Here is a 144,179-nt window from a genome sequence, read left to right on the forward strand (position 1 = left end):
TGAAACAAATAAAAGAACAGTACAAGAAGGCCAGATATCTTGGGTTGGGTGGACCCTAACTGTGATCCTGATATTCCTATTAGTTTAGATGCAGTGATATTTTCTATTGATTGTGTGATTTATAGTAATCATTAATTAGCATCCGATTGATTCAGTTGCTCTCACTTGTATTCCTTGGATGTCATCATGTATCATTATGTTTATTTCTACAAGAAAATGTGAACTTGATAATCTTGCAATGAACTTTAATGAGAGAGAAAAACATCTTGGATCTTGTTATTTGAGATTTGAAAAATTAATATTTTAATGCTTAATGAGACCTTTGTGCATATTCTGTGTTATCTCAGTTGTTTTCTTTAGGTACCATTTTTTATCCATTTAAATATGATGTGTTGCCTTAGACTTTTTTGTGTGTGACCTTTTATTGTTTCCTTGGTTACTATTTCCATAATGGTAGTAGTTAACAAGCATGTCAGTATTACAACCAACAGTTGTCCAATAAAAGTACTCCTCATATAGTTGGGATAAGGCATAGGTGATGATGATGATGATTAGACCTGTTCATGGGCCGGGCCTGGCCCGATCCCTAGACGGGCTTGAACAGGTTTTTTGGCCCGTGGGTTTAACCTCGGGCCAAAAAGCCCGGCCCGCATAAAATTCGAGCCAGGCTCAGGCTTTGCCAAAATAGCCCAGCCCAAGCCTGGCCTATAGTTAAACCTAAGTAAACCCGGCCTAATCTATAGTTAAAACTAAGTAAAAACCCTATGTGATGTCTATTTGAATAAATTTTTTAATTTGAGAAGGTCATTGATTCACTTGTAGGCTCATTGTTCATTTAAATAGGGGAAAAACATTTAAATTAAAATAAAAAATGTCCATTTGAATAAGGAAAATTTTGAATTTCTTTTATTAGATCGGGCTTCGAGCTCGGGCTCGGGCCTAACAGTTTTCTGTTAATAAAGAGTCAAAGCCCGGCCCGAGTCCAGCCCGGCCCGGCCCATGAACAGGTATAATGATGATGATATTTTTCAGTTACTACGTAAAAAACGGAGGATTCAACATATGCCCTAAACCCACGTTGGCTAAAAGGTAACGTATATATAGTTTTCATCCCTTTGATAGTCTAAAAGGTAAGTTTTATATTTGTTGGCCATCATTTTTATACACCAAAAAGAAGGTATTGATCACCATCCTGCTTGAATGTGAACATTTGTTTTTGGTCTATAATATCTAGTTGTTAGAAGCCTAGAGCCCATTGGATTTTAGAACATATTATTCATGTATCCATGTTGAACTATTCATCATGCAGACCTATAAGACTAGAATCATATTTTAAGAAACATCGTTGTCACATAAATTTCTCAACTTTTGGATCACTGTGACTTGAGCGCATATCAAACCAACCTCCCCATTTTTCTTCTACGTTTTTTGTTCAGTGTTTATTTCAGAAAATCATTTTGAAATATATCATAGTTAATCTCTCATTTTTTAGGTGATGTGAAGATATGGCATCCCAGAACCGTATGACAAACTGAAGGAACTAACCATAGGAAGGGTAGTAACTAAAAGAGCATACAAGAATTTATTGAAGGCTTGGAATTGCCAAAGGTACAAGTGGGCATGTATTTATCCACGCTTCAAAAATTACTGAAATAATATTTATGTATAGGTGTTAAACACCTATCCACCCTTTAATGACGTTTCTGCATGAGTGAAATAATTTTTGTTCAATGTTAAAATTTTTATTTTCGTCCTTTTTGGTATTATATATCACGCTATAGGGTTCGATTATGATCAAAAAGATATGATATCAGAAAAATATCTGACCAATCAACTGGAATCATAAATGTAGTGAATCAGGTGTTATTTATCAAAATTCATGGGTGGGTTTTGATTTGTCAAAACCCTTTTCATATCATATCTTTCCCTCATCATAGATTTTCCCAAAATGAAAATCCTTAAAGGAGGTTTAAATCTTTTACCCTAGATTATAAGAATTTCAATAAATTAGAAGTGTTTTCAGATTCAGACAGAACCAGGCAATTGAACCGTTGAACTGGTCACCCTTAAGTCCCAATTTTTTTAGGGGTTTGTACCATTCAGTCCACCCCTAGGTGGAGCTACTAATATACTGAGGATGGACTGAATTCTGTCCCGTGGATTGATGTCAAATTCACAGGTATGAAACCACAGGGTAATGAGCCAATGAACCAGGAAGCAGAAGCAGAATCATCCCTGAATTCTATGGAATTCAAATAAACAAATCTTGGTTATTTGGCTGTTTTATTTATCATATATTTTGGTAGTTCAAATTCTAATTGTTGGTTTTTTTTTCTCATTCGATGGAATCACTAATCGCAGGTCGACCAGTGAAGTTATTGCTCTCTCTGGTCCCTACTGAAAGACAAATTTAAGCATCATAGGATAATTTTTACAGCACGATGATGGAATATGAATAGGGTTAGCCTCTGAACTAGGCGTTTTCACAATTACGCAATTCTGATATTTAACAATAATTATAATTGCTTGATAAAAAAAAAAAGAAACAAAAAGCATTTCATTTGAAAACTTGAATCAAATGCAGATGTCTTTTTTCCTCTTCTTTTTTCTATGCCATCCATCAAAAGAAAAAACACCGATTTCTTTTTTCCTCTTCTATAATTTCTTTTCCTTTGTCTTGCATCTCTTTGATTCCCTTGTTTGATTCAAGTTTCTTCAGTACACTATCTCACAAACATGTGTAAATGAACGGGATTGAATCGAAATTAGATGTATTGGCAAATTCGAGTTTTGACATCGATTTGCTTCAGGAAAAGGCCCATGCTTAGGGTTGGTCTTGGGTTGACATTTAACCCCATCCAACCCATCTAATTTATACCCATATTTTATTAGAGATGTTCAAAAGGGGTTTAAAGTTATTTAATAGGAAATGAGGGATTTAATAGAAGATGGAGATATTACAATCATTGACTATTGAAGAGGGAAGAGGGAGAGGGATATTTAAGAATGACTTTATTAGAGAAGAAGAATAATAGATTTTAATAGAGGAATTAAGGTTTAGGGCTTTTATGAGGAAACCTATCTAATAAAATTTCTCTTTTTAATTTTTACGCATGGAAGAGAAAGGGAGACTGACGCCTATGGTGAGGCCTTTGGCCTCCACATGAATTCATGTCTGTCCCACAAAGCGTGCCCCAAAAATGACCCACATCACATCCCAACCATGTATTGGGAACATCTCCCAATGACAAGCGGGAGATGTCTCAATGCATGCTGAGATGTACATGTGGGGTGTTTTCGGGCACAAACATGGATTCCCTCCACATACTCATCTTTCTATTATATACGTAGATGAAGGCAATGATTAAATTATCAATATGATACACCTGATACCGAGTGTATCATATCCGTAGCCATGTTCACGGGTATAAGATACACTACAATTCTATGAATGTCCTGCTAGTTGTGTGTATTGGCACCATATGCCATTGTATCAATGCATATTCGTATTCATATCAACACCTCCGGGAATTTTGAGGGTGCCACTAAGCATTCACCTCACATGCCTCTCACAACAATTGCCATTGGTGCATTTTACAATGTATACAGCATTTCATAAAATTTAAAAAATTAATTTAAGTTTTTATCCAATGCTTAAACACCAAAAGCACAAGGTGTATCAAAAAGACAATTTTAAAAGACTATCGAAATATACTTTGAATATGCATGAATACAAACGAAAAATCAAGATACACAAATATGCTAGAAAACTCAAATAAATCATAACAAAACATATTAATAACAATAGTTGTACGTTTTATATGATTGTAAATAAGTTACTTAAAAGTAAAAGAAAAAAAAAAACTGTAATTTAATGATTTATATAAAGTTCAAGATACCGAACACACTTGGCAACTATTGACAAATGATGAAATAATTAAAATGTGAAAAAACAAAAAAAAAAAAGCTAAAATGTATATGGATATACACCTAGTTTTAAAATAATCAATATAATTTATCTTAATATTTATTAATATATAAAGACCCAAAACAGTCCCACACAGGCTTGTATATGTTCAATGCATACGAAAAGGAATGCTACAGATGATTTCTATATGTTCCATTTATTGGACTTGTGCTGGAACGATACATATCAGCCAATACGGTCCAATCCATTGTGAAATTTTGAACCTTGCTTTTACTATCATTAAGAATAACTAATACGAAGGCCAACTTTTTACTTCGTTTTCAATATTTGAGTAGTGCAATAGGAAGGCATGATTGCATCATCAGTGCTATTTTTAAGCCCTTAGTTACAGATTAATACAATAAAGCACCCTAAAATGAAAGAGGCTGTTTATTTGTGAACTGTGACCCAATCTGATGGCTTTTACTACATTAAACTAGGTGCAAAGCAGTCCATATCAGCTGCATACAGTCATTGGTTTCATTTTTGAAGCAAAAAATTTAGATAATTAAGCGTCTGTTACTGCATTCAGGAGGTAGCCAGTTGATGCCAATTTGCAGGGAAAAAAAGAAAAGAAATGTAAATAATTGAGAAAATTACTCATTATAAATAAACTAGTAATACCTCAAAAGAAGATGGTTCAATACATTACAATCTATTATTATAATTTACTTATTGTCATAGTCAATGCCGTAATATATTCCAAGTTTGTTCGCCTCTCGTATCATCAGAAAGAATATTTTGAGATTTTCTTGTAATAAACAAGACAAATGGCACAGGTAAAAGAAGATAAAAAGGAAAAAAAAAGTTAACGTATCCTACCAGGGTATATTTGAGCAAAGGTGAAGGATTACAAAATTGTTGAAGGCACAAGCTTCATTCCTTGGGCTTATTCCTCATCATTTTCCGCTTATTAGCATCCAGGTATCTCTTCCTCAACCGAATAGCTTTTGGAGTAACCTGAAAACATGCAAAAGGGTATTTTCAAATTAAGAAAGTGATTGATCCATCCCAACCATCAGTTAAGATCAGGTGCTCAGGGATTTCACCTCAATGAACTCATCAGAAGCAACATATCCTATAGCTTCTTCAAGTGTCATCTGCATATAAATGCATTCAGTCAATACATCGTGCTTGTAAAGAAATCACTTAAATATTACTCAAAAAAAAAATGTAGTAGTGCTTTTCCACCTTGCACTTCAGCAGCAATGCATTATTGTATGCTTGGCAATAACTCCTAGTAGGCTAGCCCAAGCATTTTTAACAAGGCAACCATGTATACTGTTGTATGTAATCAGAAGTCAAAGGGAAAAAGAGGAAAATAGAATCCCAAGGAAGCAAACACAAGTTGCAGAAGGCAATCGTTCGTTAATATGGGGAAGAAACAAATAAAGGTAACTTGACAATGGACCTGCTAACTCTCTCCCTCCAAATATCTTATGTCACCCTATAAAACAACAATTCTGGACATTTAAATGAAATCATCACAAGTAAACCATGAGAAACATATATAAAATGTTTTATTGTTTGCTATGTATTTCCTAGTTATCACAAGTAAATAATTGACAGGACTAGGTAAAAGAAAATAAGAAAAAGAAAAATTCAGAGAGTATCTCGTAGGCATCTTTTCTTAGAATAATTTCCTACTGCAATGGTTGGCTTTACATGGCTATTGATAAGCAATACATTAGAACACAAGGCACAGGCTAACATGAATGAGCTTTTAGTCTTTGCTTTAGCACACAGCTTTGTGGCATTCAGGGCTACTACAAGGACTTCATGTGCATTGACCTACCTTTAATTAGATGAAGCCTACTATCAAACCCAGACAAGTCGGCTCCTCAAAGAGCACTCTTCACACCATCCTCAAAGCACATTGCATCCGTACATCGGGAACATCTCCCATACTTGTATGCTGTTATTCATGGGGAGATGTTCCCAATGCACTTCTGGGATGTGCAATGAGGTTGGTGTGAGAAACACTCTGAGGAGAAGATGCGGATTCTATCAAACCACCCTCCCAGCACAGATATAAACCACTCTAGTGGACAGATGAAATGGCTATGGGCTCGCAAGAGAAGCTTGACCAAATCTAGATGTTTGGATCACCATCATCATCATTCCAAAGTATATGGAGTCAGCTAAATGAATCCTGTTTTGTCATTCCATTCTGTTCAGTGTCAATATCCACTGTTAAATTATGATCCCTTAAATCATTTCTTACTACTTCACCCCATATCCTTTGTGGCCTGCCCCCAGCTCTTCTAACCCCTTCAACTTGTAACAGTTGACTTATGTCCTGTGCATAGCATGCACATTGCACACAGCAGATTCACCCTCATCCTATTGGTGCTGTATACATGGTCTTCTCTGCATGTGACCAAACCATCTTAGTCTGCTCTCCCTCATTTTATCATCAATTAAGCTACTCCTAGGTTCCTTTGAACGAGTTCATTTCTAATCCTGTCCTTTCTAGTTTCAAGATTAACGTATTATCAAACAACAGTTACATTTTGCTCACCATTAAAAATCACACAACTATCACATGCTTGTCCATTCTAGATTCTAATTTTAAGGTTAAGATCAAAACCTTTTGGAAGGCTAAGGTTACTTAAAGAGTAAACTTAAGTATAAGGTTTATATTTTAGTTTCTGTTTCCAACTAAACCTTTTTTCTCATCGTTTTCCAACTAAAGTTCTCTTGAAAAACTTCTTCCTATTCAATCGTGTCCAGGAAGGATTGCAGCAATAGCTTTTAATTTGTCAACTTTCACAAGTATAATCATTAACTCATGTCCCCTTGGTGCAAATTGTGCAGTTTTGATGCAATTGTTAGATATAGTTCTTGGAATTCGGAAGAACTTAATGAATTTCTTTTCATCTTCTTGCAAAGACTTATGCTTTCCAATTCTTTGTTATCCAACTTTAAGCAACATATCCTTAAAAAGTCAAGAAATCCATCCTATGGCATTCAGCAAGTCTAACTGAATTCATCTTGTGGTGTGCATCCTTAAGTATTCAGAATTTCTGCCTTCATATCAAAGTTTTGAAACCTTTCAAAAGGTTGTATGGACCTGAGCTCTGATGCCCCATCATCCTGCTCCTCGCGTGAGGATGACCATGGAAAGGATTAAAGTAAATATCTTCTTGAACATGATTCTTGTCGCTTTTCTCAGCTTTGTAGCATGCAACATTTTATGCAACATTTTAACTATCTCCTTGATTACTCTGTTTTATCTTTCATGGACATTATGCAGTGAGAATCTAGACCAGGCCCCCTTTTTTGACCTCTCCTAGCTGATATTTTATGGAATCTTTAGAGGAAAGTGATTTCTGAAAACAACCCTAAGCAGAGATATGATTAGCCGAACACAATACCTGTTCAGCAGACCGTGGAACCAATAGTAACACTCCACACCAGTCATAAAATACATGGGGCCCACAATCATTCAATCTGTGTGGGCTCCATGCATTTTGTCACTGGTGTGGGGCATTATCATTGGTTCCGCAACCTGCTATACAGCTAAAGCATTCAGCTAATCCAAATTTCCCCAAAGCAACCCAAATAAAGGGCCTCATCCCTAGAAACCTGAGATTAGAACCAAAAAAACTAAATATGATAGAATAGCTGATAACAATTTGAACAGAAAGAAGTTTCATATGGCTGTATTTGTTTCTTTGCAAAATGGGCACAAACTTTTTCACAATTTATAATTTATTTTCATGTAAAAGGGGTAAAAATATAGCTAAAACATTTAATGATGAAAATTATTTATTCCATTTTACTTTAAACAAACACAGCCAAGAGATTTCCATCTTCATTAGAGAAAACAGAAATTCAAAAACTTATTTGCAGTGTCAAACTTTTGGGCTTAAGAAGGGGGGAGCCCTAAAATAATTCAGCTTCTAAAGATCTAATGATCTAATTGTAAGTACATTTAGTTCACTATGTCTGTGATCACGATGAAAACATTAAACCAGAATAATGGAAGCCACCGAGGGCCCACAATGAGCCCATAACCCAATACAGGTTTGCGATGAGACCATAACCCATCACAGGTCTGCAATGAGCTCAAAGCCATCGCAGACCTGCGATAGACTAAAAGACTGTTACGGGATTGCAACAAGTCAAAGACACTCACAAGAAGACACCCAGCAAACTAAGCAAAACACGTCAGACTAGTTCCGGCGTCATGTGTGCCACAACAACACAGGGGACCCGTGAGGAGTAGCGCACATCTATCATGAGAATCCTCGGACGAAAGGAAACTTCGCCCTAAGAGGACCTCAGGCGACACGTGGCAAACCCCCAGCAGTGTCCTCCTGGCAACCGGCATCTAATCTAAGATCTCCTTTCCCAATAGGAATCAAACCCCTACTCGCCTTTGCTACTTTTGGCCTTTCTTCGTCCTTGAAGGAGATCGTCACATTCTGCCTTACCACACTGCTTACACTAATCATATACATATAATTAGAACTTAAAAGAGGCTAGCATGTGACAGTCATTTGACCTTTTCATAGATAGAAATATGTTATTATCATGCAATTTTTCATAAAAGAACATAAGAAACAAACAACCCAAGTTGCTGGAGAGATTACACAGTCACAACTAAAATATGCAAACCAGCCAAAGAGAGCAGAAGTAACTGATCTGCATCCACCACCAAAACCCCATTTATAGTGTTCATGCCAGTTCCCTCTTCTATTTCTATACTTTTTATATTCCAACTCTGAATTAACAAAACTGCCCAGGAAAGAGTCTCTTTTTCCATGATGGAGGCTGAAACTTACTATGCAATTGGTTATTTGGCAACAAATTGAATTTTGTGGGCTGCCACTGGCAACAGGCAAGTGAAAAAATTCCTGGTAATTTAGATGATTGGTAGACTAATCCCCTACATATATACTCTCTCTTCCAAAATCATCCTTTTTCTCGCACTTTTTCACCATCTAACCACCAACTTCACTGTTCCTTTTTTGATAGTTAAGATCATAGCATTTTTGAGTTCCAATTGTAAGATTTATAGCAATGGCTCAATGAGGTAATGTAAATAGAAACTGGTGAACCTTTGTTCTTTTTATTTATTTATTTTTTGATAAACTAGTGAACTTTGGTTCTTCAAAAAAATTTAGCACAATTTCAAATCTTTAATGAATATATGTACATATATCACCATATTATTGCTTTGCTTAATAACCCTCCAACACCATCTCCAGATAAAATGAGATAACAAAAAGATTCCAGACTGTGCTTGGTCAGACATGGAAATGCTGTATCTACCAAATGTATGAAGGAGTTGGACTACATAAGCAAAGCCCATGGTGATTTATCCCTTTTTTTATCAATAAGTGTGAAAATTCATTAGATTAGAAAAATGATGTAGCACAGTGAGTAAAAACCATAGAAAAATACAGTGAGATAAAGCAACTTATCTCTCCCCTTAAATGCACCCTTCCCCTACAATTGTGCCCAGAACAGAACTTGTCGTCCCACCCCTTGTTTTGCTAGAGAATCAACAAAGGAGTTGGCACTATGCTTGCACCAGCTGAAAGAAACTGCCATATCCCTTGTTAGCCATCTGAATTTTTTCTTTTCATTGTTGTAAACCCACATCTTCATCTCAACACTGTGCAGCCAGTTTACAACCAATTGTGAGTCCCCTTCCACTACTAATTTCCTAACATTCAAAGATCTTTCCCTTTGAACTCCTTCCATCATTGCCAAAACCTCTGCTCTGAGAGAATCTCCCTCCTCCCACCAGGCCTGAAAATAAGGCAATTATTCTCCCCTCATCATCCCTAAACACACCTCCAATTCCTGATGGTCCTGGGTTTCCCATGCTACAACCATCAAAGTTTGATAGGTCCTGTTTCTGGTGGAGAAAGTGTATCCTTGATTGATTTAGATTTTCAATAGTTGTAATAAGTCCACTTGATCAACGAAAGTTTCACTATCCTCCCATAGTTGTGTGGTTATTTGACAATCCTATGGCATGGAAAAATAATCAGAATTTCTTTCATGCACAGTCTAAGAAATTGTTATTGGAAAATTTCTCACACTAAACTAACAGTAAGATCAGAAGCTTATTTGGAAAGTAACCAATATTAAAATAAGACATGGCAATTCTTTTTCCATTATCCTAATTTAGTAACAGAAGAAATTTTATGGAAGTATCCATCAAACATCTAGTAGCAATATCATGTTGAAGTATCCCATGTAATCACAGATACCAAAAGAAAAATATTGTATTCAACTGTGGTAATACTATATCCAGCAACGCAATATGCTTAACACAATTGCTTGTAGAAGAAACTAAGTTGTGTAAGACAAGACCAAGATTGAAGAAACATACAAGGCGAGGTGGGGACAACTTCACATTCTCATCCTTCCCAGCAGCACGGACATTGGTCAGTTCCTTTGCTCGTACAGGATTTACCTGTAACAAATTAATCACTCCAAGGTCTCATAAACTTCTCTGTTTTTACACATAACACATATCATAAAGGGTTGCCATGCCTTTGCACTTACATCCAGATCTGTATCTCTTGAATGTTCCCCAACAATCATGCCATCATATGTCTGCAAACAAATTAGACAAAGAAAGTCAACCGGCAGTATATTATGCAAATTGATTTAAAGATATCACATAATGTGTTCTGTTATATACTTTTGGGTGGCAACAGTGTAATTGTTTTATACATCATGGTACCAAACATCTCAATTTATTGGATTGAATTGCCAAAATAACAAATGATCTATTATAACCATCCAACAAATTATATAATTTTGATGGTAAAGAAAGGTACCATCAATAAGTTGATGTGATTGTTATAATGAATATAATAAAGAAATACGAGTACAACTAATCTGCTAGGTCATGTATTAACTTGATGGTCCAGATCAAGGAAATCGCTTGCCAAGATGACAGGCATATAATGGAATGCATAGAGATTTTAAAATTTCCTGGATTATTTGATATAACCTGTTGACTTAAAAACATCAAGCAGAAGAAGAGAAGAAACACAATAATCAAATTAGAAGACAACCTCCATTCCAGGGGTAACAAAGAGGGTTCCACGAGCTTCTAAACTCATAAGTGCATGTGCAGTTATGGTTCCATTACCCATTGATACCTGTTCAACCAAGTGTTTCAAGTGAGTCAGGTGTCAAATTAACAACTGATATATCAATCTACAGTATTTCTATTGAATAAAACAAAAAATGGTTAGTATGATTGACCAACACATAAACATTTATTTAACTTTAAAAGATGCCAAAGAAAAACATTCTGGTGGATGAGTTGTTTGTTTTATTCATCTATTTTCATGGGTGTGCATGTATTACCACGATATCAGAATAAGAGAAACCATAAATATGGTTTTAAGGCATTGTCCTATATCAATAAACAATGCCTCGATTATATTAATTTTATTCGGAAACAATTGAGTGAAACAATTTGATTGTGATTTACATGGTTTCATTCACAACAAGTTTTGCACTATATGAACTACATGGACAAGCAAAATGGAAAACCACTTAGAGGAAGCAACCAAGTTCAATTTCTTTTCACTTGAACCCTATAACTAATTTTCCATATCCTCTGAAATGTACACATATGTCTATGTCATGAAGACAAGCTGTTCAGAGGTTTCGAATTCATAACAAAGATTGAAGCCTGGATAACTAGACCCAAGCACTTGGATTTGAAATAAAGGGTTCTTCATTTTTTTATGGATATAAAAAGGAATCTCCATTGTGAAGTAAACCAAACCTTTTTCTCCCTATGTTTTAGCTTTTGTTTTCCTCAACACTAACATGTGTTTCCTTTTTTTTTTTTCCATTTTAAAGGGGGATTTGACTATGAATTTTAATATTTGAAGGAAGCAAACAAGATCTATTAGAAGGCTTTCAACATGATGATTTCAAATAATTGGATGTGGTTTAAAAGGTAATTTTAGTGGTTTTTAGTGTTTGAACAAAGAAATTTGTCTTTTAGGTATCTCCAATGGCTCAAAGCAATTCTGAAAAAAGGTAAACATTACAGTCATCACTTAGACACTATTTGTTATTAGGATCATATCCATGTTTCTGGCCATACACTATTTTTTATAGTAAAATAAGAAGAAAGTTTTATTAAGAAAAAACAAGAGAGAAAAATTACAAAACAGGTGATAAGGTATCACCAACAAAAAACAGAAGAAGAAACAATACCGAGACCAGAAACCCTCCTCTATATTTCAACCATGACCACCCAATGTCCATAAAAGAATTAAACAAAAACAAAAAACCCACCTACCCTTATTGATCAAAAAAACAAACAAAAAACCCCCTACCCTTTCAGCAAAAAAACTTTCCCACCCCTGAAGTAAACCAACTATACCAACCAATCACAGAGGAAATCCATCTCATCAACAAATAAACAAATAAACAACAAACCTCAAATCTTTATAATCTTTACACAATCTCCATGCAAAAAACTCCTCACCCTGCAAACAAAAAATTACTCCATTTCCCCAAGAATCTCAGATAGAGTTCAATGCTTTTTTTCTTATTTATCTTCTTACTAGGGCTCATCCAAAAAGACCCATCTTCAATCTGGTGAAAACTCTTGACACTTGAACTGTTCGATGCTTCTTCTTGTTCTTAATTCACACTATATTAGGTAACTGTTCTCTTTCAAAAGAAAGTCCTTAGATTTATAGATAAATCCTTTCCAGTTCGAGAACCAGATTCTTCTCTAACGTCTGGGCTGCCACCTGCTCTCTAACTCCTTCAAAATCTTCCACCTCCTCATCAGAACATTGCAACCTCTTGCTTGTCCATTGGTCTTCCCTATCCACCAAAACAAAATTTCCTTTTGCTTCTTCCTTATTCTTCAAATTTCCAAAGTGTTTATCTTCTAAGTCCTTGAATTTCTACCTCACAAATCCCCCTCCCAAATAAAAAACAAGGTCAGTGTTTTATTAAATTCCACCTCTTTATTCACCTGTGTCTCCAAATCTATTGTAATTCCAATCTCATGCTTTTCATCCACGATCACTTTGCCATCATTTTCCTTAGATTCTTCTCCATCTTCATCAACAACCTCCTTATCCTCGACCAAAGGAAAGGTTTTGTACTTTCCTTTTCTTTTATAGTTTTTGTTCACCAGGTAATATTAATCCTAACCCTGATTCATTTCCTACTTCTTCACTCTTAGGTTCCTTCCATTAAACCTCCTCCTCCTATACTACCCTTCTTCAAGAGAAAGCAACTGGAATTCATTAATAAAGAAAACAGGGGTACATGATACGATGTACAAGCAAAAACTAGAGGGAGGCCCAAAGGAGCTACACAGGTACAGACCTTTCACTATACAAAGCATCTGAATGGGCACCAAACTTTGTTAGGTCATCAGCTATTGACCAAGTCTTCAGCCTCAGCAAAAAAATGACCAAGTCTCCAAGGGCCACCCTCTTTTTCTTCGAACCATTTTATAGTATTTATAAAGTCATCTTTAGCGGTTAGATTCAGAATGCCCAGATCTCTAGCAATACAGAAACCTATGAGAGCTACAGCACCTCTGCCTTAGTACAGTTAGCGATCCCAATTGGTCCACTAAAGGCGCAGCATATGTTGCCATTTCAGTCTCTGAATACTCCTCCAATTCCAGGCTATCCAGCCAGTCCACGATTCCTAAAGACACTTCCATCAAAATTTAGTATAAACACTTCTTCCATTCTACTACCCTTTTTGTCATTAACTCTACCCTTATCTTTTGAAACAGAGATTCCACTCAAACCACAGTCTGTGCCCCCCTTTTCACTTCATTCTCCCTTCCTTCAATCTCTACACCCACATTGTTTACCAATGTTTGCTGTTCATATCCCATCTCACCGTCTGATTCTCTGCCCACTTCTCTGCCCTCCCCTCTTGGCTCTTCAAATCCATTGCAAGGTTCTCTTCCCTTCTTACCTTCCTCTATGCTCCATTCCTTTGAACTGCTCATCCCACTCTGTACTGTCTAATCAACACCTTTGTAGGTGTCTAAGCACACCAACGCCAACAAGACATTTTCTGGTTGGTCCGTTGGTGTCTTTGTATTGGTTTTCTTTTTCATACATGTTTAAGGTCTTCTCAGGCAAGGAAAAGGGCAAGACAGACACCTTATTACATGCTGCATACTTGTACACTATCACCATCATCTAAGCCTTGTCCCAACTTCCCAACTATATCGGGTGTACTACACAAATCCTGTTTTGCCATTCTGTTTAGTACCATGCCATGTCCATCGTCAAATGATGAGTGCTTAAATCATTTCTTACCACTTCAACCCAGTCCTTTTTGTTCTGCCTTGTCCTTTTTCTTTATTTTTTTTTTCAAAATTTGGTTTTTGGGGATTAAACTACCTATATTTTTCATTAGAAAATAGTGGGGTACTGAAACACCTATAAACAGGCGTATCGGGACCCAAAAGATACAATACGATACGCCCGATACGGGGCGTATCGTATCGATTTTTTGAACCTTGCTTGTAGCAGATCAATTCTTATGGATGTTCTGTACCACACTGTCTTAGCATAGTTGTCAAGGTGACGCCTAGGCAGGCGCCTAGGTGACAAGGCGCCTTTTGAGGCTCGTCTCGCCTAATCACCTAGGCACCTCCCTGTTGGCTAGCCTCACCTTGGCGCCTTGAAAACTATGCATCTTATTCTAATTTCTCTCATTTTATTACATATAGGACCTACTCTAGGATTCCTTCAAATGATTTTATTTCTTACCCTATCCTTTCTAGTTTTTCCACTCATCCATCTCCGCATTTGCATTTCTGCTACACTCGTTTTTTGGACATTTTGTTTCTTCACTACCAACACTTTGCTCCATGAAACATCGTTGGCCTTACAACTGCTTTATAGAATTTTCCCTTTAGTCTAAGTGGTATTCACCTATCACACTCACTTTCTCCCTAAACTCTCCTTTCCAAAAATAATCTCCTCTAATGGTTTTAAAAGAATCCAATGATTTAAAAGGTGCACCTAAGGCGTACCTAGGCATACAGGCGAGGCACATTTTGGGATATACGCCTCGCCTAGGTCCTAGGCGCACCCCTTTCAAAAGGATGCGCCTTGTGCCTCAGCCCAGGTGTGCACCTTTTTTAAATTTTGTTCTTTTTGCTTTTTTTGAGTCTAATGGCCCTGGACCCCCGACCATGCCCCTCGAGGCAAGCACAAACAAGTTTATGTTAAGGTCTGAAATTCTTATTTCTCAAATAACAAATAATGATTTTATAACTTTCACCGAAGCTCCGAGAACCCCCTATTTGCTAATGTTCATTCATTTATAGAATTTTGTTTCTTCACTACCAACACTTTGCTAAGCTCCTTGAGTATTAGGAATGCAGAAGTATAACTGGTTGTTTGTGGTTGGCCTGTACATGTGGGGGCCTATGGCCCAGTTTCTCTTGGGCCCTATTGTACTGTTCTCCTGTGTTTGACTCAATAAATTTTACCTTATCTTTTTCAAAAAAAAAAAAAAAGAAACTTTAAATATGCTTTGTTATTTTTCTGAATGGAATTGATTATATTGTATATGAAATATTAAAATTTATGCTTATGAGTTGTTAGAGTTGGTTAAGTAAGGGTAAATTAGTATTTTCATCACGTTTAAGGTATATGCTGATGTGGTCTTGACAGTAAATCCGATTGAAGATTACTGAAGAAGAGGAGAGAGGAGAAGAGAAGAGAAGAGAAGGTAGAAAGGAGAAGGATTAGAGGCAATGGAACAGTGTTGGCAGCGCCAACTTCATTATAATATATAGAGCAAAAAAAATAAGAAGGGAAATGACCCTTGTGCCCCTACTAAGTAAAGTTACAATAACATATTAAAATAAAAAAGTTTTAATCAGCCAAATAGACCCTAACAAAATAAAATCAATTATTTCAACGCTCACCCTCAAGTTGGAGCATAGATGTCAATCATGCCCAACTTGTCACACAAATCATTATGCCACACATGATGAAGACCTTTGGTGAAGATGTCTGCAAGTTGTTCTTCTGAGCTGACATATGGGGTGCACACTTCTCCATTTACAAGTTTCTCTCTAATAAAATGCTTGTCCACTTTAATGTGTTTCGTCCTATCATGGAGGACTGGATTAGCTGCAATGTTGATAGCAGCCTTATTGTTGCAATAGAGTGACATAGGGTTGCTAATTGTAAAACCCAGTTCTCCTAACAGATTTCTTATCCACATGATTTCAGCAACTCCATGAGACATAGCTCTGTATTCTGCTTCAGCACTAGATCTAGCCACCACTCTTTGCTTCTTACTTCTCCATGTGACTAGGTTTCCCCCTACAAAGGCATAATATCCACTGATAGACTTCCGGTCATCAACTGCCCCTGCCTAATCAACATCAGTATACCACCTCCAGGCAGCTTCTTGAGGTATCTGAGGAACAGTAAACCAGCTCCAGCAAACTTCTTGAGGTATCTGAGGATCCTCTTTGCAGCTTCAGGTGAGTTGTCCTAGGATTGTGCATGAACTAACTAAGGACACCCACTACATAAGCAATATCAGACCTGATCATAGACAAATACAAGAGTCTCCCTACAAGTCTCTGAAACTTCTTCACATCTTTCAAGAACTCTCCCTAGCTGTCTCCCGGTCAATGGTTGGGTTCCATTGGTGAGTCAATTGGTCTCGCCCCTAGTTTGCCTGTATCTTCTAGTAGATCTAGTACATATTTCCGTTGGGAAATAAAGATGCCCTTGTGAGAGCGAGCAACTTCAATTCCAAGGAAATAACATAAGGGGCCTAGATCTTTCACCTCAAATTGAGTGGCTAAGAACTTTTTTAGTCTCTATATTTCAACCAACCAATCTCCTGAGACCACTATGTCATCCACATACACAATTAGAGATGCACTTTTCCCTTCGCCTTTCTTCACAAATAGTGTGTGATCTGACTGGCATTGTTTGAACCCCATCTGTTGAACTGCTAAGTGGAACTTACTAAACCAAGCTCGAGGAGATTGTTTCAGCCCATATAAAGATTTTTTTAACTTGTACACTTTCTGTTCACTGCCTTTGGCACAAAAACCTGGAGGTTGGGTCATGTGCACTTCCTCTTCTAAGTCACCATTCAAGAAAGCATTTATGATGTCCAATTGGTGAAGTTCCCAGTCGAGATTTGCCGCCAGGTGAAAGAAGAATTCTGATAGAGTTCATCTTGGCTACTGTGGAAAAAGTCTTTGTATAGTCCACTCCATATACTTGTGTAAAACCTTTTGCCACCAGTCTAGCCTTGTACCTTTCAACAGTTCCATCAACCTTGTGTTTCACTGTGAACACCCACTTGCACCCTACTGGTTCCTTCCCTTCAGAAAGATCCACCAACTCCCAAGTGCCATTTTTGTGTAATGCATCGACCCCTTCCTTCATTTCATCTGTTCATTCAGGTTTGGATAAAGCTTCTGCCACATTCTTAGGAATAGGGATACTATCAACAGAGGAGAGGAATGAACGATATGAAGATGAAATATGATCATAGGACACAAAATGAGAGATAGGAGCAAGTGTACCTGGCTGATGGGAAGGATCAACCTCCAGTGAAGCTGATAATGTGGGTTGCATAGTGTCAGGTTCCACGGCCCTTGAACTCTGCTGCCTTTTGTGGTGGCGAAGAAAGACACGGAACAGAGGAGGGTCAGGTAGAGGAGGTAGTTGAGTCTGAGCCTGTTTCTCCTCAACCCTACTCTCCCCTTGAGAAGAAACCGAGAAGAAAGGTTGATTCTCAAAGGACACGTCGATTGAAACGGTACTTACGAGAGGCGGGATCATAGTAACGATACCCCTTTTGAGATAGAGAGTAGCCAAGGAAGACACAAGGAATAGCACGAGGATCAAGTTTACCCCGAGTAGGTGACAAGTTATGAACAAAGCAACAACACCCAAAAACACACATTGGAATGGGGAACAACGGAACTATAAGAAACAAAAGCTGATGTGGGGCCTTATGCTCTAGTAACCGAGATGGCATACAATTGATGATGTACATAGCACACAGAACAACATCCATCCAAAAGCATTTTGGAACATTCATATGGATTAACAAGCAACGAGCCACTTCAAGAAGATGACGGTTTTTCTTTCAGCAACACCGATTTGTTGGGGTGTCCTAACACAAGAGCTTCGTTGAAGTGATCCACTCGAAGCAAAGAATTCTGTGAGATCACAATGAAAGTATTCCTTTGCATTGTCCGACTTGAAAATATGGACTTCAGTTTGGAACTGAGTGAACACCATGTGTTGAAAGTCTTTCACAATTTTAGGCACTTCATCTCTAGATCGCATAGGGTTAACCCATGTGTATCTAGAGCAATCATCAATCAAGGTAATGAAGAACTTATATCCAACCTCAGTACGTAGAGTAACAGGGCCCCAAACATCAGATTAAACAATATGAAACAAAAATTCAGATCTTTTATTTCTTAAAGGAAAAGAGCTTCTATAATGTTTACTCAATTGACATGTCTGACACTACAACTGACTCACTGACAATGACTCAAACAATTTTGGAAACATAACTTTTAATGACTCAAAAGAAAGATGACCAAGATGACTATGCCATAAATAGGCTTGACTCTCATTGGACGAACTCAATGACTCTATAGCCACAAGACCAGCTTTGTTCTCCAACACGTAGAGACCACCCACCATGCTTCCTCTACCAATCATCTTCCGTAAGGCCAAATCTTGAAACACACATGAAGACGGATAAAAAGTAACTGAATAGTTCAAGGAGTGAGTAATACTACTAATGGAAAGCAAATTTATAGGTAATTTAGGAACATGTAGTACATTAGAAAGGGTAAGGCCGAGTGGGAGAGATACGGTTCCTTGGCCGGCTATGGTGGAGAAAGAACCATAAGCTAATCTCACCTTATCTCTCCCAAAGAGAAGATTGTATTCCTGAAATAAATTTGACTTACCGGTCATGTGGTTTGAGGCTCCGAAGTCAATTACCAAAGGGGAATCAGAGGTATGAGATCACACATGCAAGGCAGTGGTAGTGTTACCTGATGCAGACGCAAAAGAGGTAGGAGTAGGACCAAAATCCATCTGGCGAAGAATCCTACCATATAACTCCAAATGGTCACGGAAGGAGTTGATCTCTTCCTTAGGGTCAGAACTGGAATGCCTATCCTGAGTTACCATGGGACCAATCTCTTGAGATGCCATATTAGTTGAGTTATACTTTTTCTTATTCTACTGAGTTGGTTTCTTGCCCTGATCAATTATTGACTTCTTACCCAAATCCTGTGCCCATTTAGGTTTTCCATGGAGATCACAACATGTATCTTTGGTGTGTCTTGTCTTCTGGCAGTGAGTGCACCAAAGCTTACTCTTATCATCTGTTCTCTTCTGAGAGCCACCCTTCTTAAAACCACCTCTAACATTAGTATCAGAACTTCCCCGGACAACTAGGGCAACTAGTTCCCCCTCTGTACAATTCATCACATTTCTTCTACTCTCTTCTGACTAAACCAAGGCATAAACCTCCTGAACTGATGGCAAGTCTTTACTTCCCAAGATCTGCACCTTGATGGACTCATATGAAGGATTCATCTCCAAGAGGAAGGCAAATACCCGTTGCTGAGATACAAGTGATTTGTATGTCTTTGCACCTTCATCACACTTCCAGTTAACATTCTGATAGTGATCAAGTTCTTTCCATATCGATGCCAGATCTGAATAGTACACCGAGAGACTCATTTCCCCTTGCTTGCAAGTGGACGATTCAGCTTGCAATATCTTGGTATATCTTCCAGTTAACTTTGTTTGTTCCCATATTTCACAAGCAGTTTCAGCCCACATAAAAGTTTTTCTCACCTGTGGCAGCATGGAAACCAAGAGCCATGACATCACCATACTACTTTCTTGGTTCCATCTATCATATTCAGCACTTCCGCTCTTCAGTTCCTTCACTTTCCCATTGATGTATCATATTTTTCCCCTAGCAGTGATGTAGAGTTTTATTCCCCTACACTATTCAAGGTAATTGAGACCATCAAAGGGAATAACAGCCATGGGGAAACTCATATCCATTCCCCCACTCACTCCATTTTGACTTCCAAAAATCCTTGAAGTAGCAGAATTCTCAGACGACATGGTCAACACAATTTTTTTATCTAAAACCTCAACTTAGCATCCCTCCTTATACCAGAACAAAAGACTCCACACACAACAAGTGATCAGTCCACACACACTTCAGTTTTTTGTACTTAATCAGTGCACAAGACCAGCACCAATTTCCAAAAAAAATAATATGACATCTGATTTTCAGACCTGTTCGGAATAACAGTCCCAGCCTATAGTTTTCCAGAAGGTCTACAAGCATTAATCACAATCCTTACACATAAGACATCAAGCCAACAAGTAGAGAAAACAGGTCATATGTGACCTACAGCCACCTTTCACAGGTACAGGATCACACGATCCAAAACAAAGAGAGGTAAAAAACCTCACAAGGGTCTGCCGACATTCAATGGTTCAGATCCATTCGTTATTCTCTTGGTACACGACCAAGGGAAGAAAGAAAGACAGGAAAACAAAGGGGCGGTACCAGTTGCAGATCTGATTCGATCAGCCCAATTCAGCAGCTTGGAGAAGACACTTGATGGCCCAGATTCAATGGCCACGCTCTGATACCATCTTGACAGTAAATCCAATTGAAGATTACAGCAGAAGAGGAGAGAGAAGAGAAGAGAAGAGAAGAGAAGAGAAGGTAAAAAGGAGAAGGATTAGAGGCAATGGAACAGTGCTGGCAGCACCAGCTTCATTATAATATATAGGGCGAAAAAAAAAATAAGGGAAATGAGCATTGTGCCCCTACCAAGTAAACTTACAATAACACATTAAAATAAAAAAGCTTTAATCAGCCAAACAGACCCTAACAAAATAAAATCAATTATTTCAACATGTGGCAATTCTGATATTACTTCTATAGTTCTCTTGTCCCATACTTAAGTGGGGGCAGTTTTGTCCTTGTACACTAATTACAATATAATACACATTATGGTCGACTAGTAGGGTTCAGACTCTCTAGTTCGACAACTTCTCTCTCTCTCTCTCTCCTTCCTTCTCTACTGGTTTTAACTGCTGAAACATGGTATCAGAGTGCTAAACGAAGGAGAAGAAGGCTGCGGCTTCAAGTTTTCTGACCTGTGATCTATCCTTCTCTTTTCTCCTTTTTTGGGCTGCGAAATCTGAGGTACACAACTTTGGTAGCTGCGACACTATTTTATTTTTTTTAGGACTACGGAAATCCCTATTACAAGTGTTAGGAAGATGTGGCAGCCCTAGGATATCAATCTAATACTGCTGTCACCATGAGTGACAGCCCTAGTCGTCGTGTGGTAGTGTTTGTAGTGTTTACCCTCTATTGAGCAGTTTCAAGAGGATTTGTGTGGTTGTTTGAGTTGTTGAGTTCCTGTCATGGTGATTAATTGTCAGTAGTGGTGTGAAAAGAAGAAAAAAAACTTGCTGAAAAAAGTGGCCGAATATCTCTGAATGGTAGTTTACATCAATGTTTTTTATCTGAATGGTAGCCGAATCTGTCTGAATGGTAGTTTACATCAAGTTTATTGATTGTGACTGGTTGTGAAACTGTTAAAAGTGATTTGGAGACTGCTATAGTGTTGCCTTGACAGCAGTATTTGTTTGGTGGCTGAGAATTCAGCATTAGAAATAGCATTGGAGGACATAATGGCAGCAATTGGAGATGGTGGTAGTGATCAGAAATCTAGTGTGATGGTTCCCTCAGACTATCTAGGTGTGCAGATGACTTCAATTAAACTTAATGGTGAAAATTATGTGCCATGGGCCAAGTCAGTGGAAGTTTCTCTCAAGGCAAAGAGGAAAGTGAAACATGTGAAGGAAGATAAATCATCAGCTTAATCTCCAAGGTTTGATGATTGGGAACAAGAAGATGCCAAAATCATGACATGGTTGTGGAACAATATGGAACCCAAGATAAGTGTCAACTTTATGTTCTTAGAAACAGCTAAGGACATATGGGAACATGCCAAGAAACTTTATTCTGGATAGGATCATACTACGAGAGTATATCAGCTCTATCAGGAGTATTTCAATCTGCAACAAGGGAATCAAACCCTAGAAGAGTATTATGCCAATATGAGAAACCTCAGAATTGAACTCAATGCCTATCATCCCCTAACTCCAGATGTTAAGATTCAGCAACAACAAAGGGAGCAACTAGATGTCACTAGGTTCTTAGTGGGGCTAAAATTAGAGTATGAACCAATTAGAGCACAAACATTAGGGGGTTCTGCTCTTCCTACACTTGAGGAAGTATATGCACGGCTTTGCAGGATTTCTTTGGGATCCACAGAGAGTACCACACCATCTGACAGATCAGCATTTGTTGTAGCAAGAGGAGGTGGACATGGTAATAGAGGGGGAGGACATGCGTCTCGAGGAGATCGTGGTGGTTCCATGTTTGGCCGTGGTGGTGGTCGTGACTTAGGGGGAGGTCGTGGTAAAGGAAAAAGCAACATTACTAGGAAGTGTACACACTGTGGCAGGGAAAGACATTCAGTTAATTCCTATTATGATCTCCATGGCCCACCTTCTACATGGGCTAATCATGCAGCTACTAGTGGGGTTGATGTGAGTGATAACCAACAGACGGATCAAGCACCTTCCACATCTACATCTGCATCCGGGAAGGAAATGATAAGTGTACCACGAGATGAGTATAAGAAGTTCCTTCAAGCTACTTCACAACATACTACAACTACTCTTGCACACTCAGGTATGAACTGTCAGGCATCCAAACCCTTGCCCTGGATTATTGACTCTGGAGCCTCTAATCACATGACCGGGACTCTAGGTGTATTTTCTTCCCTCTCTGAAACTTCCACATCTCAAACCGTTACCCTGGCCAATGGTTCCTCTTCCCCCATTTGTGGTGTTGGTAATGTTGACACGACATCTCTTTCTTTATCATATGTTCTATATGTGCCTAAATTTCCATTAAATCTCATGCCAGTTAGTAAATTAACTAAGACCCTTAATTTCTCAGTTACAATTTTCCCTTCATTTTGTGTTTTTCAGGATCTCAAGATGGGGAAGAAGATTGGTAGAAGGCATGAGACCGGTGGATTGTATTATCTTGACGGTGGTGGATCGTCAGTTGCACTTCAGACTTCCTTAACTCCTCTACAATGGCATTGTCGGCTGGGACATCCATCTCTCAAGGCATTCAAGCTATTGGTTCATTCTTTGAGTCATTTGCTTTCTTTATAGTGTGAGTTGTGTCAGTATGGGAAACACCATTGGGTTTCCTTCAGTCCTAGAATTGATAGTTGTATGTTCAATCCTTTTGCTTTAGTCCACTCAGATGTTTGGGGTCCGAATAAAATAGAGTCCTATAATGGTTATAAGTATTTTGTTATTTTTATTGATGATTGTTCAAGGGTGACATGGATTTATTTAATGAAAGAAATGAGTGAATTATTTTCTATTATTCAAAAATTCCATGCTGAAATACGTACGTAATTGTTCCAATAAAAGTTCTTCATTCAGATAATGGTTGTGAATCCTTTCTTACTTCTTTTCAACACTATTTGAAACAACATGGCATCATTCATCAAACTTCACGTGCATCTACCCCTCAACAAAATGGGGTGGCTGAACAAAAGAACAGTCATCTCCTTGAAACTGTTCGGTTTATTCTTCATCATATGAATGTTCCTAAACGAGTTTTGAGTGACATTGTACTTACTACTTGTTTTCTTATTAACCGGATGCCCTCATTCGTCCTTCACGATTGATCTCCCTTTTCTATTTTGTTCCCCACCTTGTCTCCCTTTCCATTAACGCCTTGGGTCTTTGGCTATGTGTGCTTTGTTCACAATCTGAGTCCTAGTTTAGACAAGCTGGATGCACGCTCTATTAAGTGTATCCTTCTTGGCTATTCTTGGACCCATAAAGGGTACAAGTGTTACAATCCCACCACTTGGAAGTCCTATGTCTGTCCTAATGTCACCCTTTTTGAATCCGTACCGTTCTTTTCGAAACCTGAAGTACCATCATCTCCACCATTGCTTCCTCTTCCTCTTCCTCTTCCAGTCAGTGATCTCGTTCTGGTTTTTCCCATTGGGGCTGAACCCTCACCTCCTCCCGTGCAGATTCCTATTAAACAACCACTGATCTGGCACGTGTATACTCATCAACAGACACCGGCACCTCCTCCGACTTCTACCTCGTCTACAAATCCTATTGTTGCTCCTATCTCAGAACCTTTAGAACTTGATCTTCTCATTGCTTTAAGAAAAGGTAAAAGTAGTTGTACCCTACATTCCATTTCCAATTTTATTTGTCACTCACCTTTCCGTTTCACATCACCAATTTGTTTCTCTGTTGTCCTTTATATTTATACCCAAGGATGTCCAAGAGGTCCTTACTTCACCCGGGAGGCATCAAGCAATGGAGGAACACTTTGCTCTTCAGCATACTCACACGTGGGAGCTCACTACTCTTCTTCCAAGAAAATGGGTGTATACTATTAAATACTTTCCAGATGGTTAGTGTGGAGCGGTTGAAGGCCTGACTAGTTGCTAAAGGTTATTCTCAGTTGTATGGGGTGGACTATGTAGAGACCTTCTCTCCTGTGGCAAAGATTGGTTCAGTCTATGTCTTAATTTCCTTGGCAGTTATGTATGATTAGCCCATGTTTCAGCTTGACATTCAAAAAGCCTTCCTCCATGGTAACCTTATGAAGGAGGTATATATGGAGCAACCACCTAGGTTTATTGCTTAGGGGGAGGATAGTAAGGTGTGTAGACTGAAAAAGGCAACTTATGAGTTGAAACAATCTCCTCGTGCTTGATTTGGGAAGTTTAGTTAAGTGGTGAAGAATTTTGGAATGAAACAATGTCGGGTAGACCACTCAGTGTTCAGCTGTGATTTTGAATCCGAAAAGACTTTATTAATAGTCTATGTGGATGATATTTGTCATAACTGGCAGTAACAAATTAGGAATTGATAGACTAAAAGCCTTTCTACAAGACCATTTCCAAACAAAAGATCCTGGGACATTGAAGTATTTCTAAGGTATAGAAGTTGCCAGGTCAAAACAAGGTTTAAACTTGTGCAAAAAAAAATGTCCTTGATTTGCTGGATGAAACAAGGCTGCTAGGTGTGGAACTGGCTAAAACTCCCATGGAACAGAATGCTAAGTTGAGTAGTGATACAGGTGAAATATTTGATGATCCTGGAAGATATAGACGATTAGTGGGGAAGCTGAACTACCTGACCATCACAAGACTAGACATCTCCTTTGCTATTAGTGTGGTTAGCCAATTTACGCAAAACCCCCGAATACCTCACTGGGATGCAGTTCTTAGAATTGTAAGGTACTTGAAGGGAACTCCAGGCCATGGGTACAAACCAACAGGAAGACTTGAGGTAGTTGGGTATACAGATGCAGATTGGGCAGGCTCAGTGTCGGATAGAAGATCTACGATAGGTTACTGCACATTTCTTGAAGGAAATCTAGTGACATGGAAGGGTAAGAAGCAGACCATTGTGGTAAGGAATAGTGCTGAAGCCGAATACAGAGCCATGGCACACACTACATGCGAGCTAGTATGGCTGAAAAATCTCCTACAAGAGATTGGACTCTCAATGGACAGACCTATGAGATTGTACTGTGATAACCAAGCTTCAATTCACATCTCATCTAATCCAATTTTCTATGAGAGAACAAAGCACATAGAGATTGATTGCCATTTTGTGAGGGAGAAAGTCCTTACTGGAGAGAAGCACAGAACACATGGGCTTAGGTAATCAGTGGGCAAATTTGTTTACAAAAGGTTTGAGCTCAGGGAGAGTGAACTATATATATAACAAACTGGGATTATATGACATATATTCTCCAACTTGAGGAGGAGTGTTAGAGTTGGTCGAGTAAGGGTAGATTAGTCTTTTCATCATGTTTAAGTATATGCTAATGTGGCAATTCCGATATTACTTCTGTGGTTATCTTGTCCCATACTTAAGTGGGGGCAGTGTTGTCCTTGTACACTAATTACAATATAATACACATTATGGTCAACTAGTACGGTTCAGACTCTCTAGTTCGACAACTTCTTCTTCTCTCTCTCCTTGCTTCTCTACTGGTTCGAACTGCTGAAACAAGTGTAATATTATCTTATGAAATTAACGATATAATGTACATTACAAAACCCAGTTCTGATATGTGCAGCATTTTTCAATGGAAATATTAAGAACTGATTGGCTTCTGTTTAATCATTTGGTACAATATGTATACACATTTGAAAGCTCGAGAAGAAAATAGAGAAGCATACCAATACTCCTTTTCTCACATTTCCAAGAGGGCCCCTGTATTTTGAATAGGCTGGAAGCATAAAAGCAAATAAATAAATAAAAGACCTTACCAATTATACTGTGTTATGAACCAATAGAAACTCATGCTATAACAAAGGAGAACAATGCACAAAGAAACAGAAAGTAAAATGCTATAACAAAGAAGAAAAATGCATAAAGAAACAAGAAGGAAAATACATCATGAATAATGGGGAATAAATAGAAGAATACATCGAGAGTACACAGGGGCCGTTGCTTGATGTAATGGTAAAATCTAGGCTTACAAGTGTGAAATGTGGATTCTAGTCTGAACATCCACTTTATGCAAAAAGAAAGAGAGAGAGAGAGAGAGAGAGAGAGAGAGAGAAGAAAAGAAAAGAAAAGAAAAGAAAATTGCAAAATGTTAGGAACAACATCCATTCCACCCCTACCAAGATCCCAGATAGCTAGGATCAACATTAGACAATGGATTTTTTATACATTCAGAAACCACATTATTAGAAATTTGCAGATAACAAGGGTTCACTTTACTTTATTGAGATATAACATTACCATTTCCATTCCTCATCAATTATCACAAACATAGAAAACCACTCAAGAAATGTCCCCAACATGCTTCAATCTCCACCTTCACTACACCTTTCGGCTTCTCTCCTTCCTGATTATTTCCCTCCCAAGAGTTGGATTTAACACACCTCGTTCACTCCTAGTTCCGGAAATACTTTTTTAGTATGTAGCATATTCCTCACCACCTAACCTAAGAACAACCTTAATTTCTTACAAACATCTACTTTTATAAATAGCTTTGTTTAGATCCACCTTCTTAAAGGCAAGCCTAATTACGGGACTCCCACCAATGATGACATGTTTGAAATATCCTCTTATTCATGATCACACTCACTTTCTCCCTGAACTCTCCTTTCCAAAAAAAATCTCCTCAGATGGTTTTAGAAGAATCCAATGATTTAAAAGGTGCACCTAAGGCGTACCTAGGCGTACAGGCGAGGCGCATTTTGGGATATGTGCCTCGCCTAGGTCCTAGGCGCACCCCTTTCAAAAGGATGCGCCCTGTGCCTCAGCCCAGGTGTGCACCTTTTTTAAATTTTGTTCTTTTTGCTTTTTTTGAGTCTAATGGCCCTGGACCCCCGACCATGCCCCTCGAGGCAAGCCCGAACAAGTTTATGTTAAGGTCTGAAATTCTTATTTCTCAAATAACAAATAATGATTTTATAACTTTCACCGAAGCTCCGAGAACCCCCTATTTGCTAATATTCATTCATTCATTGCAATAAAATATCTTCTTAAAAGGCAATGAAAGTTATAAAATCATTATTTTTTATCTGAGAAAGAAGAATTTCAGACCCTAACATAGACTTGTTCGGGCTTGCCTCGTGGGGCATGGTACAAAGGCGACTCATAGAATCAAGAATGCAATATGTTTTACATCACACTAGTTACTTGAAGCAATGCAATTAAGAAGAATAAGAGATTGTGGGTTTTACATGCTTGAAAATGCTTTATATGTTTGCTTTTATTTTTAAATTTTCATTTGAATACACTTTACGTGTTATGTTTATGTATTTTAATTTTAGATAATAGGTTTTTTAAAACATTTATTTTAAAATTTAAGTCTATTTTTTATTAACATTATGTTTAATATTTTTTGGATTCTTTGCATTTTTTTAATTTTTTGGCTTTTTTTTTAATTTCTCACTTTTTTTAATTTTTTAGCTTTTCTTTGTAATTTTGCACCTTGCTTAAAAAGGCGCGCACCTCGCCTTGCGCCTTAGGCGCAAATTGGCCCTTGCGCTTTTAAAACACTGGAAGAATTGGAATATGTCCAAAACCATGTGGAACTGTGAATAGCACCACTAACCTAGAGGAGACTGTTTGAAATATCCTCTATTCACAGTTCCACATGGTTTTAGACATCTTCCCATACTAGAGTAATTAAATAAAAAAGAGAAAAAATCTGCACTAGAACAAACTTACTAAGGAATGCACGATGCATAAATCCAGTCCCGCGTGTGTCACTACTAAAAACACACCTATAACCAACCAAGCCCCTGCAATTACAAAACCAAAAAGAGATTAAGTTTTTAACATAACAAAGAAAAGCAAAGGCTGTAAGGAAAAAATAAAATACTTTTTATTTTTATTAAAAACACATCCTATACACATTTGTTAGGATTAAAGATACCCGCGACCACAAGAGAAAAATATAAGAAATTGATTTGGACAAGAAAGCAATGAGTTTTCACTTGTATACCCCTCTTCTATTATAAAATATAAGGTCTCCAAAGACCATTATGCCCTTACAATGAAGCCTTGTAGGATTGATTTGTGAACATCACCTTCTTTGACAAACCAAGCACATCCATAGTTAAAAGAAAAAGAGAAAAAGATGAGAAATAGAAATTGGTTTGGGCAAGGAAGTGATTTACAATATTTGTCATACTCATCGTTTATTATAAAAAGTAAGGTTTACGAAGAGCATTATCCTCTTTCAATAATGTCATCTAACTTAAAATATTGCAATTAGGGAACTGATTTGGACGTGTCTCTTCTTTGATAAATCAGGCACATCCCCAAGGAGAAGGCAAAGAAACCACTGTTAGTTGTCAGTTGTGACAAAATTCAGAACATGGAGGGGCTTTTGTCTTTTAATCAATGTACTTTGTGACTAATGATAATGCGCCCCCCTTTATCAAAATGGGTTGTGCCCAAACCACTCCCCTTACAAAATTTTTGTTAAGTAAAAGGAACAAAATTTATTAATGCAAGCAAAAACAGGTAGAGCTAAAGATGTCGAGGCAACACCCACCATACACTTGAAAGAAAACTAGACTAACTGTCCAAAATACATAACATCAATTGATTTTTTTCAAAATAAAAGAACCCTGCATTTCATAGATAACAAGTCATCTAAAACCTCAATTTGAGAGGAGGTTCGTGAAGCATATATAAGCAGAAAAATCACCTTTCACAAAGTGAAATTGAAATTAAAAAAAAGAGTAATAGTTTTTTTTCTTTTTAAAAGAACGAATGTCTGATACAAGAAAACAGAAGCAGGTCCCAAACAATACCACCTTTTTCTTCTACATCCTGGGAGATCTATATCATGAATGTCCAAAACAGATCAAGATCTGAACCCAACATAAATATGCATTCCCTCCGCTATGATTATACCTTTTTCTTCTAGACTGTTTTTGACTTGGGAACCTTCTTCTTGGCTTCTCTCTTTGGGAAAGAGCTGAACTCAACTGAAATAACTATCAAAGTCACAGACTTGTAACTCTAGTGCCTCCCAAAATCTTTCCCCTAAATCTTCCTTTTTGATCTGAGCAAATTCAAGGTGAACCAGCACCCAATCAGAAGAAATTTTTCCAATAGCTGTCACTAATTTCTTCAAACTCCAGCATTTTCTTTCAAAACATCTCCTATTCTTTTCCTTCCATATGCACCAGCAAACCACAAAAGGAATGCAGGAATAGAAGCTTACCCTTCTTACAAGCTCTGAACTTTGGCCACGAAGAAAAGATCTGAGCAGGGGAACCAGGTTCAAGATATCTCAGCCCAAACAATGCAGAAAATAGCTTCCAGATGAAAACAATCACCTTGCACTGAATGAACAGTGGCACACAGATTCCTCTTGCTATCTGCCTAAGTAGCACATGCTAGAAAGACAGAAACCACCATTCTTAAGGTGATACGCAGTGAGTACACTATCCATAAAAATAAGCTAAACTAAAGCTTCCACCCTCGGGGGCACTGGGTTGACCCAAATGCCCACACTCTGATCAAGCTCCAGATAATTCTTGCACAATGCTGAGTAGCAAGATTTAACTGTATATTTCCATTAGAACACTCATTCCACCACAGCTCATCTCTCGAGTGGTCTGTAACCTTAATGCCTTCCAGTTTTTCCAACAAGTAAATACATTCCTCCACCTCTCCTTCTAGCAATGGTCTCCTGCACCTAGGACACCAAACCCTCTAATCCGCATGATGCTCAAAACATTGGTCGATGGTGACCTTATGCTGAAAGAGTCTATACAGCCTTGGGCACCTCCATCAGCTTACCCACCCTACTCCAATCATCTTCAAAAAACCTTATCTTCTCCTCATCTCCAAAGTCCAAATGAGAGACAAGTTCTTAAACTCCTGGTTGAATTTCATAACACCTTTCCAGACACAAACCCCATAAGAAGCCCTGACCTCCCTTGATTTCCAACCAAACCGAACCACTCCACCACCACTCTCCTCCAGAATGAACAACTCTCCCTCTCTGAGCCAAACCTCCACAGCCACTTCCCAAGAAGAGATTTATTAAAAAATCTCACTCTTCTAATTCCCAAATCCCCACCCCTCTTTTGATCAACATACTTCATCCCTTTTCACCAAGTGAAGTTTCTTGGCACAATGGTACCCCCTCCTCCCACTCCTTCCCAAAGAAAATCCTTTTGAAGTTTTTCCATTCTTTTTGCTATCTCAGCTGGAACCTTTAGAAGAGAGAAATAGTATGCTGGAAGATTTGACAATCTAATCCTAATGAGAGTAATTCTCCCTCCCAAAGACAGATATCTTGCTTTCCACCCATCCAATCTTTTTTCTAACCTCTCAACAATAGGTTTCCAGATAGTAGAAGAGGACTTTGCCCCCACTATAAAACCCATTTCACCAGTTTACTTGCTCAAGTGCATTGGCATAACATGGATTCCAATTGATGGGGTCCTTTTCCCATTGTTGATTATGCTACTAGTCCCAGTGCGGCAATACATACTCTCTAAATTTTTCAAAGGAGTCCATCTTCAAGACTTAGATGCAGCAGCTAATACAATGTTGTCATTCAAGATTTTTGCCTGGTTACAGTTTGCGTTTGCAACTAGTGCTTTTTTTATGTGCATCTGATATAGTGCTAACTGCTATTCATTTTTTGACAACCTATATAACCTTGGACAAGCATCACATAGTTTCCCAAGAAGAGTTTTCTGTCGGCGTTCCGTATGATGGGAAGTTTCACTCAGGCGGGGAAGTGGCGAATGGAGCTAGCTATAGAGTCAAAGAAATTCCTATTCGAGCACGGGCAGACAAAGGGCAAGTCGTACTTGAAGATCAGGGAAGGAAATAGGGCAACGATTATTCTACCAGAGGAAGCTTGCAGTTGGCTGTAAGGTTTTGTTGATGTAGTAGTCAATACTATCAAGGAAGAAGGTTGGAAAAACTCAGCAAGTTGCGGTGGTAGAAGATACGATGCAGTACTAAGGAAAAATGAGAGGGGCTGGTTCTTCACAGTAACAGAGTATTTTGGCATCAACAAGAAGCAGATGATTTGTGTGCCGGAGGGGCCAAGGGAGCAAGGTTGGAGCTCCTTTGCTAGGAACCTTCAAGCTTTCCTAGTGAAGGTTGAGAGGAAGGGCGAAGAGCCTAATGGAAGCCCAATGGTTTGTAACTCCACCTCCCTCTGTTTACCAGCGTTGAGTAAGAAGCAGACCGCGCTCTGTCAAGAGGTCTTAGTAAACTCTGCAACTGTTCTTCAGAAGATAACTCTCGATGAAGAAGGAAGCAACTGGGAGCACAGAATGGTGTTAAAGGCAGATAAGGTGGTAAGGGATTGGACAAAAGTACTTAACGCAGTGGCAGAGAGATTGGGTGTTGATGGCAATGCTGTTCTTTTGCCGTTTTCTGAGAAGAGAGCAATCCTTGACATGGGTGGTGAGAAGTTGAGTTTCAACACGGTAAGAACTGAGGATGGGCTGATACAGATTCAAAACTGGGTCCCAATCTGCAATGAAGTCGATCCAGAAGAAGGCGGTTTCTCCATTAAACTGTTAGGACTTCCCTTCAACCTCTGGAATGAATCGATTCTGGGAAAAATCACAAGAGCTTTAGGTGGTGTTTTGCTGGAACAAAACCAGAGGAACCTGCGAGCTATGGAGATCAAGGTCGCAGGCATAAAGCCATAGAACGTGCCTCGCTCGTTGGAAATCCTCTCTGGTGGCGCCTGGTACAAGATTTGGCTTGCTTCTGAAGCTGAAGCATCGCTTTGGGGAAGACGAACAGAGGTAGGGGATGATGGTGAAGTGGCAGGGTGGAGGACACGTGGCAAGCTAGGGATGGAGAAGCGGAAGTTCGGCAGTGTGAAAAGGGAAGAGGAACAGTCGCAGGAGGTTAATCAGTCCCGAAATGCTCTATTTAAGGCAATAAATTCAAATATTTTTTAATTAAAGACTTTTATTAATGGTGGTCCTTCCTTTGCTGACGTGGCCAGGAGAGGAGCCGGCCCGGTCAGCCTCAACCGAGTGGCTCTATCTGAACCGGCTGGAAGTAGGGGTGGCCCAGCCTTTAGACCTTTGAAGACTTTAAGTGAGCCACGTGATAGTTTAAGGTGTCACGTGGGTCGGGTTAAGGAGAGGGAGATGGTAGACAAGACTTACTGTCTATCATCTTCCAAATCAGGTGTGTCTGAAACGAACCAGGTTCAGGGGCGGCAAACAGAAGCTGGAACTAAGTCTCTGAGCTGGATCTCTCGGCGGGATGTCGACGAACAGCTCTCTCTTGCAGTAGATCGCCCAAATCCGCGATGCCTGAGGGACAAAACAGAAGAAAGGGAGGAGGATGATAAGGGTTGGTTAAGGTATAGTTCCGAAAGTGAAAATGAGGAGAGTTCAGAAGAAATTTCAAGCAAAGGGAGTTTGGAAGACGATGAACTCCAAGGAGATCAAAACAGGGAGACTCTAAATCTGATGGGTCTCTTTCTTGGAGATTGGGAGTGCGCACAAGTGGAGTCTGGGGCGGATCGGAAGGAAAAGTCAGTGTTAGCCAACAACGCAGGTCAAACCGACGGGGGGCAATTCCAATGTCCACAAGGGGATAAGCCTTCACCAAGTCTTGGGGCCAGGCAAGAAACCAAGATGGTGGCAGATCGTGTTAATCCAAAACTGAACGGGGATACACCTCCGAGAGGTAAACATTCGGATTCCCTCCCCAATTCAGAGTTTGAAGCCCATAGTCAGAAGACCACAAGAAGTTTTCAGGGGCTGTTGGAAGGGGAGATGAGGGTGGAGGGAACTTGCAGGGATAAAAGAATTTGGGGAATCATTGACAGTATAATGGGAGCAATTGAAATAAATGAATTATGGAGGAAGGCTACAACTGGGACAGAATCGGATTATAGTGGGGAGGCTGAGGATAGAGTTGAGGAGATGGCTAGGAGTGGAGAGCACAAAGATATTAAAAGAGGGGAGGCTGGTAAGGAGGACTCAATAGCAGAATTTGTTGGCAAGCTAGGTGTAAACTTAAGAACCCAAATGACCTAAAAGCCTTTCTAAAAAAAAAAAGGAGAGTAAGATTAAAAGAAGAAAACTGAGTGAAGTTGAGAGGTTAAGAAGAGATATTGAGGTGGATAAGAAGTTTGGGGTTCCAGGGGAGAGAAGGAAAGGGATTAATAAATCTCGGGTGAACTGGGGCTGAAGCCTAAATTTGAAATGCGGATCCTAAGCTGGAATGTAAGGGGGATGGGTAGTGCGAGGAAGAGAGCAACTATCAAATAGGTGATTAAGAAGTTTGACCCGGATGTGGTGTTAATTCAAGAATCTAAGAGATCTGATTTTGACAGTAGATGGGCAAGAGGTGTGTGGAGATCAAGGGGGATAAGGTGGGCAACTGCTCCATCATGGGGAGCTTCAGGTGGGATTGTAACTTTGTGGAAAGATGATGTGGTTGTAGGGATCAAGGAATTAATAGGAAATCACTCAGTATCTGTGAAATCCAGGCAGGTGGCAGATGATTTTGATTGGGTCTTAACAAATGTATATGGCCCCAACGACTACAGACAGAGAAAGAAACTATGGGAAGAGTTGAGTGATATTAGGGGCCTCTATGTGGTGAGGTTCAAAGAGGAAACTAATAATCCCAGTCAGAGGGTGACTACAAGCATGAGGAATTTCAATCAGTTGTGGACACCTTTGAACTTAAAGAAATCCCTTTTCTAAATCACAATTTCACCTAGTCCAACCTACAATATAGGCCGTTGTGCTCCAAGCTAGATAGATTCCTGTTTTCAACAGACTGGGAAGAGCATTGAAGGAATCTAACTTCTAGGGCATTCCCTAGACTTACCTCAGACCACTGGCCCATAGTGACGTGTAAGGAGGAATTAAGAGGAAATGGACCTACCCCCTTTAGGTTTGAGAACATGTGACTGGCTCATCCGGGATTCATTGAGAAAATCAGAGACTGGTGGGAGCAATGTAATCTATCAATAGAGTGGGAGAGTATGAAATTCCAGAAGAAGCTTCAATTTCTAAAATCCAAGATAAAGGAGTGGAACCGGATTGAGTTTGGAAGATTGGAGGAGAGAAAGCAAACTTTGCTGGAACAATTAGAGGACTTGGATTTGAAGGAAGTAAGGGGTCCCTTTGGAGAGGAAGACAGAGAGTTGAGGTGGAGTGTGAGGAGGCAGATGGAAGACCTTTGCCTCGAGAGGAAATAAGTTGGAGGCAGAAATCTAGGTGCAAATGGTTAAAGGAGGGGGACAGAAACACGAGGTTTTTCATTCTTTGGCAAATAGCAGAAGAAGGAAGAACTTCATTCCAAAATTGAAAATCGAAGGTGAAGTGATTTCCCAGCAAGCAGAAATAGCAGAGGCCTTTGTAAATCATTTTAAATCTATTTTCAGAAGGAAGAACTTCATTCCAAAATTGAAAATCGAAGGTGATGTGATTTCCCAGCAAGCAGAAATAGCAGAGGCCTTTGCAAATCATTTTAAATCTATTTTCAGAAGGCTAGTAAATGTGAGGGTTTGGTTGGAAGGGCTGGATTGGCCTACTCTAAGTGTAGTGGATAGGGAGAGGTTAAAGAAGGTTTTTGATATATAAGAGATCAAGGAGGTAGTGTTTATGATGGATAGGAAAAAAGCTCCAGGCCCAAGTGGATTCACAATGGCTTTTTATCAGGATTGTTGGGATATTGTAAAGCAGGATATTATGCGGGTCTTTGAGGAATTTCATAGGAGGGGAATTTCATAGGATATTATGCAGATGGATTCACAATTTCATAGGATATTATGTTGGGATATTGTGAAGCAGGATATTATGAGGGTTTGGCTTAAACTCCACTTTTATTGCTTTGATCCCGAAGAAGAAAGAGGCTTCACACCTAAGGATTTTAAACCTATCAGTTTGGTGCATAGTTTGTGTAAGATAATTGCAAAAGTGTTGTCTCTAAGAATAAAGAAAGTTCTTCCTTCTATTATTGCACCCAATCAAGGAGCGTTTGTGAAGGGGAGGCAGATCACTGATCAAATCTTGATTGCAAATGAGAGTTTGGAAAGTTTCAAGAAGTCCAAGAAGAAGGGTGTGGTCTGCAAACTAGATTTAGAGAAGGCCTATGACCTTGTTGATTGGTCTTTCCTAGTGCAGGTGATGAGGAGTTTTGGGTTTGGAAACATATGGTGTAAATGGATTTGGGGTTGTGCTAAGAGCTGCCACTATTCAATCTTGGTGAATGGAGCTGTAAGGGATTTCTTTCCTGCCTCAAGGGGAATAAGACAAGGAGACCCACTTTCCCCCTTCCCATTCACTCTGGTTGTAGATGTTTTGGGCAGACTGATTCATAGAGCTGACGCAAGGAACTTAGTAAAAGGGTGGAGAATAGGAAGGGAGCAAGTAACACTAACACACTTACAGTTCGCAGATGACACAATTCTTTTCTGTGAAGGTGGGGACATAAATTGGATAGGGAACCTAAAATTGGCCATACAATTATCTAAGCAGATGTCCAGTCTAAAAGTGAACTTTGATAAGAGTTGTTTGGTGGGAGTGAATTTGGAGGAGAGAGAGGTAAGTGAATCTGTGGGGTTATTAGGGTGTGCAATTTCATATTGGCCATTGACCTATTTGGGTCTCCCCTTAGGAAATAATCCCATGAAAGACAGATTCTAGAACCCGGTTCTAGAAAGACTTGAGAAAAGGCTTGCCTCATGGAGGAAAAATTATCTTTCTCTAGGGGGGAGAATCACTTTAATTAGGTCTACCCTAGCTACCTTCCTGTTTACTTTCTGTCGGTGTTTAAGATTCCCACAAAGGTCTCAAGTAGAGTGGAAAAGTTAATGAGGGATTTCTTGTGGAAACCAGGAGAGGAGAAGAAAGACCATAGGGTGAGTTGGGAGGTGGTAACTAGAAGCAAGCAGTTAGGACGGCTTGGGATTGGGAATATCAAGAAAAGAAACATGGCATTGTTGGGGAAATGGTTATGGAGGTTTCCAGTGGAAAGGGACAAACTCTAGACGAAGATTGTGACTAGTATACATGGGCTGGAAGACAATGACTGGGATCCAGGAACCTTGGCAAGGACTATAGCTGCTTCTCCTTGGAAAGCCATTCATGATCTGCTTCAGGTTTTTTCCCCTTGGATAAGGTATGATATGAACTTTGGTAATCTCGTAAAATTCTGGGAGCAGCCTTGGGTTGGGAACTCATCTCTAATGGACCAATTTCCCTCCTTATATGTGTTGTCAGACCTGAAGAATGAACCCATTTCTTTTTTCTTAGTTCCTTCTGATTCTAATTCTGGTTTTGAATGGAATCTAGGGTTGAGGAGAACAATAAGGGATACGGATTTAGGTTGTTTGTTGTCTCTACTAGCCACCCTTGAAAATGTTTTCTTGGACCCGAGTAAGGATGACTCCAGAATTTGGACCCCACCCTCTAATGGTTCCTTCTCCTGTGCGTCGTTTTTTGAGACCTTGGTCCATCCTCCTACTCCCTCTGGCCTTTCCTTCCCTGTTAATGAGATTTGGAGTAAACCCATTCCTCCTCGGGTTTGTAGTTTTTGCTGGGAAACTTTCCTGGAAAGAATAAACACAACCAACTTGCTTCAAAGAAAGAGACCTAATTCTTGCTTACTTCCCAATAGGTGTGTTCTTTGTAAAGCTAATGGGGAAACGGCTTACCACCTTATGGTTACTTGTCCGGTTACTAAGACTATTTGGGAATGGGCTTCATCCTTGTTTGGATGCACTTGGAATCCCCCCGAGAGTTTGCAAAGCTTGTTCTCTCCCTCGTTCTCTAGATGGCCTAAGAAAAGAGGGAAGATCATGTGGAGAAGCATTAGAGCAGCTGTGTGCTGGTCCGTATGGGAAGAGAGGAACTCTAGACTTTTTTCAGACAAGGAAAGATCTATGGAGAATTTAACTGAATTGATACACTTAAGGGTCAGTCATTGGCTGAAATCTTTGGAGCTTTTTTTAGAGTTCTCCATGACTGGTCTTTTGAGAAAGTGGAAAGAAGTTGCTACTTCAGCTCAGTGCAAAAGGACCTCTAGACCTTCTTGGTCCCCCCTTCCTTCAGGATTCATGAAACTGAATTTTGATGGTTGTAGTTTAAGGAATCCTGGGCCTTCTGGGATTGGGGGAGTTTTCAGAAATGAGGCTGGGACTATTTTTGCTATGTTCTCTGGCCCTATTGGTGAGGGTGACTCTCTTAGGGCAGAGATTTTAGCAGCTTTGGAAGGAATCAAAAGAAAAAGAGAATTAAACATTCGGTGCCTGATCATTGAAGGGGACTCAGAGGTGGTAATTAGGTGGTTGAAGGAAGACAGCAATGGTTTGTGGAGCTACAGAAATGAAAAGAAAATTTTGAAATGGCTGAGTAGGGATATTGAGGTGAAGTACAGCTGGGTGAAGAAAGTGCTAATTCCATGGCTGATGGATTAGCCAAGCAAGGGGTGCTTAAGGATTCTTTGTTTTGGGCCACTTTTTAGCTTTCCTTCTTGTTCTCTATTGTGGGGGAGTTAAGATATTTTACCTCCCCTCTCTTGCACTCAAAGTTTCACAATTTTTATAATCTAATAAAATATTCTGTTATTGATCAAAAAAAAAAAAAAACATTTCACCAATCTTGCAGTTGAAGGCATTTACACAATCTGTTAACACCTCCCTACTCACTTCACTCACTCTAATTAAAATACTCTTAGACAAATTCACCTTCAAACCAGTTAACAGCTCAAAATTAGCTAACACAGCCCTCAATTCAGAATTTGATCCACTAAAGCACCAAGGAAAATAAGTGTATCATCTGTGTATTGCAGATGAGAGATGCAAGGGCCATCTGAGAAGTCTTCAAATAAATCCAACTGAACTCTTGATGGAAGCAAATTCAACACTTCCATCATTAAGACAGCCCAAAATAAATCGATCCTTTCCACCCCTTTGCATCTCTTTTGACCCAATTACAAGACACCTCTACTCCTTGCAGATTTGCAGCAATTTAACAGCTTTTCTCTTCTCATGGGTCCCTTTTTCTAAAGCCAACTAATTACAAGCTTCGAATCACCTTCTATTACCAACTTCCTGATATTCAGCTCTTTAGCCTTTTGGATCCCTTCCATAACAGCCATAATTTCAGCTCTTAACAAATCCCCTTCACCAATTGGGCCTGAGAATAGTGCAATTATATTTCCTTCTTCATTCTTGAAAACTCCTCCAATGCCAAAAGGACCGGGATTGCCTTCATTGCAACCATCAAAATTAAGTTTAGTGAAACCACTAGAGGGTGGGGACCACAAAGGCCTACCCACCTCATTAACTGGAGCAGAATCAGCCACCTCCCTCCACTTTCTCATCACCTCAATGCCACAAACATCTCTAGAAGTATCCAATGACATAACACAATGGACTACCTTGATGGTGATAGCTTCGATGACCGCTTCTGTACTTCTTGTTTTTTTCATGGAAGAGTCTTTGATTCCTCTCCTCCCAGATTCTCCAACACACCACTACCCTTGTGCATCTCCAAAGTATTCTTCCCCTCTTCTTTGACCAACTTAGGAAATTAGAACCGAATAGGCTTTGTACAGGGTTCCACCTACACCCAAACAAAGAAAAGAACCATTCCCAAATTGAAGAAGAAAAAGGGCAAGAAATTAAAAAGTGATAGCAATTATCACCATTAACTTTGCAAAAGGAGCACCAGTGAGGGGAAAGACACCAACTAGGTCTTTTTCTTTGTAGTAACTCACAAGTATTAATTCTTTTCAAATACATTTCCCAACACAAACCGCCTAGCCTGAGAGGATTAGGTTTATACCAAATCTCTTTGGATAGTAAGAAAGACCCTTGGCTTTCACTCGGTTGAATAAAGGCTGAAAAAAAGGGAACCACAAGAGAAGGTACCTGAGGGTGATGGGATCCAGATTCTCCTATCCCTCTTACCACCTTCCAAAAACACCCCTTCCAAATTTTGTAGGAGGTTAATGACTGTTCATTTCATAATCATGTATCCCACTTCTGAAACCCAAAAGGCAAGAAATAGGTTCCTCCCTACGGTTGGAAATGTTATAAAGGAAAGGGAATTGTGTTCTTAGTGATTCACAACCCACCCAAACATTCTCCCAAAATTTAACATGGTTTCCAACTCCTGGGCTATACCTGATGTGTGGTAAAAAAAAAGGGGTAGAATATCCTAGATGGACTTCTATGGCGAAGCCCTTGTAGCCCTAGCTGAAATTCCAGAATCCCAACCATCTGCCACAAGACCATGAATGCTGACTATTACCCTTGCCCACAACTTGTCTCTCTCCATCAGTAATCCCCACAACCATTTCCTTAGAAGAGCCATGTCCCTTTTTTGTATGTTCCCTAGCCCTAATCCACCATATTTCTTACTTCTGCAAACCAACTCCTAGTTTACTTTGTGATCCTTCATTTCCTCCCCTAGTTCCCACAAAAAATCCCTTATCAACTTCTATATAATTCTACTTACGCCAATCGGAATTCTAAACACTGACAAGTAGTAAATCGGTAAGTTGCAAAGTAGATTTGATTAACATGATTCTTCCTCCAAGGGATAAATACTTGCTATTCCACAAAGACCACCTCTTAGTAATTCGTCTACCATAGGATCCCAAAACCTACTTTTTTTTGGATCATCCCCTAAAGGTAAACCCAAATAAGTCATAGGACACTTGGAGACAATACACCCCAAAATTTCTACACTTTCTAAAATCTCCCTTTCCTCCATATCCACTCCTACCAAGCAACTCTTCTCCGAGTTAGTCTTCAAGTTGGACATTTTTTCAAATGTCCGCACCACCAATCTTAAGTTCCTCACTTGGCTAATTTCACCCTTTTCACAAAATAAAATAGTATCAACGGCAAACTGTAGGTGAGTAACTAAAACTTGTTCTCTTCTCACTCTCCAATCTTTATTAAATTTCTTGAAACTGCCTTTTCGGTAAGTCTCCCAAACACATCAGCAATCAGTGTGAAAAGGAAAGGGGAGAGCGGGTCCCCTTGCCTAATTCCCCCAAGGGCTAGAAAATGATGTACCACTGTCCCATTAATCAGTATTGAGTAATGACAGGTCTTAACGCAACCCAAAATCTATCTACACGTCACTGAAACCAAGCTCACCATAACATCCTTCAAAAAACCCCAATTCACTAAATCATATGCCTTCTCCAGATCCAGTTTACAAACAAACCCTTCCCTACCATTTCTCTTCAAATCCTCCACACTTTCATTAGCAATCAGAATCTAATCAATTATTTTCCTCTCCTTAACAAAAGCCCCTTGATTTTGTTAAGGATTTTGTGAGGTAATGGAGGGGAGAACAATTCTAATCCTTCGAGACAGCACCTTAGCAATGATCTTGTAGAGGCTATGTACCAAGCTAATTGGTCTAAAATCCTTAGGATGCAATGTCTCCGCTTTCTTTGGTATCAAAGTAATAAAGGTTGAGTCTAGACCTAGATTAATCACACCCCTATCAAAAAAATTTAGGACTATGTGTGTTATTCCTGTCCATAGAGAAAATTGTATCCATTATTTCTTCACTATCAAATCTTCTTTCCAACCATCCTTGAGAATTCTCTAGAAGCTTAGGCCACTCCAATCCATTAATTTGAATTCAATCATTCAGAGGCTTCTTAAAAATTGATCTGAAAATGTTCCACAAAAGCTTGAGCAATCTCATTCTGTTGGCTAACACTCACCCCATTAACCTCCAACTTTGACACTAAGTTCTTCTTTCTCCTCCCATTTTCTGGTGCATGAAAAAAATTTAGTGTTCCTGTCACCCTCCTTAATCCACTTGCTCCTTGACTTTTGTCTCCAACTGATCACCTCTTTCAATAATAATTCCTCTAGTTCCTTCCTCAACCTCCATCTTTCATTTCTATCACTTTCCTCTAGCAAACTAGTCACTTCCTTTCCATCTAACATTGGTTTGGGAAACAAATGGTTGCTTTTGCTCCTTAATACTGCCAAACTGTTTGTAAATTCCACTCTTAAGTTTTTCCTTTAAGCTCCTTCAACTTCCATTGAAACCTCATACCTTCCCAATGTACCCCTGGATTGCTCTCCTACCACCATATTTTAACTCTCTCACTGAAACCATCAGTATGTAACCACATATTCTCAAATCTGAACAGGGTTGAACCTCTACCCTCCAAATTTTCCTCAGAAATGGATATTGGCCAATGATATGAAGTTATTCTTGGCAAGGCTCTAAACACTAGACCTCTCCATTGCTCTTCTCAATCAACTGTGAATAAAAAATCTGTCCAGTTTAGAGCAAACTGAGTTGGCTTATAGGTTGCACCAGGTAAAGTTATTATGAGTCAAATGAAGTTCTTTCAGCCCGAAAGCATCAATAACCTGATTAAACTTTCCCACGCTTAAACTAATCTTCGGACTCTGATTGTTAGTCTCTTCCAAGAATTGTATCACGTTGAAATTCCACAGTCCCCTAATATCTTCCAATTCCTCCTGAAGTTATTCTTTTCCTATACCCATTTGGCCCATATACATTTGTCAACACCCACTCAAATCCATCTGAAATCTGCTTAAACGTAACCGAAACTGAAATTCCCAATCAGCTCCTCCATTCCAGTTACAATCTCAATATTCCACATAGTCAAGATACCACCTAAGCCTCTAACATTCCAGCTTACTATCCTCATTCCTAACCTCTTTAGTCAACCCAATCCCGAACCTCGCCTACTTGTTCCCCCTTACCCTTCCCTTTCTTTCACTGATTCTTTCACTAAACTCATTATCCCCTTCTACATCTTTTCTCAATCTCTCCACTTCGCTCAATTTTCTTTTCCTCCATTATTTTTCTTTAAATACACCTTCATATCATTAGGCTTTTGTACTTCACACCCCAACTTTTCCACAAACTCCGTCACTAGATCATTCTGCCCATCCCCATCTCCATCTTCTCCCCCCCCCCTTTCATTCTCGCCTCCTAAATTGGTCTCATGTTCATTATACCTAAACCTACCCTCTTCTACTTCACAGTAATTCCCTTCCTGTAATTCTTTCTCCTCAACTCCTCAAAAAATTCCTTGATCATCTCCCAAATTTTCCTACCCCCACCTTGTGCTTTGAAAAATTTTGAGGAAACTCCATTTAAGAGGACCGAGAAGGAAACCAAGGATAACATCCAGCTTCTCCATCTCTCCCCAAAACCCATAAGGCTTTGAACCTCCTTCAAAAAACCCCACTCTCCTTATAATATTTGTATTATTTGGAAGAGAATAACTTATTTGTATTCTTGTATTTTCAGTAATCACTTTATTATGTAAGACCATTGATTTGATCTATTAAGCAACTGGAAAAAAAATAAGAATAGTTTTCATACAAGGAAAGAAATTGCAACTACTATGTAGATTAGCCATGTTTTTCCTAACCAAGCACTTTTCTTAATGGACTCAATGTTTTAAAAGTGCAAGGTGCAAGGCGAGGCATGAGCCTTTTTGAAGCAATGCGCAAAAATACAAAAAAGCCAAAAAATGAGAAAAATGTTAGGAAATTCTAAAAATAAGCCAAAAATTCAATTAAATGCAAAAAAAAATAAAAGTATATATTAAACATAAAATTAATAAAAGATATAAACTTCAATTTTAAAATAAATGTTTTAAAAAAACATATTATCTAAAATTAAGATACATAAGCATAACATGTAAAGCGTATTCAAATGAAAATTTAAAAATAAAATCAAACATATAAAACATTTTCAAGCATATAAAACCCACAATCTCTTCTTTTCCTCAATTGCATTACTTCAAGTAACTAATGTGATGTAAAACATATTGCATTCCTGATTCTATGAACCGCCTTTCTACCAAACCCCTTGAGGCAAGCCCAAACAAGTTCATGTTAGAATCTTAAATTCTTAATCTTACACAAAAAATAATGACTTTATAATTTTAATTACCTTTGTTAGAATAATGTTGAAATAACTTAGTTGCAGATGTTAGGGCCTGTTTGGATAATTAAAGTGTTTTTTATTTCGTTTTTTCTTTCTGTTAAGTCTGTTATTGTACTCAGGAGCACAAGGGTCCTTTCCCTTGTTATTTGTGCCGCCCTATATATATTAAAATAAAGGCTGGCGCTGCCAGCACTGTTACATTGCAAAACCCTTCTTTCTTCCCTCCTCTCTTCTCTTCTCTTCTTCTCCTCTTCTCTTCTCTTCTCTTCTCTTCCTCTTATTTTTGGCCGGCCACACTGTCAAGATGGTAGCAGAGCAGGAATACTAATTAAAGAGAGCAGATCGATCAACCCAGAGAACAGATCGAACAGACTAGCAAAACCTGAGCGGAACAGAAATCTGATTCTGGACTAAAAAATAGCTACAATTGGTACAGTTCTCCCTGTTTTTCTCTCATTTACCTTCCTTGGTCACGTGCCGAGTGAAAACCTTATGAGTCTGGGCGGCTGAATGCTGTCGAACCTATGTAACCCCTGTTTTTTGGATTGTGTGATCCTGTTCATGTGTTAAGACAACTGTAGGTCAAGGATGACCTATCTTCTCAATGGTTTGAGTTGACTTTAAGTAAGAAGGATCTCTCCTGCTGATTAGTGGCTGTTAGACATTCTGGAATTCTGGTAGGTTGAGACTGTTAAAACTATACAGGTCTGAAATTTGCCGAATATTACCTCTGTTTTGTCCGGAATTTGGTACTGTTTGTGCTCAACCTGGTTGTTAAACCCAAGCGTGTGGGTGTGAACTGTGTGGAGCATTGTTTTGTGGAGTAAGGAGGGGTCCTAAGTCCGGTGTTTGGGACTGATTAACTGCTTGAACATGTCGACTGAGAATTCTGCTACTTCAAAGATTTCAGGGAGCCACAATGGAGTAAGTGGGGGAATGGATACGAGCTTTCCCATGGCTGTTATTCCCTTTGATGGTCTGAATTACCTTGAGTGGTCTAGGGGAATAAAACTCTACATCACTGCTAGGGGGAAAATAGGATACATCAATGGGAGAGTGAAGGAACCGAAGTATGGAAGTGCTGAGCATGAAAGGTGGAACCAAGAGAACAGTATGGTGATGTCTTGGCTCTTGGTTTCAATGCTGCCACAAGTAAGGAAGACTTTTATGTAGGCTGAAACTGCTTGTAAGATATAGGAACAAGCGAAGTCCACCTATTCAGAGCAGAGACACTATGCCAAGATATATCAACTACAAGCTGAATCATCTACTTGCAAGCAAGGGGAGAGGAGTCTCTCGACATACTATTCCGATTTGACATCAATATGGAAAGAACTTGATCACTATCAGAATGTGAATTGGAAGTGTGATGAAGATGCAAAGGCCTATAAGTCACTTGTATCACAACAACGGGTGTTTGCCTTCCTCCTAGGGCTGAATCCGTCATATGAGTCCATCAGGGTGCAGATCTTGGGTAGTAAAGACTTGCCATCAATCCAGGAGGTGTATGCCTTGGTGCAGTCAGAAGAAAGAAGAAGAAGTGTGATGAATGGTGTAGAAGGGGAGTCAATTGCCCTAGTTGTTCGGAGAAATTCAAATACAAATGTCGAAGGTGGCTTTAAAAGGGGTGACACTCAGAATAAATCAAATGATAAGAGTAAGCTTTGGTGCACTCACTGCCAGAGGACACGACACACGAAAGATACATGTTGGGGTCTCCATGGAAAACCTAAATAGGCACAGGATTTGGGTAAGAAGTCAGCACCTGATCAGGGCAAGAAACCAGGCCGGCAGAATCAAAAAAGGTATAACTCGGCTAATATGGCATCGATAGAGACTAGTTCTTCCGTGAACATTTGGAATTGTATGGTAGGACTCTCCACCAGATGGATTTTGGGCCTACTCCTACCTTGTTTGCGTCTACATCAGGTAATGCCACAACCTTCCATGTGTCATCTCATACTACTGATTCTCCTTGGATTATTGACTCTAGAGCCTCAAATCACATGACCGGTAAGTCAAATTTGTTTCAGACATATAACCTTCTCTCTGGGAGAGATAAGGTAAGATTGACTGATGGTTCTTTTTCTACCATAGCTGGCCGAGGCACCATACCTCTCCCACTTGGCCTTACTCTTCCTAATGTACTGCACATTCCGAAATTACCTATTAATTTGATGTTCATTAGTAGTCTTACTCACTCTTTGAACTGCTCAGTCACTTTTTCCCCGTCTTCATGTGTGTTTTAGGATTTGACCTCAGGGAAGACGATTGGTAGAGGAAGCATGGTGGATGGTCTCTACGTGTTGGAGAATAATGCTGGTCTAGTGGCGACAGAGTCTAAGAGTTCGTCAAGTGAGAGTCAGGCCTATTTATGGCATAATCGTTTAGGTCACATTTCTTTTGAGTCGTTAAAAGTTATGTTCCCAAAGTTGTTTGAGTCCTTGTCAGTGAATCAGTTACAGTGTCAAACTTGTCAGTTGAGTAAGCATCGTAGAAGTTCTTTACCTTTGCGAAATAAAAGATCTGAATTTCCATTTCATATTGTTTATTCTGATGTTTGGGGCCCTGTTACTCTACCTACTGTGGCTGGCTATATAAGTATTTTGTTACTTTGATTGATGATTATTCTAGATACACTTGGGTTTACCCTATGCGATCTCGAGATGAAGTGTCACAAATTGTGAAAGATTTTCAACGCATGGTGTTCACTCAGTTTCAAACGGAAATCCATATCTTCCAGTCGAACAATACAAAGGAATATTTCCAAAGTGATCTCACGAAGTTCTTTGCTTCTAGTGGGTCACTTCAGCGAAGCTCTTGTGCCAGGACACCCCAACAAAATGGTGTGGCTGAACAGAAAAACCATCACCTTCTCGAAGTTGCTCGTGGCTTGCTGATTCATATGAATGTGTCAAAACAGTTCTGGATGGATGCAGTCTTGTGTGTGACATATATCATCAATCGCATGCCCTCTCGGCTACTAGAGTATAAGGCCCCACATCAGCTCTTGTTCCCTACAGCCCCGCTGTCCACCATTCTGATGCGTGTTTTTGGGTCTCGTTGCTTTGTCCATAACCTGTCCCCTACTCGTGGTAAGCTTGATCCTCGGGCTATTCCTTGTGTTTTTCTTGGTTACCCTTTATCTCAAAAGGGGTATCGTTGCTATGATCCCATTGCCCGCAAGTACTATGTTTCCATTGATGTCTCATTCTTTGAGAGTCAACCGTTTTCCTCGGTTTCTCCTCAGAGGGAGAGCAGGGTTGAGGAGAAACAGGCGACGACTCAAAATCAACTACCTCCTTTACCCGATCCTCCTCCATTCTGGGTTTTTCATTGTCGCCATAAGAGCCAACAGAGTTCAAGAGCCGTGGAGCCAGACACTATGCAACCAACATCATCGGATTCACCGGAGGCAGATCCGTCTCATCAACCAGGTACACTTGCTCCCATTGATAATATCTGCTCCTTTAAATGTTGATTCCCCTGTCACCAATGATCTTAATATTTCTATTACTAAGAGAAAGGGTGTTAGATCTTATACCACTAATCATCCTATCTCTAATTTTGTGTCCTATGAGCATGTTTCGCCTTCGTACCGTGCCTTTCTCTCTTCTATGAATAGTGTCCCCGTTCCTAAAACTGTGGCAGAAGCTTTGTCAAAACCTGAATGAACAGATGCAATACAGGAAGAAATTGATGCTTTACACAAAAACGGTACTTGGTAATTGGTAGACCTTCCTGAAGGGAAGGAACCAATGGGGTGCAAGTGGGTGTTCACAGTAAAACACAAGGCTGATGGAACTGTTGAAAGGTACAAGGCTAGACTGGTACCAAGAGGCTTCACACAGGTATATGGAGTGGACTATGCAGAGACTTTTGCTCCGGTGGCCAAGATGAACTCTATCCGGATTCTCCTTTCCTTGGTAGCAAATCTTGACTGGGATCTTCACCAATTGGACATCAAGAATGCCTTCCGTGCCAAAGGCAGTGAATAAAAGGTGTGCAGGTTAAAAAAATCCCTATATGGGTTGAAACAATCACTTCAGGCTTGGTTTAGTAAGTTCCATTTAACAATCCAACAGATGGGATTCAAACAATGCCAGTCAGATCATACTCTGTTTGTGAAAAGAGGTGAAGGTAAAATTGCAGCTCTTATTGTGCATGTGGATGACATAGTTATCACAGGAGATTGGGAGGTTGAAATCCAAAGACTAAAAAAATTCTTAGCCACTAAATTTGAGGTGAAGGATCTAGGCCCCTTACAATACTTTCTTGGAATTGAAGTTGCCCGCTCTCACAAGGGCATCTTTATTTCCCAACGGAAGTATGTACTAGATCTACTAGAAGTTACAGGCAAGTTGGGGGTAAAACCATTTGATTCACCGATTGAACCTAATCACCATCTAGGAGACAGTCAAGGAGAGTTTTTGAAAGATGTAAAGATGTTCCAGAGACTCGTGGGGAGACTTTTGTATTTGTCTATGACCAGGCCTGATATTGCCTATGCAATGGGTGTCCTTAGTCAATTCATGCACAACCCTAGGACAACTCACGTTGAAGCTGCAGAGAGGATTTTGAGATATCTCAAGAAGTTTCCTGGAGCTGGTTTGTTGTTCCAAAAACACAGTCGCTTAAAAGTGGAAGTATATACTGATGCAGATTGGGCAGGAGTAGTCAATGACCGAAAGTCTACCAGTGGGTATTGTGCTTTTGTAAGAGGAAACCTTGTCACATGGAGAAGCAAAAAACAAAGTGTGGTGGCTAGATCTAGTGCTGAAGTAGAGTATAGAGCGAGGGCTCATGGGGTTGCGGAAATCATGTGGATAAGAAATCTATTAGGTGAACTGGGTTTCGTAGTAAGCAATCCTATGTCACTCTACTGTGACAATAAAACTGCCATCAATATTGCTGCTAATCCAGTTTTGCATGACAGGATGAAACACATTGAAGTGGACAAGCATTTTATTAGAGAGAAACTTGAACGTGGAGAAGTGTGTACACCATATGTCAGCTCAGAAGAATAACTTGCAGATATCTTCACCAAAGGTCTTCATCATGTGCGGCACAAAGATTTGTGTGACAAGTTGGGCATGATTGACATCTATGCTCCAACTTGTGGGGGAGTGTTAGAATAATGTTAAAATAACTTAGTTGCAGATGTTAGGGCCTGTTTGGCTAATTAAAGTGTTTTTTTATTTCGTTTTTTCTTTCTGTTATGTATGTTATTGTACTCGGGGGCACAAGGGTCTTTTCCCTTGTTATTTCTGCCGCCCTATATATATTAAAATAAAGGTTGGCGCCGCCAGCACTGTTACATTGCAAAACCCTTCTTTCTTCCCACCTCTCTTCTCTTTTCTTCTTCTCCTCTTCTCTTCTCTTCTCTTCCTCTTATTTCTGGCTGGCCACACTATCAAGAACCTTTTAAGAATATATTTTATAAGGATGAATGAATGAACATTAGCAAATAGGGGGTTCTCAAAGCTTCAATGAGCGAGCAAAGCGAGCGAATTTTTAAAAATTTAAAAAGCATAAAATGTTAAAAAAGGCACACGTCTGGGCTGAGGCACAAGGAGCATTAGGCGTTCACCTACACTAAAGCACAAGGCACATCAGGCGTGCGCCTTTTGAAAGTGTTGCGCCTAGGACTTAGGCAAGATGCATACCCTAAAATGTGCCTCGCCTATGCGCCTAGGTGCACCTTTTAAATCACTGAATGGACTTGGCATATGTTTGTGAGTTTGTGATAGAATAAAATATATAGAACAATACTTTAAAATAATGAAAAGTTTCTAAAAAGCAAGCCAACTCATATTCCATATAGATCAGCAAACCAATATGACTAATTTTTTCATCATTCAACTTTATATAATAAGATCTTTAATTATTGTGCAAGCATTATAATTCTCAATAATTGCAATGTCCTATACTCCTATATTTCCTACTTCAAAATTCCCCCTTCTCTTTTTGAGACCCTAGTGTGTTTTGATGCTTACTCTATCATTTACTTTTTTTAGTTTATTCTTGATTTCCAATACTTATTTCCACTGTTTCCGTATTTAAAATACCCCTTCTAACTTCCACTGTAATCTTTGAGCAAAAAAAGTTCTACTATAATCCTCTAAGACAATTCCACTTCCATTAGGAGCCTGGTTTAAAGTATTGATACGATACTCCCAATACTGGACATATCGTATTTGTAACCATGGCCACGGATACAACATATGCCATGGCTGGGTACATATCCCATGAGTCGTGCGTGTTGTGTCAATATGCCTCTATATTGGGCCATACACCAATACAGCCCAATATGCACGAATACAAAAGCATATCGATAGCGAGTTTGACAAAACTGTATATTGACCACTTTTGGATTGTTTTTTATCTACAATAAAAATTGAACTTTTTTTTATAATTTATAATAAAAATTATAACAATTGAACATTTTTTTATAATTATAATGTTCAATTTTTATTTTATAATAAAAATTGAACATTATAATTTTCAAAACTGAAATAAATAATTTAAGATTTAACTTTCCCCAAAATTTTATAATAAAAATTATAGATTGAACATTTTTTATAATTATAATGTTCAATTTTTATTTTACAATAAAAATTGAACATTATAATTTTCAAAACTGAAATAAATAATTTAAGAATTAACTTTCCCCAAAAATTTAATAAGAACTAAAAGTTATGAAGATAATTTATTTTATCTATCTTAAATGATTTATCTATTTTATTTTACATATAAACTATCTGTTAAAATGAAAACATATTTATAATTATAAAAACTGAAAATTGAAAATTAATAAAATTTGAAATAATAAAAATAAAAATTGAAAATTATAATTATAAGAATTGAAAATTATAATTATAAGAATTGAAAATTATAATTATAAAAACTGAAATAAATAATTTAAGATATAATTTTCCCCAAAAAATAATACAACTTGAAAATTATAAAAACAATTTATTTTATCTATCTTAAATGAGTTATATGTTTTATTTTACAATTATATGTTAAAAATGAAGACAGATTTGTTATTTGAAAAAATAGGGTATTATTTATATAAAAAATACTAAATAAATAAAATTTCCCAAAATTTTAATAAAAATTCAAAATTATAAGTGATAATTATTGTATGATGTGTACATGTTTTAGAGTCCTGGTATTGTTGATTGCAATGTTTCTCTTCATATAACCTATTAAAGTGTGCATTTGTCATGTGTTTTTACCCTATTCACAGATAATTCAGTTCTGGATTTAGTATTTTTTTTTATGAATGGTTCTGGATTTAGTGTTATTAATGTATTTATGTGATTTATATGCATTTCCTGGTATATCCAAGTGTTTTGCTATGTTTTGTCACATCTATGCATTTCAAAAGTGTATCAGTATCAGTATCCGTATCTGAGTTGTCCGATACGATACGCGATATTGATACTTTGATCCTTCATCAGGAGAAGAGAAGTTTGCAAGCAAACCCAAGTTCGAAAATTTGATTGGTCAAATAAGGATAACCAATAGACTGACCTGGAAGGACATGTCAAAGACATTCTTGTCCTGCCAGCATTCCCTGGGACAGGACCCATGTCAAGAACCTCAGCACGCCTATGAGATAAAGCTTCCATGACAAGCCCCACATGCTCTTCATTCACCTGAAATGTGTGCAACGAATGGAATTCTAAAATACAGACCAAAAAATGAATAAAAAAATAAGTATCCAATTCTTGCAACCATAGTTAGCAGGTGCCTAGGCGACACCTTGGTGATAAGGTGTTCTCTGAGGGTTGCCTTGCCCAAACACCTACATATTATATGTAAGACACCACACAATATTTTTATATTTTCATTTCATGTTATTAATAACAAGGTTCAAAGTATCAATATGTATCGGGTGTGTCTTATCGCATTGGAAAGGTTCTGATACACTTGTTTAAAGGTGATTTCAGGAACCCACTAATTTTATTTATTCAATAATATAAAAATAGTTATAAAAACGAAACTTTGAAAAAAACTAAGAATAAATAAAAAGCACATGGTTTTAAAGCACCGATACACCCCTATCAATACTCAAAAGTGTATCAATACTTTGAACCATGATTAATAGTAGTACAATAGATATTATTAGACTAAACTATTCTTATACTAGTTTTTTTATTATTTTCTTATTTGTTTGAGTTCAATCGACACAGAAGACAGTAATATAGTCTTGAATCCTTTAGGAGTTCAAAACCTGAATTGATAGGTAAGAAATAACTTGAATATTTTATCTATTGTACTACTATTATGATTTTGAAGAGTAAAGAATAAATTCCATTCAAAAGGAAATAGAATTGCAAGCTAATGGGTGTCAAGATGACAAACCGAAAGAGCAAATCAAGATGAAAAAGATTCACATTACAAGCTTGAAATTCAAGAATATCCCAAAAGCTTTCCACCAGATCTGAACTGCTAACTTGCTCAAATTCTGGAAGAAACAAAACCCAGTCTGTTACAAGCTTTTCCAACTGAAGCAACTATTACCTCAGTGCACTTTGACTTGTTCTCAAACAACCTTTTATCCCTTTAATTCCATATTGTCCAACATACTGCAAAGGGAATGCAGCTCCAAATGATTCTAGCTTTCTTACTCCCTTTGAATCTTGGCCAAGAGGAAAAAATTTCTGCTGGTGAAGTAGGCTGGAAGACCCAAACACCATATAAGAATGAGTAGAATTCCAGATGAAATTTTCCACTTTGCAAGAAAACAATAAGTGATAAACAATCTCGTCCAAATTACACAAGTAAAATTTATTAGCCATACTAAAGCCTCTGTTCTTCAAATGGTCTGTAGTTAGGATGCTGTCCAAAGCTACCAGTATGCAAACACTTCCACTTGTGGGGGAACCAGATTCCCCCACACACTTCCTTGCTAGCTGCCATATCATCTCTAATCGAATCCAAGTAATAGGACTTCACCAAGAACTTTCCACCCCTGCATTCCTTCACCACAGTCCTTCCTTGGAAGATGTTGAGATTCTGGACTGTTTTAGTCTATCCAGCAGCATGATACACTCTTCCACTTCTTGATCCAACAAAGGCCTTCTGAATTTAGGGCACCAAACCACCTGCTCACCTCTTAGCTCATAGCATTGCTCAATCTTAATTTGTTGTTCAGCCAAACCTGTACAGCCTTGGACATGGATCACACAGTTTCCTAACTCGGTTCTATTCATCCTCCCAAAATCTCACTCTTGCTCCATCGCCCACATTGAATCTAACCAAGCCTTTTAAACTCCTAGTTGAACTTCATAATACCTTTCCAAACACTCACCCCGTAAGAGCTTGACACCTCTCTCAGTTCCCACCCAAACCTCACCACCCCATATTTCCCTACCACCACTCTCCTCCATAAGGACTAAACCTCCAAAGCCATTTACACGAGAACTTTATTGAAAGTTTTTATTCTTCTAAACCCCAGCCTCCCATTTTCCTTTGGCCTGCATACCTTTTTCCCACTTAACTAAATGAAACTTCTTAGTTCCCCTTGCCCCTTCCCAAAGAAAGTCCCTCTGAATCTTCTCTATCTTGCTGGCCACTTCTGTTGGAGCTTTCAATAATGAAAGATAATAAGTAGGTAAGATTGACAGCACACTCCTAATAAGAGTAATTTTACCTCCCAGTGAGGTACTTTTGCCTTCCACCTTTCCAGCCTCTTCTCAGCTCTCTACAAGAGGCCTCCAAATGCTAACTGAGGCTGATTTGGCACCAACCAGGAGAACCAAATAGGGGAAAGGTAGCTCCCCAATCTGACACTCCAAGGCTGCTGTAAGCTGTTCCATAACTTTTCTAATCCCCCAAATTCCAATCATGAGACTTCTTGCCAAATTCACTTTCATCCCCGACAACATCTCAAAGTTAGCCAAAAAGATGAGTGTATTATTGGCATACTGTAAAAGAGAGATAATATGGTCCATCTATCCCCACTTTAAAGCCTTCAACCTAGCCCAACTGAATCCCCTGTTCATAAGCACATTCAGCACCTTCATAACCAGTACAAACAACAAAGAGAGGATTGGATCCCCTTGTCTCAGCCCTCTAGAAGCTTGGAACACACAAGAACAATCAATAGGATTTATGTTGATTTTCTATCTTTTGATATGGGGCTCATACTTGTTTCATGAGGATAAGGGTAATTATTAGTTAAAGATCACTACTTATTACTATGAAACCTAGAGAACTACCCTATTATATTTTTTTTATTTTACCGCCTGGGAGACTAGGCAACATGGCACACCCCTATTGCCTATCTTCACCTTGGTGCCTTGAAAACTATGTTTGCAGTTTCATGGTTAGATATAGTACCTCAATTGTCACTTCTTCCAATGGTTCAAGCTTCTCACCATTCTCAGTTTTATACCTGAAAAAGCAGTGGAAATTTTATTCATTTAAGCTGTAAATGGAAATCTACCTAACATTAGAGATCAAATGATGAAACAAAATTAGATATCTAAAGGCACATTTAAATTTAAGTGTTAAGATATTGTAAACATCTTAAAGATGGAAACTTTAAATATTTAACCATAACCCATGGTGCTTTGCTAAATCATACAAGAAAATGCAAAACAGATAGTATAAAAAATATAATGTTAAATCTCAAAGAATTGGAAACCTTGACAAGATCTGCAATGGTCAGTTCATATGTCAAAGATAAGATAACCCTAACGCCTAACAGTTAAATTTCAAGTTCAGTTGACACTTGAAACCTCTACAGGAAAATTTTGGAGAAGGCAAATATGCCATAGACATTTTCAAGAACAACACTTAAAAAAAATGCATGCAATAGTAGATTTCACAAAAGCTACAAGCTATCCAGATTTGTCAGAAATGGTTGGCAGTTGAATAATCATTCCCTTTTCAAGCACTACTAAATTATTTTGAAATCTATAGCATAGGTTTCTGAAAGCAAAAAAGAAAAAGAATAGAAAAAGAAAAAAAATACCAACAAACAAGTGCTTCTTTAGTTGCTTCTAGGTAAGCTTTCCAAGCACTACTTTTGTACCGGGGAGGCAGATGCTTGATTCTGTTCTTATTGCAAATGAGCTGATTCACTCAAGAAGAAAAGAAGGCTCCCCTGGTTTGATTTGCAAACTGGACATTGAAAAAGCATATGATCATGTCAACAGGAGGTGTATTGATTTGGTGTTGCAGCATATGAAGTTTGGGCAGAAATGGAGAAACTGGAAAAAAGTCTGTGTATCCACTTGCAAATTATCAGTGTTGGTTAAAGTCAGCAGGGTTTTTTGATAGCTCTAGGGGATTAAGACAAGGTGATCCCTTGTCCCCCTTGCTTTTTATTCGTGTCATGGAGATTCTCACTTTGTTTTGTAAAAAGGCTGCAGAATCTGGTGAGTGGGATGGTTTTGCATTCTCTCCTGAAGGAGAAAGGATCAATACCCTCCAATTTGCAGATGATACTTCATGTTTTGTGGATGCTTCTCCGTCCCAGTTAGATCTTGTCCTTGGAATCCTATCATGGTTTGAGGTAATCTCCAGACTGAAAGTCAACTGGAATAAAAGTCAAATCATTCCAGTGGGTCATGTATCAAACTTAGCTGATTGTGCAGAGGTTCTGGCTTGTCAAACTGAATTCCTCCCGGTGGAATATTTGAGACTGCCGTTGGGTGCAAATTGTCTTGCCCCATCGATTTGGGACCCAGTTATTGAAAGAATGGAAAGGAAGTTGGCTGCATGGAAGGCTAGATATCTCTCATTTGAGGGTAGGATTATTCTGATAAAAAGCACTCTTTCCAATTTAGCTACTTACTTTCGTTCTCTCTTCCCCATCCCCAACAAAGTTGCCAAAAGATTGGAGCAGATCCAGAGAAATTTTCTTTGGAGGGGTTGAGAGGAGGAGAGAAAAATACATCTTGTAAGCTGGGATCAAGTTTGTCTTCCTAAGGCTGAGGGTGGGTTAGGCATTAGGAAAGTGACAATTCTGCCTGCTAAGTGGATTTGGAGGTTCTCAGATGAAAGGGAGGCTTGGTGGAGATCTCTCATTGCCGGTAAATATGGGGTGGAGTGGGTAACTGGAGATCCAGGGATCCTCCCCTAAGTTGGGGTAGTTCCCCTTGGAAATCTATCATGAAAAACTTCTCTGTGTTCATGGAAGGGATTTCTGTCAAGATTGGTAATGGGGATAGAACAAAGTTCTGGAAGGACCCTTGGTGTTTGGATGGGACTCTAGTCTCTAGCTGAATCTTTTCCTCATCTTTTTCAGTGTTCTTTTAACCAAGAAGCTTCTGTGGCCGAGTACTGCTGTGTGACAGGTGGGTCTCTAACTTGGACTCCCATTTTTAGGAGGGATCTGTTTGAATGGGAATTAGAAGAGATTGTGGGTCTGATGGCACTTCTTCAAAATCAGAAGATAGATTAGCAGTGAGAAGACAAATGAAGTTGGAAATGGAATTCGAATGGTGAATTTTCTGTCAAGTCCCTTGCATCTAAAATGGATAGTTTGGGTCCCACTGATTTTCCTGCTTCTCAGATCTGGAATACTATAAGTCCTTCAAAAGTCAACTTTCTGATTTGGACAATGGCCCTTGATAAATGTCTTTCCAGAGTTAATCTGGTGAGGAGGGGCAACCAGGTCATGGATCTTTCATGTAGTCTTTTTGGGCAACATGCTGAATCGACAGATCATTTATGTATTCATTGTCCATTTTCCTCTCAGATTTGGGGACACTTTCTCAGAGTCTTGGAGCTCAGTTGGGTAATGCCTAGATCGGTTAAGGATCTCCTCTGTTGTTGGAATGTGAGAGGCCTAAGCAAGAAAGGGAGCCTGGTGTGGAGGACTATTCCTGCTGCTGTCTTGTGGTCCATTTGGGCTGAGAGGAATAGTAGAATTTTCAGTAAGAAAGCTAAAAGTCCCAAAGATATCATTCAGAGAGCTTTGGGCAAGCTGACTTCTTGGATATCTGTATCTGAGGAGTTCAAAAGTCTGAATTTGTCTTCTTTTTATTGCTCTGGTTTCTGGTGGAAAGTGTAACAGCTGTGGTTTGCAGGCTGCCCTTCTGGGTCAGAACCCAACTTGTATGTTTTTGAGCTGAATAAAATTACTTTACCTTTTCCAAAAAAAAAAAAAGCCTATCTTCTGGCTAATGAATTTAATGGTTGAGAACTAGACTAGTTAAAAAAGCTCCAATTGATTCAATTAGGAGCTATGGGCAGAATTTAAAGCTTAACTCCAAGCTTTGAAGTTGGCTAGATCGCTGAATGCTAGATATGTGGTAATAGAAGGAGATTCTCAGGTTGTAGTGGGGTGAATAAGTAAAAGTCAAGGGCCATGGTACCATTGACACACAGCACACACTTTAAGGGAAATCAGTCATATGATTATGGAACTGGGTGCTGTTTGTAATTGGGTTCCAAGTCCCAAGATTAGCAAATAATTTTTTTTTATGAATAAAGAAAATTTTATTACTTCAAAAGACAATGGAGAACTCATACAACAACCCATGGAGAGGCATGAGCTGCAGCCCCTCTCAACTAGTTACAAGGAACTTAAAGAAAAAGACAAGCATTACAGCTGGGCCCAAAACAAAACTTCCTTATTTGCCCCTTGCTTAGCTAAACCATCAGGCAAAGCATTTACTGTATCTCTCCACCCATTGTGTAGTAACACACATTCCTTGTCAGCCACTTAAATTTTTTGACTTCATTTCTGTAGCACCATATAGTTTTCTCAGGGTTCTTCAACCACCCCACCACCACCTTGGAATCCCCTTCAATAATAAGCTGCCCTACAACCAAATGATTTGCAAGTTGCACTCCTTGTATGGATGCTAATGGTTCTGCTCTGACCGAATCCCCAAATCCCAAGGGACCTAAACAGATAAGTACAATATCTCCAACCTCGTTTCTCAAGACACCCCCCCCCCCCCCATTAGAGCACCTTGCTACTGCTGACCAATCTCTCCATAAGTTTGAAAAGGAAAAGTGATGAAGCTATAAAGTCTTTAGCCAGTGAATTCCCTATTCAACACACAATTCTTCAGATCTTGGCTGCTCCTCTCCTTGTCTTGAAAGATTCTGGCGTTCCTTTCTTCCCAAATTGTCCATAGAAGGCTGCTCTAGCACATCTCCACATGATTCTCCCTCTTTTTTGGGGCCAACTGAAGGTAGAAGGGTTGAAGATCATGCACACTTCTGCTGGCATGTTCCAACTGCACCCAAACAACAAAAAAAAAGCCAACCCCATAATTATGCAGAAAAAGAGCAAGACATCAATAGGTGGTGACAGTCCTCACGGACCTCACCGTGAGCTCTACAGAGAGTATACCAGTTGGGTGAAATGCAAAGACCTTCTCTTTTGTAGGTTATCCTAAGTGTTCACTTTCCCATGATACACTTCCCAACAAAAAGCCATTATCATAGGGGGAACCAGCCTACACCAAATTTCCTTTGAAGGGAAAATGGGGAATAATTGTTAGGGGGGTTAGCACTTTGAAAGCACAAATAGAGTTTATTGTGAAATTAAGCACCTAGTGATGGCTTAACATATTTGGGGCATACTAAACATTACTTATGTATATTCTTCTATCCATCTTAATAAAATTCAGTTACCAATCAAAAAAGATATTAATTGTATCTAAAAAGTTATGCTAATGGGTAGCAAACAGATGAACCGAACTGATCAATAGGGAGGCTTTGTTTTGGGCTTCTTTGTAAGACTAATAGTGTTTTTGGCTTCTCCAACCATCCTTTGGGTGGTGACATTTGTACTCCTTATTTAACTTCATCAATGAAAGTAACTGTTTCCTATTAAAGAAAAAACAAACAAACAAACAGATGAGCCAATATGAAGTGGTCAATTCAAATAACCAAAAAGCAGACAACTCCAACTTTCATATAGCACATCTATTGTGAATCCCAAAGACCTTGTCACTCAGATGATCTAAAGACAAAATGAGCAGGAGAGATATCCCTATCACCTCCTCCCAATTGCCCCCTTTCCAATACTAAACAGGAAATAGCATACCATCCTTTCCTGCATCGCTCAGTGAGCAGACTCATTTGAATCCATTTGCTAGCCAACCAGCAACTGAATTGGATATCCCCTGGCATCAAGCAATGGCAAGACTGATTGGTGCAAGCTTCCTGCAGCTGTATTTTGGACTATTTGGATGGAGAGGATAGCAGAATTTTTAAAGGCAGAACATCTCAAATTGGTGAAACCATACACAACCTGTCAGGTAAAATCTTTTATTGGGCAAAAGTTTCCAATCTTGAACAGATATACTTGCTTTTTGTAATTACTTTTCTTATCAATAAGTGCATATCTTTTTTGTAATTACTTCATATACTGATATTTTGTGTACTCTCTGCTCATGTACAGCTTGTCACTGTAATGAGTTTACCCCTTCTATACAACCAATACAATATACTTTTTCTCATAAAAAAAATGGTCCACTTGGAGCACCATAATGCCAAATGAAGGCCTCAACAGTCAGCAACAACAAACTCAGTTTTCCCTTTGCTCCAGGAATATCAGAACATCCTCCATGCTATGAAGAAAAAATACCTTCACCTGCTGGTGCAAATAGATCACCTGCATTTTGGCCTATGATACCCAGATACTTGTACATGCTCAGAATACCCATGTATGACAGAATAAACATGCAATACAGCATCAGATGCTGCAAGCACATGTTATCTCTGTATATGAGAGATAAGGAGAGAGAAGTTCAAAACGCATGAGCACAGGGATGGAATTGCATGCATTGACTAATTAGTTACTAGCTTCACCAAAAAAGACTAATTAATTACTAGTAGTTGAACCAGAACATTTAAGACCAGATCTTGCCGAATTGTAATATCAAATCACTAGACACTAAATAGTTAGATCAAGTAGAATACTCCTATAAAAAATAATTAAACAAATCAAATTAGAACATTTCTCAATTAGCAAAGACAAAATATAGCCAGGTTATCATACACAACATACAAAAAAGATAAATGAATGGGATTTAAAAGAAAAAAAGAAAGGAAAGAAAGAATATGAAATAATAAGAACATGCTTTTAACAGATGCATAGAAAACTCAAAAATGCATTAGAAAACTCACATTACTTTAGGTGGCGAAACAGAAAGCTCAAACCCTTCACGCCTCATGTTCTCAATTAAAATTCCTGTGATTCAAAAAAAAAATCCAGCTTCAACATAAAACATAAAATACCTATGTAATTAATCGTCAGTACAAGCAAATGAACAATACAAGCAAGCATATTAAGTAGTAGCTCATCACATAACTTAAGTGATGAAACAATAAAACCCCAAGTCAAAAGAACTAACCCAGTTGAAGTTCGCCTCTGCCTTGAACTTCATATGAATCTGACATGCCTGGAATCACATTTATAGCAAGATTTGTTTCTGCTTCTGCCATTAGCCGATCACCAATTTTCCCTCCAGTCAACTGTAAGTATATTGCCATTAGCAAATAATACATGAAAAAGTCTTATAAAAACAAATAAATAAAAGACAGATGATTAGTCAACAAAATACAAATATGTGTGCATATAGAAAGCAATCTGAACATATCATTAGTTAGTCTTATGCCTAGCTTCTAGGTTTATACAGTTCGATTTGATTTGTAATTTGTAACAATGTAGGGTTAGTTAAAAGGTTCAAGTGGAGACAGTTTTTGTAATAAAATTACTTTCTTTTTGCACTCCATTAGACAATCTGGACAAAGTGGAATAGCAGAAATTTTTAAGGGAAGAAGAGGGGAAGCTGTCATTGGTAAAACTGAAAAATTGCACTGAGCTTTGATCCTAAATTTGCTGGTTTTAAACAGGACCATTTTATAAATTATACGTTAAAGAACCATATTCAATCAACAATATAAAAATCATCTTCTATGAGTGTCTTCTGTTGTAAAAGGGCATACAATGTTTTAAAAGCGCAAGGGGCATTTCGTGCCCAAGGCACATGCCTTTTTGAAGCAAGGCACGAAAATGCTAAAAAATACAAAAATGTTAAACATAATATTAATTAAAAATATAAACTTAAATTTTAAAATAAGTTTTAAAAAACCAATTTACTCAGATTAAAATACACAAACATAACATGTAAAACATATTTAAAATGAACATTTTAAAATAAAATCAAGCATAAAATATAAAACATATTCAAGCATGTAAAACAATCAATCTCCTTATTTTTTTCCCAATTGCATTACTTTAAATAGCTAATGTGATGTTAAACATTACGCATTCCTGATTCTATGAGCCACCTTTGTACCAAGTCCCTTGAGGCAAGCCCAAATAAGTCCATATCAGAGTCTTAAATTCTTAATCCCTACTAAAAAAAAAAAAGATTTTATAAATTTAACTTACTCCTTTTTCAAGGCTCTAGTTTCAGAAGATCAGAACACTCCCTTCCTGGTTAGGAACATTTGGAGATCACATGTTCCCCCTAGAGTTTCCTTCTTTGTCTGGAAAGCCTGCTTAAAGAAAATAAACACTTGTGACGATACAGAAAAAACTTAGAGGAAGGTTATGTATCTCCCCTCATGTTTGTCCTCTTTGCCATGGTGATGGTGAGACAGCTGATTACATTCTTCTCCACTGCCCTATCACAAGGAAGGTTTGGTGTTTCTTCCCAAACTTAGTTGGTTACAGCTGGGTTTTCCCTGAGAAGGTGGATGACCTCCTGTGGCAATGGAAAGGCAAAGGTCTAGGAAAAAAGGAAGGGTATATTGGAGTAGGGTGATGCATGCAGTCCTTTGGGATATTTGGGAAGAAAGGAACAACAGAACCTTTGAAAACAAATTCAGAAATGTGGAAAATCTAATCTCCTACATAACTTTCCTCTGTAACCTTTGGGTGGTTAATTCTGAAGCTTTCAAAGGTCTGTCTCTAACTGACCTCCAAAGTAACCTTCCAGCCATCCTGCAGTCCTCTCCTAGATCTGAATCAACCATGAGAAACCTTGTCGGGGAAGATGGCGGCATGACCCTAAACATTGACGGCAGTGCCCAAGGATCTACCCACCAAGCAGGAATTGGTGGTGTCTTCCGTGGGGAGAGGGGAATTAGCTGGGTTTATAATGGTCCAATTGGGAGGGCTGATGCTACAAAAGCAGAGGTCTTGTCTGCACTTACAGGAATTCAGCTTGCTAAGCAGCTAGACTTTTTCTCCTTAACTATAAAAGGGGACTCTGCAAATACTATAGCCTGGCTAAGGGAGAAGGAAGGAGGGCCTTGAAGACTTGCACACCTGCTAGCTGAAGCTCAGGATATCTTAGAGTCCATGAATGTAAATCTGGTCTGGATTTCTAGGGAGCAAAACACTGTTACAGACAGCCTTGCAAAATCAGGGGTTTTTAGGGAAAGCTTGTATAGTGACTTCTGCTTGCCTCTATAATTCTGCCTCAGCTGCTTTAGCTTTCAGTACATTCACTCATGTACTTCTTCCCGTTTTAAATCAATAAAAGTTACCTTTGCTCAAAAAAATAATTTTAATTGGCTTTGAATGTATGAGCAACACTAGCAAATAGGGGGTTCTCAGAGCCACTTGACATAAAAGTCAGAAAAAAAAAATGTGCAAATTTTCAAAAGGTTCACGCCTGAACTGAAGTGCAAGCCGCACCAGGCACACATTTGAAAGTGCTGCACCTGGGACCTAGGCGAGGTGCATACCCTAAAATGTGCATCACCTGTGCACTTAGGTGCACCTTTTAAATCACCTTTGTAAACAAGTATCTCTAAGTTTTTCTTGAGGTTTTTCCTCATGTAATCAATCCTTTGATTGAGTAGCTCCCTCCTTTAGTATAATACAATTATCATTTATCCAGAAATAATAAAATTACTTTCCTAACTGTGTTTACATATATGTAGAAAAGAACAATTTAAGTTCAATCCTTCTAGCTTCTTAATTAAAAGGAAATGTCTAAGGTTGAATGCCCTCTACCCCTGTCCCAATTCTTCATAGAGCAGCTGCAATGATAATTATGAGTTATTGGTTTATATTAAATAATTAAACATAATTACCTAAATACCTAATACAAATAAAACCATTAGCCAGGAAGCACGAAGAGTAAGATATAATATTCCTATTGGCTCAACCAAAAACATGCAGCAATCAATAAACTCTTCTGTTAAGAAATCTAGCCATCAACAAGCATATGACAATCAAATATGATAATTAAATACAAATAAGAGAAAGACAAAGCTCCTTCTTACATGGATTCCATCACGCCCAGCCAATGGAGAGTCATTCACACCGAAAGTCATGGAAATGGTTGGGGGATCTAACTCAACAGTTGGGAGTGCAGTCATAACCTGAGACACGTGTAATAAGCAATTCAGATACATAGCATAATGTAACATTTTTTTTCCAGCAATAGGACAATATGATGCTAGGAAATTTAAAAACTGCAAATAATTAGAGAACAGTTCAAAAATCCAAGTATTAATCTAGCTCAAGAAAAGAATTACAGAAAATACATGGGTCAATGCACAGAAGCTAAGAAAATTAGTTATCATAACAAAATGAAAGAGCTATGCAAATCAGTTCTCTACTGTAACACCACTGCCAACAAATGAGTTTGAGCCCATTTGGGCAAAGGACATGCATCTTTGCTGTATCTCTTTTATTGCACCATGGCTTTGTGTGTCTATGTTTTTTATTTTCATTTTAGTACGTGGCTCTCTGTTAATGATCAAAAAAGGAAAAAATAGAAGTAAATAAGTCAAAATAAATAAACATGCAAGTGTACATCCACCATGGCTGTGTTTGAATTGCTGCAGTGGATGCCAATCTAACTCCATAGAATTGAAATGACAACTCTCCCCAAACCATTTTGAATTGTGCTAGAAATTTGTGCTCAATCAAATTAACTCCACTGCAAAAATGGACCTAAACTACAATATCAGTGGCAGAAATGATACTTTCAATACCACACACCACAGTCAAATCCAACCCTAATCCAAAACCTCTTTCTTTTATAAATAAAGAAAACAATTGTCAAAATGAAACAATATGAAAAGTACATGGCAGACACCTTCAAGGAGCTACCAACTCAAGGAAAAATACACAATAAAACTTCTTTTATAAACATTTACACCTTTAAAAAGTAAACATTTACGCAATAGGACTAACTGAATTAAATTCTTATTGGCTAAATTATCCACAAACATGTTGGACTTTGGGATATACCTAAACACCGAGGCTTTCACCTCTCTGACTAAGCCAAGATCTCCCCCCCCCCCCGACCCACCCACCCACCCACACTTTAGAAGGCCCTCAACACCTTAAAACAGGGATTCCTAATAGAAGACCCATTTTGAATTGAACCTAATTGCCCCAGTAGCCAGTGGATTGCACAAGAGTGACCCCAACCAGAGCTCTTGCAGAATGGTAAACCAAGCAATCATGAGTTCTCAAAGAAACTTCAAGTCCAAAGACAGAATAATAAACATTACAGACACCTTTTAGCATTACATATCATCCAATTCCTTAAGAAAAGACCATAGCCAATGTTGGCCTCTGCTATCTGGGGACATAGAATTCATTTCCCTATTTATGTTTTAGTGGTAATCAACATGCTATTAAGACAAGAGACCAAACAACCAGGCAAGTAACAATCCAATACAAAAACTAACCAATCAAGCCAGTGGCAATTGGATGACAAGCCAAAATGATCTTGGAATATTTTATGCCGTAAAAATCAAATTAATTTGATTATGTTACAGTCAATGATCCAAACCATGAAAAAAAAAGTGGGCATGCAAATAGGAAATATTAAAAAACAAAATGCAAAGAAATACCTCAACATTTGCCACTGTGTGACCAATTGATGGACTTGATAACCCAGCCATTGATATTATATCACCAGCTCCTGCGCTATCGACCAGAGAAATGTTTGTACCCTTCTTTTTCATAAGTTTCACAACCTACAAGGTAAGTATTCAAATTTAATGTAATACATGCTAATACTGCCAGCCTTTAAATGTAAATACTTATTGATTAAGAATGATATCAGTGGAGATGAACTGGATTATGGATGACATCGATAGCACAGGCAATAAGAAACATGACAGACCTTTCCTTCCTCAATCTTTTCAACACCAGAAGGGGTGTTACGAATACCATGCACTCGGTCTCCAATGCGAATAACTCCCAAAGAGATACGTCCAGTCAATATTCGCCCAAGATAGAAGTCGCGTTCCATCATGGAAACCTACATGGGACTATTAAGCATCTTTTTCAAAGTTCCCAATATAAAAAGATAAAAAGGAAAATGTGCCAACACATAAAATATTCACAACATGTGAACAATTTGTACCCTAAACAGTTGGAAAAATATTTTATATGATTCTCTCTAAACTGCTGAAAGTCTTTCATCCTGAGAGAACAATAATTAGTCCAAAAAGAATACTATAATTAAAAAGAATGTCTGTTCATTTATCAAAGGAAAAAAGAATGTCTGTTTACAATCTTTATTTAATTCAGCATGCAAAAAATCTCCTCACACCCATAATATAATTAGCATGGACAAGCTACTAAAAAAACGTCATTATCCAATGTTAGTCCCCGCTATTTGGGGTCGTGGGAGGGGTGTCCCAGAATATGGTCCAATAGAAAAGTTTGGACAACCAGTTTTGATATAAAAACTGTAAAAGAAAGAAGAAAAGAAGAGAAGAAAATGTTTCAGCTGAGAAAGAGAGAGAAGAGAATAGGAGAAGCTCAGAATTAGGTCTGGCCGCCCCTTTTCATTAGATTATATACTCATAAATAAAAGAGAGTACAAAGACAAAGTATACCCTTCGTAAGTCGGCTACTTGTGAGAACTCAAAAACACTCTTAACTTAAAACATAAACTAATGGGCCTAAGGCCCAATAACTCCCTAACTATTCTATGTAAATAAAACATGTTATATCAGCCCAAAATTCAACACTCCCCCTCAAGTTGGAAATAAATGTCACACATTCCCAACTTGTTTCTTGCAACTCCTTTTGTAAGGACATCAACAAGCTGCAATTCAGATGCAACATCTGGCAAGCAAACTTCTCCGATGACATCCTTTCCTTTATAAAGTGTCTATCCACTTCTACATGCTTTATCCTATCATGCTGAACTGGGTTGTGGGCAATGTTAATTGTTGCCTGATTGTCACAATATAGCATCATAGGTTCTTCGGCCTCAACTCCAATCTCCCCTAACAAGGAACGGATCCAGAGGAGCTCTAAAACACCATGTGCCATGGCTTTGTATTCAGCTTCTACACTTGACCTTGCCACAACTGTTTGTTTCTTACTCTTCCATGAAGCTAAATTGCTTCCAACAAGAGTCCAAACTCCTAATGTAGAACTCCTATCATCTAGGCACCCTACCCAATCAGCATCTATGTAAGCCTCCAAATTCAACTGTCCATGGTCAACAAACAATATGCCTCTACTTGGGTGTTCGTTCAAATAGGAAAGTATCCTGTCAATAGCCTCCCAATGCTGAACTCATGGGGCATGCTTGTATTGACTCACCACACTCACTACATAAGAGATGCATGGTCGTGTCATACATAAGTATAGCAATCACCCCACTAACCTCTGATATCTTCCAACATCCTTCACTAGTTCACCCTCTGAAGCATTTATCCTGTGGTTCTGATCAATAGGTGTATCAACTACCCTTGCCCCAAGTTTTCCCATCTCCTGTAGTGGATCTAAAACATCTTCCTCTGTGAGATGAAGATCACATGCTTGGACCTTGCCACTTCAATGCCCAAAAATTACTTCAGCTCCCCAAGATCCTTAATCTCAAACTCTTATTGTAGATTCTTCTTCAGGGTATAAATCTCACTCAAATCATTTCCTATAACTACAATGTCATCCACATACACTATCAAAACTGACACCAATGACCCCCTCCTCTTCACAAAAAGAGTATGATCAGATTGAATTTGAGTATAGCCAAATACAACCAATGCACTTCTAAACCTGTCAAACCAAACTCTGGGTGACTCCTTCAAACCATATAGGGACTTCTTCAACTTGCATACCTTTCCTTTTTCCACATTATTGTAGTAGCCGGTTGGAAGGACCATATACACTACCTCCTGCAAGTCCCTATTGAGAAATGCACTCTTCACATCAAGTTGGAAGAGTCACCAAGAGTATGTAGCTGCTAGTGATAGAAGAATCCAAACTGAACTCATCTTTGCAACTGGTGCAAAAGTTTCCAAATAATCTATGCCATAAGTCTGAGTATACCCTTTTGCAACCAGCCTCGCCTTATACCTTTCTATACTCCCATCAACCTTGTACTTCACTATATAAAACCATCTGCATCCAACAGTCTCCTTGCCATTAAGCAAATCCACAATATCTCATGTCTGATTTTTAATCAATGCTTTCATTTCCACCTACATAGTTGTCTTCCACTCAGGTTTGGAGAGAGCCTCACTAGCACTCCTAGGCAAAGACACATAGTCAAGGGAGGAAAGGAAGGCCCAGTAGGAAGGGGATAATCCACTATAGGAAAGATAGTGTGAGATGCAATGAACAATACACTTCCTCTTCCCTTTTCTGAGGGCAATAAGGAGATCAAGGTCATCTGCAATGGTGTTAGGAGCAGGGATAGTAGTATCAATAGGAACTAAACCATCAAGGGGAACAAGAGGCATACCTAGGCCTGTATCAATCGAACCTAGAATCTCCAATGAGCCGATAGGAAGTTATGTGGGTTCCTCTACTATGGAATTAACCTCCCTATTCTATCGTAGGTGATGTCGTGTAAAACACTAAGAGACTAGCAAAGTGGGTGTGATAGGTAGGTCAGACACTGGAATAGACAAAGGAGTTGAAACAGGAAGTGGTATAAATTGCTCACTTCCTTCTCTAAAACACTCCCCTTGAGATGAATCCCCTGAGAAAAAATGTGTAGACTCAAAAAAAGTGACATCCACAGTAACATAATGACTCCTAGAGATTGGATCATAACAACAATACCCCTTTTGATTTCATGCATACCCAAGGAAGACACACTTCTTCGCCTTAGGATCCAGCTTTGAGCGGTGAGGACCAAGAACATGGACAAAGCATACACACCCAAACACCTTTTGAGGAATATGGAATGTCTCCCCTTAGGAAAAAGAAGGTTGAACAGAGTGCTATATCCAAGAACACGAGAAGGCACCCGATTAATCAAGAACACTACTATAAGAACTGCATCACCCCAAAAACGAGCTGGAACTATAGAGCTCAACATCATGCTTCTTGCTACTTCCATAATATGTATGTTCTTCCTTTCTACTACACCATTTTGTTGTGGAGTGTATGTACAACTGCTATGATGGAATACTCCACGCTCCAATAGGTATGATGCCGGTTTTTTCAAAGCATTCCTTGGCATTGTCTGATCTAAACACTTTCACTCGTACCCCAAACTGTGTCAGTACCATATGATGGAATTGTTGAACCAAAGACAGTACCTCATCACAGGATCTCATCAAATATATCCAAGAGTACTGAGAATAATCATCCGCAAACTGGAGAAAATACCAATAGTCACCCATAGAAGAAATATGGTATGGCCCCCACACATCAATATGAACAATATCAAAAACAGAACAACAAATTTTATTATTTGCTTTAAAGGAACGTCTACAATGCTTTCCAAGTTGGCAGCCCTCACACTCCAAACTAAACAAACTAATAGACTCAAACAATTTGGGAAACAAAAAACACAAAGAATAAAAAGACAAATGTCCTAACTGATTATGCCAAAGCATAATCTGACCCTCTGGCTCTAACTCAATACTCCTACCGACATGATGACTCTGATGACTAAGAAGCGCATCAAGAAAATAGATTCCATTCACCTCACGACCACTCCCAATCATCCTCTTTGATTCCAAATCTTGCAAAACACAATGACAAGGGAAAAAATCATAGAACAATTCAAATTCATTGTCAAGCTACTAATAGATCAAAGATTAGTGCTCAATCTAGGAACATGAAGGACAGAAGGTAGGGTAATGGTATCAGTTTTCCTAATAAACCCTTTCCCAGCAATGGAAACATGTGATCCATCAGTTGTGGAAACTCTAGCCCTGCCACAGCATAGGTGGTATAAGGTGAAAATGGTGGAAATGTTGGTCATATGTTCTGAGGCTCCTAAGTCTATAATCCAGGGAGGGCCCCCCTTACCTATAGTGGATAGATAATTTGCAGTAGCATGTGAACTACTTGTGTTTGCAAACAAGGTAAAATGACTACCTCCTAATCCACCTGTACCTTGTTGTCCACCTGATAATGAATTGGAACTGGTTGTATCCTTCTGACTCAAAAACTGCCCATATCTCTCCAATTTGGCCCTCGCTGTAGCTGCTACAATAAACTCTAGAGAGGTTGTAGTAGGTGGCCCTGATAAATCACCAATCACTGCCATATTCACACTTCCCTTCTTATTTCTGAGTCGGCTCAGTGCATGGTGTGAGTAAAGCTTCCAACAGGTATCTCTAGTATGTTTAGGTTTCTTACAGTAGTCACAGATCAGATCCCTTTTGTCCTCCTTCCTCGGTTCATTTCCACCCTTGTCCCTAATCAGCTTAGGTTTCACTGTGCTAACCATAGCTGACTGCTCAAGGCCTGGGTTCCTCATCATCACATTCCTCCTACTCTCCTCTCCAAACACAAAGGCATATGCCTGAGAGCGAGTTACACTATCTCGGAAAAGAATATGTTGTCGTGAAATATCGTACTTAGGGTTAAGTCCAGCTAAAAACTCAAAATCCCTATTTTTCTCTACCAACTTCTGATATGTTGTTGCATCTTTGCTCCTTTCCAAAACCACATTCTCCAAATGATCCATCTCTTGTCATAAGGTTTTGAGAGCTGAAAAATAAATAGCAATAGATTTATCTCCCTACCTATGGGGCAACATGGAATTACATAGCCAAGTCATCACCATGTAGTTCTCTTGTACCCACCGAGAATTGTTAGTTTCGGGTTTCCTTTCCTCACTGATGACATACCCCAATTTCCTATGAGCACCAATGGCCATCTGTGCAAATTGTGACCATTCTAAATAGTTTGTACCATCCAACTTGACTGTAGTGATGGTTCCAGCCCCGAAGAGGTCTCCAACACCTCCTCCCCCAAGTCCCATTTCTCTTGTAAATATGTTTTCAACTCCACAACCCTCCATAACTCCCAAAATAGATTAGGAAGTCAATTTGAGATGAAAAGAAAGGTATTTATCTCCTTTAGAAACCTCAAGCACCCTCCTAGAACCCTTGAAGCCCCTCCCTCCAAAGATTATTTTTTCTGTGGAAGCGGGAGAAGAGAGAGAGAAGGTTGTTGCTCCCTCCAAAGACCTCCAAAAAGGCTGGGACTTGAACCGCCCCCTTTAGAAAACCTCAAGGAACCCTAAAAAACTAGAGCACCACTTCCTAGGTCAAAATTGAATACTACTACTAAAACAAGACTCTCACCCTTTCTCCAGTTCTTCCTGATTTTGGTGTAAAACCCTAGACCAGCTACAAGGGATTGCAATTCCACCAAAAAATCCACAAATTGGGCTTACCTGAAGTCTTCAATCAGCCCTTTACCTTATCATGCAGTTGGCCGATCTAGGGCTACATGATGGTAGAAAAGTTTGGACAACCTGTTTTGATATAAAAAATGTAAAAGAAAGAGAAGGAAAGGTTTCAGCTGAGAAAGAGAGAGAAGAGAGATAGAAGAGAATGGGAGAAGCTAAGAAAAAAGGTCTGGCCGCCCCTTTTATTACATTTTTTTTTGATAAATCCCCTTTCATTAGATTATATACTCATAAACAAAAGAGAGTACAAAGATAAGTATGCCCTTAGCAAGTCGAATACTTGTGAGAACTTAAACATAAATTAATGGGCCTAAGGCCCAATAACTCCCTAACTATGCTATGTGAATAAAAAACATGTTATATCAGCCCAAAACTCAACAGTTTGTCCTTGCTCATGCATTGATCATAGATTGATCTAAGCCGATAACATTTTTTTGTTTTCTTTTTCTTTGCCCTATTTACAATTACTGGTTCTATGGGGGATACATTTGTAATTTTGTATATGGCCACATAGTATTCATTTTTCATTAAATACATGATACTTTATTTTCTCAAAAAAAATGCACAGATCCATAAAGGAGAAAGTGTTGAATTATCCATTTGTTCTTCTAGAGCAAGCCAATTATCATTTTTAACAGACAGTGGAAAAACAAAAATATGACAGTAGGGAAGAATAATGACAGGAACTTCTGAGGATGACCCAAACAACCTTGAAAATGCGCTTCTAGGAAGCTAATAGCAACAATGCCTCCATGATACATACTGACCAGAGCCAGGATGGAGCATTTCAATGATTTTTTCCAATGTTCTGAAAACCAAAGTGGACCGACCAGTTGAACCAGTTGGACCATGACCCAGCCCCTAGCCAGTCTAGATATACCCCCAAAACCGGTATGTAAAAAAAACACAAATAAACGGTCACCCAGCCAGTTCAACCAACGAACCGTAGAACCGGTCCCAGTTTTGTAAAACCAATCGGTTTTTTTCATTTTCACATTTAGTGCAAAAAGACAAAAAAAATGTCAAATTGGGCCAAACAGGCCCTTAAGTGCAACTGAATCCCTAAGTTCCCAACCCAGCCAAAGAAAACCATCGATCTCTCCTCTACCTCTCTGTTCGTGATTTGTTCAAACCTGACTTAACACCACCACCAGTGCCTCCATCTCCGCTGACGCCATTACTGCCGCCACCGACAGATACTCTCCCTCCTCCTCTTCCTCTTCCCGCATGTGGACTCTATTCATTGCACACGTCCCTCTCCCTCTAAATCCACCGGCCAGTTTCCTCTGATCGACTCTGTTCACCGCACTCCTCTCCCTCCAACTCTGCCAGCCGGTTCCTCTCCTCCTCCCACTGATTTTTTTGAATTTTATTATATACATACATATATATATATTTATTTATTTATTACAACAGCACGATTCAACCCCAGTCGGACCTCTGACCCATGAGGCCTTTGTCGGGTCAATGGCCGGTCCAGTTCTTTGAACAATGATTTTTTTTATCAGCAACACAGAAAAGATTTCGTTGAATGTAAAAAACCATGGTTACAACAAGAAGTTGTGAAAGAAACCCAGCTTTAGAAAGCTGACCCAAATCAAATTTACAATTGAGCCCAAAACAGATGTGTTCTTTGTACCCCTTGCTTAGCTAAGCTATCTGCCAAGCTGTGGGCAGTTCTTCTCACCCATCTCACTCGGATTGACATGTCCTTTGAGAGACATTTAAATCTCCCGAATTCATTCCTCAACTGCCATGTCACCCCTTCCCCCTTCTGCAACCATTTTATCACAGTTCTTGAGTCTCCCTCAATGATCAGTCTATTAATACCCAACTCTTTTGCCTCACTGCAGCCAAAAACTCTGACTTTGCCACATTACCATGTTCCACAGGACCAGAGTATAGAGCAATGATATTTCCATCTTCATCTCTAATGCCCCCCCCTGCCTGAGGAGCCCGGATTACCCACACAACTCCCATCAAAGTTCAGCTTCTTCCAGCCATCTATTGGGGGAGACCATGTCTCAACAGATTTCTGTCTTGAAGTATTTCAATGATTGAACATCTAGAATCAAAACACAATTCTTTCCAAACACAAAGAGGTTTCGTCACAGCAATGATGGATTTGCAATCCCTCACTTTACATATGTTAGAGCCCATCACTTATTTGGACCCTTCAACCCAGAAGCCTGTCAGGAATTAAAAAAAAATAGCCCCACTACCTTTTTAGGATCTTGAAATAATATAGATATCCTACCCCAATTCTTACTTTTCACTACAAGCTTGCTACCTAACTGAATAGTCACTTTCCTACATCAGTCTGTGCTGTCAAGAAGCTGAATACTTAGGTAGTTTTCTTTTCTTTTGAGAGAGAGAGAGAGAGAAGGTATCGGGCATCATCATCAAAATACACAAGCAAGCAAATGTAGATCGTACAAAAGCTTCAAGCACTCATTAATTTTAAGCATAAGAAACTTTCAAAGAGATTGTCTGTCTTCTAGCTGCACTACTTCAAGTGGCTAGTGTGATTTTAGATCGTTAGACATCTTGTGTTCCTAATTCTAAGAGATAAGGCCCTTTCTAGTAAATATCTCTTCAAGGCTCCTTGAAGAAAGTGCAAACAAGCCAATGCAATGGGTTTGGAGATAGCACCACTGACCTGAGCTTTTGGCCTGTGTATGTGAGGGGGTTGGTTGTATGATCTTACTTGCAGCTCATCTTATTCCAATGTTAAGGGTCAAGTTTAATTGTATTGTTATTGCTTCTATAGTGAAAATTTTGCTACATGAGATCCTATCCTCAAGGACTAGGGTTTCAGGTATTCAAAACTTCTTTGTTTTTTCTTTCTTTTAAAAGTTGATAGACGATTACTAGTGCATAAGCACCAATAAAGGGTAACTTAAATGTTAGAAGTTAATAAAACCATTACAAAGGTGTAAAACACATAAGAACGTATTAAAAAAAGTAATCAAAAAGCAAAGTTATGAAAAGGTGCATAATCTATTAAATTTTATAAGGTGTAAACTTATAACTTTACCTTTCTTCAAAAAAAAAAGAAAAAAACCTTATAAAAGGTGCATGCCAGGGCCAAGGTACAAGGTGCCAAGCACACACCTTTTAAAAGGAGCTGCAGCTGGGTTGAAGCAAGGTGCATGTGTGCCTTAAAATGCACTTCACCTTTATTGTGTCAATAACCAAAGTCCATGCAATTTAACATTAAAAAATAGAACCATTCTTTAGCATAATCCAAGAACATTGTTATACCAACCAGCATTTGGAAAGGTGCTTCAAGACTTGCTGTTGGTGGAGGAACATGTTTTATAATGGCATCAAGCAATTCTGACATATTCTTGGCTTCATCAGGAGGATTTTTGGTGAAAGTGGAGGAAGCCCATCCTTCTTTAGCAGAAGCATAAAGAACTGGAAAATCTAGCTGTTCCTCTGCAAAATACAATATAAAGATATTCAATTCAGCAATGGTCAACTGTAGAAAGCAAACTAAAATATGAAAGATATGCTAAATGGTAGTAGTTTTCTCAGTAGTAATAGATCCTGCACCTGAAGCACCAAGATTTGCAAAAAGGTCAAACACCAGGCTTTCCACTTCATTGCATCTCTCTTCAGAAACTGCATAAATGAAGACCACAAAACTTACAGACCATCTAGGCAAGGATGTCAATGTTGTATCCAATATAGCATAGGAAATGAAGCAACTGCAATGTGTTTGTAAGCATACTTAAATACTCATCAGATCAAAAGGGGTAATAACAATGCATACACATCAAAACATGTAGTACTACTGCATGGCTAGAAGGGGATCGTCTCTCAGCCTTATCCAGAAAGATTGAAGAACTTAAGTAGTTTAAGTTTTTTTTTTTTTTGATCAGCAACGCAGAGAAAAGAATTTTATTAAAGAAATGATAGAGCAGATTACAACAAGAAATTGTGTAAAAAGTAGTCCAGGATAGGACAAGCCCCCCAAAAACTACAATTGTGCCCCTTGCTTAGCCAAATTGTCTGCCAAGCAACTTAATTAGTTTAAGTGTTGCCATTCCAAACACATATTGAAGTTAAAAGTGAAATTTTAATAGCATGATTAAGGCCCTTATATTATATAGAACATTCTAAAAAATCTAAAAATCTAGAACCAAACAAAGTTAATCAGATTGGTTGGAATCCTTTTTATTGATAGCAGAATTATGTTAAATCAAAGGGGTATACAAAAAGTACACAAGGGCCTAGAAAGCCCCATAAAGAAGAGAAAAAGAATATAAGGGGCACCCCAGTGCACAAGGTTCCTACAAATGTGTGGTCTGGGGAGGGACAGATGTATGCAGCCTTGCCCCTGCAGATACACAAAGAGGCTGTTTCCAAGATTTGGACCCTGGTCACCCAGGTTGCAATGGAGCAAGCCAACCATTGTGCCAAGCCGCCCCCCCCCCAAATGTTGCAATGATTGGCACATACAACTTATTATTTAACATTTGATCTATAGGGTCATATACTGATGCTACAAAGAAGCATATTTTGTATTTTTTTTTACCAGCAAGGAAAATTATCTTTATTAATAAGAGAGGAAACAAGATAAAGAATTACAATGTGTTGCTGGATATCAATGAAGCCCAAAAAATACTACAATAATACCCAAAACAACTGCTGTCTATAGACCCCCTGCTTGGCTAATGTGTCAGCCATCCCATTTGCAGTTCTTCTGATCCAAGAAAAGGTGTTGTTGAGTTCCCTTGCCAGACTTTCTACTTCCCTCAAGGAATGTCTATGAGTCCAAGGAACACTACACCTTGTGGTAGTCCAAGAGATAACCAGTTTAGAGTCCCCTTCGACCTCCAAGTTTTGTAGGTTTGCTTGCTTAGCAAGTTTTAAACCTTGTAGCAACGCTAACAGCTCAGCCATTAATGAATCTCCTACCCCTAAAGAGCCTGAATACATTACCATCACTTTACTTGATGAATCTCTAAACACACCACTAATACCTGCCAATCCTGGGTTTCCTAAAGAGCTCCCATCAAAATTCAGCTTGATTTTATTACTAGCTGGGGACTTCCATTCCACGTTCTTATTATGTTAATCACTGAAAAGCTTTGGAAGAGCTCTAATGTTTTTATCCAATGTGCAACTTTTATCTTTATAGTTTCCACAATTTCTTCCTTTGACATGTGCTTCTCATTGAAGATTCTTGCATTTTTTTCCTCCCACACCATCTCCGCCCTTACTGGTTTCCACATCACTCTTCCTCTTTTCGTTGGATGCCTTAAGAAATTTGGGCTAAAGAGACTACTACCTCTTGAGGAGTGATCCACCTGCACCCAAAGAGAGAGCAAAAAGCCTCCCAAACAAATAGCACAACAGGACAATAAAGCAGTGAATGGGGTAGGATTCACTATTTGCAAAGCAAAGAAAGCACACATGAGAAGAGAGGCATTTGTTTGGCCTCCTTTTTTGAAGCTGTCACAAGTGTTCACCTTACCAAGAAAAACCTCCCAACACAACGCTTGAACTTTGGGTGAAATGGGCTTGCTCCAAATCTCTTTTACTAGGAAGTTCTCCCCCCTGAAGGAGGCTGCACAAGAATATTGAAGAAAGAAGCACGAGTGAAGATACCATCAGAAGTGACAGACCGAACTCTGGTGTCCTCCACAGTTTGAACCAAAAAAACTGACTGAAGTTTGTCTACCAGTTGAATAAGGGCCTCACACTCATTATGAAGAAAAGGTACCAAAAGGTCTGGTGTCCTCCACAGGTTTAAACCTCCCAGCTTTAAATCTGATGAAGAAAAGGTACCAAAATGCGAGATAAGTTGAAATTTATAATCCAACATTGAATAAATGTCTGGGCTAAGAGAACTAAGGGGAGTTTCAATTAACCAAAGGTCTTCCCAAAAGAGCACCCTAGATCCACATCCCACATCAAACCTAGTAAGATTGATAAAAGTTGGGTATACCTCTAACTTATTTTCCAAGTAGAGCTCAAAGTTGTGGAATTGGCCACTTTTGCATCCCAACCATTGTTCATCAGCCTGTGAATGCCTTCTATAACTTTATGCCACAGCCTGTCTCTTTCCAAAGGAAACCTCCAGAGCCACTTTCCTAACAAAGATGTGTTCCTATGAATTAGGTTCCATATTCCTAGTCCTCCCTTCTCCATTGTTTTGCTAACTTGTTCCCATTTTACTAGATGGTCCTTTTCTTTCCATCCCAAGATCCCAAAGAAAGTCCCTCATTAATTTCTCTAGCTGTCTAGCTATCCTAGCAGGGATCCTAAAGGTGATAGGAAATATATTGGTAGGTTACCCAAATTTGCCCTAATCAAGGTTATTCTCCCCCCTAAATATAAGCATATTTTGTATCTTTCATCAAGAAAGATGAATAATAAGGAGTATATTTAGGTCTTACAAACTCTTTTTAGATTCAAGAAGCACAAACTCACCCTGTTCAAAAGAATGGCCAAGGAAAACCAGGGTTAGAAGATTCTGAATAGACTGAGAATTTATGAGCACAGGCAAAACTAAAAAGTTTTAGCTTTTAGAGATATCCATCCTTTTAGACCTTCTAGCCAATAGTCTGGCTTATGAAAAAAGACTTGCTTTGGGTGTTTTTTTAAAGGCAACCTAGGAAAACTTTCTTAAGACCTAAATGCCCACTCTTCAGCTTCCTTGGGTTAGAGAAGTATTTATATCATCAAAGGGTTTTGAGGGATTCTTGGCAAGGGCAAGATCCTTGTCAGGTGTCATTCAACCACTTGTTCACTACACTCTAAGATCTGTCGATTTCAGAGCTAATAGACTAGCTAGGCAAGGGATTAAGAGATCTTCTTTGTACTGGGATAGTTGGGTTCTTCCATACCTTCCATACCGGCATAGGGACTGAGCATTATCCATTTTTGTATTTTTTTTTTATGTTTGTTTTACCCTGCTTCTAGGGATGCAAATTAGTTACCAAACTTGAAGAATTTACATAGCATCAGGCCCAGGATCTCAGACTGGGCCCATTCAAGCCTTTGCAAATGTTCAACATGAGTGCACCCAAGTTGCAGCCTACCTACTTCATTGGGCCTTTTCTTTTTTGTTCCTTCTTGTGACCCCCATTAACAATCAACACACAAAAAAGGAATAATCCCCAATTCACAACCACCACCAGACTAGCCAATGAACAAGAGACAAGTTACCGTACATCATTTCTATAAGGAAACAGTACATCTTTTTGATCACTAACAAATAAAAATCTCCTAGGCAACTAAGCGCTCCACTGTCACAGTGTCACCTAGCTTTGCCTTGGCACCTTGACAACCATGAACACCACATCAACTGCAAATACCATGCAGCTTGGCCAATAGTTGCAACCTTAACTATTTTAGCCATTTCAACATATTAATTCATACCAAATAAAAGGAAAACAAACAATACTAATAAAAATATAAAAGTAAGATAACAAAATAAAATGAAAAAGCGAGGTGCACCACAATGCACAACCAAAATAGACAAAGTCCCATTTAAAACATATATATCATCTATAATACCATATGAGGTTTGATTCATATTTAACAGTTTTTTTCCATATATTACTCCTCTGAAAAAAGTTGAAACAACAAAGTGAGGAAAACACTGTGAATATGAAAGCATTTGAAGTAGTTATTCTCCCCAACTCTCTCGCATATAGCACTGCATGTCCCCCCCTCCCCGGCTTCTGTGCCAATTGAAGGTAAGTTAAAACAAATAATTCCTTTCCAACCAAGGAAGCCATCATGACATGCATGTGATAATAATTGAACCACATACATGTTCCTTATCACTTGTCAGCAATGTGACATGAAAAACATATACATAAATAAAGAAGTCATACCTGCAGGCCTGTCTACCTTGTTTAAGAGGAGTATAGGGCGTAATCCATATTTTAGAGCTTTTGCAAGGACAAATTTTGTCTGCGCAAGGGGACCTTCACCAGCATCTACAACTAAAATTGCTCCTTCAACCATGCCAACTACCCTCTCAACCTGCATATGCATCAAAATGTTTCCCAAGATAGATAGATGGATATAGAAACAAATTCAGATTATTGACCATATAAAGCTAATCCAACAGAAAGAAACTTGCAAATTTCAAATAGAAAACACACTTCACCGCCAAAATCTGCATGTCCTGGGGTATCAACCATATTCAACTCACTCCCCTTCCATGAGATGGATGTAACCTGCAAATAATGAGCAACAAGAGGAACAATCAAGATCTAATGTAGAAAATGGAACTTAGGCTCCATTTGGTTGCATGTAAAATGAAGGAAAGTGAATGATTTCGTGGAAATTGCTATTTTACAGTGTTTAGTTGCACATAAAATTGCTGTAGAAAATGATTTTTTTCCAAAATGTAAGTATCATTTTTCGAAATGGAATTCCTTCTAATTTTTCTAAAGTCACTTTCCAAACAGAAGTTGGTCGTTTTGATTCACATCATGCGACACTTATATTTTTCTCAACCATTCATCAAACTCAGCTTGAAAAATAAATCAATAGAGTAAGTTCCAATTAAGAGAAATATGTCTTGCCTATTCAGATACAATACAAATCCAATCATCGCTAAATAGGAATCCCAATTGTGTTTATATGGAAATAACACTACATGATATAAGAACCTAAACCAAATCATACTAGCAACAAATCACCAACTTCAGAGAGAAATGATCTAGTTGCGTGGTACAACACAATTACACCATGGAAGCCTACAGAATGTAAGATGGTGTGGTTTACCAGAAAATAACTTCATCAACCCCTTCATCCTTTTGGTAAGTAAGTTAATATTGTATTGAAATTTATAGTGTCAACCACAGGGCTATCCCTGCACAAAATTTCTACTCTATCCTCCTTCTGAAGTTTAGCTCAAACAGGAATCAAGTTTACATTTTTCAAGGTTTACAATCATATGTTAAGGAAGGGAAAAGGAAGAAAGACTAGAAAATAGAGAACTAATTACACAATCAATAAAAGGGTGTATAAAACCTTAGAAGCAATAGTGATGCCACGCTCACGCTCGAGGGTGATAGAATCAAGGGCACGCTCGTGGGGGATGTCGGCGCCGCACTGCCTGAGAAGCCTGTCCATAAGGGTGGTCTTTCCATGGTCGACGTGGGCAATCACAGCCACGTTCCGGAGTCGACTTGGGTCCAATGGACTGCCGGGGGCGGCGGCGGGGGCAGGAGCAGGGGCGGCGGAGAAGCCGCGTGATAGACCGGGAACGCGAGTGAAGAGAGAAGTTCTGAGCTTGCTGTGTCGACTGGCATAGTAGGATGAAGAAGAGATAAAGCTTCGACTGGTACACCATAGAGAGCGCAGCAAGGGACCGGCCATCTCCGTATGAAGAATGGAAGCAGCTGTTACCCTTGCTTCCCGCTGCTCATCACTCTCTTCGGTCTTCCCGAAATATTATGGAGAAAGACAACTCATGGCCCTGGTCCATGTTGAACCGTTGAAGTGTTACTGGGCTAATGGGCTCGTAGGTTTCAATTTTCGAGCTCACGATTCCCGGTTAATCCGCTGGGTTCTCAACTATGTGTTTGATTCGGTTTATGTTTTTTATTCAAGGTTGGGCTTGACCTTGGGCCTAGATCGGGCTCAGGCCTTAGACCCAATATATAGGATTAGGCCTAAACCTTAAAACAGGCCCAACCCGCCCAACTTGCACCAGTAGTTCTTAGGTTCATTGTAGGAATGGCAAAGGGTGGGTTTGGGGCGGGAATCATATTCCCCATCCCCGACCCCGATTATGAAATTAACCCCCGTTTCAATCCCCGATCCCCATTGGAATAAAATTTGTCCTCCATTCCTGATCCCCAACAGGGATGGGTTCCCCGTGAGGACCCGAATCCCCAAAATATTTTAGATAATAACATTTATTTGAAAAATAAATTTACTTAAAATAAATAAAAACTTTAAATTATAAATGAATTTTTAAATATATTTTGATATATATAATATAAATAATATAACAATATATATTTAATATATATAATATAAATAATATAATAATATATATACATAACCGGGGTCGGGGCGGAGTGGGGACCTCAATCCCCATCCCTGACCCCGACGCCGATCGGGGATTCCTATTAATCCTCGTCCCCATCCCCACCCCGCCAAAATAATCCCCATACCCGACCCCATCGAGTCGGGGAAGTTGGGTCCCGGTCGAGGATGGGTAAAATTTCCATCCCTAGTTCATGGAGACCTTATATTGACACTTTATGTTAAAGATTTAAGAATTGCCAAATTTAGCATTTTTTATTTGAAACACACGACTTACTACACTAGTGGTGTACTAGTGTTTGAAGAACTCTTCTAAAGTTCTAACAAAGAAATATATATTAGAAGTAAGGTCATAAATCAAAACTCAACTCTAAGGATCTGCCCAATTATGGGAGTGTCTCTATAGATATTTTTCTCTTCTTCTGATCCACCTATACCCACATTTACAATCGATCCTTTGTTTGGCCTTCTTTTCATTCTTACCATCCAATACCTTCTTTGTGACATGCATCCACGCATTCCCTTTACACTGTATCAACAACACTCCAAGAAAAATCAATAAAAGGTATGCTATGTGCTTCATCGATCACTTTTTTTTCCTTTTTTGTTATTTTTTGGGCAAATTTCTTAAACTACCCTTATGGTTTAGTTAATTGACTAACTTTGCCCTTATTGTTTACATATTGTCTTAAATTATCCTTACTATTTCTGGAAATTATCTAAAACCTTCCTTGCCGTTAATTTTCCATCACGCTCCGTTCAAATATGACATCACATAACTAATACTTTTTTAAATTCCTAAAATACCCTTCATGCATTTCTGGTTTATCTGACTCCTTCCCTTCCCATCCATACTCTTCAGCCTCATCTCAATTTCCAAGGGATAGTCGTCGAAAAGACTTTGCCAAAATTTTCAACTTCTTTCAAAACTTCTCATATTGAACAACAACCTTTTGTTTTAGGCTTAGAATTTGAGTCAAGGTTCTATGTTGGCTCAAAAGTTGCTGAAATTGTAAAGGGAGACAGAGGTGTTTGGATAAAATTGGGGTTTCAAGGAGAAGAAGCGAAGAGTAAGCAATTCTAGCTAGGTCTAGGGTTGATGTTGGAGTTTGGTGGGGAGAAGAAGGAAAGAGAATTAGGATTAGGGTCTAAGGCACCGAAGGCAGTGAAGAAGGGTTTTGGGTTGAAATTTCAGTCTCTTTCTCTCTCTCTCTCTCTCTATCTGTTATCTAGTTTCATGATCTTGAAATTTCTATTGGGTTTTGTAGAGAGAGGTTGACAACCTCGTTTCTCAAATCGATTTGAGATGGTGTTTCTCCAAAGCTTTCGAACAAAAATAGGGGTAGATCTTGCGATGCCGCTAACCTGATCTCTAAGACTTTAAACCTTCCTTCCGTCTTTCCATCTCTATGTCTCTTTGAATTTAAAGAACAAAGGAAGGTAAGTGAATTTAAAATAAAAGAAAAGATGGTTCATGAGATTCAGGTTTTGGTTTTGTATGAGGATGGAAGAATTCTTATGTGTTACCATAGTTGGGGCTAGGGAGTTAGGTTCATCCAATACCACAATTGAAATTCAATGTTGGTTTCGCTTGGCATCGTCATTCAATTCTTATTTTGTTGCATCTAAGGCATTTTCTGACCAACTTCATCAAATCCCAATGGGAGTTCAACAACTGCTCTGAAAGTTGGGAGTTTCCTCCTTCTGGTAGCTGTTTTAGTTGTTGCCAATATGCGTAAAATGGAGCTTGCCAATGTTGATTACATCGAGAAAGATCCAAGTGGTCAATATGTTCGAGTATTAATCCTCTCTCTCTCTCTCCCTGTTTTTTTTCATGGTGTTAAAATTGAATATATGATACGATCAATTTTATCTGATTATATGTTAGAGTTGGATTTCACCATAGACTTGATGGTTGTTTGAAACTTTATACTTCCACTCTCTCATAAGGGAGAAATCAAGCTCCCTACCTTAGCTGAAATCCTTTAAGTTCATGAAATTGAATAGACTTTGTTTTAGACAGTGTATGCCCTTAGCTCCAATCAGAATGACGTACCTTATGACATTTAATGTAAATGAATAAAGTACATATTTGATTCATGTTATTATGGTGTGTTTCAATGTAATACCCTTAAATTGGACACATATGAGACTCGTGTTAGTTTAGAATGTTCACAGTCGTTGGACAGATCTGGGGAGATTTATCCTGATAAGGTTGACACTAATGTGCCGCCAAGTTGGTTGGGGTAGTCTGTCTCAGCTGTCAGGGTGAAACCTGAGGTACATGTAGTGTAGGTTTACTTGAAACCCTGAATTGGACCAGAATTCCAGTATTGCCTTGGACCTTGGTGATTACTGGGCAAAACTGGAATGTTACACCTGACCCCTAGACTCGATTATGATATTGCACTAGATGTCGGATTGGGCTGTCTTTGATATGTCAATCAGTGAGATCCTTAGAAGGGGTCAAAACCTAGGTATGTTAGGACAATCTGAGAATTCATCTGATTGGGTGATCATAGTGATAGGATCAGCCCCTTTGTCGGACAAAGGTAATGATCAGGTATGCACTCTCTCTGATGGAAACGAAAACTACCAGCAGCCGATTTCAATCGTTGAAATTTGTTTTTGCAAAATGTATTTATATAAAGATATACATATATATATATATATATATATATATATATATATATATATATATATATATATATATATATATTACGGTTTGAAAATGTTTGCAAAAGGTTTTAATTCCCAGAATCCATGTGAGTAGAGAGTGCAATACTGTTCATTGCAACCGAGAGAGAGGTCCTCTCTTGTCGGGCAGTGTTTGATCATTATGGGCTGAGAGGTTAAGTGTAAGAACATTGAGAGTAGTACCTGATGGGCTAATCTTACATCTGCTCATAATCCCTAAGTTTTTATAAGGTGGCTTGGCCCAGGGACCACTTAGTGTAAGTGTTGGGCCCATTAAGAGCCCATGGTGATGGGCTCAGGGGTTCACTATCCATAACAGTGAATTCGGCCTGGCCTTGTAACAGAGGCTAGGCTAAACCCATGTGGCTGATGTGTAGATCAATGTTTGGGTCCCACACCATACAAGGAAACCCAGCTGGGCAGTAGTCTGGAAGGTTAGTGAGCACATGGACTTAATGGGCCTAAAGCCCAATTCGAACTGGTCTAATTTGATTAGTTAAAGAAGGGGGCGGATCTGGGATTTGGATCAACAGATAGGATAGGGAATTATCCCTATCCACTCAAAGAGTCCAGATCCAAATAAAAATTTGGATCAGGAAGTTCTTAATGAGATTAGGAAGGTTGATCTAATCTGCAAATAAGATAAGGGGTTCTCCTTATCTCTTAAAGATAGTCCAAATTAAAAAAAGGATTTGAATCAGGAAACTCTTAATGGGATTATGAGCTGATTTCTTTAATGCTATAAAAGGAGGAGGAGGACGAACCTCCATTCATCTCAACAGAACTGATCTTAGATCACAGAAAGAGAGAAGATAACTACAGTAAGATTGCGCCATCTTCTTCTCTTGCTACCGCCATTGCCAGTTCGATCTCCACTGTAGGAGCGATCAAGAAGTGTTATTGATATCAGTTTTTTGAGAAAAATTGATATGAAGTTGTACTCACATTCCCTCCATCAAATTCTTGATGAAGGATTCGGTTCTTGTGAAGAACCCACTGATTCTACTCCACCCTACGTTGTGCCATCTTCAGTGGGAGCAGTCTTCAGATCTGGTTCGGTTCTTGGTTCAATATTGATCATTGAAAATGCATATTTTCTAAAATAGGGAATGTGATTCTCACATGGGAGAAAGAAATTTTTGAAAATTTGCCCTTCCTACCTGCAATGTTCAGCTATCCATATGATGGATCTCTCATCCCTTCACTTTGAAACTTGCATCTTCCTCTCTTCTCATTTCTATCTGTTTCCTTGTCATTTTATCTTTACCAATTTACCTGCTTAGGTACAGTTTTTAGGAGGTGAGGCCAAAATAGTGAAGGGAAGATAGAAAGGAAGAGGGGATGGCAAATTTTTCATCGGTTGGGTTTTATTTTAAAAAATTGAGGAATAATGGAGGACGATTTTGACATTTCTCTTATTTTTATTAGCACTTAATGATGATATCAGTTGTTAGAAACAATAGGGGTATTTTAAGACAATAAATAAATAATAAGGGTAGAGTTAGTCAATTAGCTAAACTATAAGGATAGTTTAAGAATTTTGCCTTTTTTTTACTTCGACATGTTTATTGTTTGATTTGAATGAGTTTCTCAATCTTTTACAATGAAACAAAGATAACAGGCTAGAAAAACAAAATGGGTGTTCCATTTCTTGTTTCTTGTTTATTTTTTTTTCCTTTTTCTTTCTTTCTTTCTATTTTCTTGAGTTGGGTTATTTGATTTAGAATGCAGAGAAGCCAAGACCCACTGGCTATTTGAGGATTCCGAGCGGAGTAAGCATGCAGCACATGCAGGGTTTAGAGGAAGAGATGTGGATAGAATTGTTTTCTCGCGCCATGCTTTCCTCAAGAGAAACAACAACAACTCCAAGCAGTGCACCAGGTGTTCAGTGCAAGTAATGCATAGAAGATGATTTGGAAGCTTGATAGGCACCAAGAATGGGTTAGGGCAGCTGAGTTGCTGGTATGGGAAGAAAGACATTGGATCAATGACCTAGTAAATGGATGTTATGGGGAGTATTTGGGAGTTGTTGAAGAGTTTAGGTCGCTTAAAGCCCAATAAATTATAGCATCACTATCAAGGTTGTCTGCGATATTCAAGCCTCGTCCTATTAGGGGTTGGACTAATAGCAGCACCATTGACATGGTAACAAGCTCCATGGGAGCCAACAACAATAACTATGTTCTGGGTAGTGGAAACTTGCTATCAGATAATGCACCTTACCATGTAAATGGAAGCTAATCAAGAGGTGCTCTTGCTATTGTTAGTGCACCAAAAATCCAGTCAAGGCTTTAAACCTTATTAAAACTTTATTCTAGGCAAACCATGTAGCTTTCTGTTTTCAATGACTTGTGTCTATCTCTATGAACTGAAAATCTTGTTTGCATACACATTTTGCCCAAGTTACTCTTTGAAGATGTGTTTCACCAGCCTTTGTTAGGTAGCACTAGCGTTTTTTAGTTCAATGGGCATGATTTTGTAGCAATAGAGGCCTCAGTTAGTGATGAAAGCAGTCTTTTCTTGGTCTTTAGGGTGCATATTTATTTGCATATATCCTGAAAATGTGTCCATGAAGCTGAGGAGCTCATGGTTTACCGTTGCATCGAGGACGGGGTAAACTATCCTTAGGGAAAGCTCAATTGAGGTTGATGAAGTTGATGCAAATTCTCCACTTCCCATTTTCTTTCTTCATCATCACTATGTTTGCGAGCTAGCCTGAGTATGACACTTCCCTAATAAAAGCCACATCAAGGAGTTTGTTCACCTTCTCACTTATCACCTACCACCATTCAGGGGCGAAGCTCCTCTTCTTCTATCGTATAGGTTAGTAGTGGGGTTAATCCCCGTCATGTTTGCTACATACCAGGAAAAAACATCAACATCAACTTTTAGAAACCGGACGATATTGTCCCAAAGATTGTCCTCAAGTAGGTAGCCCAGCTAGATAGTTTTCTCTGAATCACCTTCAAAGAGAGGTACCTGAGTTAGGACTTTCAGACCAAGAATACCTATAGCCAAACTACCTTCTTCCATCTCCCTCCTTTTTTTTCCATTCCCATTTCCTAGCCTCCACCATTCGGTCATATAAACCCAAAAAAAAGAAAAAAGAAAAAAAGAAAAAGGCTAGGAGAGACCTTGGTAGATTTTGACCAAAGGAGAAGTAGGGAAAGTACAAAGATGGAAGAAGAGAAAATTTTGGCCCATGAACTCTAGGGTCTAATCGGTTCAAGGAAGAAGTAACAAAGAATAAAAAGGGGAACTCGAGCCAACCACTCCACCTATTCGGTTCAAGAAAGGCATCATCCAAGGAGGGATTGTAAACCATTTTAGCACCATCATCTCCAATTTAAGTTGTCATCATCCTACACCATTCTTGATCCAAGGCCACAAAGGGGTGTGTTGCTCACCCAATTTATTTGGTTAATCATAGTATTTTGTTTTCTTGAATCTTATTAGTGTTCTAATGTTCTCCCTATGTGCAATTTTGAGATTGGTCCCATTATAGTTAAGTATAGGAAACATGTTGAAATAGCTTATTGTAAAGGTTGGATGAATATTATACGTCTTCATTAGTGTTTGTTGAACCTAATGTGAGTTAATATCTTGATCCATGTTTTAAAAACCAACCCGACGGCCGAACTGTTTTTGCCTCTGGGTTGTGGGTTACCGGTTTGACCAGCCGGTAGGGGTGCAAATGGATCAGATCATGATTCGATCTGATATGTATTATATATTTATAAATATAAATATATAATACATATATACATGTTATTTATTTATTTATAAATATATTTTTATAAATTTGCTATATTATTTATTTTTTATAAAAAAATGTATATATATGATGATAATAATTAAAAAATACTTGCATTTTTTGTTTTTACTTTATTAAATTAGTATATTTTATTTTTCTTTTAATAATTTATTAATTTTTAAAGAAAACAAGTTGGATCGGATTAGATTCAAAGATCCAACTTACCGATAGTATTCAAAATCAAACTGAGTCCTATCAGATCCGATTGGATTCAAATACATATATATGTATGTATATATATATACGCTGATGTGGCACGGTTTGAACCATTCAACCCGGTTGGTAGGGATGCAAATAGATCCGATCAGATTGAAATCAAGGTATATTTGAATCCAATCGGATCTATGTAGGACTGGTGCCAACAGTTCATCTATGTATGTATATATATATACGCTGATGTGGCATGGTTTGAACCATTCAACCCGGTTGGTAGGGATGCAAATAGATCCGATCAGATTGAAATCAAGGTATATTTAAATCCAATCGGATCTATGTAGGACTGGTGCCAACAGTTCATCACGGAATCATCACGTAGTAAATCAACAAAGCCCAAGGTGATTTCTCTTTCCCCTTCAAGTTTACCTACTACTGTACCAGAGTGAATATGATCTCCACCAGACATACGTAACGCTTTAGCTAGTACACGAAAGTGTATACCATGATTTTTGTGTCTATCAATAACTGCATGCATTGCACGGTGGATGTGAAGAAGTAGGCCATTATCTCGGCAATAATGAGCCAAGCTAGTATTCAAAATCAAACTGAGTCCTATCAGATCCGATTGGATTCAAATATACCTTGATTTCAATCTGATCGGATCTTATATATATATATATATATATATATATATATATATATACATACACATATTTATATACATATATATGTATTGTAGATTTTAGATATGTTATATGTATTATAATTAATATATGTTTTTAATTCAGTTTTTAATTTTTTATTTATAGAAAATATAAAAATTGCAATTTGAGGCCAAAAAAGGGTTTTTTTTTGCCAAAATATTGGGGCACGGTGTCTATAGTGCCTTGAAATGCATAGATTTCAAAAAGTTACCCAAAATAAAAAAATCACCCCAACCAAACATCAGAGTGCAAAGTTATGGCCTCCGAAAGTTTGCATGTATTCAGTGTGCAACCTACAACTTGGTCATTGGGCCGAACGGGTCAATGATTGAACTGACTATGTCAAATTGGTCAACAGTCAAGTCAGATTGAACAGTTCTTAACCAAGTCAATGGTTTTGACCGTCTGATAGGTCTAGATTGAACCAGACCCAAAATCCTAGCCTGGTGATGGTTTGAGCGATTTGACCGACCGAGTCGAGACGGGTTGAAAACATTGATCTTGATGATATTGGAGTATGGAATCATGTAAGGTCGAATTTTCTCTAGGTTTTTTCATCATCTTTTAGTTTGTCTAATTACATAAATGGTGTAGGAATGTATGGAATGATTTCATGATTTGTTGAGGGATTTGGATAGGATTCTATGTCTTTAGTAGTTTTTTTACTTAATCTAAATTGTTATCATTAGTGAAACCTATCTATTTTAATGTGCTGTTTAAATTTGTTTTGATCTTGTTAAGTAAATCATGCATGTTTGAATCATTTGGTTTGGGTGTTAGAGGACATGTTCAATCAATGTTTTGAATCCGTCGTTGACCCAACCGATCAAATCATTTGAATTGTCACCTGACTAAGATTCCAGGTCCGGTTCAGTCAAGACCCGTCAAACGGTCAAAAACCATTCACTTGGTCAAGAACCGTTCGACCCGACAAACTACAAACATTATCACTTCTACTTTTCTAACTATATTCCTCAGAATTAATTTTCTGTAAAGAATTTTAAGTTTATTTATTGAAGAATGAAGATGCATTTCGTATAATTCTTACTGAATATGCATATTTGTGTTCTGGAATAGGTAAAAGACTTCCAATTTCATTTAAGTTATTCCTGGGGTGGAACTGATCAAACCAAGGTTTGGTTTGGAGAGGTAGAAGGCCTGTAATTTCTATTAATTTTCTCCATTTTTTGGTGCTTTTGTATAATTTATGTTACATTCATATATTTTTGTATTTTACTATAATTTCTGTTTTTTTTTGCAGCTTTTATACATTTTTAAGCAATTTATTTTAATTTTAATTTTTATATTTTTTATGTAATTCATGATAATTTTCTTCTTTTTATGTTTTTTTATTTTATTTTTTATTTTTCTTGTAATTTTTACTTTTCTACGTTTTTGTGTAATTTTTGTTATTTTATCTAAACGGACTGGATTGGGTCAAATCGGATTTGGATTGAACCAAATTCATTTAATTTTATTTAAATGGGTCATTAATGGGTTGACAGATGAGATGGGTTGGGTTGAAGTTCAACCCAAAAGCAATGCACCCAAGCCTGCCCGATTGCCACCCCTACAACCAATTATGTATAACATATGTTTATTTTCCTCTATTGCCAATGACCTTGTAATTGAGGTGGTACCTCTACGTCTCTCCTAATATGAATTTACAAGAACAAACATGCATAATTGCAGGTTTTCCATGGTAAGTTTAGTGGACCTTATATGCACCCTGACCCACTTAATCCGTGTGTAGTATATGGATGCATGTGGAATGACTCCGGATCTCTTGCCCATGAGAATTCTACCCATGCCTATCCACAATACACTATTCCCCGTGAATTGAGAACATCTCCCCTACATAATACTATACAAAGGATGAGATGTTCTCCATGTGTGGTCATGATAAATGTGGGCAGAGTTCTCATGGGCAGGAGATTCAGACTCATGTGGAATCTGATGCTTATACTGCTATGTATATGGAACCGATCATGAGTCAACAATTTATAGAACATTGGCATGTGACCGAGCAATAGATTGTACCAAATTGAACTATTTAGAATGGTCATTTTGCTAGGGGTGTTCATTATATGGCCCAAACCGCCAAATTGAATTGATCCAAACTGAAATTGGCAGTTTAATCTGTTCATTGACTGTAATATTATGGTTTTGGTTCAGTTTTTTGAATTTTAAAAACCAAACCGAATTGAATAAAACAGACCACAACTTAATAATCTAATTTGGTTTGGTTTGATTTCTAATTTTCTATACTAAAAGGGTATGATTTGGTTAGAGGAATTCTCATATCGTAATTGATTGGTTTGTTTGAGAATTTCTTCAAACCAAATTGAACGAGACCATGAACAGTACAACACCTGTACATTTTTCTATTGGATGGTTTTTAATTTTTTTTTATATCCAGAACAACACTCCCAAGACCCCACTGGGGGACTGGAATCGATATTGAGTAATGACCTTTTATATTAAATCTGTAAGGAATAAAAACAGATTTTTTTTTTTAATAATTTGAAAGCTTTCTTTCTTTTTAACTTATATATTATATATTTCATTGAAAGTTTGAAACAAAGTAAGAGGATTTTTTTATAGTCTTCTCCCAGACAAAATAGGGAGGGTGATATGGGGACTTCGGATCTCCTATCTACAAGACTTTACGCACATCTATCCATAAAATATTATCTCCGTGCATTGAAAACATCTCGTATATAATAGCATATAAGAGAATGAAATGTTTCCATATATGACCTCTATCTCATGTGAGTAGGTGTGAATAGAATCATCGTGGATAGGAGATCGATCCGGACTTGAAGCAGCTGAGACATTCAAGAGGGATCAGTACTGTTTCAAACACAAAGACTTGTATTTGATTCAAGAACAAGATAACCAATTAAGTGAATTGTCAACTTACCACCACGGTGATAAGAGCTCTAGAAGTTTAGGCCGCACTCAACATGTTCTGCAGACCCGTAAGAGTAAGACCTAGGTGGTCCTAATTCCTAATTAAGATAAAAATGCACTAGGGTTTGTTTATCTTGGGGAATCAAGGAAATTGAACATGTGATATAAATATAATGTGTGGCTGCTTTTGAGTTTTGACAACCATTGGATGGAAGAAAGCGGTGGAGGGTCAAAGAAGATGATCTACTTTTAATCAGTCAAAACGGATTATTGGTTTGATGGAAACAACTAATGGGCCTATTTCCCTTATTTTATTCAGACACTTGTCAGGAGTGGTCATGTATGGGACCCCCACCTCATGAAACTATAGGCTTCTAGGCTATCACATTCATTCATTCCTCCTCCTATGCTCATTTCCTTTTTTTTTTTTTGTTCTTCAAAAAAATATTATGAGAAAAACTGGGAATCAGTTAGGTGATTAATTTCGTTTTCTCTGAAAATTGGATTTTTCCTTAAAATTATTGATCGGGATGGGTAGCAATTAGCTTGCGCTTTTATTTGATTAGAAAACCAATTGGGTTTGGTTTATAAACTATAATTAAATAACACACTTTATCTAGAAGAATGAGATCCACATCAAGTTAGGTCTGGAAATCCTTTGTGAAGATTTCATTGGTTTTAGGTTTCTAGATAACCAAGTATTTTGAAGAATGGCGTCGGTTCCATTCCAACTCTCAAAATTTTCTGTTTCCTGATTCAAGCCAGAAAGTTAATTCAAATCGTTCAAAAACAAATCAAGTATATGTAGTTTAAGATTCCTGAAAGAAATAAAAGAAAAATCTATCATAAGGCTTTTAAAACATTTCATTGGTTTTGGGTTCTTCTAGATAGCGTAGGGTGTCCAATGATAAATAAAACATAATTTAATGTCCAGAAAATATAAAAGAACTAAGTCTAAATGCTCCAGATATTTGGCCATTTTAGTCCATTTATTATCCTCTCTCTCTCTCTAAGGTGTCAATTGACTCAATGTCGATTTCCAAAGGATAATCTTGTTCATCAAATTTAGCAATACAAGTGCTAAGGCACGTGCAATTGCTTGTGATGCTTGTGATATTAGAAGTGGAAAGGGAACATATAAGGCTCAGTTTGAAAGGAGTATAAATATAAATATGTATAATATAAATACATATAAAATAATATAAAATACATGATTTTGCACTCTATATATTTGTATTTATACACCTTCCAAACTGAGCATGGGATTATTCGTCAATATGATTAGTTTTATTTTCAAAAACAAATACAATTTCCATGCAAGCAATATTATATTATGGAACAACCCCTAAGATGTTTATTTTATGGGAAAATCTATAATACAGGAAGAATTTTGATCAATTAAAAGACACTCTGAATTATGATGAATTCCATCGGATTGATAACCTCTTTTATGATACTGATTAATTGGTTGTAAATTTTTTCGATATCATATATTTTTGGTATCATAGTCAAACCCCTATTTTATATTTATTATCTGATTGTGAGTTTGTGACATTGTTTTCTCCCAAGAGAGAGTATCTCCATCATATGGCAATAGATGTTTTTATGTTGATTTTAATTTCTCAATGAATTTGCACTTTGAAAAAATAATATATTAATTTCCACTTCATTTGTTACTATAATTTATCATCTTCACAACTTTTGTGTTGGAAATAAATTAAATATCGCATTTAATATTATAACCTAAGAGTAGCTAGAAGATGATCTACGACATCTGTAAGAAGACATGCTCTGTCACAAGTTGAAGGGGTTAGACTAGTGGAGAAAAAAAAATAATCAAAATAGTAAAAAATGATTTAAGCATTTGCAATTATAATTTGACAATGGATACGATATTAAACAATATGAAATGGCGAAATATTATTCAGCATCTTATTTTATTAGGCAAAAGCTTTAGAACTTTCTCAACATCAGAATGCCATTTATCTCATTCCAACAATTGGCCAGACCATTCAATTCAAACCACCGAATGAAATCATTTTATGTTTATTGAATAAACGTTTTATATTTGTGTAGTTGTAAAATTGAAAAAAACTATTAATGTGTGTATTTATGACATATAGGCACCATTTGGCACCACATCAGCAAAGTGTAAAAAAACTGCTAAATACCTATTTTTCAGAAAGCTCTAAAATAAAATTTCTTAAAATAGGAGAGATGCACAGAAATTCATATATACTTTTGCAAACATTATACATATGAATACAATTAATGAGGCTTTGCTGATGAAGCGCCTATATGATACTGTTTACTCAATAAATATAAACTCTTATAGAAAAAGATGGTCCTGGACCTAAGCAAATGGCTAAGGACCTAAGAAGATTGTGAACCCCACGTGCACAAAACTCCAAAAATCCCGACCCTACATCAAGATAATAAATTTATTAATATTTTTTCAGGGCTTAGGCATCAAACTTTTTTCAAAGTTCCAACCCTCTTTTCAGTCCCTTAGAAAATCGAATTATGTTTAGTCAGTAGATGCCGATTTGGATTTTGGAGTTCATTTTCAAACATACTTTTCAATCAATAAAATAATCAAATTGGGACCAACTCTTAGAGATGCAGAGGGGACATAAACTCAAAACCTTTTGCCACATAACGGTCCTTTCCGGACAGCAGGATCTACTGCCAACATGAGATGTGATTAACATGTTAATAGCATGACATCAAACCGCACATCAAGAATATCTTCCGAGCTGGGAATTTGTTCTCAACAATCATCCCAATAACATCATCAACAAGTCACTGCAATCATCCATTGGGAATATCTCGATATGAATGGCAAAAGAGATACTCCCAATGTGTGGCTGTAAAGGCTTGATGGGACCACTTATTGGAAATAGACCCTACTCATATCTCCTCATAATGTAACATACAGGAGATGTTCTAATGCCATACTATCAGCACGTTAACGTAACATACAGATGTAATGGAAGCAGATCCATCTCCTTTTCCCTGTACAAAAGATATTTTACACTATTTTTACTTTCATAGGATACAATATCTTTTTCTTCTTCTTCTCCTTCTAGTATTTTTCTCCTTTCAATACACGTGATATCATGCATCTTTTAAATTACACGAGGGGTCTTCAATTTTGACCATCTTTCTCTCCTATTCTCCATAGAAATGAATCCGGACCCAAAAGCAAAAAATCTCGCTTTCAATTATAAAGATAAGCCATATCTATCTCTTAAATAATAATGGATCGGCTTCACGTCAGACCGCCTCTGACTACAATCCAAAGCTTATTCCAATCCGGTGGCTGTAAGCGGAGTTGTCTTTTTCGTGGAATTACTTCCTATTTTCATCAAAATGGTTGAAAAGTCAAGATGGAGACTGGATTTCGTTCGGGTCCCACAATGAGTCAGAATCAACGACCGAGGAGGGAGCAAGGAAGGCTCCCCGCATTGGGGTCTATGTATGCCGTTACCGCCAAGAAAGCCCTTATCAATGACGTCACCCACTCACGCCATCAGGGCTCACGAATATGAGTACAAGGGATAAATAATATGCTACCCTTGAAATTGCTAATAACTACCGCATCACCCTTTTTGTAAATAAGCTGAAGGATTTTTTTTTTTTTTTCTTTTAGCTAAAATGTTCATTGAAATCAAAATTCCGCAACATATCAGTCCATATAGAATATCCACAGGGTATTGATATGTTGTTTTTAGGGCTTTTTAAAAAAGGTTTGTTTTAATGTTAATAAATATTATTTCCAGGCCTCCTTTCAAGTTTTGAAGAAAAAAATTAAGATAATATAAAATGGAAGGTTCAAATTATTAATACATCCCTTCCATTAGGGGGGAGGAGGTGTATTAATATTTTGAACTTTGACTTTATTGAAAAGTCAAATTTGCAGTTCTTGTAAACCTATTTTTGGCTTTTCATGTTTTAATCAGACAAAGCTTCATGGCATTCCTAGTTCGTCAGCTCAGATAATGCGAGAAGCCATTATATGCCCTTCAAAACGGGCATTAAATAATGTTTGGGACTTGGGGAGGCTTTCATGTACTGGCTTCTAGCTTTGCAAAGTGCCCTTATCCCCGCACACATAGAAAGCCCCAATTTGCTTTCGTTTAGCTAAGAAATTGATTTTCTAGTAAAACTAGTCTTTTAAGCTTCTTCAAAATGACTCGGTGAGAGTAGCTAAATCAAAACTGAAATCCTCCCAAAATAGGAAGAGGGTTTTGGTCATAGTCTCCTAAAATAGGATGAGGTTTTTTGCTGATGTGGCAAAATGCTAGTCACCATTATGAGTGTCATTTCAATTAAGAAAAGTGCATGTATAAGAAACATCAAATTTGACGTTTTAGATAAAATAGTCATTTGTATTGATCAATTTATAAGATTTAAGGTATAAAAATATTTCTCATAAAAATTTATATTAATCAACCCACACCCCCTAAAAATGAGAGGGTAAATTATTCGTAATATCTTACCGAACGAAGGGGTAATTGTTTGCATCAATCCACAAAGGCACCTCCCCCCTCCCACTTCCACCAAAAAAAAAAAAATAATAATAATAATAAAATAAAGAAAGAAAGAAAGAACAAATGAAAAAAGAAAATCCAGAAAGTAGAAAATGATAACCTTTTCCACCGCTGATTCCTCCCACCTTCGTTTTCTCTACCCCCTCCACCCCACCCTCCGTAAAAGTCTCTCTATACAAATAGGACCATTTGCACTCTCTCTCTTCAAACATCATCTACAAGCACCAACACCACCCACCAGCTCCACTTCCAGAAGAGCAGTAGAGGTAGAGCCATGGTTCCTTCATTAAGCAACGCTGCGTTCCTAGAGAGTGAGCTACCTCTCAACGAGAATGACTCCCAAGACATGGTCCTATACGAAGTCCTAAACGAGGCCATGGCCATCGGAAACTCATGGTCACCAGCCAGAGACAAAATTCAGAGCCAAAACGGCATGGAACCAACTGGGCATATCGGCAAGAAGCATTATAGAGGTGTGAGGCGCCGTCCGTGGGGGAAATTCGCAGCTGAGATCAGAGATTCATCCCGACATGGAGCTCGTGTTTGGCTTGGCACATTCGACACAGCAGAAGAGGCAGCTTTAGCTTACGACAGGGCTGCATTCCGGATGCGGGGTGCCAAGGCGCTCCTCAATTTTCCTGCTGAAGTTGTGGCTGCAGCTTCCAGTGGCAGCAGATTCAAGCCTACTTCCAGCCTGGGTAAGGAGTCCTCCTCCAGCACTGTTGGTAGTTGCAGTGGGGTATCAACGGATGATCAATCGGAATCAGAAGGTAGTTCAGTCGTGGAGCTCCAGGATTTGGGCTCAGAATACTTGGAGAAGTTGTTGAGGGCTTCTGAGATGGGAGAAGCCATCGACTTTTCCTCTTCTTCCTCATCATGTCGCCCCTGCAATGTTGAGACATGAACACACACCTGTTTTACTGGGAGAAGGGATTTCTCTTTTGACTTTTGAGTGAGAGGGTGCTTTTGTCTTATACATAGAGCCAATATTTTATATGAATATATGGCTTTGTAATCTACGCTCATGTGGTGGTTCTTCATTTGTTTGGAGTAATTAAGCAGGTGAGCTAGCTAAGCCATGACATGCTTTAGAGGCAAAGATATTGTATTCAATTTCTTTTCTTGCTTCAACTTTTGAATCTCAGACATGTATCATGTGGCTTATAATTGACAAGTAAGGCACAAAAGTGGGCTACTAAGCTTAAATTAAACCATTGTTGGTTGCCAGAGAGAGAGAGAGCTGAACCACTAAGGATGAAGCACGTACATTGTAAGGTTTCCCTACCTTTCCTTTCTCCACTTTTTCTTTCAAACCAAATACAGTCTTAATTAGTGATAAGAACTGTGTTTGTAACTTCATGTTAAGAAAATGGGTGACTGTGATTGAGAGTTTTGGTAATTCCGCAAACCAAATTGGTTTTGTATAAGAATCCCAAATACCAATACTATGGTCAAATGCAAATATATTATTGAATGGATTGATTTCTAAACCAAATTAATGGGTTTGACATATGTCAAACATGTGGCTTGCATTCATTCGAGGGGCATAATTACCATTGGATGGATTAATGATATTTTGAACCAAAAACATGGACTTTCTTTTGGAATATCCACTTGTTCTTTCTACTTTTCCACGAGAATATGGTAGATGAATGGTCGTAGTCATTCCATTAGGTCAAGATTTTGACCACCATTGTAGAAGGGGCCATGGGCCGTATAAGTAAGGCTAATCCTGTCGAAGGTGCCATCTGTGAGTTGTGGATTCTCAGTGCAGAAATCTACTCTCTGTAGCTCGACTCAAGACTTGCTCAATTATTGTGCCATGGAGTCTTCTTTAGTCATATTTATTGCAAAGACAGTGTAATTAGTGGGTCTTCTGTTTCCTGATTCATGGCTGTACTGATATTATTGTGGGTTGCCATTTTTTGGTGGGCTGATGTTGTTACTAGCATGGGTGATTCAGACTTAGGTGTACTGAGTGGTCATGCCACGATAGAACTGCAAAAAGGGTTGCAATGGTACACCTTAATCTAAGGCACTCAATGACCTATACCATGTGGGGGCTCCAATGCCCAATTGCAATGGTGCACCTTAATGGGCCTTAATGGGCCTTAATGGCCACCTGCCCAGACTAGCATCCACGAGAAAAATGACAATCATTTAAATCTCCAACTAGAAAAATTCTGGCCCATGTGATAAGGCATAGAGGAAGGAGGAGGAGGGGAGGGAACCAATTGATTGACAAGGGTATTTCCATAGTGCCAATAGATAGAGGATAGTACTTCTGTGACTGAACAGATTCCATCTAATATTTTAGTTGGACACTTACATTTGTGTGTTGTCAAATTGGAATTTTGTGAACAATCATCCGCATCTTCTGTTGTCACAGGTTTCTTTGACACCAATTCACCAATCCCCCGACGAAAAGAGCATCACCATGTGGGGGATACCCTTGTGGGCTTGTGGCCTCCAGCGTCTTTATGTCTCCATCCAAACAGATGATTCGAACCCACCTCACCCCAACTACCATGTGTTGTGTGAGATTCCCAGCTCATGAATTGCAGCTCACCACAAAGGATGTGGACCCTTCACCCTTCTTATGTAATTCACACCCACAACCATTTTCTGTCCTGTGTGAGTAGAATAGAGTGGCCCTTACTATTCCTGTCTAAGTGTCTAGCCTATAGAGATTTAATACCAATTTGATTTCATTGGTCCCCTGAAATCCTTTACACCAGACATAACTCTGCTATAACTTTGTTTTGAGTGGATTTCAACACCTATGTTAGACCTTGCGTTTCTTGTGAGAAACAAATGATTTTCTGGACAAATTTGTTTCGAAGAGGGGTGTGTCGACTAAGAAACACCAAATTAATTTGCTTTAATGTTAGCAACAAATGTTTTGAAATGACAAGGGATTTCAATTTGGGAGGAAGAATTTTAGCTACTTGGCGCCTGTGGTTTTTTGATTAAGCTCCCGAACTCCGATGCATGTTTAGGATTTCTGGTTTATAGACAGGGGAGTAAGGGACCAGCCTAGCAATTTAGAAATAGCTTCTCTAATAGCTTCCTGTGCATGACACGTTATCATGCATGTGGGGTAAGAGAGTATTTGCAATGCTAATATTCTGTTAGTAAACAAGACGAATAAGGAACTAAGTGGGGTAGGGTACGTGTCATGCGCAAAAATGGTTTCCAAACAGCGCAGGCTGTTGTTTTCCACCGCTCGGTCGTGCCGTGCCGTACTGGCCCGGCGGCCCAAAGACCTAAAATCTAAGGCCTAGTACGGCTTATAGATTGTAATGTCAAGCCCGTCCAAGTTCATGCATGGTGGTTTGCGGCATGGCCCAATTTACACCTCTAACAAGAGTCAAAAAAATTTTCCAAGTATTTACTCATTGTGTTCACTATGTGTATCTACTTGATCCAAACTGCTTACAATACCCGTTCCATGATTAATATTATATGAAGCCATTGAAAAGATATTCACCATCAACAAAGCCTTATTTCTTTTTTGTTAGATGCAATTTGATGGTGGGCTAAACAATAGGGGGTAAACCATCACCTCGAGCCCCAAACCCTAATGGGAACAAGAATAGATCCCAACTGGTCCACCAACCAATTAAGCCTTATCTCAACTACTTAGGCTATGTTTGGGAGTGCTTAAGTTAAAAATAGGTGCTTATTGAACAAGTGCTTATTCAAATAAGCACTTATTTGCATTTGGCACCCAAATTTTTTAAAATAAACACTTATTTTATATTGGGTGTTTGGTAGTCTTTTTCTCTAATAAGCACTTAAATAAGCTTTTGTGACTATTTTGTCCGTCATTTTCTTTCAAAATTTTAAAATATACCTTTTGAAAGTACTTTTATAAAAGTACTTTTTATGAAAACACTTTTATAGATAAAATACTTTCATAAAAATGCTTTCGTAAAAATACTTTAATAAAAAATGCTTTAAAAAAAAGTACTTTTATTTAATACTATTGTTAAATTATTTCCTACACTTTATTTCCCAAATACCAATAAATATTTAATAACCCAAATAAACACTTATTTAAGCATTCCCAAACATAGCTTTATTCCTGTTTTGCCATTCTCTTCTATTTAATACTATTGTTAAATCATTTGGTGGAGGTTTTGAATCATACCTCCACCAAATCATATACACATGCACGCGCACAAACACATATATAGAGAGAGACATAATACAAAAAGACATGTGCTTTATATGAATCACACAATGACTTATAAGCTCATCTCTTTTTCATTCTGTTCTCTTACTTTTCCTAATCCTTCCAACTAGTCTGTCTTACTACCCTGCATGTTCAAAGCTACGCCATTATTAAATCCTTGAATTGAGTTAGTATTAAATACTTATGGAAGGAAGGCTCTCTGTATACGATAAATCAAAAGATTAGCACTATAATTGAATTGACGATTGGGCTCCATAAATATGCAATATGCAAGTAGCCCAACCAACTTCACCTATCAAGTCATAATAACTTCCGCTAGGCCATATTGACACTTAAAACGATATTAGACGTCATTAAACATCATATCATATAAGTAGAATAGTAAATAAACAATTCTGTGGTGGAGAAAGGTTAAATGAAAATTTCTCAATGATTAACTTGCACATAAATCAAGATAAATAGGTGTACAAAATAACATGATGGGACAAATATTCATATAACGATGACCTGACAATGCCTATCAAATAACCGGAAAGCCATACCAAACACTGTACAAATTGATATTTTGGGTATGAAATATCAACCTTTTTTTTAGTAAGATCCATACTTTTTCTTTCTATGGGCTCTGCAAAAGCATCTAAATTTGATTTATTAAGGCCACGTTTGTTTGGGGTGGAAAATTGAATCAGGGTAAATTTTACACCCAGTTCAATTTTTCACATGTTTGGAAAATGTGTATACCTAAATCGGTGTAAAACTGATTTTTGATTTTTTTTTACATTGATAATCTATTGATAATCGATGTACATGGAAATTATAGGTGTAAAACTAACGTCTCTTTCTTAACCCCCTCTCTCTCTCTCTTCTTCTTCATCTTCTTCTTCCCCCTTTTTTTTTCTCTGTTCTGTCATTGATCTGAAACCAAGGTGGCAGGGCACCGGCAATTTCTCTTTATCTCTCTCTCTCTCTCTTCTCATTTTCTCTTCTTCTTCTTCTTCCTTTTTTTTTTTCTCTGTTTCGTAACCACCGCTGCAACTGGTTACAGCGACAGATCTGAACACCAGGCAGCAGTGGCACTGGCGATTTCTCTCTCTCTCTCTCTCTCCTTCTTCCCCCTTTTTTTTCTCTCTGTTCCATCATCACCGTTGCAGCGGCAAATCTAAACCCACCTCCCATCAGTCTCTCTTTCTCTTCTCCTCCTCAATTTTCTTCTTCTTCTTCCTCTGCTTCCTTCCTCCTTTACGTAAATTTTCACAAAATTTATACCTTGGCAACCAAACATAGTTGGCGTAAATTTTTAAAATCTACCGGTCCCAATTTACATTAACAACTAAATCGGTTCACATTTGCCATCGATATAAAACTAAATTTACACCTAAAACAAATGCAGCCTAATGTATATTTTTTTGAACTTCAAGATAATTTCATTCAGCAAACAACAAAATTACATCTCGTCTGTGACTACTGCTCTGAGGAAGTTAGGAACGATAGACCAAGTCATACGGCAATTGTGTCTAATACAAAATTGAGCAAACAAATGGGATGCTCTGTTACAGACTCGAGACGTATGATTTAGCACACACGATGAAAACTGTGATCGAACTTCGGAGAGATCGACAGTCATGAATAGTACTTGGATTTGTATATTAAATTGCATCAATAATATTTTCCGAAATAACCAATATTAATCGTGGCTCGTTGTAGCGGAGATTTGGTATTAAATCCCCTGTTTAGCCCCATGAAGTGAAAATAGGATATTAAATATTATTACTAAAATGAATAAAAATGATCAAAATATCATATTTTATTAATAAAATAAATTAAAAATGATTTTTTTGATAAACCAAAGTGATTTTGATATTGTAGATCAGGAATAAAATGAATTTATATTTGAGGAATACTTTTATGATAAATGAACTTATAACTTTTTAGTAAATAGACAGCATTTGAACCTATTTTTTTTATCAATGCAGAATCAAATAAAAGGACAATTTTTGTAGATGGGAAAACTTTGGCTGTTTGGGAGCTTTCTGAGCATGATACATTACCATGAAATGTGGGGTAAATGAATATTTGCAATTAATATTCTTTTAATTAAAAGGACAAACAAGGAGTTGAGTGGGATAACATGTCATGTGTAAAAAGCTGAAAAAACAGACTGTTTGGCCCAAGTCCTCACAAATGGAAAGAAAAAATAAAGGAAAGAAAAGAATCGATACTACTCTGCAAATGACATGTAAGTTCATCCGACAACCGACATTGTATCTTGGGGTTCAATTTGGGCAGGCTTGGTTTAGGCTTTTGTCAAATTTGAATGATTCCGCCAAATGCCCAAACATAATGTAAAATGCTAACTCAGGCCAATTCGAATCAAGTCAATCAATCCTTGATTCTATTCATCCCTGTAGGAAAAAGCTCTATTGACATCTCAATTTGTTGAAAGCCAAATTTTTTTCCTGGTGGTCCAACCTATGAAAGTTTCTAATTTGATCTATCTCATATCCTTTTTACAATTAAAAAATCAGTATTCATAGGAGAATTTTAATAGAAAAAAAAAGATAAATTATTAAAATAAGGAATGTTAAATGCAATATTAGCCAAATCAATCCTTATTTCCAGGTTTAGCATGAATGCTCTAGGACCATTCAAATTTTGACTAAGGCTGCGTTTGGTAGAGGTGTAAAATCAAACTGGGGTAAACCTTGCACCCCGGTTCGATTTTGCAGGCATTTGGTAAATATGTAATTTTACACCAAAATTTGATATAAAATTGCATTTTACCATTTAATTACATCGATAATCGATGTAATAAATACATTAAAATTTTTGATGTATTTATTAATCGCTTGCACTCTCTCTCTTCTCCTTCTCTCTTGCTTGCTCGCTCGTTCTCTCTTCTCCTTTCTCTTCCTCCACGAGAACAGAGAGGCGGCGATCTCTGGCAACTTCTCAATTGCCTGTTTCTAGGTCTGATATGCTGGTTGCAACACCCGGCAAGGACTGCAACCCGGCCACCAGACAAGAACGAGAACAGAGAGGCTCATTGCAACCCAGTCTAATACGCTGGTTGGAGATGTTGACAAGTAGCAGTTATATATGGGTATGGAGATGCCAACAAGGGTTGTGTTGCTGTTGTTAAGCAAGTCAGTGCCTGTGTAATCGTTACTGAGATGGACTCCATTTGCGCTCTTTAGGATCTCACGGAAGGCATCCCATTGCTGACCCTCGAGGACGTCATAGCCGAGGCCAAACCAGAACTCTGGTTCCTGTGCACATGGCTGGAGGAGCAAGGCGCTCAGTAAAAGTAGCCTCATTATTAGCTTATAACTCGAAGACCGGAATCACCATCCCCAAAAACTAAAATGAAGCACATAAAGAGAGAGAGAGAGAGAGAGAGAGAGAGAGAGAGAGGTGAGAAGGAGAAAGAAAGGGAAGTCGAAAAAGGAAAACCCCTTTTCAGTTTTCACTGTCAACATGAGATCTGGGCAGCCAACCTGCCTACATTGTGAGACACTAATTGTCGCTGAGCCATCAAAGATATATAAATTTCAATCAGCACTTTCTCGTCCTACTCCTTCAAGGGAGGCCTCCTAAACCCAAAGCCTGCCCCAACCGCGCCACCACCACTGAACCCAACGCTAAACACCCTGGAATTGGCGAACCCAAGAATCATCTTAACGTATGAATCCCGAAGTCGGATGAGAAGCTTCTTGGGGGAGAGGTGGTGGAAGAAGTAGAGTTTGGGGGTGACCCTAATGCGCCAAAAACGCCTTCTTTTGTGAACCTGCCTTGATGAGCTCCACTCGGGTTTTTTGCCGGCGTCCAGCCCCGTCCAGATGCTCGTACTTCCTTCTCTTCTAATACCCTCTCAAGCCCTTGTAAACCCACAGACACACCTTATGTTTTCGTTTTCCTCCATTATTGTTTGCTTCGTTTATTATAAGCATCAAAGAGAGAGTTTCAAAGCAGAAATTTTACACTGTAACAACCAAATGATATGAGCGAAAAATTCCAAAATACCCTGAGTCCATTTTCCATCAATCATTAAACCAGGGTTACATTTTTCATCGGTGTAAAACTGAATTTACACTTAAAACAAACACAACCTAATATTATGCTAAATTGGGTGTTTCATTTGATTCAACACATTATCAAACCATTCACTCTTTATGTACTACCTTATAATGATCACTACTATGAAATCCTTGTAAATGGATTAATCTTTAAACGAAGCCCAGTCCCTCGCCCATATATAGAAGTTACTCGAGCAGTTATGATGCAGCATGGAAACAATGGAAACTGAAGCTGGCTATGCAAGCACCGGGCAATCGCTAGCTTCTAGCGAAGAATACCAAATTCTCTAAGAGAGAGAAAAGGTGACAAAAACTCAAAGAAGAGAACTTGAAGAAATTCTGAAATTATGAAGTATGAATTGATTAATAATTCTGGGAAATAGCAGTATTTATAATACATTGAGAAATTATAAAATAATTAGGAAAGAACATGAATCTTGATCTTGATCTTGATCCTCTTGAGCTATCTTGATAAGGTTGAACCCTCTTGGAATTCTTGGGCTTGATCTTCCATCGTCCAATCCCCTTGGTAGTCCTCTATGCTTAAATCTAGGAAGTCTTTGGAAATCTTGATGATGCTTGGAGTCTTGCTAATCTTGATAGTCTTGGGAGTCTTGAGTTGTTCTTGCGTATCTTTCTTGGACTAATCTTGATAATCTTAGGTTCTTGGCTCATTCTCTATCTTGACTTCTTGCCTTATCCTTATCCTAGAGCTGCCGCCCTAGGGGTGAGATGGGCTTTCTTGTGATGGGCCTCCATCATTCTCCCCCACTTGGAGAGAACTCGACCTCGAGTCGTGATTAGGATAGGCAAGTGTGATCTCTGGCAAATACCGGTGAAGGTCAGCAATGTTGAAGGTCTTGGATATACCCATTTGATCTGGTAGGTCCACTACATAGGCATTATCATTGATCTTCTTCACGATCTTGTATGGACCATACTTCTGGGGCTTCAACTTGTTGTAAGTACCCGCGGGAATTTTTCCTTCCTTAAGAAGACCATAACCTCATCACCTACATTAAATACTTGAGACCGACAGTGCTTGTCTGCAGCCATCTTATATTTGGCATTGGATTGCTTTAGCTTCTGCTTCACGGCCTCTTGGACGGACTGGATCTGTTCTGCCATCTGTTCTGCTGAGATACTGGCATTGGGTACTTTGGGAAGCTTTACTAAATCCAATGCATGATTAGGGACCTTCATGTACAAGATGAGAAATGGTGATCTGCCTGTAGAACTGTGCACTGCATTATTATAGGCGAACTCAGCCTAGGCTATGGCGAAGTCCCACTGTTTTGGCCTCTCCTGACATATGCTGTGAATTAAATTCCCTAAGGTCTGGTTTACCACTCTTATCTGTCCATCTGTCTGTGGATGGGCTGTACTGCTGAAATTAAGTGATGAATCAAACAACCTCCACAGGGTCATCCAAAAGTGATTGAGGAACCGTGTGTCACGATCTGAAGTGATGGTCTTGGGTACTCCATGCAAACGGACAATCTCCCTGAAAAATAGTTTGGTTGTAGCAGATGCATCTAATATTTTCTTGCATAGGAGAAAGTGAGCCATTTTTGAGAATCTATCAACCACCACGAAGACAGAGTCCATGTTCCTCTGGGTCTTTGGCAAGCCTAGCACAAAGTCCATGGACAGTTCTTCCCATATAGTAGTAGGAATGGGTAGGGGCATGTAGAGACCTATGTTCTAGGATTGTCCCTTAGCTGTCTGACAAACACAACACCTACTTATAATGGTACACACATCCCTTCTTAATTTCGGCCAGTAATATCGCCCTTTAACTGCTTCTATTGTTTTGTCCTTTCCCAAGTGTCCTGCTAATCCACCCCCATGCAAATCCCTGATGATCTTTTCACGGAGGGAAGTGCAAGGGATACACAACTGTTCCCCTTTCATAAGGAACCCATCATAAATAAAGAAATCTTTTGTTGGCTGCTTATTCACAATACCTGTTGGAAGTCTTCATCCTGGGCATATAAGTCTTTTAGGCACTCAAAACCCACAATCTCCACACTGAGGGTCTTGATGAGAGCTACACGCTTGCTAAGTGCATCAGCCACTTTATTTTGCTGTCATGTCTTATACACAATTTTATATGGGAATTTGTGTAGGAAAGCAGACCATCTGACATGTAAATCACTTCTTAATTGCTTTTGCCCACTAAGATATTTTAGGGCATGGTGGTCAGTATAGAGAACAAATTCTTTTGCAATTAAATAGTGTTCCCATGTCTTCAAGGCTCTAACCATAGCATAGAACTCCTTGTCATAAGTAGACCACTTTCTCTTGGCTTCAGATAGTTTTTCACTAAAGAAAGCAATGGGTCTTTTCTCTTGGGACAATACAACCCCTATGCCAACTCCACTGGCATCACGTTCAACTTTAAATAATTTATTAACGTCCGGCAAGGCAAGAACAGGAGCAGAACATAATTTTTCTTTTATGAGAGCAAAACTTTGCTCTTGTTCTTTTCCCCATTGAAATTTACCCTTTTTCAAGCATTCAGTAATGGGAGCCATGATACTAATAAAATTCTTAATAAAGTTCCTATAGAAGGTTGCCAACCCATGAAATCGCCTGACATCTGTGACAGTGGATGGGGTCGGCCACTCCCTAATGGATTTCACTTTTTCCTCATCTACTTTCACTCCATCCTTGCTTATAATAAATCCCAAGAATAATAAATTATCATTCATAAAGATGCATTTCTTCAAATTAGCGTATAATTTATTTTCCCTCAATGTTTGCAGGACCTCCTTAATATGTCTCGCATGCTTAGTGATAGATTTGCTGTATATCAAAATATTATCAAAATAGACTACCACAAATTTACCAATGAAGGGGCGCAATACCTGGTTCATCAGCCTCATGAAAGTGTTGGGTGCATTGGTTAGTCCAAAGGGCATGACTAACCACTCGAACAAGCCATCTCTAGTCTTGAAGGCTGTCTTCCATTCATCTTCGGGATGGATCCTGATTTGATGATATCCACTCCTGAGATCTATTTTTGAGAAAACTACAGCTCCGCTTAGTTGGTCCAGTATGTCATTCAGCCTAGGAATGAGAAACTTATACCTAATGGTAATCTTATTAATGGCCCTGCTGTCGACACACATTCTCCAACTGTCATCCTTCTTAGGTGTAAGTAAGGCAGGTATTACACAAGGACTCATGCTGATTTGAATGTGTCCCTTTTTCAATAATTCTTCTACATTTTCTCGTAAGATTTCATTCTCCTTATACTCATCCTGTAACGTGGGAGGTTAGGTAGACTAGCACCTGGAACAAAGTCAATATGGTGCTGGATATCTCTCATGGGAGGGAGTTCATTTGGTAACTCCTCTGGAACTACATCATCAAATTCTTCCATTAGTCCTTGTATTTCAGCTGGAATTTTATTTTCATCATTAATATCTTTTCCTTTTACTACTAACAAATGTATTTCATGAGTAACCTTACATTCTTTAACAAATTCAACATGATGATGGGTGATAGTAAGGAAATTCTTCTCATGTGCCTTTGTAATAATTTTTTTTCTGCTATGGGTAACAAAGTATAACATGTTCCCTCTTTTTCAAGTTGGTAGGTATTCTTTCTACCCATGTGCCTTGCATATGTGTCAAACTGCCAAGACCTTCCTAACAAAATATGTCAAGCATCCATATCTACAATATCACAATATACTTCATCATGGTACTTACCAATTGAAAAAGGTACATTGCAGCATTCTTCCACTCGCACACCGCCTCCTTCCTTGATCCACCCAATTGTGCATGGGTTGGGATGTTTTTCAAGAATCAACTGTAATTGTTGGATGACATCCCTACAAATAATATTTTCCCGACTGCCACTATCAATAATTAAATTAAATAATTTTCCCTTGACAGTACATCTAGTACGAAATAATCTGTGCCTCTGGGAATTGTCTTTATTTTTCTGAGACAACATTAATTTTCTAACAACACAGGTATATTCCTCATGTTCATATGGACCCTCTTCATCCTCCCCATCAGGTCCACAATATACTTCCTCCTCTCTTTCTACATATTAATTGCCTTCCTCCTGAGACAGTCACTGGACATATGTCCCACCTCATTACATTTAAAACATTTAATAGGAGAATGTCTTGCATTAGGGTTACTGGGTTTAAGAGGGTTAGAAGGATTACCTCGAGTATGTCCTCCTATAGTAGCCTTACCGGTGTTACTTGTGTTTGCCGGGTGAGAAGGTTGTACTGCCAGGACTGATTTGTTCCTGTCAACAGTTGCTGGTCTGTTGTCGCTTCTGCTGCACCGGCGGTTATTATCGTTGCGTACTTTGTCTTGGAACATTAATTCTGCTTTCAAAGCTAGGTTCCTTGCTTCCTGCACACTAAGAACCATTTGTACACCAATTTTGTCTTTGATAGATGGTCTCAAACCGCTTAGATAATGGGCTGCCTGCTGGTTATCACTCATAGATAATTGCTTTCTCTCAGCTAATCTCAAAAATTTAGATGTATATTCATTAACACTACGAGAACCCTGCGCACACCTCTGATAAGATTCGAACATATATTGTTCATAGTTAGGACATAAAAATCTACCTCTGCTTAATTGTTTCATACACCTCCAGGTTCGAACATGACCCCTTCCTTCTCTCATCCGGGTCTCTTTCATCCATTCCCACCAAACAGATGCGCCTCCCTTTAATTGAAAAGCTACCAGTTTTACCCTTCATTCCTTTGGTATCTCCATGTAATCAAAGAACTTATCGACTTCTGTGATCCAATCCAAGAGTTCGTCTATACCAAGATCTCCACTAAAAGTAGGAATATCTATCTTGAGTTTAAATTCATCATTATTCCTACGAGGGTTGAAATTACATTGATTGTGCCAATTTTTACCATTTCTATCATTGCTGGGAAGAACTGGAGCACCACCAAATTCGAAATCATCATCACTATCATTGTCAAGAATTCAATGTCGGGACGCAGTAACAACGGGTGGTCTGTCGTGGTTGTCTCCTTCGATCTGCTGTGGATTTTTCCGGTTCTGTGGGACAACCTCCCGTAACAAGGTTTGCAGTTGCTCAGTCACCTCTGCCAACTGTTGTTTGATGTTACGTGTGGCTGTGCGCTATTCTTCAATCACTCTCCAAACAGCTGGGAACCCCTGATCTCCGCCACGGGGTGGGTTGCGACTGCTACCGTCTTGGTTGGCCATCTGACTGGGTGAACTCCCTGCTCTGATACCACCTGACGCAGCGTGGAACCAATGGAAGCCAAAGCTGGCTATGCAAGCACCGGGCGATCGCTAGCTTCTAGCAAAGAACACCGAATTTTCTAAGAGAGAGAAAAGGTGGCGAAAACTCAAAGAAGAGAACTTGAAGAAATTATGAAATTATGAAGTATGAATTGATTAATAATTCTGGGAAATAGCAATATTTATAATACATTGAGAAATTATAAAATAATTAGGAAAGAACATGAATCTTGATCTTGATCTTGATCCTCTTGAGCTATCTTGATAAGGTTGAACCCTCTTGGAATTCTTGGGCTTGATCTTCCATCGTCCAATCCCCTTGGTAGTCCTCTATGCTTAAATCTAGGAAGTCTTTGGAAATCTTGATGATGCTTGGAGTCTTGCTAATCTTGATAGTCTTGGGAGTCTTGAGTTGTTCTTGCGTATCTTTCTTGGACTAATCTTGATAATCTTGGGTTCTTGGCTCCTTCTCTATCTTGACTTATTGCCTTATCCTTATCCTAGAGCTGCTGCCCCTAGGGGTGAGATGGGCTTTCTTGTGATGGGCCTCCATCAAGTTATCCGCACACCTATTTTTTGGGGAAGGCACTGGAAATCTCAATGGGCATTTTGAAATCTTGAAGCATGAGCACTCAGGGGTGGACAAAATTGGCCAATTTGGTCCACCAACTGAGTTTCTAGAAATTGCATATTAGAGCTGGTTCAACACTTTTTATTCAGGCTGCGTTCGGTTGCGGTACAAACACAAATACCATTCCTTTCAAACTTGTACCCTGCCCGGTTCATGAATACAATGTGGGTCCAATATTGATGCATTTTTGTTTCCTATTAATATAAATGCTAATGCATTTTTCTTGGTGTTTGATACATAGTTTGTATCGGTGCAAACACTAAATGGCCACTATGATCAACAACTAACAGCCTAAAGAGCTGAACGTGCCAAATCTCTCTCTCTCTCTCCACCCATTTGGTGGTGGAGCTGGAGCCGTAGTTGGACTTACAACAGCGGCGGCATTGTTGGAATAGAGCGGGAGAGAGTTTTTCTCTTTGCTCGCACGATGGGCAGATGGAGTTACAGGAGAGAGTTACAGCGGTAGGGGCTGGGGAGGTGGACTTACTGTTAGAGTTGCAGCGGCAGTGCTGAAGACAGCTTAGAGTTACAGCATGGGGAAGAGGCCTGCTATCAGTACAATCGGCTGGCCTATTTACACATCTTGGCCAAAAAGAACATTGGTGTATCTTGAAAATTGATACAGTTTTCATATTAATTCAGGATACAAAGAAGTCAGAAAATTCATATTTGTATCAACTGACGATACAAATATGTCTCAAACAAATGCACAACTTGGACCGGGAGCACATATATGCACCAGTTTAGCGTTTGTACCGCAAACAAGTAGAGCCACCTCGAGGCAGGGGTGTCAATGGACCGGTTTCGGGGTGGACTCCATCCGATCGGAAGTGTTATGGATGGATTTGGACGGTCCTAAAATATGGACTCGGACCGGTCCAAACATGACTCGTCCATTCATATAATGGACCGAAAGTGGACAAGACCGAAAGTTTCAGACGACCCCGCTGGTCTGTTTATTTTCATTTGAAGTTTGAACGTTGAAGGTTCCTCCGTCGTCCCATCTCAATGTCTCGTCGACGGTATTTCGTTTGAAGCTTTGAATGAACTCCGGCGGTATTTCCCCCTCTCTGGCTATCTTCCTCTCGCCCTTAACCTGCACACCTCCCACCTCTCCATCTCTGCACTCCAACATCGCCGTCTCCGCTACAAGTTTCTGACACGCCACCGAAAGGCTGGCCTCCATCTCTCTTCTGACCACCGGCCCTTGTTTCTGAGATCTGGCTTACATCTCTCTTCCGACCACAAGCGTTGATAAACTCATTACCGCAATAGGCTGATCACTTGACTCTTTCACTCTTTCCTAGTTTCTAACGAAGCTACGGGCGTCACAAACAGGGCACCGATTTGATGTCGAGAAACCAGAGAGAGAAGAGAAGAGAAAGTGCTCACTAACCTGACTCTTTCACTCTTTCCTGGTTTCTGATGAAGCCACAAGCATCACAAAGAAGGCACCGATTTGATGTCGAGAAACCAAAGAGAGAGAGAGAAGAGAAAGTAGTTGCTTTGTAGGGACGGACGGCATGTCATACATTGGCTCTTAGCATGCTACGTGGCAACTGGCGAGTGACAAGTGATGCCACCGGCTACGGCTGAGATTTCTCCAAATTTGTAGGGACAGACGGAGGCATATTATCGGGGGAGGGGGTGAAGTTTCTAGCCTTGTAGGGTCCATACGTGATAGAGGTGGCCCGCGGTCCGACACGGCGTGGCACAATAGCCCACGGGGGCCCAGCATGATGGTTCGTGTTGTGTTGGGCTTGGGGTTCGAAGTCCGGGATGTGCTAGGATGACCCCCAAATTTTTCATCGGGGAGGGCGGCATGGCTCGTGATAGCCTGCGAGCTATCACAGCATGACCTGCACTTTGCACAGGCTGCCTGTGGGCCATGCGGTGTGGACCCTACACAACCCACTTTACACCTTTAGTATGCGGATTGGAAGGAATGTTGCTTTACCAAAACTCTCGACCAATGAAAAAACGACGCATACGTGTTGAGAGGCTGCTATATGTTGATTGTTGTTGTTATTTCACCGTTGTGGACTCTTACGGAGTGTGAATAGGGAAAATATTTTATGAGGAAAACATTTAATTTGGACCAGATTGGGTCCAATCCAGTCCATTTGCATTTCAATTGGACTGGACTGGATCCAGTTTGTATGAGGTTTGGACCAAATTTGGTCCAACCCATTTTATAAATGGACCAATGTTGAACTAGACCGGATTGGACCAAATCTAGTCCAATTGACAGCCCTACTTTACATACTTTACATTGGATTCTGGTATCTCAATCATACTTTACATTGGTAAATGATTGAATAAATTGGTTCAGTTTATTTTAATGAATTAATTGCCTAACTAAACTGGGGGTTAGGGTTTGGGATCACTAACCAAAGCATATCGTCCCTATGAAGGTTGGCCATATAAATCACTATATACTAAGGAAATATATACAAATTTTATAAATATATTAATATTTAATTTAATGTCAAAACATATAACTACAAATAATGTATAAATACGTAAGAATTGTTTAGAAACATATTACAATTAATACAATGGGGTGTATAGATATCATACAATTTTATTGATAATGCATCACTCAAAAAGAGTCCAAGACACACATTACATAGATTTTTATAAATTAATACAATAATACATGCATAAAGCCAATTATTATTTTATTTTCTATTAACGTCCAAGGCACAAACCATATTTAACTATTATATTTGAATTATTATATCAAAAATTTTTATTTTATCATTTATAATTTTTAATGTTAAAAAAGTTAACTTAAAAATTAATTATCAAATTCTTAGAAAACAATATTTTCATTTTTGTAAACAATAAATATGTTATTATAAAATGTAAATTAAAATATCAATTAATAATTTATAAAAATATATAATCATAATTTCAAATATATCAAATCTATTAAAATTTTGGAGACATGTATCATATGAAAATTCATAAAATTTAATTACTAAAATAATTATTCCATTATTAATAGTTTTATTTTTATAAAATTTCTAAAATAAAAAATAATTTCTTGTTATATATGTAGATTAGTGGATTTGATAAATTCAATTTATATTATATTCTCAAATATCTTGCAATTAAGTAATATTTTTATTTTTGTAAATAAAAAATACATTATTATTTAATGCAAATTAATATATTAATTTATAGCTTGTAAATTTTAAGATACATATTATATGCAAATTTATAAATTTTAAGTATTAAAATAAATATTTTATTTGTATAAATTTTTTGAAATTAAAAATCAATTTTTGATATAATTGTAGATTTGATAAATTATTTATTCCATATATTTATAAAATGTTAATTTTGAATATTATTCTTTTTATTTCCTAATTGGAATTGTTAAACATAAGTGTATGTTTGTTTGTTTGGATTGCATATTGGACCATATCGGTTGATACTGAATGATACACACTGATAGAGTGGAATATTTTAATCATTTAGACTGATCTAGACGGCATTGCCACTGTCAAAGTATCTTAGGTCTAGTTTTTCTTTTTTTTTTTCTATTTAAAGTGTTGATAGGAAAACAAGAACTCTTGGAGCCCGGATCTCTGCCCACAAGAACCCTGCCTATGTTTATTTTAACCACACATGAAGAACATTTCATCCTCTGCATAGTATTATGCAAGGGAAGATGTTTCCAATTTAAGGGGGGAGGGGTATATTGTGGGTAGGCATGGGTTGGGTAGGGTTCTCGTGGGCAGGAGATCCTGTCACGAACTCTTGGAGGTTCAGCAGTGGAGATACTGATAGTCCTGACTAGGAGAAACAGGTCTTCATAGTGTTTGATATAGGTAGTTATCTCCTAATAATTACCCATATGGATTGGGTTTAAGTCCTTTTTTTTTCTCTTTTAAGTTTTAACCACCCCATGATCACAATTGAACATAGGGTTGATTTTAAATTTGAGTTGTCAATTCAAAAACCCTAAAATATGGAGTTTCTATGTGAGAAAGCTTTAATTTCAACCACCTATTCGGATCTTCAGAGAAATGTTCATAGGGACATTTTAAATGTAGAAAGGAATAAACCCTTAAAATAAGAAATATCAAATACACCAAATGCAGCCTTAAATTCTGAAATGAAAAAAATAGAATATCCCCGAATAATTCCCTCTTTCCAGCATTTGTTTGTAGGAACAAGGTGTTTTGGGGCGAAAAAATCGTGGGAGATGGGATCCCAAAAAAGGCAAGCGGGATCGAGTGCAACCAACCCCAGTTAGAAAAGGAAATAAAGACTCTTGAGAAAATTTATTAGGTATTCAAACAAGTTGCAACAAACATATATGGAACCTATTAACCTAAGCAAATGCTTATGGGACCTGTAGAAGCAAAGTTAAATTCAATAACTCATTTTTGGCTTGAGATGACAAAGCATGAGAACATGCGTCCAAATCTGAGGGTGGCCATTTTGCAGAAAGAAAATGTAAATTGTTAAGGTGGGTTGATCCCTGAAAGTCAGGGTGATGCCCTATTTTGTAAAAAGCATTATCTGTGACTACAGTCAGAAAAAAAAATTAGGATAAATTGTAAGCACGCCATCCTCAAATAAAAAATCAATTGATGTGATGAATCGAATTAATTGGAAAAAGTGGTGTGTTCGAGTTTGGCTTCAGTAAGTGCGAAGCCCATTTTAACATCCTTTACAGTTTTAGAGTAGGAATATTTCCATATTTCTGTGCTTTGTTTTATATAAAGATATTTTCAATGTAAGACTGTTTGAACAGTGTGAGCATGGGTCTGAAGCTGATGCCGGTGTATCCATTTTTCAGTGGGGTGGCTGAATTGCAAAAGGTGGTGTATTCAGTTTTCTAGAATGCTTAGAAAACTAATATGTGGACATTTTAGGATCTCTATAAGATGTATTCTGTTCTATTATTTGTTGTTTTATTATTCTTTGTTATTAGTAATGGCTTCATTTTGAATGTTGAATTTATGGCGGTCAAGTTTATACTACTTATGTAAATTTGGTAAATTGTTGAAATCTCCCTTGAAGTTTTGAACCTTGCTGAAATCTCTCTTGAATTTTGGTAATTGTTATCATCTCCCCTAAATTTTTTGATACAGTTGTAAGCTGATCCCTCGAAAAAGAGGCAAAAATATCCAAAATACCCATATAGTTACTATTGAGGCTGGTTCTAAAGAAAAAGAATACAAAGTTTATTAAAATTAAAAAAAAAAAACAGATTTAAAATTACAGCTTTACCTTTAAGTGATTGTTATGAAGGGAAAATTTGAAAAATAAATCAATTTCAGAAAAGATATTGGGAGGATTTGGAGTAGCAATTCAATTAGAAAAAACTTAGAAAATAAACATTTTGGTCAAAGTACCTGCATAGGTATTTTGGACATTTGCACGCCTCTTTAGAGGATTCTAACAGAAGAGTCTGGATCTGCTCCTCATAGAGTGCGCCTCACACCCACCTCACAGCATGTCCTGGCCGCATATCGGGAATATCTCCCGTACTTGTATTTATGATTCATGGGGAAATGTTCCCAATACAGGGTGGGATGTGGCTGTGAGGTTGGTGTGAGGAGTAGATCCCAATTCCTAGCAAAAGGGGTATATTTGCAATTATGTCAAAAAGTTCAGGGGGTTTCAACAATTTACTCTACAAAAATCAGCAAGAAGCAATTCAGTTGCATTGTAATGACAGCCATTCTTGCGAAAGTGTCTGTGATTCCATGCATTGGTTGGATTATATTTCTATGTTGTCTTTGATGAGGTCCCAGCATGGAGATAGTGATTGAGTAGGTGTTTGGCATCTATGCCACTGCTTTAGAGATGTTTTTTGAGAAAATGGTGTTATATGCATGGGGGTTTATTGCACTGTTTTCTCAGAAAATGACTATTTTTTTTTTGTTTGGCATCGATCCTACCACATAGGCTGTTTTTTTTTTATGGGAAAAACACTACTTTTGTTTGGTACCAGTGCTGTATAACTGTTTTCAGCATTGGTCTACATTATCTAATGCCCAAGATGATGCCACATTAATGCTATGTCATTGCACTACTGGCAGCGACAGACTATTTTCTAAGAAAACATTGAATTTGACATTTTTCTATACTACACTTTCCCGATTTCTAAGACATGATTTGGAGTAACGTTTTTTTCTAGACAAATGATGTCAAATAAGAGGCTGTTTTTTCAAGCACCATTTTTTCTAATGTGCCACTGATGTAATTTCGTTTTCTCAAAAAACGAAATCGATGCCAAATGCCTTCTGAATTGTGCTGCTATGAATCATCCCCATTAGATTTGGTTTAAAAAATGATCAATTATTTAAAGTATCCTTGAATTACCTAACAAATATTTTACAGAACCCTACAAATTTAAAAGCCTCCTTAAAGTACTATACATACATCCCCTTATTAGGGTAGGGATCTGCTACCAATAAAACGCTCCAATGCTATTCCAACATGCCACTGCAGCCACACATTGGATAAATTTCCTTATCATTCATGGGGAGATGTTCCCGATCTGTCAGATCTCGTTGACACTTTTAATTTTTCTAAAACCCAATTTTGCACTCATTAATCCCCACCAACCTTTAACTCTATCAAGAACAAACCAAAATTGTTCTTGCGTATCAATTTGGGTCAGATTTGATTGGAAAGACAAGGAGTTCTGAGTAAAGCTCCATTATGATATGTTAAGAACATTGGTAGTGGCTGCTAAAGAGCTGTGAGCTTTTTAGCTCGAGAGAATAGATTGGGTAATTGAGATGAATGAGATTTATAAGAAGGGTACGTAGTTTTAATGGACCGAGAGAATAGATTTGGATTTGTCAAACTAAACACAGATGCTGCTATTGGATGTGTCCTAAGGTTGGCTACAGATTATCTGATTGCTGCAGGAGGAAGACAGACCCATCCAGCGCTGGTGTTAACATTAGAAGCTCTGGCATTGAGGAAAGGCCTAGTGGAGGCTTTAAAGTGCAGGAGGGATGAATCGATTAAGAGCCTCACTGTTAAGATCTCACCAGAGCAATATCCATAGGACGGAAAAGCTTTCAAGGTGAAGTTGGACCAGTCTTAAAAGACATAGAAAGTGTTAGCTCGTTGTTTTCACTCGATTAAGGGTATAGATGGATCGGTTTTGGATTGGACCCCATCCAGTCCAAAATCAAATTGGATGGATTGGATGGACCAACAAGGCATATTGGATTGAATCGATCTAGTCCAAATATTTATTAGATTGGATTAGACCTGGTCCATCTGTAATAAATTTATATTGAATTGGGTTGGGTTAAGCCAATATCTAATCCACTGATATAAAATAAGAATATAGGTGTCAATGGACCAGGTTTGGATTGAAACCAATCTAAATCAAAACGAATTTAAATAGATTGGACGCTCCAGGCATTAAATTGGATCGATTCAAAATAATCGTTGGATTGGATTGGACCTGATCCATTTATAATGAACTCACATTGGACTGGTTTAGATCGGGCCAACAGTCCAATTGACACCCCTTGACTCGACCTCCTTTGCGTGGATTAGCAGGACTAAACGGGTTGCTCATGAAGTTGCTGCATTCTGTTCTCATACAGTTGGCTGGCAGGGTTGTGAGTACCAAATCTGATTTCAGAGGGAGAAGACCTAACATACCTAATCTTCTTGAATTGTGGCTTTCAACATCCCGGAGAAATTGTTACTATGACATGATCAATAAACATGGTATGAGGATTAAGGATTGTATCCTTATCTATGATCATGGATACAAGATACGCTATGATTAGATACATATCCTATGAGTTGTGCATATCGGTATAATATGCCTCCGTATTGGCCAGTATCGCACTGTATTGGTGGATACAGTCCGGTACACACTGATGCGGAGGTATATCCATGTCTAGTTTGACAAAATTGTACATTGATCAGTACTTTTGAATTGATTTTCATTTTTAATACAAGTTAATAAATAGTATTTTGAAAACTTAAATAAATAATTTAAGATTTAATTTTTTCCAAAAAATTTAATAAAAACTAAAAATTAAAAAATAATATATTTCACCTACCTTAGATGATTTATATATTTTATTTTACACATAAATATATGTTAAAAATGAAAACATATTTATCATTTGAAAAAATAGTTATTATATAAAAATACTAAATAAATAAAATTTCCCAACAAAATTAATGGAAAACAGAAAATTATAATTATAAAAACTGAAACGAATACTTTAAGATTTAATTTTCCTAAAAGATATAATAAAAGCTGAAAATTAAATATAACTTATTTTATCTACCTTAAATGATTTATTTGTTTTATTTTACAAATATGTGTAAAATAAAATATTTTATGTTAAAAATGAAAACATATTTACTATTTAAAAAATAGTTGTTATTTAAATTAAATACTAAAATTAATAAGTTTTCCCAAAAATTAATAAAAATTGGAAATTATAATTATAAAATTGAAAAAAATGATAATTATTGTATTATGTTTGAATGTTCTAGAGTCCTGGTATTGTTTATTGTAATATTTCTCTTCATATAACCTATTGAAGTATGTATTTCTCATGTCTTTATATCTTATTTATAGATAATTCAGCTTTTGGTTTAGTATTATTAATGAATTTATGTGCTTTGTATGCATTTCACTAGCGCATCCAAGTGTTTCTATATCTATTGCTCGTATCCATGTGTTTCCAAAGCATATCTGTATCCATATCCGACTTATCCGATATGATACCTGATACCGATACTTTGATCCTTAGGTAAGACCATCTTTCTGAAAGAATGGTAGAATCCATTTGATGGACGACAAGAAGGGTGCGGAATGGGTAGGTTAATTTCAAAAAAAAATTCCTACCTTATTTCAATTGGGAATAATATTCCCTAAATTTAGAATACATTATTCAAGGATTCTACTTGAATCAGAATCAAACTAGATCTGAACCAAAGGAAACAAGAAATATTATACCTGATCCGGAGAAACAGTATCTCCCAAAGTTGGTGTTCACGCCCAAAGAAGAAACCAAGGACCGCTCTGGCTGAAGATGACACAGCTGTGGATGGAACGGAACCAACAGGGTGCGTCCTACACACTGGATTCTTCGCAAGGATCCTCTGGAAACCTTGAACACCGAATCCTTTTGGTCTTTCTTGCAAGACTGTTGTCAAGAACTGATTTCCAACAGGGAATGGCGGCGGTTGGAGGAGGAGAAATCTAGGGACGAAGAGGGCAGAACTGTCTTTTCTCTCTAGAGTCTGTGAGAGATCTGATCTCAAATTCGCAGGATGTGTTTCTTGCTTACACAAAACCCCTAGTTCGAAATCTGATATTTCTTCTAGGGTTTTCTCCTCTTTCTTCTTGATTAAGAAACCTCCCAATATTTTTGGGAGTTATCCTAATCCAAATCAGTATTTGGATAGGGGTTAATCTTAATCCTATCTGCAGATTAAGTTAGTTAACTCCTGATCTTATCAGGAGGTTACCAGATTCAAATCTAATTTGAATTTGGTCTCTTAGAGTGGATAAGGTCAAAGACCCAATCCTTTTACTAACATTAATCTCAGATTCGCCCCATGAACAGGTGATCATATCAACCCAGTTCGAAATGGACTTTTGGCCCATTAAGTGTTCAGTGTTTAACCAGTTTCCAATCTGTTGCCCAGTTGGGCTTCTTTGTATGGCGTGGGACCCAAGCATTGATCTACACACCAGCCACATGGGTTCGGCTCAGCCGAATTCACTAAAAGATTCAGTGACCCCCTTGACCCCATCACATGGATCCTATGGCCCCAACACTTACATTAAGTGGTCCCTGGGTCAAGCCATCTTATAAAAACCCAGGGACTGTGGGCAGGTGCAAGATTAACCCATCAGGTATTATCCTAAATGGTCTTACACTTAACCTCTCAGCCCTTAATGATCAAGCATTGCTCGACAAGAGAAGACCTCTCTCTCGGCTACAAAGAACAGTGCCACACTCTCTACTCACATGGATCACGGGAATTAAAACCTTTTGCAAATTTTTTGAAACCATACATATACATACATATATATATATATATATATATATATATATATATATATATATATATATATATATATATATATATATATATATATCTATCTATATATATATATATAGATATATATTGATTTTGCAAAACAAAATTTCAACGATTGAAATCAGCTGCCGGCAGTTTGGTTTCCATCAGAGAGTGCATTCCCGATCATTACCAGTGTCCGACAAAGGGGCTGATCTTGTCACTATGACCACTCACTCAGATGAATTCTCAGACTGCCCCAACATGTCCAGGTTTTGACCCCCCACTAAGGATCTCACTGATTGACACATCAAAGACAGCCCGATCTGACACCTAGTGATGTGTCATAAAGGTGTAATTTTCCAACTTTGCCCATCTGTCTCCAAGGTCTAGGGCAATACTAGAAATCTGGTCCGATTCAAGGGTTCAAACAATCACATACTACATGTGCCTTGGGTCTTACCCTGATGGCCGAAACAAGCCATCCCAACATTTGGTGGCACATCAGTATCAGCCTTGGTAGGATAAATCTCCCCAGACTTATCCAATGGCTGTGAACATTTAAAACTAACACAAGTTTCTATAAGTGTCCAATTTTAGGGTCTTACACAGAATTATACCAAACAACATGAATCAAACATGCACTTTAATTTATTTTCATTAAATAACAAAAGTACATCAAATCCGATTGAAGCTAAGGGCATACAAGACTGTCTAACAGTAGGATCCTAATGGATTTAAACATGGCCACGGGCGAAAAGGTGGACCTTCTAGGTTGGTCACTACCTAGAACTTGTGGGACATCTCCCACTGCTCCTGAGCTCTCCTCATCAAGAACTATTTCCTGACGGTGAGTGTCCATGATGTATTCGGATTCTACGAATTGGGCGTTTCGACTGCAGAACACCTTCTACTCATTTGGGTCATAGAATAGATAACCCATTGAATCCTTTGGGTAGTCTATAAATAGGCAACGACTGGTTTTGGATTCCAACTTGTCCGCACTTGTTCTTCTAATGTTTGCAGGACAACCCCAAATCTTCAAGTGTCTTACACTTGCCTTCCTTCCGGTCCATAGTTCATATGGAGTTTTCGGAACTGATTTGGTTGGAACCCGATTCAGCACATAGATAGCAGTCTCTAATGCATATCCCAAAAAAGATGTGGGTAATTCTGAGCGTACGAGAAGTGACTGGACCATGTCCAACAAGGTCCTAACACTCAGGGGACCACATACATCAGTATGTATTAGGTCAAGTGTGCCTCCAGATCTTTCAGGCTTACCGTCAAATGGTCGTTTAGTCATTTTACCTTGAAGGCAAGGCTCACAAGTGGGAAGATTTTCTACGGTTAGAAAATCCAAAGGACCATCCTTTACCAGTCTTGTGATTCGGTCAACACCGATATGACCAAGTCGGCAATGCTAGAGGCGCGTGGGATTAACTGTATCACGATTCCTTTTCTTGGGATTTTCGACCGACGTAGTTTCGGTTAGGTTAGTTTCTAGAGAAGGATGTAGAATATAGAGACCATTCTCCAGTTCCCCGCATGCGATGAATTTGTTATTCCGTTTAACAGTAATCATATTACTAAAATAAACAGTATGTCCATCAGCACACAGTTTAGAAACAGAAATTAAATTTCTTCTCAAGTTCTGTACATAAAGACAATCTTTAAGTACAAAGACTCCTTCTCTAAAAACTAATTCTACGGTTCCTATCGCTGCAACTGCAACACTTGCACTCGTTCCCAAGAATAGTGTCACATCGCCATCACTCAATCTTCTGCTAACTTTGCACCCCTATAGTGAGTTACATGCATGAGTTGAAGCCCCAGAGTCAACATACCAGGACACAGAAGTAACTAACATGTTAGTTTCTATGACACAAGTTTCGATGTTACCTTTCTTAGATTCCAGGTAGGCAGGACAGTTCCTCTTCCAGTGGCCAGTCTGTTTGTAGAAGTGACAGACATCAGATGCCTTGTTCTTCTTCTGCTTCTTGGCTTTGGAAGTTTTTTTCTGGGGCTTCTTTGCCTTTCTCTTTTTCTTGACCGATTTTTTAGCTTCAGCAAGCATAACCACAGGCTCATCCTTCTTTAAAAGATCCTCGGCCCTCTACAACATATTGCTGAGTTCCTGGACACTGACATTCAACTTATTCATATTGTAGTTCATAGTGAACGCATTGAAGGAAGAGGGCAAAGAATCCAGGATGGCAGCCACTTGTGTGCCAAGATCTATCCCAGATCCAAGAGCTTCGAGTTCGTTAATGTATCCCATCATCTGAAGACAATGGTGATGAACTTTCTGTCCCTTGGACATCTGTGCGGTCATGAACAATTTCAGGACTTTCTGTCGAGTAGAACGGTTATGCTCTTCATACATTGTTCTTAGACTGTCCAATATGTCATTGGCTAGTTCGATCGATCGAATTGCCTCTGTATTGAGTTGTCTAATGAGGCAATGACAAAGCAACGGGCTAGGGAGTTCTTATCCTCCCAATCTTGGTAGTTCCCCTCCTACGGGCCTTAGAAGCCCTATCACCCAGACGTTTCGGGGCAGGATTTTTCACCACCTTATCTAACTTTTCAAAAGTTAGGACTAGCATAAGATTTCTGTACCAGTCGGCATAGTTTGGGCCCTTAGGCTTGTTATCGTCTAGAAGCTTTGCAAATTGATCATTTGCCATTTTCTGATAAAACAGCAAAGACGTTAGTCCACAACCTTAATTTGATTCATGTTACCTACATAGATATGGCTTTTAATCTATGTTTCATTCCCATTTATTCATCTCTGAGATTTTCCCTCCCTTCTCAGTGATGGAGATGATGGAATGTCTCTGGAAATGTGGGAAATCACATAGGGTGCGTAAAGCCAACTGTTACAGCTGCATAACCCCACCACCTTTCTGTGACGGATCATATCCACTCATCAGATGAATTTCCCTTTGGCCTCTGTCAGACAAGGTTCAGAGCCGTTTTCAGGTAAACCGTTCTGCCCAGTGAGTACACACCCATCATATTCAGGTTACGCCAAGGTACCGTGAGAGAGCTCTCATTTTCTGGTGAAGCCCCTCCCACATCGGTCTATGACGCCCCTATCATCTAATGAAACAATCTAACAGATCCAACAACAAATGGATAGCCTAATTTTATGGTGCGTTTCCTCATTACTGATGGACCCATCAGTGTGCTAATGACGGAAGGCCTTTAGAGAGTCCATCAAATGGATCTCCCTATCACACACACTCATATTTGTTGGAGGGAACAAAATTACGCCCTAGTTCTAATTTAGGTCAAACCAAAGTGGCTCCCACTGACTTTCATAAAGTCAGATTTCTGGTGGGCCTCAATCGGCTAGGGGTTCCGTACGCATCCCTTTTCAGGGTTATGGGGCCTACCAAGTAGAGAGGGGGTCATCCAATGACCTTAAGGGACACCATGGAAATGATGTGCATTTAGCCATGGTGTGCGCAAGAGCCACTAATGAGTCAACATGGGCCAAGTGCGTATGGCCCATGGTCGCAACACATCAAACATCGAAACATCACATGTGAAGGATGAATTGATCCAATCAATTAACTATTGTAAGGCCCATCGAATAGCCCATTAAAAAACTTAAAGCATTAAAAATTAATGTCTATTAGGTGTATGGGCTGAATAGCAGTTAGCAGTTCGGCCCATACAGCTTTTCTCACAATAATGGGCTTTTGCAGTTTTAACCGTTTAAAACTGGGCTTTACAGGTGAGCCGAATTAATCCCTGTAATTGACCATCAGATTTGGAATAACCAGTGTGAGAAAAATGGACTGAAAAACAGCCCCCTTCGAATATCAAATTTGGTCCAAATAGTTTTGGTCCAGTCTAGTCTGAAATGGTCCAAAACTGATTTTCAATTCAAGAATTAATTCATGAGAGATCTGGAATTAATAATTTTGATTTTAGACAATCACAAATCAAATATGGACTGTTCGTACCACCTGCAAAACAGAGGTTAATCACAAATGTTATAGTTTCATAAACTGTAAATCACAGTGGGCGATTCCTCCATCTGCAAATCTCTAGCGCCGCCATCTTTTTCCTTCTTCTTTAATCAAGAAAATAAATAAAAAACAGAAATCCTATTTCTATTAATTAATTACATTTTTTATCAAATCCTATACATTCAGTCTAGAAAAATAAAAAAATTATTTATAGACCGAATAATAATAAAATAAATGAAAAAGGGTGCGCAGACCATCTGCGCCAAAACTGCACTACGATCTCCAGGTTCGAACAGTCTATTAAATCAAAATAAATAAAGAACAATTCTAAATAATTTTTGGATTTAAAAAAATTAATTTCAGATCAGTCGCCCTTAACAAGAAACCATTTCTTGAAAAAAGAGAAAAAAAAAGAGAAATCAATCTGCGCAGATCTAGGCAGAACATCTTCCGTCCATCTGCGCAGGGTCAGATATGATTTTCTTTTGGTTCAAGATTTGAACCTGGCTCTGAGCCCACTGGAAGAATGGTAGGATCCATCTGATGGACGCCAAGAAGGGTGCGGAATGGGTGGGTTAATTTCAAAAAAAAATTCCTACATTTTTTCAACTGGGAATCATATTCCCTAAATTTAGAATACATTATTCAAGGATTCTACTTGAATCATAATCAAACTAGATCTGAACCAAAGGAAACAGGAAAGATTATACCTGATCCGGAGAAATAGTATCTCCCAAAGTTGGTGTTTACACCCAAAGAAGAAACCAAGGACCGCTCCGGATAAAGATGACACTGCTGTGGATGGAACGGAACCAACAGGGTGCGTCCTATACACTAGATTCTTTGCAAGAATCCTTTGGAAACCTTGAACACCGAATCCTTTTGGTCTTTCTTGCAAGACTGTTGTCAAGAACTGATTTCTTGAATCCCTATTGTTGCAACGATCCAATCTTCTAACAGGGAATGGCGGCGGCTGGAGAAGGAGAAATCCAGGGACGAAGAGGGCAGAACTGTCTCTTCTCTCTAGAGTCTGTGAGAGATCTGATCTCAAATTCACAGGATGTGTTTATTGCTTACACAAAACCCCTAGTTCGAAATCTGATATTTCTTCTAGGGTTTTCTTCTCTTTCTTCTTGATTAAGAAACCTCCTAATATTTTTGGGAGTTATCCCAATCCAAATTAGTATTTGGATAGGGGTTAATCTTAATCCTATTTGCAGATTAAGGTAGTTAACTCCTGATCTTATCAAGAAGTTACCAGATTCAAATCTAATTTGAATTTGGTCTCTTAGAGTGGATAAGGTCAAAGACCCAATCCTTTTACTAACATTAATCTCAAATTCGCCCCATGAACAGGTGATCATATCAGCCCAGTTCAAAATGGGCTTTTGGCCCATTAAGTGTTCTGTGTTTAACCAGTTTTCAATCTGCTGCCCAGTTGGGCTTCTTTGTATGGCGTGTGACTTAAGCATTGATCTACACACTAGCCACATGGGTTCGGCCCAGCCTTTATTACAAGGCTCAGCCGAATTCACTAAAAGATTCAGTGACCCCCTTGAGCCCATCACATGGACCTTATGGGCCCAACACTTACATTAAGTGGTCCCTGGGTCAAGCCATCTTATAAAAACCCAGGGACTGTGGGCAGGTGCAAGATTAACCCATCAGGTATTATCCTAAATGGTCTTATACTTAACCTCTCAGCCCTTAATAATCAAGCACTGCCCGACAAGAGAAGACCTCTCTCTCGGCTACAAGGAACAGTGCCACACTCTCTACTCACATGGATCACGGGAATTAAAACCTTTTGCAAATCTTTTGAAACCATACATATACATACAAATATATATATATATATATATATATATATATATATATATATATATATATATTAATTTTGCAAAACAAAATTTCAACGATTGAAATCAGCTGTCGGCAGTTTGGTTTCCATCAAAGAGTGCATTCCCGATCATTACCAGTGTCCGACAAAGGGGTTGATCTTGTCACTATGACCACTCACTCAGATGAATTCTCAGACTGCCCCAACATGTCCAGGTTTTGACTCCCCACTAAGGATCTCACTGATTGACACATCAAAGACAGCCCGATCTGACACCTAGTGATGTGTCATAATCGAGTTTAGGGGTCAGGTGTAATTTTCCAGTTTTGCCCATCTATCTCCAAGGTCTAGGGCAATACTAGAAATCTGGTCCGATTCAAGGGTTCAAACAATCCCATACTACATGTGCCTTGGGTCTTACCCTGATGGCCGAAACAAGCCATACCAACATTTGGTGGCACATTAGTATCAGCCTTGGTAGGATAAATCTCCCCAGACTTATCCAATGGCTGTGAACATTTAAAGCTAATACAAATTTCTATAAGTGTCTAGTTTTAGGGTCATTCACAGAATTATACCAAACAACATGAATCAAACATGCACTTTAATTTATTTCCACTAAATAACAAAATTACATCAAATCCGATTGGAGGTAAGTGCATACAAAACTGTCTAAAACTTTCAGGTGTAGGTTCATATGTTTACTGTCACAATGGTTGTCATAGAGTCGTTAAGAAATAAAATTCTTAGGTGGAAGACTTTAAGTAGGTTTTTAAATTCCAAAAAGTATTTTAAGGTTGCATTTGGCATTCTTTATTTTAAGGACTTATCTCTTTTTTTTGCAATTAAAATGTTCTTATGAGCATTGAGTTTTTAACTGCAAGAATGAGACAAGGCCTTAAGATAAAGAATACTAAGTGCAGCCTAAGTATTTATTAGATAGTTCACATGCATTTTAAATAATTACAATAGATTTGTATTTGAATTTGATAATCCATTAGACATATTGTGGCATTTTTGATATACATTTACTAGCATTTTTAACATTTTCCGCTAAAGCTCATATTTAGTGGCAATTAAATAAATGTTGTTATAAAAATGCCACTTAATCAACATTTTGTTATAGTGATTAGATGATACCCAAAGTTTCTTAAAAAAGGTTTTGAAGTAGGAAAAATCTATGATGCTGGAAAGATATGATATCAGAGGAGTAATGACCAACCGAAATCTCGACAAGTTTTGATAAATATCACTTGATTGGTTACTATTTTTTTGATGCCAATTGATTGGTTGTAAGTTTTTCTAGAGTCAAACCGACATTATGGTAACTAATTAGGGGGTATTTACTAAAATTCATAGGAATTTTGATTGTTCAAAGCTCTTCCAATCTAATATCTTTCCTGCAAAATAGATTTTTCCATATATTAAACACGTGCTCTTTATACTTGTAATAGTAAAATATTTTTTAATTTACTAATAATGTTAAAATATAAAGATCATTGAATAATGAATAATGATAAATCAACCTTTAAGAGTGGATATTAGAATTTAGTATTTTAATTTGAAAAAATAGAAAATAAAGAAAGGTCAAATTTCTTAAACTACCCTTATGGTTTAGCTAATTAACTAACTCTACCCTTACTGTTTACATATTCTCTTAAAGTACCCCCACTATTTCTGACAATTGACACTGTTCTTAAGTAAGAAAATGAAATGTCAAAATTATCCTCTACTATTCTTTAAAATTTCAAAATAAAGCCCGATGAAAATTTTGAAAAAAGGAGATGGGAAGTCCATGTACCTATCAACTCCATAACACCAGAGACGGGAAGTCTGTCCAACCACTCTTCTCGTACATTTGCTTTATGATTGGATTACACACTACTTCTACCTCCTTCAACTTCTCTTCATAATCGTCCTTCTTTGCACTTTGGTTGTCGTCCAACCACTCTAGCGCCTCCTCCTGTGTGCTCTCTATCTTCTCCTTGTCTTCAGAATTGTTCTTATCAGATAGCTTGTCCTTGTTGATGGTGCTCTTCATGTTGTAGACGTACGCTTCCAGCTTGTTCCTCACACTAATCTTCTCCTTCACCTTCCTATCCTCCTTTGCTAATTCCTCTATTTCCTTCACCATCCTCTCTATCTCCTCACTTAGTTGTCCTTTGTCATTTGTTATGGTGATCGATTCTAATTTCTTAGTCGCCTTGTCCTCCGCCCTCACATGAAGAATACCATTCGCCTCAACCTCAAACGTAACCTCAATTTGTGGAACTCCCCTATAATTCAATTTTAATCACGAGCCACTTATAATTAGTGTCTGGTTTCTACATTCTCATTCATATATTATTCTAAGTAATGCTTTTTACTCACCTTAAAGTAGGTGGAATGCCCAAGAGATCATATCTTCCAAGCTCACGACAATCCTTGGTTAAGCTCCTCTCACCTTCACAGACTTGAACATTTTTTTCCCAAACAGAGATTCAATCAGTTATACCAAGACAACTAAAAACACGTGTTACTCATGTGAAAAAAAAATCCTTCTTTTTCTTACCTTGATCAACACAGTCGTTTGTTGGTCTTGGCAAGTCGTGAAAACTTGAGAGTTCTTGATGGGGATGTAGTGATTCTTGGGATCAATTTGGTCATCACCCCACCAACTATTTCAATCCCAAACTAAGTGGCACAATATCGAGCAAAATAATGTCTGCAATGAACATAAAACAAAATTTCTTAAAAAAAGGAAATTTCATCTCAAAATTACGATAACTATGCCTTTTGCAAAGCAATTTCATTACATTTGGTTTCGTCTCCGCTTTCATCACTAGGGGTGTCAATGGTATATGAAAAACTGATTTTGAATTCGAGATTCGATATAATGGAATTGAATTCGGATGATACAAATAGTATAAACGGACGAATTCAAATATTCATTTCCTACCAATTAATTAATCAAATCAAATTTGAATGTAAGTTGATTTGATTCGATAAATATTCGAATTCGATTATGTTATAAATATAAATATAATATTATATAATATATTTTTATCATATCCCCTTTATTATATAATATATTTTTATCATATACAAGAACACTTGATTATCTTCTAAGTGACAAGACCACTCAGTTCATCTCATCTCCCCCATCTCTGCTACTCCATCTCATTTGACTTGGTTCTCCCCCATTCACCATTCCCCTCTGTCTCTCCATGGTATGAAGGTGGTCATTCACATGATACATCGAGACTTTAGTAGCTGGAGGCATTGCAAAAAAATCAGCCAAATGTTTGGGGTTTTCAAGTTCTCTGTTGCATCTTCCCAATGTTCTTGTCATTTGTTTCTCTTTCAATGAACAATCCCTTTTTCTACCTCTCTTGCTCTCCCTTTATTCTCCCTCTATTCTTTCTCTCTTTCTCTCTCATGCTCTCACTCAATTCTCTTTATTCATGTTACTAGTGGTACAGGGATTTGTTATTGTGACTAGATACTTAGTTGCTTGCTTTAGATTTTCTAGGTGTTTTTTTTTTCATTTGTTGTTCCTCGTTTTGCTTAGTTTTTTAGGTGTTTTGTTTTCTTTCTTTTTTCGTTTGTTGTTCTTCGTTTTCCTGAGTTATTCGTTTACGATGAATAGAGGCTCATTTTTACTCTTCAAGACATAGGGTTTTTATGTCGATTCGAATAATTAATCGAATTCAAATATTCGATTAACTAGTCGAATTCGAATTCAATTGTTAACTTTTCACATCCGCCGAATATTTAATCGAATTCGAATCATCGCTTTTACAATTGAATTTGAATTCGAACTTAGTCTGATTCGATTCAAATTTGCTCCATTTACAGGCTTATTCACCACTAAGAATTTTGCCTTGAATGGAAACACCATAAGCAACAACTTCATCAGGATTAACACCCTTGTTGGGCTCCTTCCAACCGAACATTTCCTTCATCAAAAGCTGTTGGACCTTGGAAATGCGAGTGTTGCCTTCGATGAGCACAATCCAGAGAGTCCCTTGTTGTGATTCTTAATTTTCCTAGATTCTATGTTTTAACAAGTATTGTCCTGTTTTTTTCTTTTTGCATCTTATTTCAATGATGCATAGAGGCAGGCCACTAAAGACGCCAACGTGATTGTCAGACTCAATGTGGCTCGGATAATAAAGAATCCCATGGCCGCGACCATTGCCTATGGTTTCAACAAGAAGGGAGGAGAAAAGAACATTCTGGTTTATTATCCTGGGACATTCTGATGTCTTCGATCCATCACTGTCAAGTTGCAAAGGGTATTTTAGGAATTTTCAAAATATACCGGCCACGTGATGTCACATGTAAACGGAGTGTGATAAAAAATTAATGGTAAGGGAGGTTTTAGACAATTATTAGAAACAATGAGAGTACATTAAGACATATGTAAACAGTAAAGGTAGAATTAGTGAATTAGCTAAACCATAAGGGTAGTTTAAAAAATTTGCCCATAAAGAAATATGTTTTTTTAGAAGTGATTTCTTCGTTTATAGATCTAGAAATAGAAATACCAAGGTGAGAAACATTTTACTCCTAAAGAAAGAAGAGAACACATTTTTTAACAAAAATAAGTAACTCCATTAAAATTTAGGGGTTTTTATTGTTCAGATTTCGGAGGTGCCTGTAATTTTAGATTTCTAAGGTGGATTATAGTCCACTTATCCCTAAAATTTAAATGTCAATCAGTAACATGGTGTTTGGAAGCGTGAGTGCTTTTTGGGACCGATTTTCAAGAAAAAATGCCCATGCTTCCAAGACCTATTTTTCACAAAAAAAAACGCTTATGCCACATAGGTTGTGAGCAACACTATACTGTTTGGTAAGGTGATTTTCATCATTGTTTTTCGTATATGTGTTGACAAGTAAGCACCACATAGGATACACAAAAGTCAACTGTTGGGAGTGTTAGACAATGTATGCCCTTAGCTCCAATTAGATTGATGTACTTACTGACATTTATTGTAAATGAATAAAATACATAATTGATTCATGATATTATGGTGTATTTCTCTGTAATACCCTTAAACTAGACACTAATGAGACTCATGTTAGTTTATAATCTTCACAGCCATTGGATTGACCTGGGGAGGTTTATCCTACCAAGGCTGACACTAATGTGCTGCCAAGTTAGTCAGGGTGGATTGTCTCAGTTGCTAAGGTGAGACTTGAAGCACATGTAGTGTGGGTTTTCTTGAAACCCTGAACCAGACGAAATTCCAGTAATGCCCTAGACTTTGGAGATAGATGGGTAAAGCTGAAAAGTTACACATGACCCCTAAACTCGATTGTGGTACTGCATTAGGAGTTGGATTTGACTGCTTTTGATATGCCAATCAGTGAGATCCTTAGAGGGGGTCAAAACCTAGGTATGTTGGGATAGTCCAAGAATTCACCTGAGTGGGCGATCATAGTGACATGATCAGCCCCTTTGTCGAACAAAGTGATTGATGGGGGAATGAATTCTCTTTGATGAAAACCTAAACTGCTAGTAGTTGATTTCAACTTGTTGAGATTTGTTTTGCAAAATATATTTATATAAATATATACATATATATTATGGTTTCATAAAATAGTTGCAAAAACGTTTTAATTCCCGGTATCCATGTGAGTAGAGAGTGCAAAATTGTACCTTGTAGCCGAGGGAGAGGTCCTCTATTGTCGGGCAATGTTTGATCATTATTGGATGAAAAGTTAAGTGTAAGACCATTTAGAGCTTTTACCTGATGAGTTAATCTTACATCTGCCCATAATCCTTGGGTCTTCATAGGATGGCTGGACCCAATGACCATTTAGTGTAAATGTTGGGCCCATTAAGAGCCCATACTAATGGACTCATGGGTTTACTGTATTTAGTAGTGAATTCGGCCAAGCCTTGTAATAAAAACTAGGTTGGACCCATGTGGCTTATGTGGAGATCAATGATAGGGTCTCACACCATACAAAGGGAGTCAAGCTAGCCAACACTTAAAGGGAAATGAGCTTGAAAGCTTAATGGGCCTAAAGCCTAATTCGAATTGGGCTTAATTTGATTAATTAAATAAGGGGGCGAATCTATGTATGGATTAGCAGATAAGGATACGAGGATAACTCTTATCCACTTAAATAGTCCAAATCCAAATAAATTTGGATTAGGAAACTTCTAATTAGATTAGGAGAAGTTGACCATGATATGCAGATAAGATAAGGGATAAGCCTTATCACTTAAAGAGTCTATATCCAAATAATAATTTGGATCAAGAAACCCCTAATTAGATTGGGAGGTAACTCTTTAAGGATTATATAAAAGGAGGAGGGCGAATTGGAAGAAGGTTACACAGTTTCATAGTTTTCTGCATTCAGTTTTCTCTCCTTCTGCTCTTACTGCCTACCATGTTCAATCTTCAGTTCTTGGAGTGATCAAGGACAGATCTTGATATTGATTCTTGTTGGAAGAATCAATGTTGAAGCTGTGCTCACATCCCTGCTTAATTCTTGCTGAAGAATTGGGGTTCTTACTGAAGAATCTCCCTGTGGATCCTACTTCACCCTAAGTTGTGTCATCTTTAGTGGAGGAAGGATTTGGTAACCTCTTTGGGCGTGAACACCTACGTTGGGAGGAGCTTTTTTGCATGGATTCCATATCAGGTATTCCTCTCCTATCTTGGTTTCAGATTTGATCTGGTTTGTTTCAAAAACGAACATTGAAAAATGTAGTTTTTCTAAATTAGGGAATATGATTCCCGAAAGGGAGAAAAAAATTTTTGAAACTTCGCCCAGCCACCCTGCATAGTTCGGCCATCCATATGATGGATCTCCCTTCCCTTCAGTGGTATCAGAGCTAGGGTCAAGTCTTGAACCAAATTTGGACCAAATCTGAACCTGTGGAAATGGGTAGAAATTGTTCTACCCGATTTTAGCAAGTTTACTGTTTTTCTAAGAAATCGGTTCTCAGTAATGGGCTTGTAGATCTGAAATTAATTCTTTATTATTTTTTAATGAGTATGAAATGGTTATGTGATGGAGATCGAATTCTTTAAAGGTGCCAAGATTTGTGCACCCTGCAATTTTTTTTTTCTATTCATTTTGGTTTGTAAATATATATTTTTTAGATAAAATGTATAGGATTTAATGTGATGTAATTAATAGAAAAATAGGTTTTTCGATCTTTTTTCACGTCTGAAGACTTGCTGGAGCACATGGAGGAAAAGAAGACCTTTGTAGTTAAAGAAACTGCAATTTGCGATTAACCCTTTGTTTTGCAGGTAATGCAATCACACGTATAACCCTCTTATGTGTTTCCTTGCAGATTCTTTATTGTGTTTAATTGATTGTAATTAATTTCAAATCACAATCTTGAATTGAATCTTGCAATGGACACCAAACCCTAGGCCGGTTTGACCCAAGATTGTTCTTAGCCCCAAATTCTGATTTGGGCCAAGGGTTTGATGGTCCATTACAAGATGCACTTTGACCCTCCCTATAAAACTCAGTTTAGATAATTTAGGGTTTTATAGTTGATTTAAATTGATTGGATCAATTATGTGATTATTTCATGCATGTGATGTGTGATGTGTGATGTGCTACGTACATGAGACATAAACACTTGGCCCATATTCATTCGTTAGTGGTTCTCTACGCACACAATGATTGAACGCACATCATTGCCATGGTGCCCTAAAGATCATTAGATGATCTCCCATTTTGATGGGCCCAGATCAGCTTGCTCCCCACGAGAAACCGTGCGGAACCCTAGTTGTTTTGGGCCCATTTGAATATGACTTTAAGAAAGTCAGTGGAAGCCATTTTGGTTTGACCTAAATCAGATCTAGGGACTTAAAAACTTGTTCCCTCCAGATATATAAGTGTTTGCGATAGGGAGGTTCATATAATGAACTCTCTAAAGGCCTTTTATCATTAGCATGAAAATGAGCTTATCAGTAATGAGGAGATGCACCCTAAAATTGGGCTATCCATTTGCCGGTGAGTCTGTTTGATTGCTTCATAAGATGATAGGGGCGTCATAAATCGATGTGGGAGGGGTCTATCCTACAATGGGAGACTCTCTCATGGTAATTTGGCGTTCACAAATATGATGGATTTGCATTTACTGAATAGAAAGATTTAACCTAAAATGGCCATGAACCATGTTTGACATAAGCCAAAGGGAAAGCTCATAAGATTAGTGGATCTAATCCATTAAAGAGACATAACCATATCTGATTTCCCACATTTCCAAAGACAACTGCATTTCCGTCACTGAGATGGGAGAGAAATCTTAGAGATGAAGAAATGGAAATGAAACATAGATTAAAAGCTTTTTCTATGTAAATAACATGAATCAATTTAGGTTATGGACTAATAATTTGCATTGCCTTTTATTAGAAATGGCAAACAGACCACCAAACTGTTGGACGATAATAAGCTTAGAGGCCCAAATTATGCTAACTGGTTTATTAACCTTATGCTGGTGCTGACGTTTGAGAAATTAGACAAGGTAGCCAAAAACCCTACACTGAAATGTCCAGGTGACAGAGCTTCCGAGGCACGGAAGAAAGAGTATCAAGAATGGGAGGAGAAAAATTCTCTTGCTCGGTGTTATATCATAGCCTCCTTAGACAATTCGATACAGTGACAGTTTGATAAGACCGAAGTGTCCAAGGATATCATGGATAGTTTGATGACGATGTATGAAGAGCAGAATCATTCTACCCGACAAAAAGGTCTTAAAATTGTTTATGACCGCTTAAATGACTGAGAAACAACAGATTCATGACCATTATCTAAAGATGATGGTTATATCAATGAACTAGAGGCTCTCAGTTCAGGGCTTGATGATGACACTGAAATCGATGTTGTTCTTAGCTCTTTACCACCCACTTTCAATCAGTTTATCATGAATTACAACATGAATAAGCTAAAAATTAGCCTTCAGAACTCAACAATATGTTGCAGAGGGCTGAAGAACTGATTAAGAAGGATAAACTGATTGCCATGCTTGTTGAAAGTGGAAAATCGAGCAAGAAGAAGCCTAAGAAGAAAGTTGGCAAGATAAAAAAGTAGAAGAATGATAAGATATCAGATGCCTGTCACTTCTTGAGACCAAGAAGTAAGGTAATTTTGAATCCTTTATCATAGAAACCAATTTGTTGGACATTCTACGTCCTGGTGTATTGACTCTGGGGTTTCTACTCATGCATGTAACACATTGCAGGGGTTCAGGACAAGTAGAAGACTGAGTGATAGAGAATTGACTCTTTACTTGGGGACTTCTGCAACTGTTGCAGCTACAACCGTAGGAACTGTAGAATTGTATTTCAGAGAAAGAGTTATCTTACTTAAAAGTTGTCTTTATGTACTAAATTTGAGAAGAAATTTGATTTATGATTCAAAATTGTGTATTGATGGTTATTCTATTTTATTCAGTAATGTGATTACTATTAAACAGAATAACAATTTCCTTACTTATGGAGAACTTGAGAATGATCTGCATGTTCCCCATCATTCTCTGGAAACTAATTTAACCGAAATTACGTCAGGTGTAATTCCCAAGAAAAGAACATGTGATACAATTAATCCCACGTGTGTGTGGCATTATTGACTTGGCCACATTAACATAGATTGTATCACAAAGTTGGTAAATGATGATCATTTGGATTTTTTAATTGTAGAAGATCTTCCAACCTATGAACCTTACTTTTAGGGTAAGATGACGAAATGACCATTTACAGGTAAGCCCAAAAGATTTACAGGCACACTAGACCTGATACATATTGATGTATGTGGTCTCATGAATGTTAGGACACATAATCAGTGCGTTTACTTTATAACATTTACTAATGATTTTTCATGGTATGGTTACGTGTACCTAATGCGACACAAGTTTGAATCATTTGAAGAGTTCAAGGAGTTTATACAAGAGGTTGAGAAACAGTTGGAGAAATAGATTAAAGGGCTTCGGTCATATCGATGAGGCGAATATCTCTAATGAATTCATGGACTACATAAAGGAAAACAAGATTGTATCACAACTAGCTCCTCCTACTACATCACAATTACATGGTGTATCGAAGAAGAGAAATCAGACTCTATTGGATATGGTATATTGACTTCTCATTCGCTTGGAATTACCTATATCCTTTTAGGGTTACATATTAGAGACTGTGATATACGTGTTGAACCGGGTTCCAACCAAATCCATTTTTAAGACTCCATATGAGATATGGACCGATAAGAAACCACGTGTAAGGCATTTGAAGATTTGAGGTTGTCCGATACATGTTAAAAGAACAAGTGTTTGCAAATTGGAATTCATGACCAGTTGTTGCCTGTTTGTAGGCTACCCCAAAAGCTCTACAAGTTATTCATTCTATGATCAAAAGGAGCAAAAACTGTTTTACAGTCAAAATGCCCATTTCTTGGAAGAAGACTATATCTTGGACAATTATCATTAGAAAGTTTTTTTTGATGAGAAGAGCTAAGGGGTAGTGGGAGATGTCCCATAGACTCTAGAAAATAACCAACCTAGAAAATCTACATGGGTTTCTAGGCCTCCAGTTCGTTACGCAAATAATTTGACTTTATGCATAATTCGGATGAGCCCTGTATTTATAGGAAGACAGTGGGAGATAATGTTACGTTCTTGGTTCTATATGTAAATGATATCCTGCTCATTAGGAATGATGTGGGAATGTTAATTATGGTGGAAGTGTGTCTTTTACATCAATTCTCCATGAAAGATATTGGAGAAGCCTCCTACATCTTAGTTCTTTGACTCTATAGAAATAGATTGAAGAGGATAAGATCATTTCAATCTATTTACACTAACAAAATTGTTAAGAGATACAACATGGAGAACTCTAAGAAAGGAAATGTTCATTTTAGGCACGGAGTCACTATTTCCAAGGGTACGTCTCCCAAGACTCCCGAGGAGATTGAGGGCATGAGAGAGGTTCCCTATGCCTCAGCCGTAGAGAGCATCATGTATGCCACGTTGTGCACTCAGCTTGACATTGCTCAAGTAGTGAGTGTGGTAAGTAGATATCAATCAAACCTAGGATAGGAGCACTGGATGGTTGTGGAGAACATACTGAAATACATTCGAAAGATAAAAGAGTTTTGCCTGGTATTTGATGGTAGCTCACTATAGATTGTAGGATATACTGATGCCGACTTCTAGTTAGACCTAGATAATAGAAAGTCTACATCTGGTTACATCCTGATGCCGACTTCCATGCCGACTTCCAGTTAGCTGGAAAAGTAGCAAACAGAGGCCTACTATAGATTCCACAACTGTGGCCGAGTACATTGCCGCAAGTGAAATTGCCAAGGAAGCCGTTTGAATGAAAAAGTTCATTCAAGAATTAGGAATTGTTCCATCCAATACATCACCCATTCCACTGTTGTGTGACAATATTGGAGCCATTGCTTAGGCTAAGGAGCCATGAGCCCACTCGAAGTCGAAGCACATCGAGAGAAAATACCACATACTACAAGAGATTATTGGTAAAGGGGATGTCCAGATTCAGAATGTAGCATCAATGGAGAATGTGGCAGACCCATTGACTAAGTTACTCATACAAAAAGTGTCTGAAAAACACGTGGAAAGTATGGTACTACATTAGGTGTTGGATTGTGCTGTTTTTGATATGATAATCAGTGAAACACGTGGAAAGTATGTAATTTATTCATCTACAATAGGGGTGGATTGTCTCAATTGCAAGGGTGAGACTTGAAGCATATGTAGTAATGCTTTTCTTGAAACCCTGAACTGGACTAAATTCCAGTAATGCATTGGATATTGGAGAGAGATGGGAAAAACTGAAAAGATACACCTCACCCCTAGACTTAATTATGGTACTGCACTAAGTGTTGGATTGGCCTGTCATTGATATGCTAATAAATGAGATCCTTAGATAGGGTCAAAACTTAGGTATGTTGGGACAGTCCAAGAATTCACCTAAGTGGGTGATCATAGTGACAAGATCAACCCTTTTGTCAAACAAGGTGATTGATGGGAGAACGAATTCTCTCTGATGAAAACCTAAAATGCTGGTAGTTGATTTCAAACTTGTTGAGATTTATTTTGTGAATTATATTTATATAGAGATATACATATATAATATGGTTTCACGAAATGTTTGCAAAAATGTTTTAATTCCCGAGATCCATGTGAGTAGAGAATGCAACACTGTACCTTGCAGTCGAGGGAGAGATCCTCTCTTGTCGGGTAGTGTTTGATCATTATGGGATGAGATGTTAAGTGTAAGACCATTTAGGGATTTTGCCTACTGGGCTAATCTCACATTTGCCTACAGTCCTTGGGTCTTCGTAAAATGGTTAGACCCAATGACTATTTAGTATAAATATTGGGCCCATTAAGAGCCCATATTGATGGACTCAGGGGTTCATTGTATTTATTAGTGAATTCGGTTAGGCCTTGTAATAGAGGCTAGGTTGAACCTATGTGGCTTATGTGGAGATCAATGATAGGGCCCCACACCATACAAAGAGAGCCAAGCTATCCAACACTTAAAGGAAAATGAACCTGAAAGCCTAATGGGCCTAAAGCCCAATTCAAATTGGGCTTAATTTGATTAATTAAATAAGGGGACGAATTTGGGTATGGATCAATAGATAAAGATAAGAGGATAACTCTTATCCACTTAAAGAGTCTAGATCAAAATAAATATTTGGATCAAGAAACTCCTAATCAAATTAGGAGGTTAACTACAATTTTATTGTCTGCATTAACAAACACACACTGACTAGACCTGTTCATGGGCCGGGCCGGGCTTTGACTCTTTATTAACAGAAAAATGTTAGGTCCGAGCCCGAAGCCCGACCTAATAAAAGAAATTCAAAATTTTTCCTATTTAAATAGACATTATCTATTTTAATTCAGATGTTTTTTTCCCTATTTAAATGAACAATGGGCCGACAAGTGAATCAACAACCTTCTCAAATCAAAAAATTTATTCAAATGGACATCACATAGGGTTTTTACTTAGGTTTAACTATAGGTCGAGCCGGACTGGGCTATTTTGGCAAAGCCTGAGCCCGGCTCGAATTTTATGTGGGCCGGGCTTTTTGGCCCGAGGTTAAGCCCGCAGGCCAAAAAGCCTGTTCAAACCCGTCCGGGGGTCGGGCCGGGCCACCCGGCCCATGAACAGGTCTAACACTGACACACGCATAGAGTGGCACGGACGATTTCTGCGCGTCCCGTTCGTTCGGCAAATAACCTATTAAGAAGGAAAGATGAGAGTCAACCTATTTTCAACGGCAATGGAGCAGAGGAGTTGCTGCAGTTTTATTTCCCTCGTCTCTACCTTCTTTCTCATCGCTTCCTCCTCTGCCTATTCCCTCCCAACTTCACCTTTTCTCGGAATTAATCCACAAGGTTCCCTACTCTCTCTCTCTCTCTCTCTCTCTCTCTCTCTTTCTCTACTATGTTTGTTTGTTTCGTCATCGGTCGATCTGAACACTAATTATGAGATTGTGGAATCCAGATGGTTTCGTTTCCAATTGGGGCATTGTTCCCCAATGCGCACGGTTGAAGAAAATCACTTCTTTTTTCTTCAGAATTAACAATTTCTTTCGTTTTCAGAGGAGAAGTACTACACATTGGAGGTGATCAAGTGCAAGGACGAATCAAATTTCTTCACCAAAGACCGTCTCAACGACGGATTCTGTGATTGTGCCGATGGCACTGACGAGCCTGGTAAGATAGATCCCTAGCCTTGCTTCTTTCGAGCAATTATCATCAGATTTAACAAATTCGAATTTTGGTTTATACCTATAAACTACTCTTTTTTTTTTCTGCTATAATGCTTTGATGGTTGACTCAGATACGTTCAGTTATGTGTAAAACGACAGTAATCGATCAGAAAGTGTGATATGACAGTCACTAAAATAGCTTTATTGATGATCGTAACGGGAATTACCGATAAAAATAATAAAGGAAATCGATAGCTTTCTATCATCATTTATATATCAATGACTAAAAGGACAAAGTTAATTTGAGGAGTTAAATAATTTAAAACTTGTAGTTATACCTAATTCCCCATAAAAATGATCTGTTGAAACAATTTCAGTATGGGACCCAAAGATCGCATATTGTCTTCACTTCAAAGATTTAGCCAAGTAAATTAGCCATTTGCTGACATTTCTAATCCAGATTAGCTCCTGTATTGGGTCTTTCTTATGCTATTATATCTAGCAGTCCAAGTCAAGGCGGTAATGTGATGCCTGGTCGTTTGGTGTCACTAGGCAAAGGGTCAACTAGTCAGTGAATTGGCGAAACTTAATGGGCAGAGAAGGATAAAGAAGAGGTCTCGCATGCAATACACCTGCATTGATTTGACACCATTGTTTACTTAATTCCTTTCTAGAGCTAAAGAGCTTTTAGTGACTACTTAGCATAATTGCAAGAGAAAAACAACTAAAAAGCTTTTTGCAAGAGAAAAACAAAAGAAAATATTTGGAACCTCTCCATTATTTGATGACTAAGGCACAAATGATGATGCTCTTGGTTTTGTCATCATATTTAGAGATGGATTCCTAGGGAGATTAACACTATTGTTAATACTGTTGCTATAAGTGTGGATAAATAGGTACCATTTGTTTATTCTTTTGTTTGAAGATTACTTATCTCTTGGCAATTGGGTATAAATATAACTTCTGATATGAACTGATTCTCTTAGTCAGAATCTTATTTATTCTTTTGTTTGAAGACCATTTACCTGTGATGCATTACATCAGCAGACACTATAGTCTTTTGGTTTTTTGTCTAAAGTTTAAAATAATTGCTGTTTCCTGAAGTTTACCTTGTAGTTCTTCATTCTATATTATGCCAGATATAATCTTATGTTTTTGATTAGTCCTCTGATTTTATTATTCTGTATCTATAGGGACTTCAGCTTGTCCTGAGAGCAAATTTTATTGTAGAAATATAGGAACTACACCCCAGTTGCTGTTTTCTTCTCAAGTTAATGATCAGTTGTGTGGTAAAGATCTCCCTTCTACTGCATAAGTTTCCTTAGTAGATTTTACTTTGCACTTCTCTTTTGTTTAATTAAAATTGTATGTACAGTAAGATCTCCCTTCTACTGCATAAATTTCCTTAGAGATTTTACTTTGCACTTCTCTTTTGTTTAATTAAAATTGTATGTACAGTAAAATATATGATGGTGCTGTAGAAATTACCATCTTAATCTTATGCTTCAGATGAAATTGTTTTACAAGTGAGCCACCTCTTAGTTGCCTACACCTAAAATACTACACAAATCAGTTTGCTCTAATGTCAATCTATGTTTAATATGAACAAGGGTTAATGAGTAAAGTTTGAGAGTTTTTGAAGTTTGGTCATGTTAAGATTTTTCTTCTAGTATTAGCTTTTCTGTTTGACATTCGTGTGGCACTGAAAGCCTCACTAATCTTTATATCGCTAGTGCATCTGTATATTTTTGGTTTAGATATCTGGACATGGATATGGGCATTTTGAAATAGACATGGAGTGTCAGACAACTGCAAGGTCCAATATCCAATTGTTTTGGGCAGGGGTGGAGCTAGGAATTTTTTATCATGGGGCCACAACTTATGGATGGGCCATAGGGGGGGGGCAACCATTGGGTGAAAAGTGAGGGTAGGGAACAAACTTACATAGAAAAATGTATGGAGTGTGCAAATTTCTGGACCATAGGGGGGCCATGGCTCCCCTGGGTCCCCCTGTAGCTCCGCCCCTGGTTTTGGGCATGGTCATGCTTGTACATAGACACATGCATGTATATATGTACTTGTGCATATTGTACATCACCCAATTTAAAAGAATACTAGCTAGGTGGCATGTGCAAATGGAGGTTATCAGTCTTATCATATATTGGAAGAATCAAGAAAGAAAAAATGGAATGTGCTAATTCAAGTTATTGAGGGTAATAAGGGAAAGTAGGAAACAGAACTAGAACAGAAGAAACAACAGAAATTTAAATGAAAAATAAGAATTGATGATGGGAAGGAAAAAAAATGTGCCCAAACGTTACCTTCTACCAAAAACTTGATAACACATGTTTCATGTGAACATATGTACAAAAAGAAAGTTTCCCATACATCATGTATTTTCAATTTTATTTTAGTCCGCTTTAGATATATATTCATGCTTATCCATGTGCAATTTTAATTCCATATACACATATTAATTAATATTTCTGTAGATTGTTGTGATGGAAGTGATGAGTATGATGGTGGCATCAATTGTCCAAACACATGTGTCAAAGATGGGAACATTTTTAACAATAATGATGATCATAATTCAACAAAAACAGATCGTGACGGTTCTGATACAGCAGATATTAGAAGTAGTGTTAGCTTGGAGGATTTAATTCAGAAACTAAAAGGTACTCTTGGTTTATAATGGTTTTGGTTCTGCTGAAACCATCTACAATTTTTAAGTTGGATTTCTTTGGATTCAGAATTGAAGATCATAGTTATTGGAGAGGCTGTATTTGTCAGTTGTCTGGTGGCCTTCCGACTATTCCGGTGGCGTGTCAGGTCTAGGCGAAGACAGTACCATTGAAGGTATTTATCTTCAAATTCTTGTTTATTTAGCTGAATCTGTGGGTCATCTTAAGGTTCAGGAACTTCTTTAATATTCCATCTTGTGGTTTTTTTATTTATCAAGGTACTGAATTCTTTTACCTTGTAGCTCTCCAGCTATATTTAACCCAGTTGTATATACAGGGGTGAAGTCTGACGTTAGCTTGGTTAGTTGGGTGCGGCTAACTGCTTTGTTTTGAGGTTGAGGGTCTGTCTTTGATGTCTTTCCATTCTGGATCTCCAAGTCTAACAAGAGCAGGAGGTTGACCACACCAGTTCATCAAATGGTACAATTTAGTTTTGTGATGTAACAAGACGAGAACAAAGAACCAAATGGGGTACTTCAGGGGAGGCCTTTAGGTTTGTAATTCTCATGCTATGATACCCAGATGCCTGTACAGGGGTGCTGTATCATGTTGGATACTTCGACTTTTAGTGTAAATTCCATATCCAATACTATATCTAGTCATGTCCGTACACTACCTGGCTCACATAGTTCTCATGGCATAAAAATTTTGTCCTAGTGATATATAATTTTGGTATTACCTGAGCATTGCAACACTTTTGGACTGATGAACCTCCAATAGATCTTAGAGATGTTATTTGGATAATGTCAAGACAATCTGGATATTGTGTAGATCTTCTTTGGGATTTCACTTGATTTTAGGCTATTTCTAAAGTTCAAACCTTGGACTCTTGAATCTTAATTAGTTTCATCTGACTGAAGTTTTGAACTTTCAAAATGCAACATCTGGCAGAAAACGTGCAACCTGTTAGTTGGTCCCTAATTTGTTATCCATCTATGGCCTCCATAATTGCAACTTTAAATAGGTGAACAAGGTGATGGGAGCATGACGTTAGGTTACATAGTCTGGTTGGTCCTTGTAAGGTTTCAATTTGTTGTAAGCATTTTAATTTGACAAGACAATTACGGAACCAAATATCCTCTTGCTACAACTGTATTTTATGCGCTTTTCCTTTATAATTATTGTTTCATACAAAAAATACTTTATAATGATTGTTAAAATAATTATTAATTTGAAATACTAAAATCATATTTGTTTTCTAAAAGACCTACATTTTGATCTTTTAGAAAACAAATATTGTTTACTTTTCAAAAGCAAAGTTTTTTGAAAGATCAAAATGTAGGTATTGCTTAAGGCCTAGAATCAAGAGATCTAGTTGATTTTAGAGAAACGGGGGAATTTGTTTCTAAATTATTTTCCTCAATTGGTAATATTTGTTATGGCATGAAAATTTGGATTTTTTTTTTATGATTTCATGTATGATGAGGGGTGATTTGGCCCTCTGTTGACCTAGCAACACGTGGCATCCGTCTTCACTGCTTGACACCTTAGTGCCAGGCGGATAGACGCGTATCTCGCCAAGTCAAGGAGAGCCACCTTGGAATCAGTCTAGGGCACCTTATACACAGCTCGGGCACCTTGGTAGGGTGGTTAGTAGCACCTCGTCCAGGGCCGACCTGTCGTACCTCGTTGTTACGGTCCAAGGGACCTCAGCGTGAGGAGTGACCTCCCTCGAGAACTTGTCGACCTATGGTACCTATTAGTACCGGTCCAAGGGACCTCGATGTGAGGAGCGACCTCCCTTGAGGACTTTCCGACCTGACTAAGGTCTAGGGGGCAACTTGCGAGATGTGCTCGCCGATTTTCTCCACGGGCGTCCCACCATTCCTGGGTCCTCTGAAAGTCAGTTCCCATACCCAATATTTTGGAGGAAGGCACAAAAGCCTAGTCTACATGCGAAACTACCTCCAAGGACTTCGGACTAGTCAACCACATTTTCTTGGAGATCTCGGACGCGGTGCATGAAGCATACACCAAACAATGCCTATATAAAGGCTTCACTTCCAACCTCAGAAGGTACGTGCGATTCAACTCTCTCAATACTCTTGCAATCTTGCTTTTAGCTCTCTTAAAAACCTCTAGCTCACTAACTTAAGCATTGGAGTGCCCACACCAGGTAAAGCGGCCCGAACACTCTAATACTATCTCTTATGCAAGTCGACCCAGTGAATTAGCCAGCTCGGCATTTGAGTCACCTTCCAACAAGGAGTTGCTAGATTGTGCATCATCAATTGGCGCCATCTGTGGAAATCGCTACTTAAAAGCCAGGTTCTCAACTCATTTTAAATTCACACTCAACTGTGATCAGCTTGGACAAAACTCGTCAGTTCTGTTCACGAGGCCGCCTCTATTGGTCTAGCCCTAGGCAGCTCCAGTGGGAGTCGGCAACCAACGGACTGTGCAGTCGCCCTTGCAGGTCAAGCCTTTCAAGGCTTCCGTGCAAGTTGGCGACCTACAGATAGTAGATCCGTCCTTGTAGGTTGTGCTCCCTATGGCTTATCGTAGGAATAGACAACCAGTGTCCTCAAGGGTTGATGTAGTGTAGCCGTGGATCCAACTTGCCGTTCAAACAATGATGAATGTATCGGCAATGCTATCACAAGGGGGGTAGAATCTAAATGACCATCCTGGGCAAGATTCAACGATCTGGCTCAGACT

At 38.2% G+C, this 144,179-nt stretch overlaps 4 protein-coding genes and 1 long non-coding RNA gene across 7 annotated transcripts in view; 3 read left to right on the plus strand and 2 right to left on the minus strand.

The window, feature by feature from the left end:
- The window catches only part of LOC148876042 (uncharacterized), a 2,978-nt gene extending 1,239 nt beyond the window's left edge, over positions 1-1,739 (plus strand). The window contains exon 2 of the long non-coding RNA XR_016105481.1: positions 1,493-1,739. This is a non-coding gene — a long non-coding RNA (uncharacterized LOC148876042). The remainder of the gene's footprint in view (positions 1-1,492) is intronic.
- Positions 1,740-4,603: 2,864 nt separating this feature from the next.
- EMB2785 (elongation factor family protein) lies at positions 4,604-79,721 on the minus strand. The gene is made up of 19 exons (XM_088965970.1): positions 79,175-79,721; positions 78,298-78,372; positions 78,025-78,175; positions 73,727-73,795; positions 73,437-73,609; positions 64,670-64,807; positions 64,395-64,520; positions 62,808-62,906; positions 59,918-60,038; positions 59,691-59,754; positions 53,931-53,985; positions 51,117-51,241; positions 28,354-28,427; positions 26,343-26,392; positions 11,014-11,100; positions 10,496-10,546; positions 10,320-10,403; positions 5,017-5,067; positions 4,604-4,927 (listed from the first exon to the last, which is right to left on the minus strand). Exons 1-19 carry the CDS (start codon positions 79,520-79,522, stop codon positions 4,844-4,846), a joined length of 2,025 nt encoding a protein of 674 aa, XP_088822096.1. The 5' UTR covers positions 79,523-79,721; the 3' UTR covers positions 4,604-4,843.
- Positions 79,722-95,125: 15,404 nt separating this feature from the next.
- Positions 95,126-96,529, plus strand: LOC148876044 (pathogenesis-related genes transcriptional activator PTI5-like). Its single transcript, XM_088965377.1, has one exon. The coding sequence runs from the start codon at positions 95,309-95,311 to the stop codon at positions 95,936-95,938; it is 630 nt and encodes a 209-aa protein (XP_088821503.1). The 5' UTR covers positions 95,126-95,308; the 3' UTR covers positions 95,939-96,529.
- Positions 96,530-126,874: 30,345 nt separating this feature from the next.
- On the minus strand, positions 126,875-129,014 carry LOC148876045 (luminal-binding protein 3-like). The gene is made up of 3 exons (XM_088966140.1): positions 128,933-129,014; positions 127,441-127,522; positions 126,875-127,346 (listed from the first exon to the last, which is right to left on the minus strand). The coding sequence occupies exons 1-3, from the start codon at positions 129,012-129,014 to the stop codon at positions 126,875-126,877; spliced, it is 636 nt and encodes a 211-aa protein (XP_088822266.1).
- Positions 129,015-138,267: 9,253 nt separating this feature from the next.
- Positions 138,268-144,179, plus strand: part of LOC148876046 (kinase C substrate, heavy chain-like protein) — a 9,494-nt gene continuing 3,582 nt past the window's right edge. The window contains exons 1-6 of one of the 3 annotated variants that reach the window (XM_088961033.1): positions 138,268-138,463; positions 138,671-138,784; positions 139,974-140,069; positions 141,273-141,455; positions 141,531-141,636; positions 141,799-142,340. In XM_088961033.1, the coding sequence (XP_088817159.1) occupies positions 138,322-138,463; positions 138,671-138,784; positions 139,974-140,069; positions 141,273-141,455; positions 141,531-141,634 (639 nt within the window). In that variant the 5' untranslated portion in view covers positions 138,268-138,321 and the 3' untranslated portion in view covers positions 141,635-141,636; positions 141,799-142,340. Of the gene's footprint in view, positions 138,464-138,670; positions 138,785-139,973; positions 140,070-141,272; positions 141,456-141,530; positions 141,637-141,798; positions 142,341-144,179 lie in introns of those variants that run through there. The other 2 variants (XM_088961040.1, XR_016104253.1) reach the window with 2 other exon arrangements.

Source organism: Nelumbo lutea, chromosome 1 (assembly GCF_056320005.1).
Source record: "Nelumbo lutea isolate HS-2025 chromosome 1, American lotus-T2T, whole genome shotgun sequence".
Taxonomy (NCBI): Eukaryota; Viridiplantae; Streptophyta; class Magnoliopsida; order Proteales; family Nelumbonaceae; genus Nelumbo; species Nelumbo lutea.

Coding starts and splice junctions, on each gene's coding strand:
- EMB2785 (XM_088965970.1), bottom strand. CDS start 79,522: ATGGCCGGTCCCTTGCTGCGCTCTCTATGGTGTACCAGTCGAAGCTTT. Junction 78,176..78,297: donor ATGCAGATTTTGGCGGTGAA/GTGTGTTTTCTA, acceptor ATGCATATGCAG/GTTGAGAGGGTAGTTGGCAT. Junction 10,404..10,495: donor CAAGAGATACAGATCTGGAT/GTAAGTGCAAAG, acceptor AATTTGTTACAG/GTAAATCCTGTACGAGCAAA.
- LOC148876045 (XM_088966140.1), bottom strand. CDS start 129,014: ATGAAGGAAATGTTCGGTTGGAAGGAGCCCAACAAGGGTGTTAATCCT. Junction 127,523..128,932: donor TTATGGTGTTTCCATTCAAG/GCAAAATTCTTA, acceptor AAAATGTTCAAG/TCTGTGAAGGTGAGAGGAGC. Junction 127,347..127,440: donor GGCATTCCACCTACTTTAAG/GTGAGTAAAAAG, acceptor ATTGAATTATAG/GGGAGTTCCACAAATTGAGG.
- LOC148876044 (XM_088965377.1), top strand. CDS start 95,309: ATGGTTCCTTCATTAAGCAACGCTGCGTTCCTAGAGAGTGAGCTACCT.